This window comes from Pongo pygmaeus, chromosome 3 (genome assembly GCF_028885625.2).
Source record: "Pongo pygmaeus isolate AG05252 chromosome 3, NHGRI_mPonPyg2-v2.0_pri, whole genome shotgun sequence".
Classification (NCBI taxonomy): domain Eukaryota; kingdom Metazoa; phylum Chordata; class Mammalia; order Primates; family Hominidae; genus Pongo; species Pongo pygmaeus.
Window position 1 is genome coordinate 115,091,391 of NC_072376.2, and position 129,577 is coordinate 115,220,967.

The 129,577-nt window shown below is 38.4% G+C and overlaps 1 protein-coding gene across 4 annotated transcripts; it reads left to right on the forward strand.

The window, feature by feature from the left end:
- The first annotated feature begins 1,578 nt into the window (after positions 1 to 1,578).
- On the forward strand, positions 1,579 to 117,290 carry NFKB1 (nuclear factor kappa B subunit 1). 4 transcript variants are annotated; one of them, XM_054484536.2, is made up of 25 exons: positions 1,579 to 2,013; positions 11,114 to 11,183; positions 25,419 to 25,464; positions 29,721 to 29,799; positions 33,727 to 33,767; positions 37,715 to 37,813; positions 66,777 to 66,925; positions 76,691 to 76,854; positions 78,694 to 78,852; positions 80,337 to 80,441; positions 82,625 to 82,716; positions 84,414 to 84,552; positions 93,311 to 93,454; positions 94,766 to 94,855; positions 96,003 to 96,197; positions 97,385 to 97,526; positions 100,761 to 100,875; positions 106,382 to 106,583; positions 107,037 to 107,206; positions 107,534 to 107,636; positions 110,477 to 110,601; positions 111,957 to 112,023; positions 112,352 to 112,524; positions 113,348 to 113,504; positions 116,418 to 117,290. In XM_054484536.2, the coding sequence occupies exons 2-25, from the start codon at positions 11,167 to 11,169 to the stop codon at positions 116,576 to 116,578; spliced, it is 2,934 nt and encodes a 977-aa protein (XP_054340511.1). In that variant the 5' UTR covers positions 1,579 to 2,013; positions 11,114 to 11,166; the 3' UTR covers positions 116,579 to 117,290. The 4 variants fall into 4 exon arrangements, with proteins under 4 accessions (XP_054340511.1, XP_054340512.1, XP_063520001.1 ...); XM_054484537.2 differs by having other exon boundaries at positions 33,730 to 33,767; XM_063663931.1 differs by lacking the exon at positions 11,114 to 11,183 and having other exon boundaries at positions 33,730 to 33,767.
- Positions 117,291 to 129,577: the final 12,287 nt, after the last annotated feature.

Here is a 129,577-nt window from a genome sequence, read left to right on the forward strand (position 1 = left end):
ATGAGAACACATGGACACAGGAAGGGGAACATCACACTCTGGGGACTGTTGTGGGGTGGGGGGAGGGGGGAGGGATAGCATTGGGAGATATACCTAATGCTAGATGATGAGTTAGTGGGTGCAGCACACCAGCATGGCACATGTATACATATGTAACTAACCTGCACATTGTGCACATGTACCATAAAACCTAAAGTATAATAATAATAATAAAAATAAATAAATAAATAAATAAATAAAGGTCATTGTGTTCAGTCTTTATGGATCCTCTAAATTCCAGCTGCTCAGCCTCCCGGAACTAAATGAGAACACTTAAAGGTCGACTGTTGGGGCCTCCAAGGTCGCCTCGGAGGCTCACCTCATAGGCAATCAAATGGATCTCTGGGTTTTTGTGTGTGTGTGTGTGTGTGTATGGGTGTGTGTGTTTTTTTTTCCAGAAAAACACTCCACCAAGAAGGTTTTTATAACCTACTGGAGGAGGAGGATGGAGAGTGGGCACGAAAGGACTAGGATGAACATGCCATAAGCAATCTAAATGCCACTGCAATATTGCCTGGTGAGGACCTGATTACTGATGTGTTAAAGCTAAGCTTTCAGTTGTCACTCGACCCAGTAGTGAAACAATGAGCTCTAAAATATATATTTCGGCTCAAGCTTTCTTATGTCGGGAGGTAATCCACCTGAAGGTATCCCCAGCCTGTACCTAATACAGTGCCCAGCACTAAAGCAGCTCAGATGCCAGTGAATGGTGGCCACTGGGAGGCCTGTCAGTGGGTGCCAGTAGCGGTCTCTTCAGAGAAAAAGAAAACTCCCCTCTGCCAGATCAGTATTTTATGAGCTGTGAACCAAAACCATTGCTACCACCATCACTATAATTCTATCCACAGTAATTATCATAAAGGCCTAACAATGCCTTGTAGATGAATATTCTGAGTAACTGTTCTATAACCAGGAGATTTAAGACCGCACCAAAAACCAGTAGAGGGTTATACTTTACTGGGCACAAGTCGTTTATGATAACCAAATTCTAGTTTAATCTGTGAAGAGATGTGAATGTAACTGAGACACGCTTAAATGGAATATACAGATGAGCTATATTTTTATATCTGGCATGTTTGGATCCATGCCGACCCTCCAGCTGCTCCGGCCTGCCCTTAGGGGCTATGGACCGCATGACTCTATCAGCGGCACCGCCGCCGCCTCCGCGCTGCCTGCGTTCCCCGACCATTGGGCCCGGCAGGCGCTTCCTGGGGGCGTCCCTACCGGCTCTAGCGCTTGGGATTCGGGAGCGCCCTGCTAGGAAGCCAGAGCCCCGCAGGGGCCGCGGCGTCCAGGCCGCCTAACGCGCGCCCTTCGCCCGGCGCCCCGAAGCGGCCCCGAGGGGCGGGAGCCGAGGCGAGCGGCGAGGCCGGGCCGGGGGCGCACAGCGCCCCTAGAAGTGCGGGCTTCCCCCACCCCCGGCAGCGACCCCACCTCCCGCCCCCGCTGCGTGCGCGCGTGTGTCCGTCTGTCTGTATGCTCTCTCGACGTCAGTGGGAATTTCCAGCCAGGAAGTGAGAGAGTGAGCGAGAGAGAAAGAGAGAGAAGTGCACCAGCGAGCCGGGGCAGGAAGAGGAGGTTTCGCCACCGGAGCGGCCCGGCGACGCGCTGACAGCTTCCCCTGCCCTTCCCGTCGGTCAGGCCGCCAGCCGCCGCCGCCCTCGGCCTGCACGCAGCCGCCGGCCCCGCTCCCGGAGCCCAGCGTCGCCGAGGCCGCAGCCGCCCGGCCAGTAAGGCGGCGCCGCCGCCCGGCCACCGCGCGCCCTGCGCTTCCCTCCGCCCGTGCTGCGGACATGGCGCGGCGCTGAGTGGCCTGGCCCGGCCCCGCCGCGCTCCCGCTCGCCCCGACCCGCACCCGGGCCCGCTCGGGCTCCGGCCAGCCGCTGCCTCTTCCTTCTCCAGCGCGCAGGCCCGCGCCGCTCAGGAGGGAGAGCCCACCCGCGCCAGGAGGCCGAACGCGGACTCGCCACCCGGGTAAGCCAAACTCGGGCGAGTGGGGGCCCGGCAGGGGACGCGTGGCCCGAGTCCTGCCGCCCAGCCCTCAGCACCCCCTCCAGCCCCACTCGGACTTCCTCATTCCTGCGCTAACCGCTGGGCTAGACCGTGGGAGGAGGTTGACAGTAGCTGAGAGGCACATGGGATTGGCGACAGCGGGGAAAGACACATCCGGACCTCGCAGGGGCTAGTCGGCCGAAGGGCCGCGGCCGCCCGGCGGTCATTTCTCTTCACCTCCCTCCGCGGGGCGGGAACGCGAACCGGAGGGGAACTCTTACAAACTTTTAAAATCCCCAACCCCAGCCCCACCTGGGGGATGGTGAGAAGGCTGGAGTGCGCTGCGGCGCGGAGGAGAGAGGGAAGGTGGTTGGTGCAGTGCAGAACCAGATTTCACCTAAGGGCGTTCCATGAAATAAAAGCAGAAGTGCTTGTCAGTCCTCTTGGCTGGGAAAGCCCTCCCCAGCTCCCCAGAATTGAATAGGAGAGTCTATTCATCCCTCTCGTACTTCTAAAAGAAGCCTGGCCCTCTCTCTGTCTCTCTCTCCCCCCCTCCCCCCCTCCGTGCACATACACACACACACACACACACACACACACACACACACACACACACACACGATATAGTCACCTGCTATAGGACTTGATTCTGATCCTCCGGGGCCTGGCATTTGAGAGAGAGAATAAATTACCTACTTGGATACTTACAGCACTTTTTAGACTTGATTATGTAAAACTCTTGGACAGTGCCACCATGCATTATGCATGACCGCTGAAACAAAAATAATGTAAAAACAAAGCCTATCCTAAATGGAAGTTTTTCTATGGTCCTTAAAAACAGACACCAGGGAATGTTTGCTCTGACTTGCTGGTTTATCCTGAAACTCAAATGGGACTTAATGATACAGGATTTAATCATTAAGATTTAAGATATTTTCATGGACTTTGTTAAGTAGAGGTTTTCAGCATTACAGTTTATGAAATAACCATATTTAACTCAAAGATTTTGTTATAAAGCTCATAATCTGAAAAAATGCTTATGGTATTACTAAAACATTTAATAGCGCTGGCATCAAAATATTCTACACACTGGTGATCTTTAGTAAATACTAAAGGTTAGGGTCAAGATGTTCAATAATTTTTTTCTAGCAGAATCCCACAACTGAATATTGTCAAGCAGTTTAAACTGCATTCGTGTTTGTTAAAACTTTAAAAGGGAAACTTAAAACTGAAGTATGTTGTTTTTCTGATTTTAATATTGTGCTTTCTAGAGATGAATCCTTTTACTGTTTGAGGCACTATAGGAATTACATATTTAAATGTATGTATTTAAATTTGAAGCAATGTACTTTTTTGAGTTTATAAACTTAGGAAGACGGGAAATAAAAAGATTTGTTTCCTGTAGAATTTTACATTCATGATTTAATTGAATTGCTAAAATGAAAAGAACATGTACGATTAATGGAGACTTGGAATCTGAGATTATTCATCCATATTGATACACCTGCAATTCCTAAATGCCCCCCCCCCCTGCTTGTTTAGATAAAATGTCTTCCTGGGCTGCAGCCTACTGGACAAACTTGAACACAAAGGAGCACACGTTATATGTACGTTTAATACTGGAACCGAAAAGCTGCTTGCAGTGAAAAGCAAACCACTTCTTAAACTCTTTGAGACTTTTTAAAGAAAGTAGTATAATCCTTTTAGGGGTTGGTGGTGATGTGGAAATCTATTATCTTTTTTCTGAAATTTCATTCTTATGTTCGGCATTGGCACTCACTTGTGCTGAGTAAATGCCCCTGTTTTTCAAACCCAGATAGTAAATACTGGGGGTATACATACAAAAATAGTCCTTCCCCTTTGTAAGCATTGCTTTGATCTTTGCACTTCCTTTTTACTCTACCTCTTAAACAAGATCTGTGTTGATTGAGTTGATTAAAGCACAATTAATCTGAAATAGGCAGAATTTTAGATTTAGTGATTATATTCCTTACATTTCTGTTGTTACTGTTCCTGGAAACAAATTGAAGTAGTTTGAGAAACTAATATTTATGCAGGTTGTTTTAACTACACTTTTAGACTTGCAGATAATTGATTAAGTAAGTTACTGCCTTGACTTTCAGGGATTGCTCATTGTGGTAGATACGAGGTCTAGATAGGGAATTGGCAGCTACATGAATGTTGGACTATCATTCCATCAGCAAGACCTTATTTTTACCTAATTTATGAGAGGTATTTCTCTGTTCAGGAGAGGTGAAAGTTCTGGCTTCTGGGGGGAAGTGGTTACTTCATAACCTTCAATTGGTTTGAACTTGGGAGAAGTAAGAAAAGTAGTCGATATTTTCAAACATTAAAATAATTGTATCTGAGTTGCTGTATGGATTTTTGATGAAGTACTCAAAATGTCATCTTTTGCATCTTCGGGTCTTAGTAGATGTGCTATTCTGAGTATAGAATTGACTGCAGTAGGAAGTGTATCTGGAAATGCACAGTACTGTTGTATAACCAATAGAGTAAATTCTCAGATTATGCTTTTCTAGTCCACAGATTGATCAGAAATCACATTAACAGGAATGGATGTCTATGCAAAATTTCTCATTAATTTTTTTACTTTTAGTAGGAAGTTTATTTTATTCGGTTGGTCTGTTGGTTTTCTGTTTACAATGTGAATTGTCTACAGTAGTGGGATTGTTATATTAGAAGAGAAGGAGAAGAAAAAATGGAAGTTAGTGCTAGAGGATATGTTAAGATGTTCTGCTCCTACATCTACATTTGTGTCTAATCAGCATTAATTGATGACTATGTCTTGGTAACCAGTAGACCATACTGGAGCAATTTACTCTGCTTTTTGGGAATTAGTTCTCATTTGCACTCTTGCACCTCCCATAAATACTGAACTCACTTGTAGTGTTCTTAGAGGTCAGCAATAAACCATCAAGGGCATATGATATCTCTGAATTCTGTCACTACTTTGGTGACAGAGTTTGGAAGAACTGAAAGTACTCAGCCTCAGGGAGAAAGGTTTGAACGTTTTGGCATAGTCCTGCAAGTCAATTTGGCTCCTTGACTGTGAATTTTTTTAATCAAAAAAGATTAATATTTGAAACCACATAATTTGGACAGTTAATAGTTCTGGTAACATAACCAAGCCTTTTATCTTTGTAATATTTCATTAATTAGTATCCAGTGCCTCACTTTTAGAAGAAAAAAAGAGAAAAAAGTAGTAACATTCTTTTAATGATGATGAAATTGCTTCATACCTTTGGTCTCTGCTGTATTAGAGGTTGTTCCTGGGTGCAAATTAATATACTGTCTTTTACATTTCCGGAGGTTGTTGACCTGGCTTTGAAGATCAGCCAATAGTTTAGAAAATAAGTTGTGCAAATTGCATTGCTTCACCTCGAATAATTTAAAGCCTGACAGTTCTGTACAGAATAAGAGTCACATAAGATGTGATTTGTTAAAGATTATAGAAACCTCAGAAGATAGATTATGGATGAAAATATTTGTTTAATTTAGAGTACTAATAATAAAAATAGTGCATTTTACATTTTAAAAAGAAAACAATTTTTATTGTCATTTTCTATAGTAACTAACACAGAATTAATTATCAGTAATACAAATTTCATCTGCTTTAATTTATTGCCTGTTTTTGAAATTAGAATAATGATATATGTGGTTTAATTATCCATTACAAGTTGCCTTATTATTTTTCATTCATCTTTCACCATTAATCCAGAAACCTTAAAATAGCTTTTATTTTGACCCATGCCTTCAGTAGATATCAACAGACTTGAGTTCGTCTATGGATCCTATTAGTTTAAACTGTGAAAAGTGTTGACTGCTTAAGCTTTAGAAAATAATTTATTCTTTAAAATAGCCAAAATTATAAAAAATGAAATAAAAAGAAAGGAAAAGCTGTTTGAGAGAATCAAATTCTCTAGTTTAACTAAAAAGAAATAATATCTAATCAATACTGACGAAAGAAATATGTGATACTTAGCATTGTACTTGTTGGTACATAGTAAGCAATCATTAACTGTTAAATGAATGAAATGAAGTTGTTGCAAAATTATTTTGTTTTTTTTAAATGGACAGCCATCTTCTATAAGGAACAAAAATTACATTATTTAGCTTTGCCTTCTGGAAAGAAAGGAGCGCAAAATAGTCCTTGTGTCTTAGATATTATGAAAATCTTATCTAAAGACCACTTGAAGTTTACTAGAACAAATAATTTATTAAAAAGTACCTGGCGCCTTCCAAAAGGGGAACATTTCATTCTGAAAGAGGCATTTATGAACTAGAAAAAAAAATGCCTTTTAGTTTCAAAGTTTTAGAGGCACCAGAGCAAGATTATAAAGTAATTGGAATGATAAAAGGTGCTTGTAAAATTGAAAAATGTAATTTTTTGGTGAAGTTAGAATTTCTGTATACTCCATTGAAACTGTAATATCAAATATTAATACCTCCAAAAAAGAAACAATGCTACAAGCACTGCTTGGTAATCTAAGAATTGTTAATGCTTATCTAAATTAATCAACCAAAAAGTTAAAACAAAATATGTTATTTTGTTATGTTACCTCTAGAATTAAACACCTGTCACCCATAAATCTGTGACTGTTAAAAGTTACTAGATGGCAAACCTCAGGAACAAGCAGGCAGTTAGCAGGGTTTACTGTACTTTCCACTTTCATACTTTAATGATTTTTCCAACGCTATAGAAGCTGAGGCCTCATCCTAGCAGAGTTTGTTCATTATTTTTCAGTTGTAGCATTTTTTAAAAGTTGGCCTTGAATTTCTGAATTGAACCATTTATTTTTTGTGGACACAGTTTTTTAAATGAAATATACCATTTAGACTAGAAAACAGCAAAATGCCAATACTCCCTGTCCTAGTGTCATTGTGCCCCCAGGAACCCTAATGCAGTCCTGTGGGAAAACAACCATTTTATTGAGTGCTGCTCACTTCAGTTCATTCTGCTTTGCTGCCACTTAGTTCTGGTTCTGACCCTGATCTCCCCTCACATCACTCACAACAAACATTCAAGTTTGAAAATTAATTTAAAAGTTAGTTACATATATATGCAACTAATGTGTATATTAAATATACTGAAATGTATTAGTTACGTATATAGATACGGCAACAACAAAAAAGGTTATATATATACATATTTGTAACTAATATGTATATTAAATATAATGATATATAAATACATATTTGTAACTAATATATGTAATTATATTTAATACATATTAGTTACAAATATGTATATATAATATTTTTTGTTGTTGCCAGCAAACTGAGGAAGAAATTAAATGTTAACATCTATAACAATTGCCCTGTAAAGCCGTCATTGTTGAAAAGTACTCTGAAGATTAATAGCGGCAGTGTTTGTTAAAATAATACAATAATCCAAGCACTCTGCCTGTGACTTCCCCATGAGATGGCTTCCAGAAAAAGATAAATTTTTGTGTGTTCCCTTAGGAGTTCAGTCTGCAGCTTCTGGGCATGAAGAGAAGCATAAACAAAACAAACAAGGCTCTAACTTTGTCATAATCCTTACTCTACTAGTAGAAATGTATGGACAATTCATGCATTTCATATTGGAAAATAAAGCTATTAGATTTTTCTGTGAGATGAACCTTTTTATTTTTTATTTTTTATTTTTTATTTTTTTTCAGTAGAGACAGGATTTTGCTCTGTTGGCCAGGCTGGTCTCAAACTCCTGACCTCAAGTGATCCACCCGCCTCGGCCTCCCAAAGTGCCAGGATTACAGGCGTGAGCCACCTAGCTTGGCCAAGGTGAACCTTTTTGATAAATGAGGCTCACTAATATTTCTAGGATTTACTTTTCACTAACTTGAACTAAAGAAAGTATAAGACCTGCATAAAGTTGAGCATACCTCTATAATGTCCCATTTTAAAAAGCAATTTGTTTTTAATGAATTTTATTTGTTAAAAGCAGTTATTTCAAAAAATTATTTTTATTATTTATCATATCATTTGGACTGAAAATACTATACCATATTACAATGTTAGGGCACACCTATCCCTCTTTATCCCAGACGTCAATTCTACCATATAACAAGTATGTAAAAAAGAAAACATAAAAGTGATGACAGACTCCCTAATCAACCTGTTTATTGGTTCTAAGCCCAAGCCTGCAGTTCATTTAAATAGTGAAAATAAATTACTTAATTGTCTTAGAAAATATGTTTTCCATGACAAGAATTTTAGGAATGAGAAAATAACTATTTTTGGATGTTTTAACACAAATTCCCAACTCATGTTTTATTGATATTTGAAGAACCTCTTTGTCTGCCAGTTCTTAAGTATAGGCTTATTTTGTAGGGTTTAAACATGTATTGGTGTTTGACTGTTAAGACTTGATTTATAACCTTCAGTGTCTTTTTCTTTTAAATGGGGTATGGACTTGGTAATGAGGCCAGAGGAGAATACCTTACAATTTATAGCATCTACATATAATACAAGAACCTTCATGATTTATAAAATTAAAATGATGATGATGTGGAATGATGGACGAAGCATGTATGGGTGGCTGTTTATGTAGAGGAAATTAGAAGTTGAAAGCAATGTTAAGAAGTTAAGAATTAAAATTAAATTAAACTTAATTTTTTGCTCAGTTGGATAGTCAGGAAAGTACTTAAATCAGCAATTGATTTACATAAAATCAAAACTGAAAACTGAATATAGAATCTAGCAAATAGGAAAAAAATGTTTAGTGTGTTCATACTGCTAATTTCAAACCAATCAAAAAACCTGGGGAACTACTTTTCAGAGGAGATGGCTTAAAATGAACCAAAAATATAGCCATTTCTCTACCCTATTCATTTAATGCATTCATTTATTATACTGCTAATACATGATAAGGTGAATAGGTCGAGTATCGTTTGTATATGTGTATGTGATTTTAAACCTGAGTCTTGAAAGATTGGTCAAAGCAAAGGATAATGAAAGCATAAAGATTTAGGGGGAAGAGTCCTCTATAAAATTAAGACTTAAACTTTGTTATCGACTTGAATGTGAAGATAGAATAATCTAGAAAGTGAATGAGAATTATAAATAAAAGGACAAATCATATATCTCATGGTTGAGAAATATAATGAGATAAATTGTATATCTCATCTCATGGAGGGTCATAACGAAAGAAGTAAGAGAGGTTGCCCTTGGATAGAACCTTTTGGCAGACATTTCATAATGGATTATCATATTTTTGCTAAACTGATAAGAATGGACATTTTCACCACATTATGAAAAAACATTTTAGAAGTCAGTTGCCATCAAGCAAATATAAGTACCTGGGAAATTAAAATCAAAAGCACAGCAGTCCAACAATAGTCAAATGCATTTACTCGCTCTCATACCATATCATAGCGTTAATTTGAGATAATGTCTTTATGGTGTCTCTTTATATATTTACTCGATTTCCCATTAAAGACATTTAACCAAATTTAACAAGCAATCCTTAGAAACTTTAAAAATATTTCCTGTTTTAAACCATCACATAATCATTTACCCTGCAGTTACAATTCTTTTTTTATGATGGGTGGGGAAGTATCCCATTTCTCTTAGAAAGTCTTCTGTAATAGCCAAATAGGAGTCAATCCAAGTTGCTTAGAGAGGTAGTTCAATCCTGTGTTGAAATAGATGACTTTTGGAGTAATTGTGCTATATTTACTAAATATCTGTTGAACTGTAGGAGTCCAGTCATTCAAGGCAAGCCACAGAAATGATTTTATTGCTGAGGCACTTAAGTATCTTCACATCTATATGCCAATATTAAATTTCTCATCATCCTTGAACCCCACCCCTTTGCACAGATTGGTATCCCCAGCACATTAGGGAATGTGGTTGTTAGCCTGTTAGGGTCCATTCATTAGATTTCCCATGCCAGAAATCTAGAAGCCCTTCTTACACATTCAGCTTTCTTCTTCAGTCAGTCACCAAGTTCTATCAAGTCAGCCTCATCTCCAGAATCCATCCCTTCCTCGTTGAATTTCTGGATTTTATTTTTGCATTGTCTCCTGCTTCTAACCCATCGTTCATTTCGCATAATGGTCAGCTTTCTAAAGTGTAAATCCGATCATGTCTCTGCAGTGAATCCCAGTTGTCTTCACAAGCTGATTCTTGCACACCTCACCCCCTTACTGCCTCCCCTGTTCCCCAATCTTCCCCTACTCTCAAATCCTCCACACCGACTTTCAGTTTCCTATCCACAGTTTCTGACTTTGAATGCCTTTGCTTATGCCCTCCCTGTAATGAGAAGTGCCTTTTCTTTCCTAGCCATCCTGCTAACTACTAAACCCTTAGGCCTGGTTTGAGCATCACCATTTCTGTCGTTGCCTTTCTGTTTTCTCCCTCCCCTTTCCATAAAGAGTTATGTACCCCCATTCTGTGTTCTCCTGAATTCCTATGGGTCCTAGAAAAGAAACATCTTGAGGGCAAGGAGTTCATCTTATTTACTTTTTATTTGCACAGCACCTGGTATGTTTGCTGAATAAGTAAATACTGAACAAGATATCAAGAGGCAGTTCTGCCAATTAACTGTGTGGCTCTGAGCAAGTTAATTAACTTCTCTGAGTCTTATTTTTGTTCTGTAAAAAAAATGAGGTTCGACCAAATGAGCATCTCTCTCTAAAATTTATGTGTTTCTTTGATATAATTGTATTAATTGGAAGACTTCAGATTTTCTTGCCATATCGAGATAGGTCAACTTAAGAAAAATGCATGTGAGTAAGTACCAAGCCAATTCTTGATTATCAGTATGATAATATGAGGAACTGCCCATTTTGTTGATAATAAGTTATAATTTTTGGTCTCAGTGTGGGTTCTTTCTCAAATCCAGATGTTTCTGGTGTTGCATTTTTTCATTATTATTCAGTCTCTCGCATTCATATTTCTCCAAAGAAATTTATGGAAAACTTGAGACAAAAATTGAATGTAAAGTTTAATATTTAAATGCTAGATTGATTCAAGGTCTCACTAATTATAACTATATTTGGAGGGAGAAGAAGGGGAGGTGGTGGTAGTATGAGCTGAATCCTCCTCTGTTCCTTCCTAGAAGGAACACAACGTCCTACATCAAGAAAAAAGACAGAAGCATATCTTGGAGATATGAAAAGAACCACCAGGTAAACTAAAAAGAAAAAGAGTGTTAAAAAGTCAGCCTTTAAAAAGCAGGACTGGAGATGAGGACGGGTGGGGTAGGGGAAGCATTGCTTGTTTATAGAAGCTCTTCCATCTTCGCATAGTGTGATTTTTATTTTTTTATTATTTTTTCCTTCCTTTTTTTGACCTCCAGCTTTAGTATAGTACAGTTGACAGAAATTATATATGTTTCTGGTATACAAGATGATGTTTTGATATACATATGCATTGTGAAATGATTAAATCAAGCTGATTAACATAAGTAGGGTTTTATTTATTTAACAGTGATTGATTTGAATATATGTTGAGTCCTTTCTATGTGCCAGACACAGTTCTAAGGACAAGGCACACAGTGCCAAACAAGACAGAAATCCAGAAATTCATGGAGCTTAAATCATGTAGTCTTTTCAGTTTTTAAAATTTTCTTGCTGGGCGTAGTGGCTCACATCTGTAATCCCAGTACTTCAGGAGGCCGAGAAGGGAGGATTGCTTAAACCCGGGAGTTTGAGACCAGCATGGACAAAATAGCGAGACCCCAGTGTCTAAAAAAAAATTTAAAAATTAGCTGGGCATGGTGGCACATGCCTGTGGTCCCAGCTCTTCAGGAGGCCGAGGTAGGAGGTTCACTTGAGCCTGGGAGGTTGAGGCTTCAGTGAGTGGCGATTGTGCCACTGCAGTCCAGTCTAGGCAACAAAGCAAGACTCTGTCTCAAAAAAGGAAAAAAAAATAGAAAAAGAAACTTTCTTTTTTTACATTAGCCTTTTTTAAGTTGAAGAATCCCATAGCTAAAAAAGTACACAAATATTAATGCTGCAACTTTAGTGATTTATCTCAAGGTGAACACATTTAACCTAGTTGGTGGTCAAGAAATAGAACACTGGCAGCACTGCAAAAGCATCCTATCTGCCCTTTCTTAGTTAGGACCCCTTCCCTCCACTGTCATTTAAAAGATTTCACGAACAACTTTTGGATTATATGTATGTCAATTCTGTGACTCACGTATATCCACATAGACAATGGAGCGTTGACTGAATGAATTCATTTTTCCAAGGTGCTAATAATGAGCTTCACACCAGTGGGAACTCTGCTGTGTCAGTTGGGCTCTAGGGTCAGTTCATTTCAGATATTCCTCACTAAACAAAATACTGTTTTTCCTAAGTTGTTAGTAAAAAATATAAAACAGATTACATTCTCATTTACTTATTACTTATGAATGTAAAAGTAAATATTTTGCTTAATACCAAATAGCCAGGGTCACTGACAAAGAGACATGGGAGAAAGAAGTATTCACATCTGATGTTATCAGACATAGAAGAGAGAGGTATAGTTCACCTGTTTCTCCCCACTCAGTTTATACATTGACATCTGTATGTGTGTTGTTCTGTTTGTTTTGAGATGTGGTGTCGCTCTGTCACACAGGCTGGAATGCAGTGGTGCAATCATGGCTCACTGCAGCCTCGACCTCCTGGTCCCAAGCTATCCTCCCACCTCAGCCACCCAAGTAGGTGGGACTACAGGCATGCACCACCATGCCTGGCAAAATTTTAATTTTATTTTACTTTTTAAAATTTTTGTAGAGATGGGGTCTCCCTATGTTGCCAAGGCTTGTCCCCAAACACTTGGACCTCCCAAAGTGCTGGGATTATAGGTGTGAGCCACCATACCCAGCCGTGTATATGTTAAAGCGTTTATCTGTATGAGTGGTCAGTGTAGAAAGGGCTTCATGGAGCCCGATTTTGATGGCTTTCAAATTATTATATTTGTGTATGTGTAATCAGAAAGCCTTCGCCGTGATTATTTCTTCAAATGAACACTTTGTCCCTCCAGGGTGATTGTACCCATGTTCATAGGACCAAACATTGCTGGTTCACATAATGACTCTTTTTCTTTTAAAACATAAAGGACATATTTTTATGGATTTTTGAGGATTAATAGAATAAAAATCTAAAATAAGTCATATTCAGATTCAAGAGAACTGGATCAGTTTCTCTGTATTTGAACAAAAGAATACTAATCTGTAATTCATAATGCATGAGATCTACTTCTTCCTCAGTCTGAAAATATAATTATTCCAAAATGGTACTCAAGGCAGAGGCTACATATCAAAATTAAAATTCTGTGATACTATGTTTTTACGGAAGAAGAAATCTGTAGCATTAGAAATGTAGACGCAAAAGCTCAGAACAAAGTCCAGTATGTCAAGTGCCTTTATAATGCCATCTGAATGAAAGACCTCACACCATGAACAGAGGTATTGAAGCAGTTTTTATGTGGACATGGTAGGCAGCAATATCTCAGGAGTGACTTTAATTATAACATTTAAGGTTTTATCTAACTTATTATAATCCTTAGAGAACTTCTCTAGCTCTACAAGTTATTCTTGGCAGAGTTTGTCCTAACATAGTATTAATAAAAATAAATTTTACTTGAGTATGATATAAGTTACTCTTAATTACAATATATTTTTAAAATGCCCAAAACATCTTTCGATCTTATGAATTCCAGTCAGCTATGATTAAGAAGACAACCATAGGCAAAAATTTGTTTCTTATGGAACACGTTGGAATGCATTCTAATCACTTCTCTAAGAAAATCCCCGTCCCCCATGATTATAGTGAATATGATACAGCAAGAATTTAGATGCTTCTTTCAGGGGGGTGAGGTTATATATTCTATAGTCTATTGATTCTAAGAGGCACTTTTTTCTCCCCCAATTTAACAGTTTTGTTTAATTATATACATTTCAGGATTTTTTGGGGATATCTTTCTATCACTGGTTTCTGATTTAATTCCACTGTATTTAGATAACATATTCCGCATGCTTTCAATTCTTTGAAATTTATTGAGACTTATTTTATGGCTCTGGATGTGGTCTATCTTCGTGAATATTCCATGTGTATTTAAAAATAATGTGGACTCTGGGCCAGGCGCGGTGGCTCACGGCTGTAATCCTAGCACTTTGGGAGGCCGAGGCAGGTGAATCATGAGGTCAGGAGATCGAGACCATCCTGGCTCACACGGTGAAACCCCATCTCTACTAAAAAAATACAAAAAATTAGCCAGGCGTTGTGGTGGGCACCTGTAGTCCCAGCTACTCAGGAGGCTGAGGCAGGAGAATAGCGTGAACCCAGGAGGCAGAACTTGCAGTGAGCCGAGATGGCACCACTGCACTCCAGGCTGGGGGACAGAGCGAGACTCCATCTCAAAAAAAAAGAAAATAATAATAATAATAATGTGGACTCTAAAATCATTCAGTGGGGTGTTGTAGACCTACACTAGGTTCTTTTGATTGACAGTTTTGTTCCTAAGCCTTCTATATCTTTCCTACTATGGTGTGAATGTGTCCCCACCAAATTCAAGTGTTGAAACAGGATGACCAATGTGATGGTAGGAAAAGGTAGATCCTATTAGAAGTGATGGGATTAGGTGCCCTTTTAAAAGGGCTTGCTGGAGGAAATTTGTCTCCTCTTGCCTTTCCGCCCTCTGCCAGTTGCGGACACAGCATTCCTCTCCTCTAGAGGATGCATCCCTCACCAGATACCAAATGCTGGTGCCTTGATCTTGGGCTTCCCATCGCCAGAACTGTGAGAAATAAACCCGGGCTGTTTATGAATTACTCAGTCTCAGCTATTCTGTTATAGCAGCATTGACAGACTAAGACATTTCCTGACATTCTGTTGATTTGCTTTTATCAATTACTGAGAGAGGAATGTTAAAAATCTTAACTGTAATTATGGATTTGTCATTTTTTCCATTAGTTCTGCCACTTTTTTGCTTCATGTATTTTGAAGCTTTGTTAATAGGTGCATACACAATAAGATCATTGTTTTTCTTTGATGAGTTGGCCTTTTGATTCTTATATGCAACGTTCCTTTTTGTCCCTGGTAATATTTATTCTCTTGAAGTCTACTTTATCTGATATTTTAGAATATAGCCTGCCTTTCTTATACTTAGCATTTGCATGATATAACTAGCACAGTGTGCCATCTTCATACATTTAAACTATCTGTGTCTTTAATATTAAAATACAATTCTTATGAAAAGCATATACTTTAATCTTGCTTTTTAAAAATCCAGTCTGATCATCTCTATCTTCTAGATGAGTTCAGTCCAGTTCCATGTAATATTATTACTGGTATGTTGGGTTTAAGTCTCTCATCTTGGTAATTAATTATCTATTTGTGCTATCTGTTCTTTATTCTTTTTTTTCTCCTTTCCTGCCATCCTTTGAATAAATCAAGTTCAGCGTTTTAAATTCCATTTTATCTCTTTCATTGGTTATTTTCTAAAGTGGTTACTTTACCACTTTAGAAAAGTATTTGTTTATTACAATATGCATCTTTGAGTCTCTAATTAATTAATGTAAGAACTTGACAATGTTATACTTCTGTTTGTCCTTCTGTGCTATTATTGTTATACATTTTACTTCTTTATATGTTATAAACTCCAAAATATATTGTCTTGTTTTGCTGTGAACAGTCAATCGTCTATTTAGGAAATTAAGAAAGAAGAAATAAAAGTCTTATGCTTACTCACATATTTATCATTATTGATGCTTTTTATTCTTTCATACAGGTCCAAGTGTCTATCATTTCCCTTCAGCATGAAGAACTTTTTTTAGCATGTCTTTTAGCAAGTCTGCTGGTGATGAATACTCTTAGCTCTTGTTTACTTGAAAATGTCAATTTCACCTTTATTTTTAAAAGATATATTTGCTGAATATTCTGGACCAATCTTTTTTTTTCTTTTATCACTGTAAAGGTGACTTTACATTGCCTTCTAGCTTGTACTGTATCTAATGATCATAAGAAACATCATGCTTATCATGCTTATCAGTTGTTCCCCCATATATAATATGTCCTTTCTTGTCCTTTGCTGTTTTGGGATTTTTTTTTCTCTAGCACTAGTTTTTAACAGTTTCGCTGTAATATGCCTAAACCATGGTTTTATTTGTCTTTATCCAGCACAGAGATCTTTGAGATTCTTGGATCTGTGGGTTGATTTTTTAAAAATCAAATTTATAAAAATTCTCAACTGTTATTTTTTTGAATTTTTTTTTCTGTCTTTTTTCTGTTTCTGGGATTCTATGTTACAAATATGTAAGACTGTTTAATATTGTCCTGTAGGTCACTGAAACTGTGTTCACTTCTTTCTGCCTTTTTTTCTCTGTAATTCAGTTTGGATAGTTTTTATTGACCTTTCTTCTAGTTTATTGGTACTTTCTTCTACAATGTTAAATATGCTAAGTCCATCTAGTGAAATTTCATTTCAGTTCTAAAATTTCCATTCTTTTTTTAAAAGAAAGGTGTGCATTTCTTTGCTGATATTGCCTATCTGTTCTCTCATTATGTTCATCTTTTCCTTTACATTATTGACCATATGCTATTAGCTATTTTTGTCATTTGTGTCATTTTTTTCTCAGTCTTATTTTCCTATTTCTTTGCAGGCTTCATTATGTTTTATTGTACATTGTGGAGAGTTTGGGTTTTTTGTCTTCCTTTAAAACGTGTTGAGTTTTGTTGTAACAGGCAGTGAATTTACTGGTGGGTCACCTAGTTTTATTAAGATAGGTTTAGAGTAGCCCTTATTTTAGGATGTTTCTAACACCCATCGTGTGGTCTTTCTGAAATCACAACTGAATGCTCACAATGTTCAGTGATGTCTTTCCACCCTGGATTATTACAACTTCAGTGTCTCTCAGCACTATATGATGTCTGGAATTTCCATTTAGCTCTTAGATGCCCAGAAATTGTTTTCTATTAGGTTTTGCAGGGTCTTGTCCTACACTATCACAGCTTAGTATTTGGCCAGTGACCAGAGATGACCCCTATGTAGATTTCTGAGGCTCTTGCTTTTTGTGTAAAGCCTTCCTTTGTGAGATTCTGCCCATTGCTGTTCTGTCTTTGGGCTCTCCCTGTGTCATGATTTGGAAAGTGTCCTCAGTCAAAAAGTGAGGGCGAATTTAGAGTTTACCTAAATCACCTTATAATGTATAGCCCTATGATGTCCAATGTCTTAAATTACATCTTTAGGTATTTTGTAGGGTTTCACAGTTGAGTATAGCAAGGAGGGAGGTTCGGATAACTGTTAATCTGTGATAACTGAAACCAGAATTTGACATTCTGACAAACTTGAAATTGCAGTGCTTCTTAAAATTAATGCAGTATTAATTAAAAAACAAAAAAAAAACAAAAAAATGTTTTCCAATTTGCCAATACAAAAAAGTAAAACTCCCATCTCTACTTTTTAGGAACTTCCATCCATTTGAGAAGATGATAAATATATAGGTAAAGTTAGATTGCAGTAAAACTATGCTGTCTAGTGTTAAATCACCAGTATATATAAGTGTTATAGGTATTATGTGACTACAGAGCTATAGGTTACAGGAAAAATATAGGATTTCTTGGCAGAAATTGGATTTAACTAGAGCCTTGAAGATTGGATGCTATTGAGGTAGAAAAGATGGCATTTCAGGATGCAGGGCATATTGTGAACAAATGTACAAGATGGAAATGAGCAAGGTATTTTGAATGATTAATCTGTCTGTCATAGAGGGTTTTGGTTGGGACATAGTCGTAGTTGATGCTTATAATATGATTTAATATAATAATGTAATGTGCTGAGTGGTTGAAGTCTTTGGACTTTATCTTATAAGTAATATGGCAATAATGTGAAAGATTCTTAAAGAGGAAGAAACCCTGCAGTGAGGGAGAACAGTGCAGAGCCTATTACTGTCATTCAGAGGTGAAGCAATAAAGGTCTCTCCTAGGATGTTGGAAAGAAGGGGCAGATCCAAGAAACAACATGAAGAAAATAATCAGCAGAAATTGGTTATTGACTAGATATGTGGGAGAATGATATATTGGCAGAAATTGGAAAGTCAAGAATGGGGCTCATTGCAGCACGAATGATGAAATTGCTTTTAGATAGAGAGGTGAAGGGATTTAAAACATTAACTTGTTTTAAAGGTATCACTGCTTAAAGCTACCAGTGATTTATAATATTTGCACTCTGAAAGTTTTAACAGTTTTAATTTTCTGTATACACCACAGTGTTTTGGCTACTGTACTTGCCTCTTTTGTTCAGTTGGAAATTGAGTAAACCAATAGAGTAAAAAAATGAGTACAAAGTGGGCTCTGACTAGAACTCTAACAAAGTGTGATTACTGAATTACCAAGATAATTAACCCATACCCCACATATGCTCCATTTCCCATGACACATATTATATTGCATTGTTTTTGCCTATTTGCCTTCCTACTTCCTAAACTGTTGAATTAGTTTGCTTTTGTTGCATCAAAAAAAAAAAAAAGAATCACCACAAAGTAAATTAAAAGATACTGATTACTTCTTCCAATTCTGTGGGCTGCCTAGTTCATCTGGCCTGGCCTGCTTTGGCTAATCTCTGAGGTCTTTTGGCTACTTGACTGGTACTGTTTGTAGCTACTCAGCTGGTGCCCTACTGCTGTTTGTCTGACGTTGTTTTGGCTACTCAGCTGGTGCTAGGGAGCCTCAGCTAGGACTGCCTCTCTCTGTTCCACATGGTCTTTGATTTTCCAGTGGCTGCTGCAGGCTTGTTTGCATGGTAACAATGTTCCAAGAAAGCAAGAATGATCATTGCAAGGCCTCTTAAAAGCTGGGTTTAGAACTTGTACTTCTACCTCTTCCTGTTGGTCAGAGTATGTCCATAGGTCCGCCAAGACTCAAAGCACAGAGAAGTAGATGTTTCCTCTTGTTGAGTGGCATATAAAAAAATGTGTGGTCATTGATTTCAATCTACCACAACTGTAAGCTCTGTGAGTACAGGAACTGCATCACTCTTTTGCACTTTGGTGTTGTTGACATAGTAGGCATAAATATTTTTAGGTGAATGACTAAATTAATGAAGGAAGGAAAACATTCAGGTAGCATTTCAATATACTGTAGTTTTAAATTATATATATTATATACATTTGATATAATTTAATATATAAGTATATACATATATAATTTTCATATATAAGTATATTATATATTATATAAAATACTTATATGTTATATATATTAGGTATATATATAAAATATATAGTTTTAATATGTAAGTATATGTATATAATTATATATAATATTATAAGTATATATATACTTTTATCATACCATCAGTGAGTATAGACATGGTTCAGGGAGAATCTCTTTATTCTCCTTCTATCTTTTGAGATAGACTAAAGAAAATATTTTTTTAAAAAAAAGAACTATCACTTGAGTTAACATTGTTTGGTATTTTTATCTTCATAGGTGATTGCCTTGTGAATAACTCATTTTGTGTATTGTCAGAATCCTATTCTGCTTTTCAGGCTGTGCTTTGGGTAGACTAGCTCTAACCAGAACACTTGAGAGACCTGAAGCAAAGATACTATATTAAAATAAATAATCTTATATGCCAAAGAGGAAAACCACTTCTGCCTCCTAAACAACTGAAAGAACCAGAGACTGTGGAGTCAGATTAGCTAGCATTACTATATGAACCTAAGCAAATTACTTACTCTCTTTCAGCTTCAGTGTCTTATCTGGGACATTGGTTCTCAGGATTGGTGTGAGAATTAAGAGAAATATGTGAAGTTCTAGCTACAGTTCTTTACCCATGAGGTAGTCAGTAAAGTTTATGGAGAACCAAAGCACTGTCATGATGGATGATGTTCATTAGGGTTTCTCATGCTCAGCGTTATTGATATTTAGGGTTGCATAATGCTTTATTGTGAGGGGCCATTCTGTGCAGTATAGGATGTGTAGCAGCATCTGTAGCCTCTATACACTAGATGCCAGTAGGACCACCTATCCAGCTGTGACAGGCAAAAATGTCTTCAAACATTGCCAAATGACCCCTGGGAGCAAAATGCAAACAGTTTATCTAGCAGTGACACGTAGCCAGCCACCTTAGAAAGGGAATTGTCAGTGTACCCATAAGTGTAGAATGGGAAACAAAATACTTGAGTCTTTTCAGAATGTCTAAAGCTTTTGCTCTCTATATTCCTCTTCCTATAATTTACCACAAAAATATTGCTTATTATGCCATCTAATAAAATGGTTAACATTTGCTGTGTATTATACTCGGTGTTAATAAGCTTTATATGAACTCACTACCTGAATGTTGTATATGTATCTGCCATCCCTGTTGGATTGACATTCCACTGTAAACAGGGACCTTATCTTTACCAGCTCCAAACACAATGTATTTGTGTATATCAGGTAGCTATTTCTACATGTTAATTGATCACATTGCACCCAAATGAAACAAGGATGTGGAAATGGAAGGAGGAGCTTTAAAACATGGAAAGTTAGTTTATACAAATCTAAATGTTGTAGCGCACCAAATTGATTCCTTTTTAAAAACTTTCAGAAATCAGCTCTTCAAAAAACAAAAAAGTAACTAAGCCATCGTCAACTTTTCTTTCATCACCACTAAGCCAATATCAGAAAGTTGTCAATCAACAACAGCTCTTTTAAAGTTGAAATTTTTCTATTGTATTTCTTATGAAGATTTTAGTAGTGCTTAGAAGTTTTTGGCTCATTTATCATGTTTTATTCACTGTATGTCATTAATTGTTAAAGATGTCAGAGTTAGACCTTAAATTCAAGAGAGATTTAAATTTCTCCTTTTTCCTATTTAAATATATATTTCTAATTACATAATTCAGTTAGAAAATTACAATATAGAAACATATAACTTAGTAATAAGTTTCCAGTTACTGTATACAGATTATATTGTATACTGTATTATTATTTTTAACAGTTGCATATTTAACTTATAAATGTGGATAATTATAATTAAACAATCTGTTATCAAAGGACATACAGATTATTTCCAGTTACTTGCTGCAGTGAATATCCTTGTACTTATTTTTTTACACACTTGCTCAGATAATTTTTAAGTACAAATTCCTGAGGTAGAATTGCAGAATCAAAAGATATTCTCATTTGAGTGTTTCACATTTTATGCAAAGTATTTTGTTTCCTCCAGAAAATTCCTCTGTGGAAAAGGCTTCCTCACATTCTTTATCAGTTTATTAGCCAGCAGAGAAATGATGAAAAGCCACCCCTTTTCTTGTAGTTTCATCCTCATTGCTATCCAAGATGAGGTATTAAAATCACACCTAAGTGGTATCTGTTGTGGCTGAATATAATCTTGAAAGTAGAGACACTTCTCTCTGATTCCCAACTGTACTCTCTAGATGGCACCTAAAATTTTATATTTTCAAACTGCAAATCATTTTAATGAGTTCGAAAAGGTTTTATTTTTTAAAATGAAATCCTATAGAAGGAATACATTTTCTTACACTGGGTCATGGGCAAAAGTGTGAACATCTCTGATCCTAAAGTTTCCCCAGTTACAAGGACAGGCATGCCCCCAACTCCATCCTTAATGGCTCAATTCTGTGGCTTTCAAGTTAATCCACTCAGTCCTACAGCCTTCACCAAGAAGCTCATGTGCTACACTTTGGTGTTAGTGGGGGCATTGTCACACAGGTTCAGAAAATAACCCATTAGGCATTTTATAGAACTCATCACATGTTCAGAACTAAGCTAGTTGTAACATTATGTTTTTCATGTGAAAAAAAACAAGCAATTCACTGGCTATTTTATTTGTTGCTAGCTAGCTACACTTTCTATTTCTTTTTCCGTGGTGTGAAAATCTTCCTAGAAACCTCACTATTGGGAAAAGAGATGCAGAAATTAGTCCCATCTTCTCCCCTGGAAACTTACTATCGCCCTTTTGGCTTCAAGGTCCTTCCTCAAAAGCAAAGAATTGAACAAGGGAAAGTGACGGGAAGGGCTGGGGGAACAGGGAGGTAGAAGGGGTTTTCCCTGGTCTTTTCTAATCCTTTAGTTCCAGAGGCTTAGTTGGTATTTCAACATTTTAGAAGTAAAACCTGCTTTTACAATTAATGCAAATATTACTTAGTGATTCATCCTTTCCAAATGATTCTTGGTTTCTTTTGACATTTCATTTTTAAATTGTGAATTAACATTGACATCACCATAGCGTTACTGTTACCTCAGCTCTTTACAGTGAACTGTATTGCAAAGGCTGTAAAAGTTCAAATTTTAACTATCACCCAAGTGAGCCTTGGACTGCTGTTAGACTTTTAAAACTGTGATCCTTTGGCAAGAATTGGTGTATAAATCATGGGGAGGATATTGAAGGGGAAGATCATGTTTAATTTGGCAGTTTGGTGCCTGCAATTGACAGATTTTCATTAAGGTTTTAGCTATAGTAGTGATCATGCATCAGTTCTAATAAAGTAGGTTTAGTTTGAATTTTAAAAATTAGAGTGAGGACTGCTTTATGTTAACTGTTTACATTCAGAAGTCTGGAAAACCATCCACAGGTTTAAATGTATATAATCAGTATAATTAACACGTCAACAGCCTCACCTCTGTTTTTGAGGATCATAGGCTGATATTATTTATGAAGGTTCAGGAGATCAGTCTAGATTGACAGAAAGCTTAAAGGCAAAGATGGTTTTAATGTTTTTCTTGGAAGTTTGAGCTTCTGTGGTATTCTAAGGATAGGGATTTTGACATTGATTGCTCTAGCTGGTATTCAGTACTGTATTTAAGTGTAATTTTTTTACTAGTATTCTTCTTATAACTGAAAACTATGCTAATGATTCTTTAATATAAATATGTACTTATAAATACGTGTAAAAATCCAAGTTTACCAAAAAATGTTAAGACTTAGGGGATATGTTCTTTGAATAGGCATTTATTTGCTAATTAACATATTCTGAGCTCAACAAGGTTATATTCTTTTCAAAAGTCCATTCCATCAGAATCTATCATTTTTACAGATGAAGAAACAAAGGCCACAGTGAGTTTAGTTAATATCCAAGATCACACAGCCAGCATGATAGAACTCTTAAATTTCAAGTGACTTACCCTCTTTACTGTATCAGGTCAAATTTCCGTTTTTTAACTGCTTGTCTTAATTGAGATTTGTTTAATTGTGGCTGTCTGTATGTCTTCAATCAATACTTTCTTGTTTTAGGCAAGAGTTTCCCTGCAAATCTGCATGAACTTCATGTTCTGAAGGACTCAAAACTGCCCTTTTCTTAAAGTTGTACACTGCTCTGCATCCCCCTAGAATGCTCATCAGCTTTTTCACTCTTCCTCACTTACACAGTGCTCCAGCAGGAGAGGATTTCTTTGAAAATCAGATTCTTTTTTGGAGGGCTTTGTGCTTATTGGAGTGTTACGTGATATATTCATTACAGTGAGGGCTAAACTATTTGAACAAAGAGACCTGACAGTGCATTTGGGTTAAAGAACAAAGTTTATTTATTTCTGTCACCACCACCAGCATGAGCAGCCTGGATGGTCAGAGCAGATCTGTCTCATGGCATTGTTCAGGGATCCTCATTCCTTCCCTCTCATTTATCTGCCATCCCCTAGGCTATTAATCATCATGTTTTTGGTAGAAGCCAGGTCTTCTCCATGTCTGAGTTTTTATGGAGGAAGCATGTCAAGGGCCTTGAGCCCAGACCTGGAAGTGGTACGCAAGAGTTCTGACATTGCACTGGTGAGCATTTGATCAGATGGCCATCTCTAACTCCAACGAAGTGTGGGGTATACACTAGGTAAGCAGTCACATTTCCAGCTACAATACTAATGCTATGGAAAAGGAGACAACACATTTTGATGGATAGCTGACATTCTCATCTGCAGTCCTAAGTACTCATGACTGCTTAATAGACTTTATGAAAAAGAAAAAAAGAAAAATTACCCCAGGAATTAATATTTACCCTCAGCCTTGTGTTTCTTTAATTTTCTCATTTTTCATGTCACATATCTAAAATTTGATCTAAATAAATTTAAATAAAATTAACCTTTATTTGAATAATAATAAGGACATTTTTTCAAGGAAGTAAATCTCAAATGATATGTGATTTTAGATACTATCTTTATCTGACCATGTGTTTCCTTGCTTCTATCAGGGCCTCTGGGTAATAGAAGATTGCTAGGGACTACAGTATATTAATGTTTAGCTGGAGTTGATTAAATCTGAGACCTATATAGCCTTGATGATAAGGGCTTTTATTTTTGTATTTTTATTGCACTTTTAATATTACAGAGTTTCTGTACCAGCTTGACAATGGCAGAAACATGGCTTGCTTCTGTGGAACACGCTAGAGCAGCAGTCCCCAACCTTTTTGGCATCAGGGACCAGTTTTGTGGAAGACAGTGTTTCCACAGACTGGAGGCTGGGGGTGATTTCGTGATGATTCAAGCACATTACATATATTGTACACTTTATTTCTATTATTATTAATGTTGTAATATGTAATTAAATAATTATACAACTCACCATAATGTAGAATCAGTAGGAGCCCTGAGCTTCTTTTCCCGCAATTAGACAGTCCCATCTGGGAGTGATGGGAGACAGTGACCCATCGGGAGACAGTGACAGTGATCATCAGGCATTAGATTCTCATAAGGAGCGGGCAACCTAGATCCCTTGCATGCACAGTTCACGATAGGGTTTACACTCCTATGAGAATCTAATACCACTGCTGATCTGACAGGACGCGGAGCTCAGGCAGTAATGCAAGCGATGGGGAGCAGCTGTATATACAGATGAAGCTTGGCTGGCTTGCCTACTGCTCACCTCTTTTTGTGCTGCCTTATCCATGGCCCAGGGTTTGGGGACCCCTGCACTAGAGGACAGAGCCTGGTACACTATAGCAGTCCACCCTTTGTGTTATGCAGAGTACTGATCAGTCCCTTTTGAGCTTCTCAACCTTGTATAAAACTTTGAGACAGTTCTGGGACCATCACAAGGTTTATGAAGGGTTAGAAAACAATATACTTAAGGAACTAAGACTGTAAATCCTTGAAGTTCAGAGGGTGATAAAAAGAAATGGCTTCTAAGAATCCCAGTGTGTATGATTTTTTATACAAAGCATAAAGATCATTTGTACCAAACTCAGGACACTGTGGCGAGCTTAACACGAGGGTATTGAATCATACATAAGTGGTAATTCCTAGATTATGCAATCTCCTTGCTGTTAGATTTAGATACCAAAGAGGAACTACATCATGTCCTCCTCCTGTGGTGTTCAAAAAAGGATTATATTTGGTCTTACTGGTATAATACAGTTTATTCCTGCATGAATTCCATGGTGATAGAATTTTTAAAGTTTATTCTAGTGTTACAGTTTTGTTTTGTTTTGTTTTAATACACAGCTTCAGAATGGCAGAAGATGATCCATATTTGGGAAGGCCTGAACAAGTAAGTGTCATAATCTCACTGATAACTTTATTTAAATATATTCATATTTCAAAATATGCAAAGGCAACATTAGTAAGTTAGCATTAGGAAAATTCTAAAGTTAGTAAATTTTTTTAAAAATTTCAGTTTCTCTGTCCTTTCACGTGAAGTTGGAGAGGATATGTCATGTGAAATGAGTAACTTACACCCTGCTTTCACACATATTGTTGCGCAAAAATTGTATATGCTACAGGATAGCTATTGTATTAGCTTTCTAGAGCTACCATAACATCACCACAAACCTGATGGCTTAAAACAACAAAATACATTATTTCACAGTTCTGGGGGCTAGAAGTGTGAAATCAAGGTGTTGGCAGGGTTGGTTCCTTCTAGAGGCTCTCAGGAAGAATCTGTTCCATACTTCTCCCCTAGCTTCTGGTTGGTTGCTGGGAATCCTTGGCTTGTAGCTTTATCGCTCCAATCTCTTCCTCCGTTGTCACGTGTGCTTCTTCCCTGTGTGTCTCTACTGTGTCTCTAAACCTAAATCTCCTCTTTTTTTCTTCCAAAGGCATCACTGGATTTAGGGTACACCCTTATCCAATATGACCTCATCTTAATTTGCTTATATCTGCAAAGACCCTATTTCCAAATAAAGTCACATTCACAGGTACCGGGGATTAGGAGTTAAAGGTGTCTTTTTGGGAGGGAACACAGTTTAACCCACTACAGCCCCTTGACATATTTATTTAATGTGTACACATGGATGTAGAGAGTGGAATGACAGACCATGGAGATTCAGAAAGGTGAGGGATGGGAGGGCAGTGGGATGGGGGTGGATGATAAGAAGTTACTTAATGGGTACAATGTATGTTATTTGAGTGATGGATACCCTAAAAACCCTGTTTTGACTACTATACAATCTATGCATGTAACAAAATTGCACTTGTACCCCATCAATTTATACCAAAAAAAATTTATTTAAAACTCATCTAGTAAGGAGACAGATTGTTGTAGTGAAAAGATCTTTGAACTCAGAATTTGAAGATCTTTATATAAGTACTGACTACTACAGATCAGCTCCTCAGACTTGAAGAATCACTTAGTCCCCGTAATCCTCACTTTTCTCATTTGTAAAATAGAAATGCTAGCACCACACTAACAGGGATGAGTCAAAAATATTCAATGAATGTGCTTTGGAAGCATAAAACTGTTCCTATCATTATATTAGTAGTTATGAAAGGATAGCAGTGTCCTTTTTTCTTTTTCTCCTATATTTTATTTTGAAAAATGTTGGAAAAAATAAATAGAAATGTTGGAATAGTCTAACAAATCTACATTGGTTCTTAAAACCAACATTTTTGCTTTTCTCTTTGCTCTCTTTCTCGTATGTGTGTGTGTGTATATATGTATATATGTATGTATGTATATGTATATACATAATCATTTGAAAGCAATTTTCAGACTCTGGAGCAATTATAATGGCAATATTAAATTATTTATGTAATGATTCCAAGAAGTATTTAAAACATGGAGATTTGTTCATTCAGCAGCTATTTATTGAGGTATTACTATGTGCCAGAACATTGGCTTAGTGGGGAAAAAAATAAGTGATATATACACTCTAATTTCAGGAACCTACTATTTTAATAGGAAGAACAGAGACATTGTTTTCCTATGGTGATATATGCTGTAGTAGTAGTCTGCGCAGAGTGGGATAGAAATGTTAAGCAGCATCACTAGGTGCTACCTTGGAGGAAGAGCAGAGTTACGGAGGACTTTCCGAAGGAAGTCTTCGTAAGCTGAGTTTTGAAAGATGTAGTTTGCTAGACTAGAAAAGGTGAAGGAACATTAGGTGCCAGGATAGCCTGGTCACATTTAAATTTTAGTGGCAATCATTTAAAATAGTGGATTTCTGAAATTACAAGTGCAAATAATCAGCCAGAAAAATAAAACCAGAAGTGGAATACGTTTTAAAGGCTCTGGTATCATTTCTGTAAATAAAATAGACATATATAGCATTTATTACTTCGGGTAGTATTCTGATGGATTTAGAAAGAATGACTGCATTGCTTTTCGCATTAAGCTGCTCCTTTCTAATTTTATTTTTAAAATGGTGATTTAGGATAAATCTAGGAACATTTTCTTTTATTGCAGCAAAGACATTTGGCTAATTGTATTATCAAAACCGTTTGTTTTACCTTTCGCTTTTAATGTGCTTTGTCTAACAATTAAGGGCGAACTAACCAGCATGCGGATTGTTTCTGCTTGATTTTAAACCATCCTTTCATCAACAAGAGATGATTCTTTATGCCACAGAAGAGTAAAACCTGCTGAAAACATTCATTTTGAAAGTTTTTCTTATGTGGGCATCTTTGCGATCATCAATAACAGGGGTGGGGCATGTTCTGACATTTCCATTTTTGAGGCAAGAGGTCTTGAGGTTTTTTTCTTTCTTGGCTTGAGCTTGGTGGTTTATATTTCCTAAAGTTTGCATGTCCTCAGTGTTTTAGTGGAGTCTGGAATTTGCTCTCCACCCTGACCTAATAAACAATGCAAGTTGCAGCACAACACAACTTCTCTCTTAGTCTGAAGTGGAGAGTATGTCTCTCTCCTAAGGTGAGCCCTTTTGCCCACTCGCCAGTCATTTAGCCACCACAGGAAAGAGTTTTCCTGCTAGGTTATCACGTTTGCTCTGAGACTGTTAAAATCCTGTATGAAATGAGGCCCATTTTTGCGGAACATGGTTTTTCATTCCTGTATTTCCTTTTCAGCAAACAATGAATAGCATCAATGAGCTTTTAATCTTATAAGCATTGAAGTGAAGCGCATTCTTTGTTCCTCAGTTGAAAATTTGCATCTCTCAAATGGATCTGAAGTACTCTTTATTTAAATGACGTTTTTCTTACTCTTAATTTAACTAGGCATACGAAGATCTTCAGTACCCCGAACTTTCAATAATTTACTACTAAGGACAGGAGACAAACTGTAATACTGGCAACTAGAAGAAACAAAAAGCTAGTTCAGCACACTTACTAGTCTCTCATAAAAAGTAAAATATGGCTGGTTTCCATGCTGTCCACAGACATTTCAAACATATAACTTCTTTAGGCTAAAATAAATAGCAAGCTCAGAAATACGGTTTTAAAATCCTAAATGAGCCAGCGGTTACAAATTTTTTTGATAAGTAATGAATAGTAATTTATTAAGATAAAATGTACTTTCTTCAAAATATTCTGCATGCCCACTCTGTTGCTGCCCTAACAAATTACCACATACTTGGGGCTTAAAACAACACAAATTTATACTTCTGAGTCAGGAGCTCAGAAATCTAGAATCAAGGTGTTGGCAGGGCTGCTTTCCTTCTTGAGGCTGTCATCTCTTTGCCTTTTGAGCTTCTAGTGGCTGCCTGCTTTCCCTGTGCACCCTCTCATCACTCCAGCCTCTTGCTTCCATTGTCATACCTCCTACTGTTCAGTGTGATTTCCTGAACCCCTCTCATCAGGCCCACCTGGACAATTCAAGACACTGCCTTCATCTTAATATCATTACCTTAATGACATACGTGAAGTTCCTTTTGTCATATAAGGTAGCACTCACAGTTTCTGAGGATTAGGATGCAGACATGTTTAGGGGGTCGTTATTCAGCTTAACACACCCACTAAATTCCAGGTATTTTGTGTTATGCTAGGAAAGTGAAGGTAAAAGAAATGAGTGAGCTCACTGCTTAGTTGTCTACTCCTTGTACTGTCAGTTATATTTTCAGTTATTCTGTAAATAGTCTCAGAGGTGCTCTCTAGCATTCTTTCAGGCCTTGACATTGGATAGCTAGATGAGGGGTATATTTACCACCATAGAGGAAATACTGATTTCTAGGATTATATTCTTTTGTTTATACTTCTAAGAGAATACAAGCTTCAAATCATTCATTCAACAACTATTTAAGTATCTGTTCTGTGATAAGCATGTACTTGGCCCTGAAGATATACCAGTAAGCAAGCTAGACTAGGTCTCTGCTTCTGGGGACTTTATACCCAAGTTATGCTTCTCAAATTCCTTTGTTACATAAACGTTGTCCAACCCTATATAAAGTTTTGTACACATGAGAACTACCTAGGTCTCATGAAGATCTTTTAAAACGCTGATTTAAAATATTTTCAGATTTTTGTTTTTGGCTTTAGTTTCATTCCTATTATTACGTTTTAGGTGTCCCAACTTCAAATTTTTCATATAATATAGGAAAAGTAATGATTGAAACATTTAAATGTTCTTCTTTACAGATGTTTCATTTGGATCCTTCTTTGACTCATACAATATTTAATCCAGAAGTATTTCAACCACAGATGGCACTGCCAACAGGTAAGAAAACTTATCCCTGTTACCCTGTTGTTCTGCTTTCAGTCTTAGTTAAAATGCAGGATTTGTTAATAGTCTGTCCTAGAAACTCAGTTGTGTACCTAGAAAGGAAATGGTGATTTGTTTTAAAAACCAATCTTTTAATATACTTTCTTGAAATATATTTGCACAAAAATATTTCATCTCAATTACCCCTTGTATGGTTTACTGCATTTCATATCTGCTAGGACTACTCAGAAGGAATTTCTTTACTCAATATAAGGATTTTCTTTATTATCTCTCTATTCCTTTTAAGTCCTTTCTCCCAGATTCACATGAGGCAGTCTCCACTCTTCATTTCTGTTTCAAACATTTAAGAGGGCCTGTTGTGTACTACCAGTGTGCCAGTCACTGGGGAATTAAAGTGTACAGAAATTGTAAAAATCATCTCATTAGAAAAATCATCTTTATAAAAGCTTATAACTTTGCACTCTGACAAGTTGGATAAAACTCATAATCTTTCCTTCTAACATGACTGTATTAATTGTGCCGATTGGCAACTGTTTAATTTCATAAGAGTAATAAAAAAAAAACACTGTTTCTTAAAAAAAGTGATTTATTTGTATGTAAGCTTGGTGTGATGGCTCTTTTTATGTTGTTTCTCTCCTCACTTCACCCGTCACCAGTGGGACTTAACAGATGTTCAAAAGCAGTGTGAGTGAATTATGGAAGTTATGTGTAAAACAGAGTTTGGTAATCACTGAAGTGGGCATCAGCTCTTTTATTTACCAGGGACTTGCTTGTCTTCATTGGGAGACTTCATCCAATTTGTATTATTCTCATTTAAAATTATCATGGTTACTACAGTATTTACTTTTCATTTGTTTTAGATCAGAAAACTTTTTCTGCATTTATATCTTTAGTATTTCTAGGAGTTCATGAGAGGGAAAAAAGTAGATCTACTATACTTTCACCTTCACTAGTAAAGGTGTATTCCAGAGGTTTTTCTGTCTTTACCCCTACAAAACATTATTTTTAGGCTGCCATGTCTGAGATCTTGGGAAGTGCTGTCCAATTTGAGCTCTAGGTCAGCTTCCTGTGAACAAGTAAATGTGTTGGTAGTGTGTGTGTTTCTTGGGAACTTTTTAATTCTAGAGTTCAAAGTATTTTTCTTAGTATTAATGTATTACTGAAAATATAAGAACTTGGTTCTCTCCACAGGAAATACACACATTTTCACTTCATGTCTTGTGAATACCAAACAGTATCCTGAGGCAGATGTTTTCTTAATTTTTTTCCTTTAGATTTATGGGCATGAAAATAAGATTATCAAAATAACCATCTCAGTAAATATTCTGTGGTCACAGCTTTATGTTGTAGAAATTATTTTGCCATAATATTAGAAAAACTATTCAAATTACACCTAAAAATCTAATTTGTTAGTTGTTGTTACCCCATCATTTTTACCTGTATGTTTTTCCCTCTTCATTGCAGTGTCATAGTACAATTTTTATTGTCCAAGATATATAGGATGTTGTATTCAAATTTTTAAAGAGGTAAAGAGGTTGATTATCTAAACCAATATTAACTTGTAATTCTAAAATGGATTATTTTAGTCTTCTAGATTTTTTGAAATCTAAAACCTTTAGTAGATCTAGTACTTGTTGAAGACTGTGGGATGCGACATAACTCTTAGGTCTAAAGTTAAATTTCTCTGCACGGTGGAATGTCCTCTTCATGGCACAGAAATGTGGCCAAAAGAATGTTGGCCTTAAAACAACAAATACATGCATATCAAATCTAATTTTCTAGTTGATTTAACTTTTAGTGTGTTGCCTGAAAGAGGAAAAATGGCTCTATTTTATATGAATTTTCACATATTTAAAGGAAATTAAATCCTACAGGAAAAATAATAGCAAATTTGCAGTTTTTAGCAGAGTTAATAAAAAGTGAGAGACTTGAAGTTTAATGTAAACATGCTTCCAACTCCTGTGTATTTTTCATGACATCCAAATATTGCTCTGTTAGAGGACTGTCTTGATATGTTCTTTCACCATTTTAACAGGGAATGTTTTTATAAGGGTTACGTTGTCATACAGGCTGTATCTTAGTGTGAAAATATTTCTATTTCTAATCAATTTTATTTCCTTATCCAAAATTAAATTCTAGCCATTTGGTGGGGGAATTTTTAAATTATGATTATGTTTCTAAAAGTAATTTAAAATGTCCAGGGGTGAATTTCATACAGACAAAAGATGGTAATTTAATACATTGACCAGTGACTCCCCCTTTTTTTTTCTTGTGTATGCTTCATTTCAGATGCATTCATTTTTCAACTCGCTTCCTTGTAAATTTCTTGAATAATAACAGGAAGTAATTATACCCTTGTTTTCTCCAGTTCTCTAGCCTTATCCTGATTTATCATAATATTGAAAAGATAAAAATAAATTCTCTGGCCGGGTGAGGTGGCTCACGCCTGTAATCCCAGCACTTTGGGAGGCCAAGGCAGGTGGATCACAAGGTCAGGAGTTCAAGACCAGCCTGGCCAAGATGGTGAAACCCCGTCGCTACTAAAAAAATACAAAAATTAGCTGGGCATGGTGGTGGGCGCCTGTAATTCCAGCTCCTCGGGAGGCTGAGGCAGAGAATTGCTTGAACCCAGGAGGTAGAGATTGTGGTGAGCCGAGATTGTGCCATGGCACTCCAGCCTGGGTGACAGAGTGAGACTCTGTCTCAAAAAAAATTAAAAAAATTTTTAGAAAATTCTCTTTTGTGTTATAGTTTATTTTTAATTTCAACCTGAAGATTTATCTCGTCATAAATTTATGTAAAATAAGAGGTCTTGAGCTTCTTCCTGAGAGAAAGTGAAGATTAAAATGGACATAGAAGCATTCTGCTAAAATATTTTTAGCACCAAACATCTTAATTTACATTCAAATAAATGAGACCCACCATATGCCTTTATTTATTGCAAAGCTATGGGTTATTGTACTATTGACATAAAAATCAGCTGGGAAGCTTAAGGACTTTTTCATATTGAACAGTTTGTACTTATGTTGTCAGAGATTCTGATTTTCCTTTGAATTTTCGAGTCAGATACCATTAGGGTATGGATTAAGCCTCTAGTTTTCTTTGTGTTTTTACAATAATTAATTTGCATGTACCTATCTTCAATTAAATTATTTTCAGTATTTTATAAAATGCCTGAGCTGTTTTAGAACACAGTTTATATGACAGCACAATATTCAAAATTGCTTATAAACATCAAAAGTTATGGATTAATATGAAAATTTTACCATGTCTGATAGACCAAATTACATTGGGAGTGTCGGGGAGGAAAGGGGAAACAAACTAACCAGTTAAGGAATGAAGGGAGTACTTTCCCTTCAAGTAAAGAAAGGAACAGAAAACCTAGTGTAAGGAAAAAAAGAGAGCCTGAGATCATTATCTGTCTATCAGACGTATACATACAGGTTGCTAGATCAGTATCTTTTAATTTCACATTAAGCACACTCTCTTTGAGGAATGAAAGTCAGTGTCTAATGATGTGAAGGCCAAAGAAAATGTCATAGTGCCCAGAAGTGGTTGCTGCTTTTAATTGGTATTTGTCATTTTAAAATACTTTGTTAGGAGACAAGATTATGAAGGCTGTTGACATCAATTCTTGCCGGCCATATGCCTTTTATTGGGTTAGGAAATCTGCCATCACCTTTCAACAAACATTTATTTATCGTGGTTCGCTAAACTTGTAAAACTATTGTTAAAATAAGGGTTAATTTAATATTTCAGACAAGGAAGAGAAATTATATCCTTGTGGAATTTTAACCAAAAATTGATTTGAAATTTCTACATAAAAACATAATTTCAGTTTTTGACTTGCTTTACATTTTATACCAAATTTGAGAAGCCTCACAGTTTCTTTTGGTTTCTGTTTGTTGTTTTTGTTTTTAGCAGATGGCCCATACCTTCAAATATTAGAGCAACCTAAACAGGTAAGATTAAAGGGATGGGACTTTAAATGTTAGATTCCAGTGTCTAATATTGAGATCATAAGCACTGAAGAATAGTAAATTTGTTCTATGAAGGAAGTAGCTTATCTTTGAAAGATCAACAACCTGACAAATTATGTAACAGCTTTATTCATTCACTTTACATTTCTCTTAGTCATTGTTCACACTGTCCTGAGCCTCAGTATGTAGTTCTGTAAAACTGCAGTTAATTACAGTATTAGAATTACAGTTAATTACAGTATTCTGCTGTCTCTACCAGCTTAACTTACCAGCCACTCCCAGGAAAGGCAGAGGTGATTTCCATTCATTTTCATTTATAAGGAAATACATATGCATACAGTTCACATGCACTGAGCGACATCCATCTATTATCCTTGCACATGTAGTACCTCTTAGCCTTCCTCCTTCCTTTGGTAGTCCCAGCCTTTTCTGTGCTGCCTTTGGAACATGTAACCTAACATACTGAAAGTACCAGTGGGAAGTAAAATGTTAGAATGAACTATTGAATTCTCTTCCCTCTGGTGTCAGCCTCTTTGGAGTCAGAAGAGGAACATTTTATCAGGTGCTTCTCCTTACCACTAGAGTCTGTAGAGGATAGCTCAGAACTGAAATGGCCTCCTCACTGTATCTAACTCTGTGGATATTTATAGAAAATTGGATGGGACCAATGCTGTGAAAGAGAAAGAAAGGCAATCTTTAATGTCTGCCTATAGGAGGTTTCAGTTATTAGGGAATGGGAATAATGGTGTAGTTCCCCACAGAATGAGGACAGTCAGTAAATCTTTGGATGGATAAACTAATCACATTTGTATGTGACTGAGGATATGGATACCTGTCCTCTTGCAGCTGTATTACCCAATACATTTTCTAAGTATTCTTTTCATTAGCTCAGGTGAGTGAAACACTTTTGCATTTTGTAACATTTAACACATGCTAACTAGGTCACAAGCTTAAATAAAGCATCCACTGCGTTGTGGTTTCCAGAATCATGACATTATATATGTATTATAGTTGGTCAGCATTTGATATAAATGTCTTAATGATTGCTGAACAGGCTATCCTTATAAGGTTGAAATTAGATGAAAGTTTTTGCTGTGGGGGCAAGAATGCCACATGAAACTTTGGGGCATGGTTCTAGTTCTTGCAGGTGTCACCTCCTGACTCCTCAGGCTGCCAGTAACACTCCGTTGCTTTACCTCCATGTTCAACTCTTTTTAGCAGTTATTTCTCAGAGAAGGTCATCAATTCCCAGTGAAATTTTATCCCTTAAAATTCTGTGGGCTCTGGCATCCTGGAAAATTTCCCAGCTTTTAAGATTTAGGTAGTCTATGAAACAGAAATCAACTAAAATTTGTCTGCATATGCCAAAGTATTTTTTCCAATATCATTTTCATAAGCATAGCACTACAATAAGAATTTTTAAATGTAATTCCTTATTATGGACCCAACAGTCATAAGGAAAAATTGGCATTTATGATTTACCTGAAGGGTTAATGTAGTTCCAAAATTCAAAATTTAATTCATATAAAAGCTTATGTGAGTAAAACAATGTGTTTACCAAAGTGATGCTATTTTGATATCTGAATTCAGTGAAAGTAAGAAGGTTGTATTCAAGTCAGACTTTCTGACTGAATGGATGTAGCTTTGCCTTTGAGGTTGATGACTCATTTTAAGCAAATGGAGTTACTGAGATGAGTGAATGTGGATTAAAGGCAAAATTTTAATCTCAGAAATTTAGAATCAGAAATGCATCCAGACAATGTATTTGACGACATCTTCCTGAAAACAGTTGTAAATTTTCATCCTCAGGTTAAAAACTTCTGAGGATTTAGATACTCTTATGTAACCATGAAAAATATCTATTAAGTATTTATAGTCTATTTGACACCACTCCCAATAAGATACAAACACATACGTGTCTATATTTTTCCAACTGTCCCAAAGGAATTTTATGATTAAAGATAATGAATTGTGTGTGTGTGGTTTTGTTTTTTAAAAATTCTTTTTTCTTTGGGACCTCTTAGCCACAGATTTTCCCCAGCTCTGACGGAGATGAGTCATAGCATAGACTACTGATTTTTAGAACATCCAGTTCTGTTGCATATTAATCAGTGTTAATTAACTAATACTGTTCAAAAACTCAAGTTGTGTTTAAATTAGTAGTCAAGTAAATCTCTATTCTTATGGTTAGCTAATTCTGGAGGCTATTATACATGTGTTGTTTTTTTCATGGGTTTAGAAATTTCATTTAATTATTTTAAAAACCAACAGTGTTTGCTTACAAAAGGCATAGGGCTGAAACTGTAAATTATTTTTAAATATGAATTGTGTGAGAATCAAAACAAAGGAATTACCTCTGAAACTTCATCTCCAAAGGCTTCCCTTGTGTTTAGATCTGGGATCTCCCAAGGAGTTGTTTTAGGTCTCACTGTGATGAGTTGATCATAAACTTCAGACATTTGTGTGCATTAAGGAAATTTCCCAGACTAGGGAATTTACTTTAGGCCTTACTTATCTGGTAAATGTGTTTGAGGACTGATCTTTGGAAATCAGGAAGTTTTTGGATAATATAGGAACAGTTCCAGATGCTTCCCAGAGATTTAAATCAGTTCAAGGCACCTGGACTGCTCAGAGACTGCAAGACCCTACTTGGCATAATGAAATGTAGTATAGTCTGAGTAGTGCACACATTTTACATTGGTTCATGAGCTCAAAGCTGTCAAAATCTGCATGCTTGCTGGGGTTCCACAATTTAATGAGTAAGGGAGCGAACCCCCACCAGCAACTAGTGGGTGTGATGAGCTGATGGGCAGATGATCTAGTGCTGTATATGCAGAGTTGGTCCCACAATAGAAACAAAAGGTGAGAATGTTCCTTAAAAAATCTTAACATATTTTCTTTTCACCAAAAAGTGAATCTGTAAAAAGAAAATCATCTGCTTAAGCGACTATGTGGTTATAAACTACTAACACTACCACAGATTGATTGACGTCATTATAAAGTTGAATCAGGAAATACAGCGAAACCTCCCTTAATATGATGATGAGGTCATAATTATCCTTGTTTTATTCTTTGTATACAAATATGAATAAGTTAGCTTTATAAATCATAAAAAGTTAGAACTGGAGTAGACCTTAAAGATGGTCTGGTATAATCTTCCCTTTTGTACAAATGAAAAAACATGGCACTTCTTAGGTGTTTATCAGCCCACAGTAGTTTATATAGTGAAGGCTTCCAGCTAACTCTTCATTAATTAACTACATCTATAAAATTTCTGGGTTAGATAGTATTTAAGGGAACTATCTAGTTTTGGAATCATTCTGGTAGGTTAATATTCAATCTTGAGCTTGACCATATCAATAATCATAAAAACAAAAATCTTTGAAATGCTGAGAGAAGCTTAACAGATGCAGGGTCTAGCATAGGGTGTGTTCTACAACGCTGAAACAGTATATCTAAATAAACACGTCTGTAGTCCCTGCTGAACCAGCTGTAATCAGAGTAGATAAAGGAATGTCTTTAAGTAAGAGTCAAGGAAGCATAACTTTTATTAATATGGTAAAGTTCAGAGCTTGGCAGCAGCAATTTAAGACAAGGAAGCTCTGACTAGAACAAGCTGTAACATGTTGAGTCCAAAGCCTAAACTCTTCAGCAGATTACTCTCCACACATGCATAGCATGAGAGGTTCCATGGGCTTAGGTACCTGGCTTTTTAGCCATATCTTAGTGTACAAATATCAATTAATACCATTTTTCATAGTAAGATTACGGGAAAAGTGAGTCTCATTTACAGAGCGCTCTTTCACAGTTTCATGTTTTTCTTCTCTCATTTAGTAGACATAAGATTGAAAAATTTGTATGTATCTTTGTTGCCGTAATTTTTAATAAGTATTTCTCAAACTTAATTGGCTTAACGTTCACCTTTGCAGAGAGGATTTCGTTTCCGTTATGTATGTGAAGGCCCATCTCATGGTGGACTACCTGGTGCCTCTAGCGAAAAGAACAAGAAGTCTTACCCTCAGGTCAAAGTAAGTTTGTGGTAGCTCTCCTTCTATTTGAATTCTGGAAATTTTGATTTCCTGCGATTTCCAAGGAATTGCTTTAAATGAGTATGGGTTGCCTTTGCTCCTAAGCTGAAGTGTTCACATGATTATTAAAATTTTTAAATAGAAATTTGTCTCCTAGCAATAGAAGTGACAGATACTAAAACTTTGTTAACATTTCAATTTAGTAGAAATGTCTTCAACATTAGCTAACAAACTTATTATTTCTTGATCATCTTAAAGATTTTTAAAAATTGGATACTTCCTGAAACTTTAGTAAGTCTTTGAAAGAAATGGTTGATTTTGACTCTTTGGAGATGTAGTGAAAAACCAAACAAGTGACTGAGTGTATGGATTATATAGTATATTATTTAAGATTATGAATTCGGATCCAGACTTTGTTATTAGCTGTGTAGCTTTGAATAGGTTTAACCAATACTTTTAAACTTCAGTCTCTTAATGTATAAAATGCAGAAATATTAATAGTATATACTTCATAAGGTCCTTTAGAGATTAAATGAGAAAATGTGTACATGTTCCATAGAGAGCCTGAAAGTACCCTAGGGCCTTGGCCTGAGCAGATGTGTGGCCCTCTTGGAATGAACTGCTACGTGACACGCTGGTGGTGTGTTTGGTCATACCTTTTACCATGTTCAGGCTGTTTGTTTATTTGAGAATATTTTTCTCTAAGTTAATATGAGACTTTTAATTTCATAATATGCTACTATGTTTCATAGACTGACTGATGATAAACATATACTGATAATCATTTTGCAGATAAACCCAGTCAACAATTGTAATTTAGTTTTTTATAAAAGTTATTATTTGGTCAGTAATTCAAGGCTTGGACAAAATAGTTCTCACTATGTGTGTGTGCCCTTCAGGGTGTAACATGCTTTTGGCCTCAGTCTTTTTATTGGTTTGTTTTTGCAAGTAGATGAAGCTCAGTAGAGCAGGCCCTCAGCAAAGTTGTGATGTAAAGAAATCTGGCTGGGCTCGTTGACTCATGCCTGTAATCCCAGCACTTTGGGAGGCCGAGGCTAGCAGATCACAAGGTCAGGAGTTCGAGACCAGCCTGGCCAATATGGTGAAACCCCATCTCTACTAAAAATACAAAAATAAGCTGGGCATGGTGGTGCACACCTGTAGTCCCAGCTAGTCAGGAGGCTGAGGCACAAGAATCGCTTGAACCCGGGAGGCGGAGGTTGCAGTGAGCCGAGATCATGCCACTGGACTCCATCCTGGACAGCAGAGCAAGACTCTGTCTCAAAAAAAAAAAAAAAGAAATCTGTCTTTGGTTTTGCCAGCCTTGCATTTTATTTCTTCCTTTTTCTCTTATCCATCTTCTAGGCCCAGGCCTGTTAAATTTCTTATCCTTATTCCCAAACAAAAGACAAAATGTTGTGATGTCATTCTTTACCTTTCAAGTGAAACTTACCCATTATTTAGTATGGGTACTACTAGTCATATTTGCATTTTAAGTCTCTTAGCTCCAAGTGTGGAATGAAAGATGTTTTTCCTATTAAAGGTAATTAGGCGGGTAAATATGCTGGCTTAAGTCCACAGAAGCAGACCACAGTCTTATGGCCTCACATCCTTTAGAACCTTGATGAGGAATGAGGAGCAGCAATAAAGAACTAATTTGCACTTATTAAACACCAAAGACTTGCCAAGTGCTTTGTATAACATTATCTCTTTTAATCTCTTAGAAATCTCAGTAGGTAAAAAGTGCAATGCCTGTGAACCCAAACAGACTCAGAGAATGGAATTATAATAACTGGCCTTTCTCACAAGACTAGTGGCTCTATATCCTGCAGCAGGCTATTGCTCACCGAACCTCTCAGAATGTGTGCATTTGGGGTACTGGGGGCAGAGAGATAAGGGACAAATTATGGGAAGACAGTGGTGTAAAAAGGCATGGTGAATGATAACTCTTGAAAACAAGGGAGAGAGAGGCTCAGTGGTCAATGGGTACTCAGGTATTGGGGAAGCCAGGCCCAGCACTTACCTTTTTAACACGTGTCTGTGTGTCATATGTATAAATATTGTGCCTTTATGTATGTGTATATTTGTGAGAAGGGGATTGAAAGACACATGTTATCAGCATTGACACTGACTATAATGACTGAAGAATTAACTTCAAGTGAAAAACTGGGAGTTTTTTCTGACTGGCTTGGCACAAAAAATATAAATTATGGTATTTTGTTTACTTCTATTGCTCTAGTATTTTGTGACTAAGTAACAATTCTTGATACTAACAAACACATGGCGTTAACTTTCTTATAAATTTATTGGCTAAGAAAAAACTTTATACATCCATTTATTCCCAGTCTTCATACATCTTTCTCATGTAGAGGTTTCATGTACTCAAAAACATATTGCTGCCTCAGTCACAAAATAATTTACAAATGAAACAACTTAATGGGCATTAGATGTTCTTGTAGAATGAAAGTTTCTATATCAAGGAGTTTCGTACTTACTGGGAAATATAGATATGTAAACGACTAATAATAAAGCAGGTTCAACTACAGTCACATTATTTCACCAAATCATTTATTTTTTATTCACTAATTCAGTATCCATTTATTAAGCATTTAATCAACTTGTAAGAGGAGGAGGAACTTAGAGTTAGAGAATATGACTATACAAACTGTCATTGTTCCCTTAGCTTGTCATTGTTCACTGAAAATTGAAATGGTTCTGCTGTTCCTAACAGGTAAAGGAAAGTAATTTTATTTATCCAAGAAATTCTTAATTGGAAGGATGGGGAGGAGAGAAAGAAAGAGACAATAGCCAGGTATTTTTTTTTTTCCAGAGCTCTTCTCCCAAATGTCCCTTTTAATAGTTATTTCTGCTCAGGATGACCTTTAAGTTTACAAAGGAATTTTAAATCCCCTTTCCCTGTAATGTTTAAGCAGAGGAAAAAATTGTTCTCCATGCATCTTTCTAATCAGGAAGACCTTTAAAATTGTACGTGTCTTTTCTGTGGTACTTTACTAAGCACCTGCTCGGTGAGAGACTGTAAGGGAAACAGTGGGATAGATACATCTAAAGTTTCTCAAACTTGGCTTTATTGACATTTGGGGCTTGAAAATTCTGTGTTGTGGGAGGCTGTCTGACACGTTATAAAATATTTAGCAGCCTCCCTGACCTTGACTCACTAGATGCTAATAGGATTCCTATAATTGTGACATCCAAAAAGTCTCCACATTGACAAATGTCCCCTGGGGGGCAAAATCACCCCTCTTTGAGAACCACTGATGTGGATGCAACAAGGAATCAACCTTAACCTTACCCATTTGCATACTTTTCTACTATAAAGTTGTCTCGCATAGATTACGTAGAATTGTCCAAGTGTATTATTTTATAAACGTGCCTTTCTTGATTATTAGTAGATATTTCTTATTTTCAAGATGGTGATCATGGTGTCTGTATAATTTCTGTTAGAATATCATAGTTAGTGTACCTGGATACTAAGGAGAAAGATAGAAAAGATAAAATATGTATCTTCAACATTTTGTATTCTGTGATGACCCTAAAAGCTAATGTGGGAGTTCTATTGACTGTTATAAACTATTACAGAAGAGAAAGTGAAAGTGGAGAGTTAGGTCCACTGTGTGTGAACAATGGGAGGGTCTGTGGAATGATGCTTTCAGGTGGGCAGAGGCCTCATGAAGGGTGGCCCCACACTCACCGCCAGAATCCAGAAGCCATTCCCACCGGAACTTCAGAGGGAGAGCATTTACATTTACAGGAAAGAAATGATACTTCTGAGCCTACACTTGCCACATATTCATTAAGTGCATTTGTTCAGGCATTAAAGTAAAATGCTATGGGCTGTGCTTTTCCTCAGCTACAGCCTCTGTCCCTCCAACCTCACACCCTGTCTTCCTGTCATGCCTTTGTGAGAGCTCCACCATTCTGCAGTGCCTGGAGAGGAACCTGGAAACGCTGATAGTTCAGTGCATACTCGGTCATATGGAGACAGCAGGAAAGAGTCAGGGGCCAACTTGAAAGCTTTTGGGGCTGGCTGTGGTTTGCAGGCTGTAGACACCAAACTATACTTTATAGAACATGTAAAAATATAGCCTGTATGGGTTACTCTCTTACCGATTGTCCAGATTTGATGCCTTACATTAAATCATTTTAAAACCAACTCTAGAAGTCTACTCAAATCCTGCATTTTCTACTGGAATTGTGTCCCATGCATAAAACCCTGTTTCGCATAGGTGTAGGCTAGGCTTACAGACCGTCTTACCATGTTGAGATTATTTCTAGAACTCAGGCTACTGAACCATCTGGTGCTCTGCCTGTGTCTTTCACATAGCTGAGAAGAAAATTTCCATTTAGCTTTCTAATGTCTTGCTGTGCAAGTCTTCATGCTCTTTTTTTTTTAAAAATTTTTAATTATAAATTCTTTCAAGCATATAGAAAGTTTAAAAATTGACATAACAGACACTATGTACTACAACACAAATTTAATAGGTATTAGCATCTTACCTTATTTGCTTTTGATAGCTCTCTCTCTCAGATAAAATATTTCCAGCTAAAACCCCACTTATCCATCACTTTGTCCTCCTTCTTCTCCTTAGGTAAACTGCTACTCTGAATTTTCATTCCCCAAGATGTTTTTATATTTTTACTACATAAGAATGCATCTATAAATACTGGCATTTTCAAGAAAATTAATTTTTACTACCTTCAACCCAAATTTGCCGTTGTATAGGATGGCTCCTTTTCAGGGCAAACATAGGTTCAAACTGGACTCCATTGAAGATTAACTGGTACTCACTTTGATCCTATTGATTCCTCTTTGCTGTCTAGATGAAAATGTATTTGTCACAATGTAGAGTTTGTACTAACTCTTATAGCAAAAAATAATATTCAGAGAAAAATCTAGGGGAAGTAAGTATGCAGACTAACTCTTATATCTTGTCCTTTCATAAGAAAAATTTCCCATCATTAAACATTTAATAATCTATTGTACTGCCTATAAAATTTCCCTTTAAAGTTTTTTCCATTCTAATTTCATCATGGAGCTCCTAATGGGAGAGGCTGGCAGAAAAGCACAGGAACCTTCCTCTAGGCCAAGCTTGTCCCTGCCTGCTTTTGACTCAGCAAGGAGTGCCAAGGAAGGCTCACTTCCCTATTTTTCCCAAAAGCCACGCGTGAAGTTTTAAAAATCAAACTGCGTTCCCTTTCACAGGGGTGAGTGACAAGAGAGGCAGCCCCATGGGACTTCAGAAACTCTCACCAATCCTCCTCTAGAGTGACCAGAAAGTACCCCTTCCCATCCTAACTAATGTGACACGTCTTTCTGTGTGGTCCACTCTATGCAAAACCAGAAATTGACAAGAATGACTTTGATTGTAAAGTACAAATAGCTTACCAGTTAGTATTCTTAGTTTCTCTTTAGTTATAAATATCAAATGCAAGGGACTTGAAACCCAGCTGATAGAAGTGTAACTATTTTTAATCAAACATTTTCTGAAAGCTGGTTCTCACATATGTTGTCTTTCCTGAGTGTTTTATGTTGAGTGGAAGACGTGTTGAAATGTTTAGGTCAACAACAGCTTTTTGTTGTCCCCTTCCACTACTGATTTAAAAAAAAAAAAAAAGGCTCCGCTCTTCATGCCTTTCCTTAAAAATACTAAATGTTAAGTTTCTGTCGAGGTTGAATAGAGACTACCCGATCTGCTGTGGCATTTGAGGATATCACATATCCTTGCATAGTCTCCCTTTCCTTTGTATAGACTTGTCTGATTCACGTGGTTTGGATCTATTTGAAGTACTAATTTAAAATAATTTAATCTGACTCAATTACTTAAAACAACAGGGGAGAATATCACCAATAATCAGCTAGATGTGCATATAGAACCTAGTTCATATCATTTATTAGGATTTCCATTGAACCCCTAAGCTGTTCACTGCACAAATATTTAATTAGGGAAAATAACCATATCCCCTACGTACATTATACTGTGTGTTTTGTAAACCATGAGAAAAGCTGCTTATTGAACAGAAGGGCTTTGTAACCTGGGGTCTGTGGATCCCTGTTGGTGGTTTCAGAGGCTTTTTAGATTCCTAAATTTATATGCAGACTTACACATGTATGTATGTGCATTTTTTCTTGGGAGATGAGTAGAACTTTTTATCATATTTTCAAAGGGAAAGTTTTAACATGGTTAAGAATCATGCTATAGCTTGTATCACTTTAGCTTTTTGATAGCAGCTATCTTTTTAAATGATCTATGTAATATCTTTTAAGATTTTTTCTTTTTTTATTCTTGCGTTTTTAATCAATTTTAAGTGAAGTGAAATGCTTTATGTTGCTCAACACATAGCCCAGAAAGCCTCCCTTCAGTTTTCCAGTAGGTGGAAAAAAGATGAAACTGAATCGATGGCCAAAAGAGTTGAATGGGCTTCACTGCTTTTTCTTTCTTGCTCTTCCATACATTTGCAGATTAAGCATGAAGCTCACCATTAGTGATTGAAGCCAAAAGAGAGAAGGCAATTCATTGAACAAATATTGATTGAGCACTGTGTGTCGGGTACTGCTCTAGACAAGCAGACAAAAACTCCCTCCCATATGTAACCACAATTGAGACTTATAGGTAATTTTTGTTGCAAGTAGTTCAGAAATTTTGTATTTTGTCCTAAAACAAAGTATTACTTTGTAAAATATTTTTTTAAATAGCCCTCTAAATCTGCTGTATATATTCAAAGTCACCATTATAAAGTGGAGAAAGCTACTCATTAGAGAAAACCTATCACACAGATAATAGCTGGGAAGCTTAACCCTTAGAAATTATTAGGAGAGATATACGCTTCTTGAATTTAAGAACTATCTGAATTTTAAATTTTGTTTTGTCAGTTCTGGCTTGGTGACCTTCCTCTATTAGCCATTCCCATTTTTCTGCCCTCCACTCTTCCTTGACACATGATTATTTCTGGGACCACTGTTCAATCCGAAACAAATCTCTGGTGGCTTCTTTTAAACCCAGTGGTCTCAGTCTGAAGGTATAGTGGGGCGACTCTCGGCATTCCATTCTGGAGTCTTGACCTCATAACGTCACATACTGGCAGTTCGCCTTGATAAGGTGAAGTGAACACACAGAAACACTAAGATCCCCACATGTGTTCCACTGCCTCCTTCACAGACAAGTTGTTTTTCAACCCATCTGCGGGTCCAGAGGTGAAGCTGGAGGCTACCCTGCAGTCTCAGTCTTTTCTCCCCACCCTCCAGATGGCTTCCAAATAGGAAGCCTCCAGCCTACCTTCACCTCCCTGGGGTCTCATGGACATGGGCTGGAAAGTGCATGCAGACTTTCACAGACAATGCTTTCTGCCTTTAGGTCCCCTTCTACCCAACAGAATGATTATAAGAATGGCTTGCCGTGCTTACTTACATCATCTCATTTAATCATCACAATAATCCACTGATGCAGATTCTGTGATCCGCATTTTATAAATGAGGAAATTGAAGCCTAGAGAAATTAAGAAGCTTAACTTGGGTCTCACAGGCTTTTAGAGATGGAGCCCAAGATTTCAGTTCATGCCATATGGTTTAAGGGCCTGCACTCTTAACCGTCATGGAATACCATTCATTATCATAATATTAAGGATCTGTCTCTACTTTGCAGGAATCTTTTAAATCTATGGTTCACAATCATGGGTGGGCTTCAGAATCATCCAAAAATGTTTCAACCACAGAGACGCCTGGGACCCACTGCACAATTGCTAAATCACAGTGCATCATCTAGCCAATCTTGGATTCTACAATAATTCTATGACAGTTTCTAAGAATACATGCCATTATATAATGGCAACATATTACAACAGATAATTGAATAGATATTCAATGTATAACCATGGAATAGAATATTATGCCACTGTGTTTTAAAAAGGTAATTAAGAGGATACGGCACAACATGGAAAACTGCTTACAACATAATATTAAGGATAAACCTCAGCTGGGCATAGTGGCTCATGCCTATAATCCCAACACTTTTGGGAGGCCAAAGCAGGAGGATTGCTTGAGCCCAGGATTTTGAGGCCAGCATGGGCAACATAGTGAGACCCTGTCTCTATAAACAATTTTTTTTAAAGAAAAAAAACAGGATTTCAAATTATTGCTAATATTTGTAGTGATTACAAATATTAGCTTCTTTTTATAAAGCCTGGGTGGAAGCATATAGATGAATCTTTAGCTTTATTTATTCATCCATGACTTAAAGAAGATTGGTTAACACCTGACTCCACCTTGAGTAGCAGAACACTGGACTGAAGGAAAAAAAAAATGTGAAGCTGTCTTACTTAGCTATAGTTTCCAGCATGTTTTCTCAGGAGCTCTATGGGAGACAGTGCAGTGTGGCTCTCAGACCTTATTATACATAAAAATCTGCTTCAAAACTTACTTAAAATATCGATTTTATTCCATTTCCAAAGCCTGGTAGAGTAGATAATTCTCCCACTACAATACACTTAGTAACACTAGAAAAAATATATAACATTTTCTTTAATGCATAGCTGCGTTTATTAGAAAGTATGAAAAGTACTGGGGCACCATAAAACAAAAGAAAAATTTGGGAAAACACAGTAAGATATGGATGGACTCTGGGGCCACAGCTGCCCTGGAAATATTTGCTGACCTAGATAATCAAGAAGCTTGGTTTTTAACAGCTTCCTAGAGACAAAAGATAAGGCCTTGGGCCTTTCCAATCTGAGGAATTGAAACTGCAATCACCCACTTAAGTCAGGACTCTCTCAGGGCTACAGTTTCTGTTGATGGGTGATCCTCAGGCAGAGAGGTGATGAGGAAGTTGCCTGTCTCAGCCTAGGGGGAATCAGAAGATAAAATGCCTCTTTTGAGAATCAGTAACTACAAGCCCAATTCTTACAGATTCAGAGTTAAGTGTATGCTCCCTGAATAGAGTAGGAAACCCCAAGTCTAGAAATGAATATGAAGTTGTTCCACATTGGGGATACCCTCAGAGCCTTGCAGAAAAGCATAAAAATGTATGTGGCTCAAAGAATCATGAGCTCCTGATCAAAAATTAGAAAATATGTATGCAAATAAGCCACTCTGTTTAAGAATTGGCAGAAAAATGAAAAGCAGAATTAAATCCCCAGAATCTTCAGATAATTGAATTACCAATTGTTTGATATATAAATACAAAATAAGTTTGGAATAGAAAACAGACCAGGCAGAATGAAAATAAAACCAAGTCGAATTTTTAAAATTAAATGTGCAACATTGAAAATGATTCAACATAGTTAACATGGATAATTTGAAAGAAAGGATGAGCTGGCAGGTACAAGAGAAGGAGTAAGAGGTGTCTAGTTGAAGTCCTAGAAAGAGGTATTACAACTGCAGATTTCTGGTTCTACATTTACAGTTTCTAGGTCTGGGGTGAGGTTTAGGTGGTTGTGGACCACACTTTTAGGTTTTAAAGCATTAGCTCTGAAGTCATTTGGTTCAGGGCTGAGCATGATGTTGGTTCCTAGTTTTGCGACTTGCAGTGTTACTTAACTTGGCTAAGCATCAGCTTCCTCATCTATGAAATTGAAAAAATAATACCTACTTCATAGGATATATGTGTAAATCAAGTTGTTCAGTACATGCCACACAGTAAGCACTTAAAAATGACAGTTGCTTCTATTTTTATATAGCCAAATACACTACTACAAATATTGAGTGGCAGCTTTGCTGGTTCATTTATGGATTCATGGAGCTACACAAAACCTTCACCAGTCTATTAATTTATTTTTAGTACAGTCTCTCTAATCAGTATTGCTTCCACTGTATATTGACCCCATATCCTTTCTTCTGTCTGGGGTTATTAAGATAGGAGACGGAGATCAGCTGTGTCAAAAGCTTTCTTTTAGATGTAACACATGATTTCTTATGAAAATCTCATAGGTAGGAAACCAGAAAGGAATTATTAAATTCTTGTTAGGCTCCTTAGTTGTATTAGTTTTGTAGGGCAGTGTTTTAATTTAGGATACTTAGGATAGAGAGCACCCCTTCCATAATTAGGAGAAACACAAGATGGAAATAAAGATTTTATTACTTACTGGTCCTGGGGAGCACACAGCACTCCAGGGGAGGCCACACACCAAGGTCGGGAGCATGTGGAGAAAGAGAGAGAAAGGAACTCATGGGCCATTGCCTTTACTGAGTCCAGGACATTATCCAAACAGGCTTCCCACAGGGAGTTTTAATAGGTGGGTTTCAGGCAAGCAGGTATGAGTTCCAGGAGGTCACACTGTGACAAAGAAGAAGTCACTGTGGCATATCTGCACAGTCCATGCAAGGTGTGAGTGTCAGTGAAGACCAGTCAGGTAGGCTATATGTAGCTGGCCCATGGGGAGGCGATCACCAGGTGGCCATTGTATAATGCAGATACCTAGATTGGCCACATAGAGGAACTAGGAGGAGGTGTAGTACTGGAAACTGCGTCGACGGTCACTGAGCCCTGCTTTAGGTATGAGAAAGTCCAGCTTATATTCAAAATAGATGCAAAGGCAGCATAAAATTAAAAGCATTCACTGCCAGCTGCCATAACAAGTTACCACAAACTAGGTGGTTTAAAGCAACCGAAATTTATTCTTTCACAGTTCTGGATGCTAGAAGTCCAATATCATGGTCTTTGCAGGGCCATGCCCCCTTTGAAGGCTCTAGGCAATAATCCTTCCTTGCCTGTTTCTAGCTTCTTGTGGTTGCTGACAATTCATGGCAGTTTTTGACTTGTAGTTGCATCATTCCAATTTCTGTCTCCATCTTCACATGAATACTGTCTTCTTTCTGTGTCCCTGTATCCAAATCTCCCTCTTCTTTCTCTTAGAGACCTGTCATTGTGTTTACGGCATCCATAACCCTATGTGACCTCATCTTAACTAATCATAATTGCAACGACCCCATTTCCAGATAATATAATATTCTGAGGCTCTGGGTGGACATGAATTCTGGGTTTACACCATTCAGCCCACTACAAACATATTGTGGCATTGAGGTTATAAGCCAGTAGCCCTATGAGTATAGGATGATGCCCATTTCAACCTGATAATACACTCCGAAAGAGATCACATGTTAACATTGTTGCCTCAGTTAATCATAGAAATACTCAATTAGTATAGAAATAACAAGAAAAATGCTTTGTTATTCTCGTGTCATTTATCGAGTTCTTACTATGTATCTGTTATTGTTATCCTTATACACTTCTGCACAAAAGATGGTTTTATCCCAAGTTTTAGCTTAGAAACTGAGGCTTAATGAGTAACTTGACCAAGAATGGCTTCTCTTTCTCCATTTCCTCCCTCTCATGGTGTTAAGTTTTATATACATATAATATATATTATTCTATTAATATAGATTAATATATGTATTTATATATGTACATTTTATATATGTATAAAACTTATGTTGTAAGTTTTACATACATATAATATATATTCTGTTTATATATATTGAATTTATATATATATATATAAAACTTAATACTATTAAGTCTTAACACTATTAAGTCTCATGGTGTTGAGTTATATAGTTGTTCTATTAAATATATATATATATGGGGAGGGGTGTTTCTCCAGCCTAGACTTCTACTTTGAAATGTAGTCTCCAGGCTCAGCTACTTGTTTGACATTGCCACTTGGATGTCTGGTAGACTTAACATATTCACAACTGAATTTCAAGTCTTCCCCACCAATCTGCTCTGCCTCATAGCTTCCCCTTTCCGGAATGTGGTTGCTCCATCCTTCCAGTTGTGCAGGCCCCAAATCTTGGATTTTTCCTTGACTCCTCTCTTCTTCTCAAATCCCACATGTAATCCATCAGGTAGTCTTATTGGCTGTGCCTTCACACTTTTTTTCAGAAGCTAATTATTCTTCAACACCTCCAATGCTGCCACCCTGGTATAAGCTACCATCCTCAGCATCTTTCTTCCAGTGGATTTTAGCATCCATGAATGATTATTTCCTAAATCAATTATCAATAATTGTTATTTCTATTTCTATCCTTCCTGTCACTTTTCCGGGTTTTTTTTAAAAGAGCTTTCTTCATTCTTCTTTAAAAAAAATTAAAATTAGCATCAGTATGAACTCGTGGATTCTTTTGTTATTCATTGTACTATAAGCCATTCCTGTCATTATTCATTTTGATTCTTAAATTGTTCTATTCTTGGCCAGTGGGAGTCTTTCATGCTAGCTCCTGTGTCTTTTTGATATGTCCCCATCTTTTTTTTCCTAACACTTTCCTTATTTCTGAAATTGTAAGCTATTCTAGGTTCACCCTATACCTTCACTACCCCAGTCCAGGCATCGTCTATCTCTCTAAGAAGTCCTAGTTCCTTTTAGCAGGAGAAGTTTTTCTAGACTCTTTCATTAGGCAGAGCTACAAAATTGATTATTTTAAAAATCTCGAGTTCATACACTAATTCATAACTAATTCCAATCCAACACTGCAGGCTTCTTCCCTCCCTCCCCTCATCCCATATTTGTATTTGTATTTGAGATATGAAATGTGTATCTCATATCCCATATTTCTTCAGTAACTGAAAACCCTCATCATCAATGATAGTAGCATGCTTACTCATTTTGCTCAGTCCAATAACACACACACACTTGTAGGAAAATAGAATAGTTTTAGAATGGCTATACCAATATCTGCAAGCTTACTATATTCGGTTCAAAATTTCTTTGTAGTTCTTTTGACCAAATGTATTCAACAGAGAGCACTCAGTCAGAGTAAGTGTACAAAAGTTACTTGGATTAGATTTTTTCCTTCTATGTATTTATGTTTCCATTGGGCTATAGAGTTAAGCTATTTTTTTATTTCTATTCCATTTTACGGGTTTTCCCATCCCTGTTGATTTAGTAATTTTATTTTTCGAATATCAACATTTGTCAGTTTCACATCTTTCATTTATATGAGGTTAACTAGACCCTTTAGAAATCATTATAAAGTCAGGTTGTTCTATTAATTTTTAAAATAGGTGTATAAAAACCAAAGGGATCAATCAGAGCCTTGATTTAAAGTATGTTCTAAATTATTTCAGAAACCCGAATCCATCTAATCCCAGAACATTTCATTTGTAGATTTCAAAGACTTCTTGGCCTTCCTACCTTCCTTACATTTATGTAGCATGTGTTTATCCAAGGCACACCACCTGCCAGGCACAGTGCTGGGCTCTGTGTTGACACACATGAATGTGATCATCTTTCTGTAGCCCCCAGGTTACATGGCACCACAGCTAAGATACAGACATGTGTGAGAGAGTAATCAGGGTGTTACTCAGGATTTGCTAGAGGACTGCCTCTTCAAAGGATATTCTGAATTGGTGTGTGTGTGTGTGTGTGTGTGCATGTGTGTGTGTGTATGTGTGTTGAGGTGGACTGGGAGAAAATACACCCTCCTTGAGATCATCTCCTGGCTAGATAGTCTCTCCCTTCTCTATTTGTGATAGAATGCAAGTGGAATTTGACAGGTGTACTTCTCAAACTAGAAACTAGAGAGCTGCCATCTCAGTCACCGTAAGAAGAACGAATCACACCAAACCTACATCATTGTCTTCTATGACAGGATTTGTAGAAGGGTGAGATAGTGAGATGCTGGAGATCCCTGTTTTGGTAGTTCAGGGATTCACAGCATCTCCCATGCTGGTGATGTCAAACCTGAAGAGATATTTCTAGTGATAGGTTCCAGGGATCTTTCCCCAAATACTTTAATATATTTTATCATTGTCCTAAATACAGCCCTAGAAGGTTCTTATTAAATTTGCAGGTGACATGAAGTGATAGACAACAAACAATTTGAATTCAAATTAATTTTGAAAGCTGAGACAATGGACCCAATTCTTCAGCAATTATATTTAAAAGATATAAATACATGCAAAAAACAAATTACAAGTATGGGTGGAAGAGAGATGATTTAGCAGCAACGCATGCAAAGAGATCTAGGAGTTTTAGTTAATAACAGACTCAACATGAACCAGCAATGCAATGTGACTACCAAACAAGTAATTCCTCATTAGGCTGCATTAATGGAAACATGATATATAAGACCAAGGAAGTGGTGGTCTCATTTGCACTCTGTGATGAAAGGCCACACCAGGAATACAGTGTAATACTGCTGGCACCACATTTGTAGAGAAATAGAAACCAACTTGAGTGTCTTCAGAGCAGAATGGTGACAGAACTCAAACTTCCCTCAAATGAGGAGTAGTTACTGAGCCTGAGAAATTTATATCCTGGAGGATTTGGTTGTCTTCAAATATATGAATGGCTGTGATGGGGAGAAAAGGATTAAATGTGTCCTGTTGTCACAAGAGGATGAAATAAGAAGCGGTGAATGGAAGCCCCAGGCGATACAGGTTTCAGTTGCTGCTGACAGTCAGGGCTTTCTGAGGGTGGAATGTATCGCCTCAGGACAAAGTGAGTCCATTGTCACTGAATTGGTTCAAAAATGACCAGGAAGACTACAGGGCAGGGAAGCTAACTTGTATTATAATAAGTAATTTTTTTCTTTTTTATTTGTATGCCCTTAGAAAGATGTTTACTTAACTTGATAAATCTGTAACAAGGGATAATCAAGATTTGGTTATAGGACAATTACAATTTTCTGACAGATCCACCAAAATAATAGAAATTAATAGCTTACACACTACTTTATCCAAGCTGTAGAATGTATGACTTACTTCATATACTTTGTGTTTAGTCGGTTTATACAGGCTGAACAATATAAAGTTAAGACATTAAAGGGTTTTTTTGCAGGTTTAAAGTACTACCGTTTTTCCAAATTACTGGCTGATCCTAGAACCTTGAGAAACTGGTGTTTCCCCCCTTCCTACTTTTGTTTACATCATAGTACATAGATGGTACAATATTTTGGTTAACCTCAGTCTGACACTTAGATTGTGTTCTGTTTTGCCCTATTAATGTCTAGAATGTAAAAAGACCAGTAAAGTAGAACCAAGAAATCAAAGAAAATTTCCCAGTTCTAATCACTTGTAATTCTCTTAATTTAGTAGGGGCTTTCCACAGGAAATCACAATAGAATAGTTGAAATGCTCTTTATCTTATGTACTTTCCTTCTGAAGAAAGGGACAGTTAATTGGCTTTTTCCCAACATGGTCCAAATTTTTATACAGGGCAGCTATATTTACTGTAGTACAAAGGAAATTCTATACAGAATGATGTCTCTAAGTATTTTCAATAATTAAGAACCTAATTGCTTCTCTAGCCAGTGGGTTTCAGTGAAAGTGATAAAATAGATTTTCTAAGCAAGAAAAATACATAATGAGGGTGATTGAATACCTTTAAGAAAAAAGAAATCAGTGATATTCAATCCCAAGTAAATTTGGATATCACAGAGTCAGAGATATTCTTAATTATTTTAAATTAAATTTGAGTCAAAAACAATGTGTTGAAAGAGTTTAAAATCATTTTAAAAGAATGTTAGAAATTTACATTAATAATTTCTATTTTCAATGAATAAATAAATGAGAAACCTAGAATTTTTGTTTTGGACACACTTCGATCATATCTAATGTGTTCTACTTCCTCTAATTATTTTTATGTTATTAGGATTTTTAAAAAACCTTTTAGATTAAAATTTCTCAGTGTATCTTTGTTTGCGTGTCTTTTTTTCTCTCCCCACTTATGTAATTGAAGCATTTCTGACATATCCTCAGAACAGACAGATTCTTATCAGGACTTAACTACCCAGGGAAGGGCCCTCCTTGGATTTACTGAAAATAAACACTTTGGGTACTCAGTCTCAGTTTTAATGACAAAAGTTGAAATCTTTGCCTAACATGAAGGTTTTTCTTTGTCTCTAAATTTTGATTTTCCATGCTATCAGAGGTCCCATTGCAACAGGTAATTTGAGTGTTGATTGTATGTTTTCTCAGTTTGTAATTGTGGTGAAATGTATTTAAAATGTTCACAATTTTAAACTTAAGTTTACCTATAAGGTTCTTTCCAACTCAGAAATTCTGCGATGGTAAACTTTTTTTTTGTAGTTTGAAAATGTGATCTTTGGATGTTGTGTCTTCTGTGTCCTATGCATATAACTAGGAATCATAGAATTTTAGAGCTGGAAAATGAGTGAGACATTATCTAGTGATTCTGCAAATGAAGAATTAAAAGGCCCAAAGAGGTTAGGTGACTCACGCAGTATCCTAGCAGTACCTGGTGACTGGAACTCTGGCCACCTACTGCAGCACTAAAAATTAACCCAAATGTTTTTATCTGAAAATTTGCAGACTTCAGGCTAGGCCTGTAAATAAATAAATAAGAAGTTAAAACATATTTGAGAAAGGTAAGCTTAATATGCCACATTTGGGAAAAGATGTGCCTGACACAAATGTATTTGGTGTAATAGAGAACATTCTTCCATTATACCAAAATGAAAATTTTGAACATTCTCAAAATTCTCGAATTTTGAGACATTTATATTAAGCACAGTTTATTCAGACTCTCTATAAACTGTGCTGTCATCCCTGTTGTTTTCTCCAAGTGGAATCATACTTAAATTACAACTTTAGGGAGTTTAATGTTTCCTATTTTTGCACTCCTGGGATATTTTTCAGTGACTCAGAAGCATAAACTGGCACTGTGAAGTTAAGGCTGTGTTCCAGTGGGAATGACAGCGTGTCTCTAGGACGCTGGTGGAGAAAGCCCTCCTCATGCAGCTGCCTTGCGGAGTCTCCCTGCTGGTGGTGAATATGAGATCACACAGGGCCTGCAGCCAGAGCAGTACATCTCTCAGTCTCGCTTCTGGTTTTACCTAGAGCCAACCCTTAGCGATTGTCTGCCTCCTTGGCCAAGTCCCCACACAATAGGAAAACTGTGTCTCAAGGTCGAATTCTATTAATACCTGAGAGGTTAATTTATAAACATTTAAGATGTTTTAGCATCTCTGCAGCCAGTGTCTCTGTAAATGAAAATTGTTTTTCGAAGTAGAAAAGCGTAAGGGAGTACAAGGGCTTCAAAAAATAATCGTTTTAGGAATAAGAATATTGCCAGGGTTAGGTGTTCCTAACTGTGGTTTCAAGCAGAGGAGTTAGTAAAATTCCAAAAGTTAATCAGCTTCACGTACTCAACTTTCGCTAGGACTTTGCAGAAACTCCTCAGGGATCCCTCAGAGTTAGATTAGGGAGATGAACCCTGTCATAGGACAGTAACCATTCAACAGTTGGATAGCCTGTTGGGTCCCACTGTCCTCAGCCTTTCCTAATGTTGCCTGGGAACACCACTTTTCTGCTCGCTCCTTTTTCAGTGTAGCCTAGAGACAATTATTTATTTATTCACTAGCTCTTTTAACAAATATTGATTAAGTAGGTACTGGTTCTGTTCTAGGGGTTGGAAAAACAGAGAAAATTAAATAGTGCCTTTGTCCTCAGGAAACAATCCATTTAATAGAGAGACTAAGATATGCCCTTAAATACCTGAATCACCACTGCATAACCAGCACCTGTGGCTGTCATGTGGGAATTGTTGAACAAGATAATTTTTGAATGAAAGAATAAATAACCTAATTGCTCTAATGTAAAGATAAATTTCTAAGAGTCGGCTAGTTGGGATGATTATAGAAGGATTCAAGGGAGAGATGTATGAAAGCATAGATCTAATGAGAGAAAACAGCACAGCAGAAAAAGCAGCAAAGGCTCAAAAGTAGAAATCTCTGAGATCGAATGGAGAATAGTAAATAATTTGCTGGAATGAAAAGCACATGGAAGGCAAGGGTGGCAATAAGGCTGGAGATAGTAGATAAGGCCAAATCATGCAAGAATTTAAACTGTATGTTTTTAGAAAATGGGTAAGCTATAGAAATTTTATATAGGAATGAGAAATTATCAGCAGCATTGTGCTTTAGGATTACAAATCTGGTAGCAATCTGCTAACTGATATTGGAAGGGAAAGGCCCAGAGACACTAGTTGGAAGAATTGCAGTGATTCTTTATGAGCTAAACTAAGAGTTCAAGCTAAGATAGATAAACTAAGGAATGAGAATGGAAGAAAGGAACAAACTGAGATTTTTGGGGTGGTACTCAGCTGAAATTTGGCAACTGGTTAAACATAAAAGACAAGAGACAGAGAGGAATCCAAGATGAAAAGAGGATTTTGCTGCAATTTTTTAGAAGGCGGCATTTGTATTTCCATTTCCAGGAGGTGGAGTAGCTTTGAGAAGAAAGGTGATTAGTTCAGTTTTGGGCACATTGAGCTGTAAAGGTATTATGGACAGGAAGATACCCTACAAACAGCTGAAAATGTTGCACATGCTTAAAAAGAAGATGAGAACATGAGATTTCAATTTAGCCATCATCTGCATGGAGTAGACAATTCAATCCAGGAGACTTGATAAGAATGTCAAGGGAGTGATCACGATAAAGGTGAGAAATGGACTGAGCATCGATCTCTGCTGAAACATCTCTTTGAGCAGGAAGAAGAGTGCCTTAGCAAAAGCAGCCAGTGAAATGGGGAGTTGGGGGAGACTTTCAAGGAGGGAATGGTAACATATCCCATTCCCAAAGAAGTCAAGCAGGGGTGAGGAATAATAAATGGCTAGTGGGTTTGGAAACATGGAATCTGTCATGACCTTTACACACTTTTTCATTTGATGGATCGGGGGATTACTTACATTTGCAGAGGGACTCAGATTAAGTGGTGGTGGTTCAGCATTAGTAATTAGAGATTTTCTTATGTACTTTGTAGGGAGAAATAGAATGGCATTCAAACAGGTATAAGTTCCTCTTAAGAACCTTTCTCATTGGATTGTAGAGAAGATCAAATGAAAGAATCGTTCAGTATTTCTTGGTATCATGCCCAGCCCATAGGTTTCAATAAATCTTAACCTTTACAGTTGTCATCATCATTATCCAGAAGGGGCTTTTTTTTAGAATAAGGAAGAAAAGCAGTGCTCATCTGTAGACAAGGGAAAAAACTCCTTTGGAGAGAGAAAGAGAAGGGTAATTCAGGAGATCAGGAATAAACATTAAGGGTAAAAACAGAATGGTTAGCCCTGAAAAAGGGAACAAATATGTTTCTCTGAATTAGGAGAGGATATGTGAAGTAACAGGGACGTTTTGAGCCTCAGTAACAGTAAGGAGAAGGAGAGTGAAGGAACTTGCACGCAGTGACTTCTACCTTCTCATTAAAGTCAAGAGAGAATCTCAACTGCAGATATCTGCTTAAGGTAGGAAAAGAGAAATAAGAATTGCTGTCATTTATTTTGTGGTTTTGATATAGCAAAAACTGTACTAGACACTTTACCTCCTTTAATCCTCATGAAAATTTAGAGATTATATATTTGTATTCACATTTTACAAATGAGAAAGCAAGTAAAAAAGTTAAGTAACTCTCCCGGAGTCCCCCAGATGGTCATAGCCCAGATTCAGAGCCAGCTATGTCTTACTCCAAAGCCTGTGCTCTTTATTGAAACATACGCCACTAGTTTGAGATCTCGGAGGTGTACCCCTGCACTACTAAAGTCCTGTGGGGTAGTTGTTCCTATCCATCACCACAGTGAATATCAAGGAAGGGCCCTCATTTGAGGAATAACAGACAGTGAAATTGAGATGGACCAGAAATGCAAATCCTGGATCCCTGAGGGAAACAACAAAATGAAGCGTAGAGGAAATATTTGAGTCTGGTGCCAAGACTCATCAGTACAAGAGAGAATGCCTAATGGGCAATAGCAGTTAGGGTGGGAAGAGAGAAGTACAAGGGGGGTGGTCTTGGAATTTGAGGGAAGAACTGCTGCCTTAGTTTTCCAAGGATGATTATTCGAGAGTTGCCCTCCCTTCACTTTCCTACAGCTGGCAGAATTCCTACCTCTTAGTGGTTAGATTCCTTTTTACCAGATACTGTAGGGCCAGTGCAGCAACCAGAGCCCCCAGCCAGAAACCCTGCCTCCAATTTAGACCAGTGTTCTGCTCTGGTGTGTAATAATCATATTCTAATTTAAATAGCCTATTGAGATGCTACATTGATATCTAGCCTTTTTTTTTTTTTTTTTACTTTTAAGTTTTATGTGCAGGATGTGCAGGTTTGTTACATAGGTAGACGTGTCATGGGGGTTTGTTGTACTGATTATTTCATCACTCAGGTATTAAGCCTAATATCTATTAGTTCTTTTTCCTGATCCTGTCCTCCCACCCTCCACCCTTTGATAGGCCCCAGTGTGTGTTGTTTCCCTCTATGTGGCAATGTGTTCTCATCATTTAGCTCCCACTTATAAGTGAGAATATGCAGTATCTATAATAACGGGTTTTCTGTTCTCGTGTCAGTTTGCTAAGGATAATGACCTCCAGCTCCATCCATGTCCTGGCAAAGGACATGATCTTGTTCTTTTTCATTTCTGCATAGTATTGAATTGGCCATTTTTTAAAAGACAAAATAACAAAAAAAAGAGTACAGTTATCTCCACTCCTCACCCACCACCCGCCACCTAACCCAACTCTTTATATTTTAGTAATTGCCTTCCATAAATAACATTTTATCCTGTCTTAATTATGCATTAATTAGTGTATTAATTATTGAATGCCCACAATATGACAAGCATTATTTCAAGCACTGAGGATACAACAGAGAATAAATCAATATCCTCACTGTTTTTCTTTCATTTTTTTAAGTGACAGGGTCTCACCCTGTTGCCCAGGCTGGAGTGCAGTGGTATGATCATAGCCCAATGCAGCCTTGAACTTCTGGGCTCAAAGGACACTCCTACCTCAGTCTTCCAAGTAGCTGGAACTACAGGTGCACACTACCACACCCAGCTTCCCCACTCTGAGCCTCCATCCTAATGGAGAAGAGAGGCAGTAATCAAAATACATGAAATGTGTAGTTATTAGATGGTAATTAATGTATAGAGAAAAATTAAGCAGAGAAAGGAGCAAGGGATTTGGGGGTAAAAGTTTTGGTAGGGGTAGAGTGGTCAGTGAAGGCCACCTTGAGAGATGGCAATTATGTAAAGCCTGAAAGCAGGTAAGAAATATACAGGTATACAGATGTCCCTGGAAAGAGTGTTCTAGGCAGAAGACATAGAAAGTGCAAAAGCTAAGATTGCTCACCTAGCAAGTTCAAGAACAGTGAGAAACTGATGTGGCTGCATAGGAGTAAGAAGAAGAAGGACGGAGAGGACACGAGATGGTCAAATCGCCTAGGGCCTTATAAGCCATTATAACAATTTTGTCTTTTAATATAGAGAAATATTAAAGGTTTTTGTTTTAACTTTTTAACATAGAAAAATGTAATCATATACAAACACAGAATAGTATAATGAGCCCCCTTGCACTAATCACTCAGCTTTAACAGCTTTCACTTTGGGAGGATTTTGAGTGAAGAAGTGATAAGACATGGCATGACATGACTTGAACAGGATCACTCAGGAAAATAAGCCATGGGGAGACAGGACAGGCAGAGGAAACATAGGAGCAAAAGCTTAGGAGACAGATGATGGTGGCTGGAAACCAAGGGAGTAGCAGTGAAGGTGGTGAGAAGTGATCAGATAGAGGATATTTTTTTAAGATTTGAATTAATATTATATATGTTATACTTTAAAGAAGAATTTGAAAATGCATGTAGTGTAGTAAAGATGGTAAGAAATACAGAAAAGAGGCCAGGTACAGTGGCTCATGCCAGTAATCCTAGCACTTTAGGAGGCTTAGGTGGGAAGCTCCCTTGAGGCCAGGAGTTCAAGGCCAGCCTGGGCAACACTGCGAGACTCTGTCTATATGAAAAAACAAAAACAAAATTTAACCAAGTGTGGTGGCATGCACCTGTAGTCCTAGCTACCTAGGAGGCTGAGGCAGGAAGATTGCCTGAGCCAGGAGGTTGAGTCTTCAGTGAGCCATGATCATACCACTGTACTCCAGCCCAAATGACAGAGCAAGACCCTGTCCCTTAAAAAAAAAAAAAAAAGAAAGAAAAAGAAATATAAGAAATGTCACTAGAATATCAGTATTGTATACATTATTTTCTGTTTAAAAATCCACCCAACTGGCAAAAAAAAAGTGACTTATACATGAACATTTATAAGACAGTGCATTTATAAATTACAAACTGTCTGCTCCTCCCATATTATTTTGCAATGATGAATGATTAGGCCATCCAAATGTAAAGATTTATTTGTAATTTGCTAATGATGGAATGACACCTGTTGAGGTACGAGTTCCCAGCAATTCTTGGAATTAGCAATAGTGTGTTACTTCTTTCTTGAAAGAAGCATGATTTGTAAGCAGCTATATCTGATGTGGTAAAACTGAAAGGTAAAATAAAAAAGGAAACCCTGGGTCAAAGTATGAGGGAAAAGATAAAACTTTCAGAGCAAAGTTATACATAGAGATTTTATTCATCGTCTCTGTGTTATTCACAAGAACTTCTTAGCTTATTTATTATGTCAAATGGCAGTTTGCTCTTCTAACCCCAGCCTGATATCATGAGCCATATATGCTGTTGGTCATTCAAAAAGGGCACTAAACAAGGTGAAAGAATGTCAGTGAATCAGTGCAAATGCATGAGTACTACCAGGAAAAGAAAAACAAAAAAACATGCCATCAATAGTGGGTCAAAGAAGATTTTTTTCATGCCATCCCCTACCTTACTGAGAATACCACATTTATATTCAGAAGACTCATAATGAATTCCAGAGTCCTCTGTGTCTTGGCTGTATGACTTTGGGTTATGTCACTTTGTTACTCAATCTGTTTGAACTTCTATTTTCTTATCTACAAAATAGGGGTAATAGAGTCAACTCTGCCTCCCTCACAGGGACTTTCGGAGGCCCAAGGGTCTTTACAAATAATAGAGAAGAAAAGAAACTGGCACTTTAATAGTACCTACCATGTGTCAGGGACTGCGTAGTCCTCACAGCAGCCCTCTGAAGTCATGTGATTGGCCCATTGTGTAGATGTAGAGCTTAAGACTCAGAGAGGTTATCTAATCTGTGTAAGGCCACAGAGCTAGGAGGGGGAAAAGCTGGGATTGGATCACTGACTGGATCAGCTTGAAATCTCCTGCCTGACAGAGAAAGAAGAGACTAACTTTACTAAGCATCTTTTTATGCCAGAAACTGTGTTGGACATAATTCTGTACTATCTTATTTGGTAAAGGTCATTCTGTCCTTCCTGGTTGCCCTGGTTGCTCAACCAGTAGTAAACAATATAGCCTGACTGTTTTTCATCCCTGAGAGAAGAAATATTATTAAAATAGTGTTCTTCTCTTTCTTTCTTTCCTTTTTTTTTTTGTGCCTGATAATCTGACTTGCAACCTCACAGAAAAGGATGAATGCATGGTTTCATGTCTGTGGCATGATTTTATGAAGGAGCCTTGCAAGGGGACAGATACACCTCTACCACTTCTTATAGCCATTCCTGAGACCTCTCTTCTCACAACACATACCAGAAAAGCCAAACAAACAAGGTGTTTAGGAATAACTGTCATCTATCAACACTGTCTAGGCAAAGTAGAGCTATGAAACACTGAGGAGATTGCACACACACAGAAGAAAAAATGATCATGTCACATGGTAGCACAGAGCAATGGGAAATGTGAATAGTTTGTGGAGGTGGACAGACCCAAGCTCAAGGATTGCCTGATCGCTCCATTTATAGGAACCATGGCAACCTACCTTATCTTACTGAGCCCCAGTTCCTCCAGCTGTGAAATGGGGTACCACCTCTGACCCCACAGGGCTGTTGTGGGGATTATCTGTGTTAGCATGTTCCATAAAACACAGTAAGTTAGGAAATATAGCTGTATAGGCTCTGGGAGTTTAACAAACAAGAGAAATATGACAGTAATCATTTAGTTACTGAACCCTGTCTTCATATTGCACTAGGTTGCATATGGTTTTCCTGCCTGTCCCTTCCAATCACATTTCAGAAAAAGGAGGCAGTAGTGGAGCCTTGTGGGCTATAGCGGTGAGGAGGGCGTCATGGAAGATTCAGGTTCAGGTCTTCCTCTTGAAGAATGGGTGCTTCTCAATAGGGAAGTGGAGGAACAACCTGGGAGTTGTCGGCTTGAAGAAAATCCTGAGACGTGATAATGGGTAGGTCCAAGGAGGTCCTGAGTAGGACTCTGAGCACAGAGCCTTTGCATGTGCTGTTTTTCCTGCCAGGAAGACTCTCTCAACCCTTTGGCCTCACCCACCCCCTTGCCTGGTTATACTCCTAGCCTTCTTTCAGATCTCCACCCTCAGTACTCCCTCAGGAAGCTTTCCCTGACCTCCTGACCTGGTCAAGTGCTTCTTATATATCTCCTTTGTAAGCTCTTCCCAGTTACACTTTTACATTTATTTGTGAGATTATTTGATTAGTGTCAGTCCCACTCTTTAATTCTCCACAAGAACAGAGATTGTGTCTGTTCTGCATTCACCATGCATCGCCTCATCCCCTAATTTACTGCAGTGTGTGGAACATAGGAGGGGCTTTAAATACTCACTGAATAAATAGACAAATGTTGGTTATTAGTGAGGTATTACCTAGGTGGGAGAGAGGATTTATATTTGGGATTGCTAATCCCATTAAGTGCCAAGCACTGCATTAATTCATTTAATCCTAAAAAAAAAAAATCCTATGAAATCAAGTGTATTATTCCTTTTAACTTTAAAGACAGAGAAACTGAAATCCAGAGATGTTAACCATCTTTCCCCGTTGACACAGCTAAGTGGTAACAGTTGGTCTTGAGCGGGGCAGCCTGGCTTCAGACTTCCTAGACTTTACCACATTGTTCTGCTGCTTAGTGCAGTAGAGGACAAAGTGAGGTGCACAGTGAAGTCAGGATAGATTTCCGTTTGAAAATAGTGTATTTTCTCCTCCTCTTCTTCATTACCATCGTCATCATCATCATCATCAATCACTTCACAAGAAAAGCTAAGCAGAAAAGAACTACTTCATGTATCACCTCTTACATTCATGTTAACTCTACATTCTGCCAAAGTGATTTGGCCGAATTTACCTAAAGAGCAAAGTGGACATTTCAAATCCTGATTCCTAGAAAATTATAGACTGAGTCCTGTAACCACCTTTGAAGAACCAGCACGTACTTTACCCCAACGTGACAAAATTGTTTTAAATAAAAAGAGGTAATTTGACTAAGATTAGTATGATCTGAGACCCATGGTTTCTATATCTTATTCAAAAAGCAGATCCAGCGTGTGGTCATCAGTAGGTATTGAGTCATAAAGCTCCTGGAAGAAAGTCTTAAGTTTCATCAAGAATGCCAAGAAGTCCTGGGTATCTCCAAGAATGATAGCTGTTACTATAATAACATAATTACTACTGGAAAATTAGCAAAGTCCAATAAAATATGGCATGCAAAAAAATATTTACCCTGGAAATAGAAGTGACCTAAATCAGTCGTTTATTCCAGCCACCTGCTTTTAGATAGTACTTAAAAAAAAAATCTCAGGATGGTCATGTTGTTTAAAGTTCTCTAGGTGAAAGAGTACTTTACAGTAATAAATTAATAAATAAGACAAGTTAATGCTTTTAAACTACTATTATTTGTTGAGCATTGTTGTAAAGGCTTTACATGCATTAACGTATTTAGTCCTCACAACAACCCTTTGAGATACTATTCTCATCATCTCTCTTTTACAGATGGGAAAACTGAGCAGTGTCCAAAGTCACACAACTAGGAAATGGGGAACTATCTTCAAGCCCAGCTAGTTTGCGCCTAAAGTCCATGCTCTTACAGTATCCCTGGGTAGCTGAGTACTCAGTTTTGTCACCTTTGTCTCCTTGACTTTAACTGAAAGCTTAACTCTTTTTTTTTTTTTTTTTGAAACGGAGTCTTGCTCTGTCACCCAGGCTGGAAAGGCAGTGTCTTGATCTTGGCTCACTGCAACCTCCACCTCCTGGGTTCAAGTGATTCTCCTGCCTCAGCCTCCCGAGTAGCTGGGATTACAGGTGCACACCACCACGCCTGGCTAATATTTTGTATTTTTAGTAGAGACAGGGTTTCACCATGTTGGCCAGGCTGGTCTCAAACTCCTGACCTCAGGTGATCTACCCGTCTCGGCCTCCCAAAGTGCTGGGATTACAGGCATGAGCCACCACACCCGGCCCGAAAGCTTAACTCTTAATAAGAGCCTGCAATGTTCAGACTCTTTGAAAAAAACCTAACAGCCACAGTTGCTCTCTATAAACTTAATTTTCAAAGGAACCACTATTCAAAGAAGTAAAAGGGAGACTGAATAAAAAGAACTAAGTTCTCCGTAGAGCAAATGAATTTCTGAATCAATTGCAAACAGTTCTCCATCATCATGGCATCCTATGAAGTATGGTCTCCCCCGTGTTAGAGTGCCAGTGTCTTCATGTGCCATATAACTTGCAAATAGTATCATTGTCTTCTCACACTTCAGCTTTCTTCTTTCATCAGTATTTTGGAAAGTCCACAAAACCCAGGGGGCTCCCTGTCCGTTGCCCTGTGGTCTCTGTGAAAACCAGATGATGCGATGCTGACTTGGACTCTTTCAAATGGATCCAACAGCACATGAGTCACTGGCAGCATGTTCAGCTCCTTTACCTCAGGGACTACCCAGTTCCTCATTCTTGCCACCCTTCAGTCGTGAAGTAGTAGTATGAAAAATACATGAGTACTTTTTGAGGATACCTCGGACCTCTTTCCTTCAGTACCAGAGACTAATTGCCTCATAATGGTAACATTGAAGAGCCCAGTTATCTGACGTGATTGGGCTTTAATTATGGATTCCTTCTGGTGTCCTATTTAATTGGAAAGCCTACCTGATTTCACCCAAGTGAAGCATTACCTCATGCCTTGCTCTCTTGCATTCCTGTGCTGGTGTCACTTAATAGTGTAATTACATGGTTTATTTCATGTTCTTTCACTCTTGATTTATTGCTGAAGAAGCCCCTATGGGATATATCATCATAACAAAGACTGATTTCAGATGTCAACACCACGAAACACAACTGGCATCAGCAATCTATAGAGAGTATCTAGGGACAGCAGTCAGCTTTGGAGAAAACCCAGAACTTTTCGTTCCCCATCCCACATTTAAGGGCAAAGACTTTCTCCTTGTTAAACGGAAAGCACTGAGTTCATAATTAGCTTTATACCCAGAGTTGTTTTTTTTTTTTAATGTTATACCTGTTTAAGAAATTTTTTATGCTTTGAGGTGGTCAAGATCAAATTTAATTAGAAACCCTCCTTGTGATTGGCTTGCTCTGGGGACCCTGCTCTTTGAGAAGGAGGTTAGAAGGTTTAGAAGCAAACCTTTGCAGCAGTTCTAGCCAAGTGCATGCATACAGGCCTTGAGGTGGAGCTGCACAGTTGATTGTAGGGGAGTCTGTCCTTTGTTGACGAGTGAAACTTCTCTCCCTGCAAACCCTCTGGGGAATAATGCCAACTCTGATCAGCTTTTCAACTCTTGGATGAAATATTGGGTTGGGAAAAAGTCCCTACTAAGAAAATTGTACCAAAACCCTGCTTCAATAAAATATAAATCCATTTAATGAAGTTTATAGTAGAAGTAGGCTAGTCGAAAAGGATTCTGTCTCTTTCCAAGAAGTATTATTGGCAGGTTTAGGGTCTTCTTCAAGTTTATATCATTAGGACTTCCATCAGAGAGTTATCTTTACGTGTGATTCCCATCCTCCCTCCCTCCCTCCCTCCCTCTCTCCCTCCCTCCCTCCGTCCCATCCTTCCTTCCTCCCTTTTCTCCTTCCTTTTCTTCCTTTCTTTTTCTCTCTGTCTCTCTTTCTTTCAAGCTGTGGGCTGCTTGTACAGATTTATGCATTTTGAATTACTGTGTAGTTGAGAGATTTGGGGCTTAGGTTATTCAGTTCTTCAAAAAGTACAGTATGAGCTAAGGAGATAGGGTGACAACTAATCTAGGTTTTGGCTCCAAAAATCCTGTGTCCCAGAAAACCCCTCAGTCCTAGGCAAACCAGGACAGTAGTTCATCTTTTGAGGAGATTATAGTGCATTTCCAAGTATTTAGCTGAATTTATCACAGGGCTCTGACTTGATAGGATTTAAGAGGGTTAAAATAAGGTCTTTTCTGTTATGTTAGTGTGACTTTAGTCTTGGCACTTTCTTAAGGAAGGAATCCACTCTACTATAGGGGCTAGGTGACTAAGAAGAAGAAAGAGGATATCTAAGTGTTTTTTGCTAAAAATGTCATTATCTCCATGCTATTTCCTTTTTATTGCTATAGTCATCATTTTAAAGAAATACCAATAAGAAATAAATTACTTTAAATAGAAAACTCTAATCAAACAACAGCGAACAGGGATGAAATCTAAGGATTTGTACTTAAGGAGTACACTTTTTTGAATTGAAGAAACTTACTATGACCTGAGCATATGTAACTCAATTATCAGAAGTCAGAGAGGGCTACTGAAGGCTCAGGTATTCTAAGAGATGACTGGACGCCAAGTCCTCAGGCTTGAGTGTTTATAGCCAAACTTCAGAACCAGGTCCCTGGCAAGATTCTCCTGTCTAATCACATGGCACAGAGTTAGGAGGGACTGTTTCTGCTTACCTGCCTTCTTCCTTTGATTTCCATCAACCACCAGTTTCTTTCTCATCAGTCATTTACCCAGCTTTTGTGACCAAGAATTTTGATGAGGATGCAGAGGAAAGCATGTTCTTGGTTAATAGGAAAGGAGGCTTCATGACAACACAGCATCCTCTAAGATGTGTTGCTCCAACTTTCAGAATACATACTGTATTTTAAGTGGCCTGCTTCTTGGAGTGTATCTTCCCACTACACAAAACAACCACCATTAACATTTTCATTTACTTCCACCCTATCATTTGTGCATCACATACTTTTAAAAACAGGGCTGTAATCATGTATATACATATACAAATAATTTTATATTGTACTTTTTATACTTACTGGCTTATCATAAACATGTTTCCATGTTGCTGGAGAGTCAGATGTGCTAACTTTTGGAATGTGCTTCTTATATAGATCTGCAACTATGTGGGACCAGCAAAGGTTATTGTTCAGTTGGTCACAAATGGAAAAAATACCCACCTGCATGCCCACAGCCTGGTGGGAAAACACTGTGAGGATGGGATCTGCACTGTAACTGCTGGACCCAAGGACATGGTGGTCGGGTAAGTAGGGGTATATGATGCTGTGGAAGGTAGGAACAGATAGAATATGGGATGCAGGAACTTAGAATGAACAGGCCCCTTTCATTAGGGACCTTTCTGAGACCCTCAGATGACCTCAAAAAACTGTGTAAACTTGTGCTTTCATTTGGACTCCAGGAAGTAAGGTGACCACGTGTCTGGATTTGCCTGAGACAGCCCAGTTTGCACCTGACCTAATTGTTTATAGCACCCTCTTCTACTCTTAAAGGTGGCCCAATTTGGATGATCACTTATATGTGGTCACTTGACCTACAAGGTATTTGTGCCACTATTAATTTTTTTTTCTCCTAGAAATAAAGATAAGGACAAATTTAAAGAAACCTAACTATAGCAGAAATCATCACTTTATGTATATTTTTACATTCTTGATGATTTCTTCAGTGGATTTATAGTGTGAATATGTAGGGCTTTAAGTGAATGCATAAATATAATTTCAGCTCTCTGCTGCTTAGAAAGTATGCACAGATAAGAAGCCAAGGAATGCAAATTTATTTTGGCATTCATTAGGCTTGAAATGTAAATAAAAAATGACATATTCATTTAAGGGTTGATCAAATAAAACAAGCAATTTTTAATGAATGAAGTTTTATAGAAGTAATTTCAATCCTAAAGAATTAAGCTTTTAAATAAGACATTTATTGTGCTAAAAAACATATATTTTCATCTTCCTAATACACTAAAATAGCACACAGAATAATAGTGTAGCACACAATACAAACTGATATGTGCAATCAATAATTCTAAAAATTGTTGTTTTAAGTCTTTCTTTGGAAGTCCTTAAATGCAAAAGAAGAAATTTTTAATTTTGTTTAATTTTTAAAAACATTTTTCAGGGTTTTCTAATCCTGGTTTAAATAGTTTATGCTAAAATCCCAGTTAATCTGGCTTATTCACTCAAAAGAAAGGAATTGTTTAAATCAACTATAATTAAGCTGATGGTTGCATTTCAGGCTTTGAATTCCGATCAAGTTTCAAATTGGTTGTTATTTTGGAGGTTGTGCTTTCATGTTCCTAGGTATTTCTTTGTTTGACTGTGAAAATATTTAAGTGTGAAAAACCTAGAGAGAGAGCTTTCTTTTAAGTCACTAAAATCGGATTCTTTTGATGTTAGAAAAAAAAAGACTCTAGATTGAAGGAAGAAGCTTAAATTGATTTGAAAAATTAAAGTGTGCTTTATATGAACTTGTTTCAACATCCTCTTGAAAGACTGGTGTGTTTCCTGTTGTATGTCACAGTTTGTTCATCATATGTTGTGGAATACCCTTCCAGTTCCTGATTGACCTAGGAGAGCTTTGAAATGCAGGCTAATTATCACAGTTTTAGACTAATTGATCACTTAGTGTTGCTGCAGATTTATTCCAGTAGGGTTCTGTCAGTTTGAAGTGTTTATTTTCTTTGGTCTTGTTTAATCCCTATTACAATCATATCCTTTAGAGGAAATTTTAGATGAAGTTTTCTACTAATATTTATTATTATAAAATCTCCAGTATGGTGTCTATAATTTGGTATTTCTATGCTTTGCTTTAGTAATCTTTCAGGATTTTAGAAAGAACTAATGGTTATTTAAATTTGAGACCTTAAAGCGGGAATAGAAGTAAATTGTTTCTAAGGAAAGTGAGGGATTCTTTCACTCTTGTAGTGCAGTGGGGTATGGGCTCAGTAGTTGGGAGAACTCATCATTCATTCATTCATTCAGCAAACATTTTGAGCATCTCAACTCCTGAGTTTGATCATTATGATGTCTGGTTGTAGAGCAGTGAGATTTTCTAACCCTGTATAATTTCAGTGAGAAATTTAATCAAGATGCCACTTGAGAGTTATAATAGACTCAGTAGTCTTAACGTTTTTAGTGTTTCCTATGAAAAGTCAGTACTCACTTTCTAATTTGATTTTTAGCTGAGAAATTTTTGCTTACAATGTTTCCCAAAATACACTATTTCCTTCATAATTCATTTGTTTCTATCTCTCTATATATATACATTTTTAAGATTTTCAATGTCAAAACTTATTGCATTTATGTAGAAAGAACATCGTGCTAGCATTCTGGAAACCAGTATTTTATTCCCAGTAGTGTTGCTCTCAACAGAGGACTGGGGGCAAGTTACATGACTTCTTGGGGACCTTAATGTCTTCCTTCATAAAATGAGAGGGTTTCACTACAGAATGTTATCTTTAGGCCGTTTACATCTCCAGAATTCTAGACTGAACTAACATTACGTAATATTATGAAATAACATGAGCAAACTTGCCACACACGTATTTATGGTATGACATTGATTATTAGTGTTTAGTTCTGACTTGTAGATAAGAGTATCACATAGAGAAACTTAGGAAGATAGCCAAAATTATGTCTTAGACTTGTCAATACTAGAAATGAAGCTAAGATAGCCGGTTTTCAATAATACAGATTAGGCAAAGAGTATAGATTCACAAGCAAGGCACTAATCCAACATACCAAAAAAGATATCTAAAAAATGGCAATGAGAAGGTAAATAACTTTTAAATTGTCAAAACCAAAAGAATTACTTTCTTTAGAGTGTTTATCTTCACCTTTCCCTCAGTATGAATTCTTAATAAACTTAGTTTCTACTTTCAAAAGGATTTTATCTATGTTATAAATATTCATGTTTTAAATAGCCAAGTCTTGATTCTGGTTTGATTGCTGTAATGTAGGGGATTTGTCATTTTAATGTTTTTTTAAGTTAGCTTTAATATTGTCTTTTTTTTTATTCATTTATATAATTAGCCTTCACTGCCTTTCTTGGTAAAAAATAATAATAATAATCTTAGTTTGGTGTTTTATTTCAAACCCTGAATATCAACAATTTGTTTCAACATATTTTAGTTCTTTGACATTTTTATTCCATGGAAAATATCTGTGTTCCTTGACTTTGCTTTAGGCCAGTTCACTTACCAGTAATCACCACACTCTCTCTGCTTTCTGGCAGCTCTGATGTAGAGACATGGAACTTTTTTCCAATTAATACATATAGCATATACCAACTGATAAGCACTAGGAGTGGATATATAAATATAAAAATACAGAGGAGAAACAAGGCCTTCTTCAGTGTCTGTTGTTCCCCTCTTTGTCCATGAGTTCTCATCATTTAGCTCCCACTTACAAGTGAGAACATGCAGTATTTGTTTTTCTGTTCCTGCATTAGTTTGCTGAGGACAGTGGCCTCTAGCTCCATCCATGTTCCTGCAAAACATATGATCTTATTCTTTTTATGGCTGCATAGTATTCCATGGTATATATGTACCACATTTTCTTTACTTATTTATGTTATTGATAGGGAATTTAGGTTGATTCCATGTCTTTGCTATCGTGGATAGTGCTGCAGTGAACATTAACATGCATGTGTCTTTATGGTAGAATGATTTATATTCCTTTGGTTGTGTACCCAACAGTGGGATTGCTGGGTCAAATGGTAGTTCTATTTTTAGCTCTTTGAAAAATCACCACACTGCTACAAAATCAATGTGCAAAAATCACAAGCATTCCTATACACCAATAACAGACAAACAGAGAGCCAAATCATGAGTGAACTCCCATTCACAATTGCTTCAAAGAGAATAAAATACCTAGGAATCCAACTTACAGGGGATGTGAAGGACTTCTTCAAGGAGAACTACAAACCTCTGCTTAATGAAATAAAAGAGGACACAAACAAATGGAAGAACATTCCATGCTCATGGATAGGAAGAATCAATATCGTGAAAATGGCCATACTGCCCAAGGTAATTTATAGATTCAATGCCATCCCCATCAAGCTACCAATGACTTTCTTCACAGAATTGGAAAAAACTACTTTCAAGTTCATATGGAACCAAAAAAAGGCCCACATTGCCAAGAAAATCCTAAGCAAAAAGAACAAAGCTGGAGGCATCATGCTACCTGACTTCAAACTATACTACAAGGCTACAGTAACCAAAACAGCATGGTACTGGTACCAAAATAGAGATATAGACCAATGGAACAGAACAGAGCCTTCAGAAATAATACTGCACATCTACAACTATCTGATCTTTGACAAACCTGACAAAAACAAGAAATGGGGAAAGGAATCCTATTTAATAAATGGTGCTGGAAAAACTGGCTAGCCATATGTAGAAAGCTGAAACTGGATCCCTTCCTTACACCTTATACAAAAATTAATTCAAGATGGATTAAAGACTTAAATGTTAGATCTAAAACCATAAAAACCCTAGAAGAAAACCTAGGCCATACCATTCAGCACATGGGCATGGGCAAAGACTTCATGACTAAAACACCAAAAGCAATGGCAACAAAAGCCAAAATTGACAAATGGGATCCAATTAAACTAAAAAGCTTCTGCACAGCAAAAGAAACTACCATCAGAGTGAACAGGCAACCTACAGAATGGGAGAAAATTTTTGCAATCTATCCGTCTGACAAAGGGCTAATATCCAGAATCTATAAAGAACTTAAATAAATTTACAAGAAAAAATCAACCCCATCAAAAAGTGGGCAAAGGATATGAACAGACACTTCTCAAAAGAAGACATTTATGCGGCCAAAAGACAAGTGAAAAAATGCTCTCATCATCACTGGCCATCAGAGAAATGCCAATCAAAACCACAATGAGATACCATCTCACACCAGTTAGAATGGCGATCATTAAAAAGTCAGGAAACAACAGGTGCTGGAGAAGATGTGGAGAAATAGGAACACTTTTACACTGTTGGTGGGACTGTAAACTAGTTCAGCCATTGTGGAAGACAGTGTGGCGATTCCTCAAGGATCTAGAACTAGAAATGCCATTTGACCCAGCCATCCCATTACTGGGTATATACCCAAAGGATTATAAATCATGCTGCTATAAAGACACATGCACACGTATGTTTATTGCGGCACTATTCACAATAGCAAAGACTTGGAACCAACCCAAATGTCCATCAGTGATAAACTGGATTAAGAAAATGTGGCATATATACACCATGGAATACTATGCAGCCATAAGAAAGGATGAGTTCATGTCCTTTGTAGGGACATGGGTGAAGCTGGAAACCATCATTCTGAGCAAACTATCACAAGGACAGAAAACCAAACACCGCATGTTCTCACTCATAGGTGGGAATTGAACAATGAGAACACTTGGACACAGGGTGGGGAATATCACACCCCTGGGCCTGTGGTGGGGTGGGGGGAGGGGGATAGCATTAGGAGATATACCTAATGTAAATGACAAGTTAATGGGTGCAGCACACCAACATGGCACATGTATACATATGTAACAAACCTGCACGTTGTGCACATGTACCCTACAACTTACAGTATAATAAAAAATAATAATAAACAAAGCAAGTTTACAAGGGCAAAAAAAACAAAAAAGAAAAAGCACCACACTGCTTCCACAGTGGTTGAATTAATTTGCACTTCCACCAGCAGTATATAAGTGTACCCTCTTCTCCACAGACGTGCCAGCATCTGTTATCTTTTGACTTTTTAATAAAAGCCATTCTGACAGGTGTGAGATCATATCTCATTGTGTTTTAATTTGCGTTTCTCTAGTGAGCTTTTTCCATATGTTTGTTGGTGGCATGTGTGTCTTCTCTTGAAAAATGTCTTATACAGTCACTTATCTTTTAAAGAAACTTTTTAAATCAGAAAAAAGGTGTTTATATTTAACCACTTATTTATCATTCGCAGTGCTCTTCATTCTGTTTCTTAGGTCAAAATTTCTATCTGGTATCATTTTCTTCTGCCTCAGGCACTTCCTTTTATTATACTGCTGATCTGATGCTGATTAATTCTTTCAGTAGGTGTATGTCTTCATAGTTTTTTATTTTATCTTTGTTTTTCAAGGCTATTTTGAAGAGTATAGAATTTTAGGTAGACAGGCCGGGCACGGTGGCTCACACCTGTAATCCCAGCACTTTGGAAGGCCGAGGCGGGCGGATCACCTGAGGTCAGGAGTTCAAGACCAACCTGACCAACATGGAGAAACCCCGTCTCTACTAAAAATACAAAATTAGCCAGGCATGGTGGTGCATGCCTGTAATCCCAGCTACTCGAGAGGCCGAGGCAGGAGAATCACTTGAACCTGGGAGGCAGAGGTTGCGGTGAGCCGAGATCGCGCCATTGCACTCCAGCCTGCCCAACAAGAGAGAAACTCCATCTCAAAAAAAAAGAATTATAGGTTGACAGTATTATTCTTTCACATCCTTAAACTATGTTGTTCCACTGTCTTCTGACTTGCCTTGTTTCCAAGAAGTCACCTGTCAATCTAATCTTTGTTCCTCTGTACATAATTTTTTTTTCTCTCTAGCAGCTTTTCAGATTTTCTCTTCCTCACTAGTTTTAAGCAATTTTATTATATGGATATTAGCATAGTTTCCTTCATGTTTCTTGTGCTTGGGGTTCATTGAGATCCTTAGATCTCTGGGTTTATATATTTAGTACGTTTTAAAACTTTTTGGCCATTATTTTTTCAAATATTTTTTCTGTCCACTCCTCTTCATCTTCTTCCAGAACCCCAGTTGCACATATATTTGGCTATTTGAAATTGTCCCACAGCTCACTGATGATCTGGTTTTTTAAAAATATTTTTTTTCTATGTTTCATTTTGGATAGTTTTATTACTGTGTCTGCACGTTCACCAATATTTTTGTCTGTAGTGTCTAATATGTTCTTAATTCCATCTAGTGTATTTTTTCTTCTTAGACATTGTAGTTTTCAATTTCTATAGGTTTGTTTGGGGTCTTTTTTTTTTCATATCTGCCATGTTACTCCTTAACATACCAATGCTTTCTTCTTTTTCTGATCCTATGGAATATATAATAGCTATTCAATGTACTTGTGTAGAAAGTCTGTCTTCTGGATCTATTTTTGTTTAGTTTTTGTCCTAATTATGAATTATATTTTTCTGTTTCTTTCCATGCCTGTTAGTTTTTTATTGGATGACAGGTATTTTGAATTTTGTATCGTTGAGTCCTGGATTCCTTTTTTTTTTTTTTTTTTTTTTTTGGTGTGCTTTTAAATACGTTTGAGGATTGGGATGAAGTTAAATTTGGGAACAGTTTGATTCTTTTGATTCTTTCTAAACTTACTTTTAAGCTTTATCAGAGAGACCAGAGAAACCTTTACTCTAGGGTTAATTTGACATCATTGCTAAGGCAGTACCTTTCTGAATTTTCAACCTGATGCTCCATGTATTACAAGATTTCTTGAACTATTCCAGCCCTATATGTGTTACAATAATTTTTCTGCCTCCACCTCTGTGGTGGTTCTTTTCCCAGCTTTGACGTATTTCCTCACACACAGCACTCAGCTGAAGACTCCAGTGATCTCTGAGTGTATCTCTGTTTGCGGTTTCTTCCTCTTCGGTACTCTGCTTGTGAGTTTCAGCCTCCTTGGCTTCCTCCAATATTTAACTGTGTCTCCTCCACCTCAGAGATTGCCAGGCTCTGTTGGGGTTCCTCCTTCCTGTGCTGCAGCCTGGAACTCTCTAGGCATTAAGCCAGAGTAATTACAGGATTCACCTTATTTATTTCCCTTTTCTTAAAGATTACTGTTCTGTGCTGCCTGTTTTCTAGTGTCTAAAAACCATTTCTTCATGTATTTTAGATATTTAAGGTTCAATCCAGTCTGTTTTACTCTATCGTTACCTGAAGCAGAAGACTGACTTCTGTACTGTTTCATTTGTTAACCAGAGTAAATCTTTCATTATTCACATAATAAATTAATAAGGATGATGTTTTTCTCACAGGGACTAGATTAGGCAATATACATGAAAAGCATATTATTGACAGTAAAGTATAAGGTACTACACAGATGTTTATCATTGCTATTACAAAGGAGATAACCTCGTTTTCCTGCAGTTAGGGAAGTTCTATATGGGAGTAAGGCTGAAAGGGCCAAAAGATGGAGGTATTGTTTCTGAAAAACTGCCTATGCTTCTGCGCATATAAGTATGTCATGTTGCATATTTTTCTGTGCTGTATTAATTCATGCATTCATTTATCAACAGATACTTATTAAACACTCATATGTCAGGCATTGTTCTAGGGACTAGAGATCTCTGCCTTCAAGGAGCTTATTTTCCAGTGGTATATTTTCTGTTCTATGTCTTAGCTATCCACTTTTTTCATCTGCCTGGACACATGACTTATTCTTTCTCTGGGCCTCTGATATGAGTGCTCATTTCATTCTGCCTTATAACTCCTATTTTCTTCCCTACTTTATCTGACCTTCCTACCTTAGCTTGTTCATTCTTTCCTTCAATCCAGTTGTCATGAAATCTCTTTCTTTCCTCTACTAATTTTTTTTTCTTTCTTTCTTTCTGAGTAAAAGCCGGAGATCTGGCCCCTGCTTACCTCTCTGAATTCTTTACTTACTTCTGACAACTTGCTTATTTCACTCCAGCTACATTGACCTCCTTGCCTTCGTTGTGTTTTGAAAACACCGGCATGGTCCTACCGCAGGAATTTTGCACTTACTGTTCCTTTTGCCACATTAATCATTCATATGTTCATGTCTTCCCCATCACTTCCTTCAAGTTTTTGCTCAGTTGTCATCTTTTTACTGAGTGTCCTTCGTGATCTCTCCCTACTTTAAAATGTTACGCTTTTTTCTACCACCTGTCCTGTTCCTCATTCCTACCTTATTTTTCTGGATAACACTTATTGCCTTCTAAATTGTATTGTATAATTTACTTCTTTGTTTCTTCTCCGTTGTCATACTAGCATATAAATTCAGTGAAGGTAGAGATTCTTTTACTGCTGACAAAAGCATCTAGGACATTTCCTGGCACTGATAAGGATCTGCATAAATATTTGTTGAGTGAATGAATCTCCTTGGTAAAGTCCTTTTTTGTTTGCCTGTTATATTTATTGAATAGACTTTTTTGTTTCATGTACTTTAATTTCAAAAATGAATGGCTGGAACATTTTATATATTTTCTTAGAAATCATTTTCATTGCTTTTTAAGCTTATCACATATTTTGTTTTATAAATATGTAGCCTTTGTGAGATATAAGATTCTCCATCCCTGTTTACATGTATACTTAGATGACAACTCTAATGGTCATAAATAATTCCAACCTTATAGATAACCCAGGAGAAGATGAGATTATAGGTAGACTTTAAATCCCATTCAGAAACCCAAGGACGATTCAAAAGGAAAATAATCATTCCAAATATAATACTCTTCTTATTCTTAAGAAGTTGTTAGTATTATATTTTGAATTTTGAATTTTTAATACAGCTCCCATAGAAAATACTTTAAAATGAACCCAGTAAGACTTCCTCATTAAGACATATAGACACATATGCTCCCATTCCTGTAATCAAATTTGGAAGTCAAATAAGCTCTGAAAACCAAAACATTCTTCCAAGTTTATTGCAGACTCATTTGGTAGTAAAAACCAATCTGACCTGATGTGTAGCTGTTTATAGTCTTTATTTTTCCATTTGGTGAGTCCAATTGTATATTTCACTGAGGAAATACTAACATGTTTGACTACATTGTGTGCCCCAGACCTGCTTAGAGTATTATGTAATATGCAGTATAGGCCATATATTGCCTTTCTAACATCAAAAATACCCTAAATTCTGAAATGCATCTAGCCCCAAGAGATTTGTATAAAACATTGAGGGCCTGTGTATTTTTTTTTTAATTTACAAGTGAAGCCAGATTCCCTAGACATTAAGTGCCTAACTTTTGGTTGTTGTTGCTGCTGCTGTTACTGTTTTTTCTCCAGCTTTGCAAATCTGGGTATACTTCATGTGACAAAGAAAAAAGTATTTGAAACACTGGAAGCACGAATGACAGAGGCGTGTATAAGGGGCTATAATCCTGGACTCTTGGTGCACCCTGACCTTGCCTATTTGCAAGCAGAAGGTGGAGGGGACCGGCAGCTGGGAGGTAAGCATCATTTTCCTGGCCTTGGTCCTCCAAGGGGTCCAAGCTTTGGTTTTCATCTGTATGAATTATATGTTCATCTGCATCCCTTCTAGTCTCTACCCCACACTGCTGTCACCTTTTCCTTGCTCAGAAACCTTTGATGGCATCCTGCTACTTCTAGGATAAAAACTATAGCTCCATAGCCTGTCATACAAAGCCCTCCTTCTCTGGCCCCAGCAACTTTCAGCCTCATCTCCAGCCTGCCTTGCATCCTCCTCTCGCCATCTCTGCTCTCTGAATAAGTGAGGCATATTTATACCTTTGTATGTGTCTTCCTCTACCAAAAACACCCCACCATTTCCATTTCACCCTCTCGAAAACCAATGCAGAAATCAAGACTGTCTAAAGAACACCTCTGTTTTACCTTCCCCAACTCACCTTATTATAAGGCATTTTTCTTTCTTTGGGCTCTGCAGACACATTATAAACTATTATCTATATCATAAAAATTGTATGATTTTCCATTTTCTTGCCTTTTCTCAAATTTTTTTTTCAACCCCATTCCCTGTCCCACCACATGCCCCATTCCTACTTTTGTATTTTGTCCTTTACTCTGGCTGTCCAGTCATCATCTCATACTCACGTGATTCAAAACCAATTATCAGTTTTCAACTAAATATACTCCATCTTCTGATACCCAGACTCAAAACTTTCCCATCCTCACTGACTCGCCCTCCTCGCCTGTGCTGCGAGGCTGTGGTCCAGCCATTCTGTGCTCTCTGGCATTCCACACTACATTCCATTTTCATTTTTCTTCTTATAGTAGTCTTCTCCCTGGTCTCTGTCCCTCCCCACTTCTAATCAAGTTTACATCTCGTAGCCAGGTAGATATTACTGAAGTTCTGTATCTTGTTGATGCTCGGTGTCTCCGTTTTGCCTACAAAATCCAAATTCTGTAAGTTGGCTTTTTGGATCTCCCAAGAGCTGGCCCCAGGCTGCATTTCCAATCTATTTCCCGTTTTGCCCCTTCAGGTCAAACTCTACTACTTGGTAGGAGCACCATGATTTCTCACTTCCCTGCCTTGGCACATTCTTTCTATTTTTGCTCTCTCCTCTTCCTGGAATGCCTTTATCTACTCTCTTATATGAATGTGTTCAAATTCTGCCACCTTTTCAATATTCAGAGCAAATACTTCTTCTGCTCCAAAGCCCTCTGAACTCTCTCCTCCTTTGAAATCCCACATCACTTCATTTGTAGCTCTCTTGTAGTACTTGTCTCTTGAATTACTACCTTTTATGATATTATAGCTTAATTATGACTATATCCATCAGCATGAAAACTCCAGCAGGAGGGAAGGAACCAGATGTCCCTGAGTCATTCAGTTCCTTCAGAAGTTGTTTTTGAGTACCTACTATGTGCCAGGCTGTCTGCTTGGCACTGTGGAATGAGCTCAATCCTTGTGCCCAAACAGCTTTTGGAATAATTTGCACACTTCTCAATACAGCTGGTGCCTAGTAGGGTTATTTAATTCCATTCCATCACATCCTGTGTGCTTTTAACTCTTATTGTAGAGAGGAAAGGGAAAGGCGGGGGGAGGACAGGAGAGGAGGGAGGCGATCTGATACATGGAAGAGAGTTTTTACTGTAATCTGGAGAAAATGCAGGTCTTCTTTGATGCCTTTCATATTGGATGACATAAATGAGACTGTTTTTAACATTTTATTAGCAATATGAAGAGTTTCAAAAAGAGGAAAATGGGTTTTTATTGTAAGTTTACATTATTTGGGCTTTATAAAAACATGGTCTTTTAAATGTTCACACTTCCCTGGGCATGAATGGACTGTGCTGTATGGCCCTAGATCGGGAAAAAGAGCTAATCCGCCAAGCAGCTCTGCAGCAGACCAAGGAGATGGACCTCAGCGTGGTGCGGCTCATGTTTACAGCTTTTCTTCCGGATAGCACTGGCAGCTTCACAAGGCGCCTGGAACCCGTGGTATCAGACGCCATCTATGACAGTAGTGAGTACTTCACTTCCAACAGGGGGCACACCAAGAATAGACTTCCAGCCCTGCCCTGCCATTTACTTGCTAGCTGAGTCCTGGGGAAGGTAACTTAATCACTTTAAGCCTCAGCTTTATCATCTGTAAAATGTGAATAGGAAAATCTAGCTTGAAAGGTTGATGTCCAGGTTAAATGAGATATTTTAAGAGGGGCTCAACACATGTAATTCTTTTTCCTTTGATGTACATTTTTTAGTCTTTTACATGAAATGTCACATCTCATCTTATTTATGAATGTCTTGCTGTAAAGACATATGGTTGATACTTTTAGAAGGGAGAATAATCCCAATTTTCTTTGGTGGTGGGGGAGCTCTGGAAAGAAGTTAATAAAAGACAACTATTATTCTTACCCATTTTCTTTCCCATATGTTACTAGCTTTATCAAGAGAGAAACTTGAAGTTAAATGAATGAGTAGCATAGATAGCACGTGACTTCAAAATCCTATTTCAACCCGGGTTTGGCGTCATGCCCTGTAGTCTCACCTACTTGGGAGGCTGAGGTGGGAGGATATAGAGTTTCAGCCCAGCATGAGCAACATAGTGAGACCCCATCTCAAAAAAAAATTATATATATATATATTAATTTATAGTTCCTAGGACTTTTTAAGAGTTTTACAGTAATATTCAGCATTTACCATGCAACTTTCTTGTTTGATTATGCATAGGATTGATTAGACAGGTGTTTCCAAAAAGCCTGCAAGCATAGTACTCAGACTCATTGAAAGTTTATAGAATTTGGCCTGTGTGGAAAACTCTGTGCTCCAAGTACAACAACTAACTGAATTCTCTAATTTAAACAAGTTTGAAGGGAAGTGAAAGGTTATAAAATGATACAGACTCATACCACAGAATCACCTTAAAATGCAGCTGTTGGAGAAAAAAAAAAAAAAAGGAAGCTTTATGCTATTACCACAAGAAAGTTTTGCCTCTTCACCGCACAGAATCCTAATTTCGTTTGGGAAAAAGAAACATAACATCCCCATTTTCCTTACCTGTAAAATAAAAGGTAGTAAGTAGTTTAAGAAAACTGTACTTTTCCTAAAGTTTTTAGGACTCTTGTAAATAGAATAATAGCAGAATCATGGGAACAAATTTGGAATTGAAGTCTTGACCTCATTGAAAGCCCAGAAATCAATTAGCTTGGTACTTCCCAATACATCAGAAAAGCTCTTTCTCTTTTTGTATCAGTCTCTCTGTGTTAGAGGGAGAAACAAATACCTATTCCTTTCTACCTCATTTGTTTTGGTGATCATAAATGACCCATGCCCAAGAAGTGTTCCGAGAACTTCAGAAGCCATTCTTGTTTTATTTACTTTGTTAGTGAAAGCATGTATTAAAGCTTTGTTTTGGTAGTGTGTGCTAAGGGGAGGGTCCTACCTAAAGGACTGGCTTGTTGAGCTGAGGATTAATCATGTTATTTGTTGTTTTTCCCCTGTGAACAGAAGCCCCCAATGCATCCAACTTGAAAATTGTAAGAATGGACAGGACAGCTGGATGTGTGACTGGAGGGGAGGAAATTTATCTTCTCTGTGACAAAGTTCAGAAAGGTAAATACATTCTCTGATCTCAAGAGGTGTGATCTTGACACACTACAATTCTGAGTGTGTCTGTGAGTCGCATTTCAGCAGTGGACAAGAAACGTCCCTCTGCTGCCATAGAAAGTCTTAAAAAGCATTTACGTTTTACCTCTTCCAAATGTAAATTGTCTGTGTTATTTTTTCCTAAGTCAACTAATTCACTTTTAGATTTCCCACGGAAGTAAAAAGAAATAAGAAAATCGTGATAATTATAATCAGTGACTTTCAGTATCTTTATACATTAAAATTAATATCTGTACCTTGTTAAACAAAAATAAATTATAGCCCATTCTTGACACCCATACAAATACACACACAGAATAATGTTTTACATAGTATTAAATTGTTTTTATTTATTTTGCAATGCTTTGATATAACACTGAGAGAACTTCTCTGAACACTTCCACAGATGTGATGTTAACTAAGAAAAGGAAAGAAAACAGGGAATACAGGGAAATTCTCAGAGCACATTTCTCTCACAGTTTTCCCTTTGAGGAAAGGTTCTTGGCATTTATCTTTCATTAGATATATTACAACATTGATAGATTAGTAAAAGCTGAGGAAAATGTGTTATTTTCTCAAACTGCATTCTTTTTTTAAATAAAATGATAGTTGGAAAGTGTAGTATAATAAATATCTATCTACTACAGGGTGAGCATTTTCAAAGTAAGCAAATACCTAACTGAAAATATAAATAAGTAAAATAAATCAATAAAAGATATGTGGCTTTTAAAAAATTATCATATGAGATTAAATGCTCTGAGGTATATAGTCAGAAAAAAATGGGATCAGATTTTAAAGTAAACACATATATACTTTATCCAAAAAAATTTACAGCCAGGCATGGTAACTCATGCCTGTAATCCCAGCACTTTGGGAGGCTGAGATGGAAGGATTGCTTGAACCCAGGAGTTTGAGGCTGTAGTGAGCTATTATCATGCTGCTGTACTCCAGCCTAGATGACAGAGCGAGACCCTGTCTCAAAAAAAAGAAGTTTACACTTTCTCTGCCTACACTAGTGTCAGCCTTCTTCCAATCCACTCTGTCCAAGTAATACTCATTTCCAGATTCCCGGGTGTACATACTGTAAGTAAACACAATCTGAGTACCTTTATTTGTAAATGAGATCCTTAGTCATTATCATTACATTGGAATGGCTTAGTAAGAAATGTCTTGTACTTGGCTTAAAGAATCTCAATAACTAGGTCCAGTGTAGTCCTGCCTGAAGGCAAAGGAGATTGTAAGATGTTTTATCCATTCCAGGTATTTCTAAAATTCTGCTTACATAGAAATAAAAGCTTTGTTTCATAAGTCAATAGTGTGGCCCTTTCTATGAAATGGAAAGTGAAGCCAGGAAGATGCCAACCTAAGTTATATTGTCACATTTCTGTAGAAGTAAATAGAGTCCATGACTAGAGTGTGCAATTTAAGCATTACATTTTAATTAGAAGGGACCTGATCATTATAGTATTTGACCAATTACTCAATATGAACTAAGAGACTATTATAGTGAGACAGTTTAATAGTGTGTTAAGAGCCTGGACTCTGAAATTATACTGTCTGTGTTCAAATCCTGGTTCCTCCAAGTACTAGCTGTTCAGCCTTGGATAAGTACTTAACCTCTTTGGACCCCAGTTTCTCTTTTGCAAAGTGAGGATAATAATAGTACCCATCTACATCACAAGGTTGTGATGAGGATGAAATCAGTTAATATGTGTATATATGAAGCACTTAGAATAGCATCTGCCATACATTAATAGTAAAACTTATATAAGTTAATTATTTTTATGTACATCTATATATTGAATTGCACTGCCTCGTTGGATTCTAATATTCTTCCACCATCGTTCATGTTTCTCAGGATTGGCTTAAGGATGGAGAAGCAGTAAGGTCAAAGATTAAAAGAAAATTCAGGTTAACTAGGTAAATCTAGTATTCTGTCATTGTGAATGAAACTTGGGGCGCATTACTGTGGTAAATAATGAAAAAAGTCAGTGATTTGTGAAGATTTTAAAAGACTTAACCTTTTGATCTTGTTTTTTAAAAGTGTAAATAGATAGTAGGTAGAATATTAAACCGGTTTTATTTTTCAACATGTTTATAAATATTATTACACTATGTGAAATTATACACTTCAATGTGATTGTTTGCAGATGACATCCAGATTCGATTTTATGAAGAGGAGGAAAATGGTGGAGTCTGGGAAGGATTTGGAGATTTTTCCCCCACAGATGTTCATAGACAAGTAAGTGATTTATTATTATTATTATTAATCCTTATTATTTTTAGAGATGGGATCTCACTCTGACACCCAGGCTGGAGTGCAGTGGTATAATCACAGCTCACTGTATCCCCCAGCTGTTGGGCTCGAGGGATCCTCCTGTCTGAACCTACCAAATATCTGGGACTACAGGCATGCTACCATGCCCAGCTAGTTTTTTCATTTTTATTTTTTTTGTAGAGATGATGTCTTGCCATCTTGCTCAGGCTCGTCTTGAACTCCTGGACTTAAGCGATTATCCCATGTTGGCCTCCCAAAATGCTGGGATTATAGGCATGATCCATATTATTATCATCATTTTACACTTTCTGCCTTGTTGAAATTTAGTACTTAGCTTCCATCTATAAAAAGGAAAAATCATAAATATTTAACTTCCATAAAACAGTACTATTTTTAAGACTCATGCAGGTCATTCAAAAAAGTTACCTACTGTAGAGTTATGGGCAAGGTTCTGTTAGATCGTTTGCTCTGAGATGTTGGCAAGATATTTAATTGCTGCCTAATCCCCTAACCCATAAGACAGTGCCCCACAGGTCCTTTAATGAAAATGTTTTTAAGTGTTCTACCAAAGTAATTATGATGAGACCTATTTTATGATAACACCTAATTATGATAACACCTTAAAAGGGTGTTCTAGGAGTCATCTTCTAATTGAAGCTGATGTCGTCCTGTTAAATGAAGATTTCCCAATGGCAGCTGATTAAATGACTAACAGATGATAATGCTGAGCCCCCACCTTAATGATTATTCTCCTATTTACAAGTAATTGAAGAGTATTATGGTAACAAAAAATTGGAAACAATCCAAATATTCATCAGTAAGTGGCCAGTTAAATTATGGTCTATCCTTTTGATGAAATATCATCTAGTTATTCAAAAGAATGAGTACTCTGTGAACTAATATAGAAAGATCTCAATTATACAGTGTTAAAATATTTTAAAAGATGGGTGTAGAGCAAAGTGTGTGTAGAAATGATTCTATGTTCATGCATAAAGAAATTCTGGAAGGATACCTAAGAAATTAATAACAGTATTTACCACTGGCTGGTACACTGTAGGAACTGCATGGATGGGGAACAAGAATGTCAAAGAGAATACCGCTGTATGTTTTTTTGTATTTTACAAGATCTTTATCCCTGTGAATATATTACTTAGTCAAAAAATCAAACTGAAAAATGCTGAAATCCCTAACATACCACCAAGAACTAATGTGTTATGATGCCAATGTAAGCAATGTTTAGTTTCTTCTCTCCATCACTGGCCTGTGGCCATCTCTCTCTTTCCATACCCAGTCTTTCTGATGTTGCTATAAATAATCTTGGAGGCTTTTAAGGCTGCTTTGGAAGAGAAGAAAGTGTATGCAGTGAATTTTATAAGCATGATATTTACAACTAGAAGACATTGGAAATAGACAAATGAAATAATAAAGCTTCGTAGTACATTAGCACAGCATTGTATTTTGATTTTACAGTAGCAATTTCATAAAAATGTATCGGTATAGAATTCTGAGTTTGGAACTTTCTCCAGGACACGATGTTTTTTAGTACACTGTGTCTAAACATTGGGTATAAAGAAAAGCATAAGGAATGTGTTTAATGAGTAGCATTACTGCAAAAATAAAATGTAGCCCTACACCAACATGTGGTTCTTCGTATCCTGCAGTTTGCCATCGTCTTCAAAACTCCAAAGTATAAAGATGTTAATATTACAAAACCAGCCTCTGTGTTTGTCCAGCTTCGGAGGAAATCTGACTTGGAAACTAGTGAACCAAAACCTTTCCTGTACTATCCTGAAATCAAAGGTAAGTCAGTTGTTTAAAATCTTATGCTCATATTTAATTTTATTTTATTTTATTTTTGGTTTTTGTTTTGTTTTGTTTTGTTTTGAAACAGAGTCTGACTCGTTGCCCAGGCTGGAGTGCAATGGTGCAATCATACCTCACTGCAACTTCGAACTCCTGGCCTCAAACAGTTCTCCTGCCCCAGCATCTCAGATAGCTGGGGCTACAGGTGTGCTCCATCATGCCGGGCTAATTTTTTTTTTTTTACTTTTAATAGAAATGAGGACTTCTTACATTGTCCAGGCTGGCCTTAAACTCCTGGCCTTAAGCAGTCCTCCGGCCTTGGCCTCCCAAAGTGCTGGGATTACAGGCTTGAGCTGCCATGTCTTGCCATTGTGCTTGTTCTGAGAAGAGGACAAGCTAATTAGAAAAGATCAGTTAGTCACCTCCTTTGAACAGCTTTCTAGTAACAGGTCCCTGGATCCATGGTGCTTATTTTTAGAAGAGACAGTAGTATATTATTTTGAGGTCATGGAATTAGTCCAGCTTTTTAAAATAATGTTATTTCCACCAAGCTTATATGAGATTTAGACATTGAGAATTTGTCTTTGAATTTGAGAATCTAATATTTATTGACTAACTCAGAGTTCAAGCAGCTGAGATGAAAAAATCAGGCTTGCTGTTTAGGAGAATCAGCCAGTTAGTCAACCAGCCTCAGGCGGTGTAACAGAAAACTTGGCCAACGTGCACTGCAAAACTATGAAAATGAGTAAGGCATCATTCTTTCTCTCACAAAAGATGCTTTAAGAAAGGGCACTCATAGTTTTCTTAAATAGTTATAATGTAAATTATGATTTTAATAAGTACCAAAAGTGAAGCATCCATAAAAATATATGGGAATGTTGAAGAGAGAGCCTTTGGTCCCTTTATTCTAAAGCAGCCTCCAAAAAGAAGGCTTCATCAAGGAGATATCATTTGGCCCTCAGCATTTCGGGTATATTTCAGCAGTTGGGTGTTAAAAAGAGAAGGAGAGGGTTCTCTAGGCTTAAGTTACTTGAGGAGCTTAAAGAGAGGGGTAAACAGCGTTTATGCAGAGGGAAACAAGTGTTCTGAGTGCTCAGATGGACATGAAGGCCAATGTAGGTAAGGAAGGCCAGGACCAGGCTAAAGAGGGCTGTGAGTGGCAGCTTAAGAATTTTGCATTAATTCTAGAGAGAGATAGCCAGGCCTGCCTAGGTTTGGAATGATGGCTCTGACTTCTTTATGTCACCACTGAGGGTACCATTTAGGAGGCAGATGATGAGTCAGAAGAGTAATGCAAGAATCCAAGTGAGAAACGGTGCAGTTAGTAAAGGTCCTAGTGCCAGGAATGAAAGGAGATGGTGGACTCAAGAGAGAGTGCAGTGATACTGTGATACAGTGATACTGTCAAGAGGGCCTAGAGGTCGGAGGTGTAGGAGAGACGGGGAGTCATAGATGGGTCTAAGACTCCCTGACCAGGAAGCTTGTGATGTTGTTGACTTGATGAAAGGAACAAGGGAGCAAAAGTAGATTTGGGTGGGAAAAGAGGGAGCTCAGAGTAAAACATGTTATATTTTAGGTCCCTGTGGGAAAGTCAAGTTGTAAGTTCTTAGTAGGCAGATCAAAAGGCAGAACTGGAACTCAAGAGAGGACAGGGTGAGAAATTTAGCATTAGAATCATCTCAAAACGAGATATAACAGGCACCAACTGAGTCATCATCCAAAGGTATTTCTTAACCTAGAGTCCACTGACCCCCAAAGAGTCTGTGGATAGAAATGTACTTTAATATCATCAGCTTCTTTTGTAATCCTGTTTTGTATTTTACATACTGAAAACCATGATTCTGAGAAGAGATCCATAGAGTTCACCAGACTGCAGAAGGGGCTGTGGCACAAACAAAATTAGAAACCCACCAGTTGGAGGGAAGTGAGATTGGGAAGGGAGGTCAGTAAAATGATTGCCACGGGGCACCCAGATCCTTGCTGAGGTTGGAAACCGCAAAGGTGCAGCAGCAACAAGCCACATGGGTGGGTGTTGTCTCCTGTGAGAGCAAGATGCGATAGGTAGTCTTTGAAGAGGGCTTTCCTTTCCTAGAATTAGTGCTGCCACAGGAGGGTTTAGAAAACGGTTCTGCAAGTTCTTGTTTCTTTTCTGAGGTTGTGGCCTCTCCATTGTTTGGTCAGATTTGTAGTGCACTCTATATCCTGGTGGTTTGAAAACATTGTCAGCACAATAACTTTTCTTTCTTCACATGAGATTTCATACAAAATCCCAGTGTATGGACATGGTAGGCTTTGATTAAAATAGGGGTGAAGGGCCCTGCCAGCTCGGCCTTCCGAGAGGCTGTCCCACCTCTCCTTACTTCCCTATCAGGAGCTGCTGGAGGTCTTTTGAATGCTTCTGCCTACACAAAATGATGTGAAAATCACTGCTTTAATTTAAACACTCTTCTTTAAAAGTAGACACAGAAGAAAAATATGGATAATTTTTTTTAGACTTTCTGAGGAAAAAAATAGATTTCTTCTCCAGAAATATGTCTTCAAATAATGTCAGTTTTTGCTAACACAGAGAATCATGAAGAAAGAAAACCCAGGTTACCTGTATGTGTATGAACCTAGAAACATTCAAAGCTCAGCTTGGTATCTAGGCTGCCTGTCTCCCTTTCCCAGTGGTATCTATGCCTCAGAAAAGTATGTTATAGCGGGGGCATGTTCAGGTGATTACTTTAATGCTTCGTTATCATAGTAGGAACTATCCAATGCAGGGATTAGTGAATGGGGTCACCTGAAAGTTCAAAATTGCACCTGTATGCTTCATGCGCCTACCTTCCAGGCTGTCATTGATTAAGAGCGTCATACAATGCAAAGTGTAAGAACTGTCTGGAGAAATACTTACCCATTGAGCTCTGAAGGAAAGAATGGACAACATATATATACATGAGGACAACAAATTACTTGATTCTGTGGAAACCTTCTGGATTATAAAAACTCAAGATAATAGGACCAAGGAGAAATAATCTGACCAGGCAATATAACTGGTCAGAAAAGTAGTAGGCCATTTAGCATTAGAGTAAGTAAATAGAAATGGATCCAAACTGTACAACCCAGGGAAACATTGTATACATTTCCCAGAAGTCATTGAACACACTTTCCCTTACCCCCAGTCTCTGTAGTCATTCCCTATCTCATTGCCTAATTTTATATTCTTCATTATGTTTATCAATATGTAAACCTGTCTTATCTATTTATTTATGGGTCTATTGTCTTCCTACCACCCCGAGTACAAAGAATCTTCTTTAGGTCATAGACCATCTAAAACAGTATAGGTTGCATAGAAAATGCTCATTAAATATCTGTGGACTGACTTATTGATTGACCAGCCAAGCTGCCATCCTCATCTATAAGGCTAGTAATATGTTGGGTATCATCAGGTAAGACATTATACATAAATATAAAACATTATACAGAACCAGCCCTGAGCTCTGCATCCTCTATGGTCATCAACATTGTACTTCACAAAAAATTCTTGAAATGGTTGGGTGCAGGGGAGACAATTGAAATAATCAAGAGAAGGACGATTGGCAGAGGAGGAAGATAGTTGAGGAACTGCCGTACAAAAGCAAAAAAAAAAAAAAAGACCATAATGATTTTTCAGTCTGAAAGATGGAGATTAGGGATAAATGATCTTTAAATTATGAAAGGTATGGCCAAGATAAATGCAGGCACCTTTACTGGTAAACTAAAACCTGAAAAGTGAGAATGAGGTACTTTTAAGGCACATGCACAGAAATAGGTAGCAAACACTAGGAGATTATCCGTATTTGTGAATTGAACTATTATCTAAAGTCATCAACTGTTATGTAAAGTCATTGATTATTAAAGTCACTGGTTATTATTATACAAAGCTATTTTGGAGTGTTTTCAAAAGAATGACAGCCTAACATAATGAAAACATCACTGCACTTTGAGACTGATCTTGACTCCATTGTGACCTCAGATAAGTCACCTAACCCCTCCTAGCTTCAGTTTCCTCTCCTGCAAAAGGAGAACTTGTAGTAAGTGGCTGCTTCAGTTCCTTCTAAAATAGGTTGATGTTTCATAGTACATCCCATGGTGCCATTGTCAAAAGCAGACCGCAAGGATAAATGATCCCTTGAATATGGAGTGTGAAAGTCTCCATATTCAATTCTGTGGAGATTCAAGCAGCAGGTTCTTTTATAAAGCTTATGTGGAATGTTCTGTATCAGTTTCTTGTCATTGGAATCTTACTGGCTGTGTTATAATTAATATTTTGCCCTTAAAATTCCCATTTTACAGTGAAATACAGCCAATAAATATCTCTCTGTTTTAAAAGGTAAAATGAATACATAGAAAATACTAACTAGTCTCTTTGCTGGAATCCATGTCAATAGATAACATTTATTTCTGAAGATAAATAAGTTGCCTGCTTCCCTCTTGTGTTTCGTATGTCTGCAGTGAACAGTAATGAGTATAGCTGTAAATTCGTTGCGATATAACTGATGGGGAAATTATAAATCTGAATCTAAAACATATTTGATAAGGAAGTCAAAGTTTCTCCACTTCACGGTCATCCCCTTCTAGTGGAAGCATATTTTTCTCAAAATTTGGCAACCTTGGGTTTTTTTTTTTCCTGGGAAGTCTGGAGATGCTCAGCTTTTAAACAACTATTAAAGTGTACTTTGTTACCCTACTTTCCCCTGCTTCATCTTTCAACTGCAGTTAGATGATCATGAGATAATCAGTAAACAGAGACCTTCTATCTAGCCCTAAGATGACTGAAACAACCACAGAATTAGAAATAATCGAAGTTCTTTCTGAACATAAGTGTGACAAAACTGACATTGAAGAATCAGAAATAGAATAATTGTTAAGGGTTCAGCGCTAATCAAAAAAAGAGAATACCTCATTGACTTTATTTAATTTGAAAAAATGAAATAAAACCTCCTTAACTGCTCCAGCCCAAAAAAAGAGAAGAAAGGTTTATGATAGAAAAAGAAGAGAAAGAAAAGCAAACAGAAAGGAGAAACAAGAACACAGTAACACCACATAGGCAGTAACGGAACTCAAAAGGGCGTTGGGGCTGGTGAGAAGCACAGATAGTGAGAAACAGAAAGATGAAAACAAAACAAAAAGAAAAGCAATCAAAAGTCTCAGAGGGCATCACTGTATTGTAGTCAAATAGTGGTCTTAGACTTTTAGCCCCCGTATCTCATCAGTCACCAGAGGTTACAGATCTCTTGGTTACTGTTTTTCTGGCATCCACCCCATTTTTATTATCCTGGTGACCACTAAGGAATGGGCCTCCATCACTTATGTCTGCATTGTCTCTGCCTCTCACTTTAACTCTTTAGTATGTCCCACTCACAAGTAAAAGATGAACTTCCTAAAATACCATCCTCTACACATTATTTCCCTGTTCAAAAACATTCAGCAGCTTTCTTGCCTGTAAGTTCATTCTCCGAGTGCTCCGCAGTGACGTCCCAAACAGTTCCATTTCTCAAGAATTCCTTATACAGTCATAGCTTGTTTCTTTATACTTTGCAGATACTGTGATTTTTACAAATTGAAGGTTTGTGGCAATAGTGTCAAGAAAGTCTATTGGTGCCATTTTTCCCACAGCATGTACTCACTTTATGTCTCTGTGTCACATTTTGGTAATTCTCTCAATATTCGAAACTTTTCCATGATTATTATATCCGTTATGGTGATTTGTGAACAGTGATCTTTGATGTTTTGGGGTACCACAAACAGTGTCCATGTAAGATGACAAACTTAATCGATAAATGTTGTGTGTGTTCTGACTGCTCTACTGACTGGCAATTCCTCCATCTCTCTCCCTCTCCTCAGGCTTCCCTATTCCCTATCACACAACCATATGGAAATTAGGCCAATTAATAACCTTACAGTGGCCTCCAAGTGTTCAAGTGAAAGGAAAAGTCACACCTCTCACTTGAAATCAAAAGCCAAAAATGATTAAGCTTAGTGAGGAAGGCATGTCAAAAGCTGAGATAAGCCCAAAGCTAGGCCTCTTGTGCCAGTTAGCCAAGAATGCAAAAGAACATTTCTTGAAGGAAATTAAAAGTGCTACTCTAGGGAACCCACAAACGATAAGAAAGCACAACAGCCTTATTACTGATATGAAGAAGGTTTTAGTGGTCTGAGTAGAAGATCAAACCAGCCACAACATTCCCTTTTACTAAAGCCTAATCCAGAGAAAGGCCTTAACTCTCTTCAATTCTGTGATGGCTTAGAGAGGTGAGGAGGCTGCAGAAAAAAAGTTGGAAGCTAGCAGAGGCTGGTTTATGAGGTTTAAAAAAGAAGCCATCTCGATAACTTAAAAGTGCAAGGTGAAGCAACAAATGCTGACAGAGAAGCTGCAGCAAGTTATCCAGGAGATCTAGTTCAGAAAATTGATGAAGGTGGCCACACCAAACAGATTTTCAGTGTACAAGAAACAACCTTCCATTGGAAGAAGATGCCATCTAGGACTTTCATAACTAGAGAGAAGATGTAAAAATGCCTGGCTTCAAAGCTTTTAAAAACAGGCTGACTCTCAGGAGGTTGAGGTGGGAGGATCACTTGAACACAGAAGGTCGAGGCTGCAGTGAGCTATGATTGCACCACTGCACTCCAGCCTGGGCAACAGAGTGAGACTCTGTCTCAAAAAAAAAAAAAAAAAACAAAGGCTGACTTTCTCATTAGGAGTTAATGCAGCTGGTGACTTTAAATTGAAGCCAGTGCTCATTTATCATTCTGAAAATCCTAGAGCTCTTAAGAATTATGCCAAATCTTCTCTGCCTTTGCTCTGTAAATGGAACAAGAAAACCTGGTTGATAGCACATCTGTCTACAGCATGGTTTACTGAATATTTTTAAACCCGCTGTTGAGACCTACTTCTCTGAGAAAAAAGAAAAAAAAAGATTCCTTTCAAAATAGTAGTGCTCATTGACAATACACCTGGTCACCCAAGAGCTCTGAAGGAGATGTTTTCATGGCTACTAACAGCCATTCTGCAGCCCATGGATCAAAAAGTAATTTTGACTTTCAGTCTTATTGTTTAAGAAATACATTCTGTCAGGCTGTAGCTGCCGTAAATAGTGATTACTCTGATGAATCTGGGCAAAGTAAATTGAAAACCCTGTGGAAAGGATTTACCATTCTAGATGCCATTAAACACATTTGTGATTCATGGACGGAGGTCAAAATATCTACATTAATAAGAATTTGGAAGAAATTGATTCCAGCCCCCATGGGTGACATTGAGGGGTTCAAGGCTTCAGTGGAGGAAATAACAGCAGATGTGGTGGAAATAGCAAGAGAATGAGAGTGAGAAGTGGAGCTTGAAGATGGGACCGAACTGCTGCTCATGATTTAACTTTCATGGTTGAGGAATTGCCTCTTATGGATGAGCAAAGAAAGTAGTTTCTTGAGATAGAATCTACTCCTGGAGAAGATGCTGTGAACATTGTTGAAATGACAATAATTTAGAATATTCCATAAACTTAGTAAAGCAGCAGCAGTGTTTGAGAGAATTGACCCTAGTATGGAAAGAAGTTAAAACTGTGGATAAAATGTTATCAAAACAGCATTGTATACTATAGAGAAATCTTTTGTGAAAGGAAGAGTCAATTGACAAACTTCAACAAACTTCATTGTTGTCTTATTTTTAAAAATTGCCACAACCACCCAGCCTTCAGTAGCCACCACCCTCATCAGTCAGCAGCCATCAACATCGAGGCAAGACCTTCCACCAGTACAAAGATTACAACCTATTGTAGGCTTAGGTGATCATTAGCCTGTTTTAGCAATAAAGTGTTTTTAATTAAGATATGTACATTGCTTTTTAAGACATAATTATGTTGCACACTTAATAGCCTATAGTATAGTGTAAACATAATTTTTTTGTGTACTGGGAAACCAAAAACATCATGTGACTTGGTTTGTTGCAGTGAAGTGGAATTGAACCTTTCAATATCTCAGAGGCATGCCTGTACTAAACTCACTTCAGCCAAACTTATCTACTGCTGTTCTCAAAAGCACCCTGTGTATATCTTTCCTTCATTATTGTGTTTCCTCCATATCCCCTTCAAACATCTTCCTTTTTCCTCTTCTTATATAAAATTGATTCTGAGAAGCCTTTCCTGAATTTCCCATACCTCAGTGACCTCCTAAAAGGTTTTCCCCAAACTCCTAGAACACTGATCTGCACCATGAATTTAATGTATGTCCTGTTATAGTGCTGTCTCACTAAGTCTTTCCCCCACTATCTTAAAATTATGTTGGAGGGTTCTTGGCAGCAAAGACATTATGTCATGCTTTTTTTTATTTCCAGCATTTAGCTCATTGTAGATGTATAATAAATGTTAACTTATTAACATGAGTTATTTTGTGTGACCAAGCAAAAGGGTCAATGATTTTTTTATTCAGCATCTTCAGTATCTTTTTGCTGGACAATCCAATATTTCACTAGTTTTAACAACACTGGGGACTTAAGAAACTGTTGTAGAGTGGATTTGGGTGTGTACTGCTCTGTGGTGTCTCTGGAGCTAACTTTCAGCCTTCATACCCATTGGAATAAATATAATGCTTCTTGAAATTTAGCATCTCTTCCTCTTTGAGTGCTTTCTATTTCCCTTTAAGATGTTTAAAAATACCATTAGAATCAGTGGTCGTTCTGTGGCTAGTGGTGGGACCGAATCAATCTTTTCTCCTCTGGTTTCTCTTCCTTTAAATACAGATAAAGAAGAAGTGCAGAGGAAACGTCAGAAGCTCATGCCCAATTTTTCGGATAGTTTCGGCGGTGGTAGTGGCGCCGGAGCGGGAGGCGGAGGCATGTTTGGTAGTGGCGGTGGAGGAGGGGGCACTGGAAGTACAGGTCCAGGTACAAAAATACTTATTCTTCCTAAAACTTTTTCATATTGGAGAGGGTAGAATTTTCTTTGGTTTCTGAGCATGTCTTTGAGTTGAGTGGCTCTGATATTATTGAGTATATTAATTAAAATTTCCTGACAAATGTAAATTTATTTTTCAAAGAAATCCATGTTCATTTTACAATATGTAGATAATCTCAAAAGCCATTAAGTAGAAAAAAAAGTACCCCAAAGCCAGTTATTTAATGAATACCTCCCTAAAGATTTTGGTATATTTCTCTTTTACATTTTTTGACATAGTTGTCTTGTTTTTGTTTGGAAACATTGAAAATATTTTATATTATACATACTACAATATAGCTATATATTAAACATCTCTATATACTACATTGTAGAAAATTTGAAAACACATAAAATCTGCCATCAAAGATTAACTACTACTGTATATGTTATAGTATATATTTATAAATTTTACCCTGAATACAGCTGTGATCATCATTATGCATTTTATTTTAATCCATTTATTTGCAATACTATTTTACTATCATTTGCACCATGACTGTGTGTATAGAGTCATATGTGCAACGTTTACCCGAGATGTTAACATAAACATTTCCTCCAGTAATATGAACTTTAAGCATAAATTATAAGCATCATTTTAATGACTCATTTCCTCAAGTGAACAAACCATAGTATAACTTACTTACATGTAGTTTCCTGTTTTCTATATAAAATGCTATACTGAACCCCTATCCACCTAACTTTTCATTTATTCCAGATTACTTTTGTAAATTAGAGTCTTTGTAGTAAAATTACTACGTCAGAGGGCATGACATCTAATGCCATCTGTTTCCCCAAAGAGTTGTACCAGTTTATGCTTCCACCAAAAATGCCTAAGAATGAACAGTGGTGGCCATTTTTCCATTGAGGAGTCAGTATGTTTTTCTGTGCTTTGTTTGATTTAGTTTTTCTCCTCAAGGGGTTATTTTAATGTCTTCTACATAGGCAAGTCTGAGTTTGGTTGATGACCCTCACTATTAGCCTCTCCCCTTCACATAGGAGTAGAGGCTTTCTCCATCACAACCCCTCCCCAAATCTGGGGTGCTGTCAGAGTTGCCAAAATGTGAACTTTACCAAAGTGGAATTCTGATGGTCCCATGACCCCCACCATGTGTCTTAGTCTCAACAGAAAAACCATGTGTGGGCACAATACTGTCCTGTCACACCAAAGGCTGTGCTCACCTGAGAGACAGACACTAAGTTGTGCTGAGTCTTTGTAAAATATCTCCGTGATGTTTCATTTGTTTTACTTGCCATTTCAGGGTATAGCTTCCCGCACTATGGATTTCCTACTTATGGTGGGATTACTTTCCATCCTGGAACTACTAAATCTAATGCTGGGATGAAGCATGGTAAGTAATGCTTTGTTCTTAATACCAAGAAAGGAAAAAAATAATGCTAAAAAGGGTTTTTAAAATCATTACTTATCACAACAGTATTATCATCTTGAAAAATCATTGATGAATGCAAATAAACTGAGAAGATACTTTTCCCAAAAGATATTATTTCCTGTGGCTAGTATAAATTCTATTCCTTTTATATATTTTATATATTTACTTTGTAAGTGGCATGAACAGAGGAAAGAAAAGAGCATTGAAAAGAGACAACAGAGACCTGACTATTCAAACATGTTAAACATCAAACTTAATGTATTCTGTCTCTGTTTTTCTCAAATAGTACACTTCTGAAATCATTTTGAGTTTTATAGGATCAGTCTTTTCCCATGAAGTCATCCCCTGAGAAGCTGCAGTTAAACCATGTGTTGATAGTTTATATTACAGGTCCATTCTAGTGTACCCATGGAAGAAATAATACTATAAAGAAGTCTTCCCATTTATTGAATACCTATTTTTGTGCCAAGTGCTTTTACATGTTTTAACTGTTATCTTCATGACTGCTCTATATGGAAAATAGTATCTCCATTTTTGCACACAAAAGGCACCAAAGTTCAGAAATGTTCATACTCACTGAAGGCACACAGAAGTTAGTGGCAGAACAAGAATTTGAAGCAGGTCTCCCACATAAAAGCTAGATGCTCTCATATCTGTCAGATAACATAGTTGAACCTGAAAGAGGGTGATCAGGAATGGTACACTGGATAGCTCCCACACTAAAGAATGTGAGTCAACAATACGTCTTTATGACTTGCTTTGTTCATTAGCATTAGGAAAAAACTGCTCTGCTTTCAAGAACTTTAAAAATTCAGCTTTCCTGCAATTCACAGAAGAGCTTTATTTCATTTTTCTCCTTTACAAATAAGCAAAATGAGATTTAAGATTTTAGAAGTATACTAAAAATGATTTTTAGAAATGAGTTTAGAATATCTCCAAAACATGGTATTTATGATATGACCATTTTTAAAAGAATTTTAAATTATTATTTTTCTTTTCCTTTTGCAGCAAACTTGTCTCTTACCTTTATCTGACCTACATTGGAATAGTGAATTATCACTAAATACATTTTACTGAGAAAAATCTGATGTTTTTGCATTTATCTTAGGAACCATGGACACTGAATCTGAAAAGGACCCTGAAGGTTGTGACAAAAGTGATGACAAAAACACTGTAAACCTCTTTGGGAAAGTTATTGAAACCACAGAGCAAGATCAGGAGCCCAGCGAGGCCACCGATGGGAATGGTGAGGTCACTCTAACATATGCAACAGGAACAAAAGAAGAGAGTGCTGGGGTTCAGGGTAAGTGAGCACACAAATTACGTTCTATTGGTTGGCTGGGGAGGGGTCAGTCCTAGGTGCAGAAAGGTATCTGCTAATCTAAAGATGATATATCAATATCTAGTTTAGTGTACTCTTCAAAGTTCTGTATGCCTTTGGAAAAACATATGTCAGATCATTTTATTCACACTGGGATTTCCATTTTTGCTCTGTTATCTTTGAATTTAAAGGACAGAAATTTATATGTACATTCTCCAGTCATAATCATGCAGTTTTAGGGTATTGTAAGAGATAATCAACTTCTTTTCTGGCACAGATAAATACAGAAGTATTTCCACAAGCTTAATAGTCACCCTGTCTAGATTCTGGCTTAACCGTCATACTGAAATAGAACTTTGCCTTAAAATAGGAACTTTTCTTTTTATCTTGTGCCGTCTTTGAAGAAGTAGGATTAGGAGAAAATGTACTTTTGCGTTTACTGTGAACCAATACTTATTAGCATATGTGTCATGATTCTAGGTCATCCTAGATCGTACTAAGAAGACGTCTGTAAAAGCAAAGGTAGTAAATATTTAGAGTTGGTGGCCACATGTGGTGTCTATCACATATGCTTTTTTTTTTACACCCTTTAAAAATGTATAAGCCATGATTAGCTAGGGAGCTATATGAAAAGCAGGCCATAAACAGGTTTTGGCCCAAAGGTCACAATTGCCATTCCCTGACCTTAATGGAACAAACTTTACAAAAACGTGAGTGGCTCATTGAAAGTCTCTGTTTATGGCAGAGACATGTGTCTTTTCACACATTGCCTAACAAGCTAATTGTTAGAGATTCCAGTGAAGGATTATTTCACCAAGATATTGGTGATTTAAAATCATGGTAAAATCTAACATTGTTTGGAGATTGTTTTCCTTAAAATAACAGATAATGATTGTTCCCTTAAAATAACACATTTCTAAACTTTTTTCCTCTAACAAATCATACACAGATTCTTTAAGATCAATCTCTAACTATATTTGTCAGTGACCCAGTGTCCAATTGTGCTTTTTCTAGTCAACACAATCCAAAAGCATTGAAAGAGTATTTTCAACTAAAATGATATGTCAAGGTGTCACAACACTGATGCTGGTCAGTTTGGCCTTAAGCATGCCATACCCATAAAACAAAAGTAGGAGCACTCAACTATGATTGTGGTCATTGCCTTACAGATAACCTCTTTCTAGAGAAAGCTATGCAGCTTGCAAAGAGGCATGCCAATGCCCTTTTCGACTACGCAGTGACAGGAGACGTGAAGATGCTGCTGGCCGTCCAGCGCCATCTCACTGCCGTGCAGGATGAGAATGGGGACAGGTAAGTCAAAACTTTTGCATGATAGGTGTCTTGGGTAGGGAAGAAGAAGAGCATCGTATAATGCATATTGACTAGAGGTAAAAATAATTGTTCAAATATATTGAGTCCTCTCACTGGAACGATGAAGAAAAATAATGTGTGAATAAGGTTAAGTAGCACAATTTGCTGCTCCATCCTGCTGCTGTCATCTGTTGGAATCTGTAGTAGCTGGAGGACTCATCTAAGAGTGAATCTCTCTGGGCAAGAAAACTAAGATGTGTGTAGGTAATGGTACTTTTTGAAAAGCCTTGCTTTGTTTATTGAAGTAATATTTGGAGAATTGTTAAAAGAGTCCTACCAAATCCCTGAAGCATTGTTATCCCAGCTGCATATTTATGACAGTGTACTCAAGAAAAAGCCCAATAAAGGCAGCAACAACAACAGAAAGATTAAGAGGGACTGGTCATTCTTTCCCATTACTGGTTTCTTCTCTGCTCCCTCTTCTGATGGTCATCAGTCTGTGACTGTTTCAGACTTTTGTGACTGCTCCAGCCCATGTGTGGGAGTCAAACATTCCAAACACCATGCCTTCCATTCCTGCTATTACTGAGATTGTATTTGCAAAGCCACCTGGCTTCTTTCTAAAACAGTTCTCTTAGTCCTTTCATTGAGACTTCTAAAATGATCTCGAAAGCCTATAAAAATAACAAGAGACAGCAGCCTTCACATTCAAGTCAAGTGCCTTATCTAAAACCTTCCTAAAATAGCATCAACATAGAGAAATCCTTTTCTGTGGAAGAGCTCTTGAGTGCTGTGTTTTAGACTTCAGTTTAAAAATTAAACCAAGCACTTTAGGAAAGTAACAACCTCAGGGTTTCAAGCAGAGACACCTTTGTTCTCATTCCTTGCAACGTAACCAAGGATGTGGTATAACCACTGGCCTTGTTATACAGTATGAGACGAACCAGTACAACCTTCTTGGTATAAAGCCATGAACAGCAGAATGCTTTTTCAGGGTTAGATAATCCAGTTAGCATTCAATAGCATACAACCACAAGAAAAAGCAGTTAACCAAGACAGGACAGCAGTGTTTCAAGTGGCATTTCCAGGGACCTGTTAAATTGATAAGTCTAAGAAGATGAGCACATACACATATTAGAAAGGAAGTGCTGATATCTGAAGGGAGGATTGTAGGAAGGGATACAAGGCGAGGCACATGCAAGTTCCCTCCTAAGACCCAAGCACACTCACACAAGCCGGCTCTCAGAGAGGCCACAGATTTGGGACTTGGAGAGACCAGAGGATCCTCATAAGAGCATAGGTATAGGGCAGCTTTTGGCCATCACAGCCCAAGTCTCTTGTTTTAATTCAGCTCGTCATATTTGGCTAATAGTTTAAATTCTGTGGCCATTAGTCATCATAGAAAATATAATAAAGAAAAATATATAAAACTTCTGCTATTGGGGAAATTCCCATAAGGGTGTGAGGATTTGAGGGGGAGGGGGAATGTACTTCTGCTATGAAATGCTGAGCTGCACATGGAAATTTTCGAGCAGTTTTAGAAGTATGACCTTTTTCTTGGTATATGTGCATCATGTCTATGTCAGAGTTTAGGCCCTTTTCAGAAGTCTTCTTCCAGTATCACATTTCAAGAAGCAATAGTGAAACCCTGAGATCATCCGTTTTAAAATATTTCTCAAGTAGCAAAATCACAATTTAGTTTTTTAGGCTCTTCTGTGCCGGGGTTAATCCCAAGTACGATATACTTGCTATTGCTAAGGAAGAGGCTTGAGTAAAGTGGCACCTGATAGCTTATTTTAGAGAAGATCCAGCTTGTACCTCGTGTCCCAGATGTAGTGCTGCCACGAGATGCTTTAGTGTGCTCTGCACCTCAATCTGTCCATGCTCTGGAGTGGTCATCTTCTTAGACATTCATCTGAATGTCTTTAGAACAGTGCACATGTATCCCCTATGCAGGATTGCTTAAGGGATTAAGAGATGGCTTTGGAGTAAGACAGGCCTGGGCTTGAATCCCAGCTTCACCACGTATTGGCCTTGACTGAGTTATATGACGCCTGCAAGTCTCAGTTTCATTAGCCGAAAAGTGAAGATAATATTACCTAACTCATAGGATTATTGTTATAGTAAAAAGACAATATATATCAAATGCTTAGCATAGTCAGGTAAATCAAAGCTCCCAACAAATAGTAGCCACTGGTAAAAATGATTGTGATTGTTATTGTTTTGAATTTTAATAGTATGTTTTTTAATAATTAAAAGAATTATGCTCCTCTGAGTGACTTTGACACCACCAGTATGTTCAGCCTCATTAGTGTAAGCTCTTAGGGTCCTTCTATGATTCTTATTTTTGTGCCTCTACTGCATGCTAGAGCTGTAAGGCTGACTCAGACAGAACCTGCCCCAGAGATGACAGGACAGAGAACGAGAAAAATGTGTAGAAAACTGCAGTTGCATAACCAAGCAGTAAATTTGAGAGGGACAACTTGCTCCACCTAAGAGGTTAGGAAAGTATTCTCTGAGGATGTCAGGTTTGAACTAGAATATAAAGGATGGAGTAGGCATTGTTCAGGCAGAAGAAAGGAGCAAAAACGTTCCAGGCAGAGGGAATGTTTGCCGGAATGTTTGCAGGAGTGGTGGGAAATAAAATTACTTTGTTTCTTCACAAGTTTACTGCAAGAATTTTCTCCCAGTACTTAAAAGCTTCACTCCTTTCTCCCCCCTTGGGATCTGGAAAGATCTTTAAAAAACCACTGCACTGTATTTTGGGGGAGGGCAGCAGGGCTAGGTGAGGTAACTAAGTTTTTCTGAACAATTCCTAGTGCCAGACATTCATTTTACATAGAATCTGTGTGTCAGGAAAAGTCAGGGGGAAAGGTAGAGAAGAAAATCGCCCAAAGCCATGGTATAGAGGCAGAATTGGGATTTAAGCTTAGGTCTTTCTGGGCTGGAAGCCTCAGTGTGTTTATACATCAAGGGGTCAGACGTGAATGCTCCCAGAGGCCAGGAAAGTACCACAAATAACATAGCAGCCTTGGGTAGGCAGTTGGGAGGGACCAGTCCTCTGGAGACAGCATCCTACCTCAGATTCAATGCATTTTATAGATTCAAAACATTTTAGGGCCAAATAAAACTAGGTATGAGAACAGATTCCATCCTCGAGTCTAATCACATCTTGGGAATCCTTTCTTTTTCATTAACATTTTAGTTATTATTGCCACTGTGTTTTTATTCCAGTGTCTTACACTTAGCAATCATCCACCTTCATTCTCAACTTGTGAGGGATCTACTAGAAGTCACAGCTGGTTTGATTTCTGATGACATTATCAACATGAGAAATGATCTGTACCAGGTAAGCAGAAATCTCAAGAAAACAACTGAAGAAAAATCTGTAGTTTACTTTTTCTTTTGTTATGTTTGGGTGCATGTTATTTTTAGTAATGTTAACAGTAGCAAAAACAAAAACAAACCTTTGTAGGTAATATCTAAAATCCCATTAGTTGAGAATGTTACTTTATGATGTAGGATCCTTTGATCTGTGGGTATAACGGCCATCAAGCCACAATGAAATTCAGCATCCCGCTAGGGGAAGGCAAACTTTAAACTTTAGAAATCAAACAGTTTTTTCATTTAAGAGGGAGAAACTAAAGTAAAAATGTCACATCTGTCAAGAAAAATAAAGTTAAAAAAAAGTTTGAAAAGCCAGTAATTTATAATAATTTTGAAGTCTACTGAAACATACCTTGACAACATCCAGATTAAATGTATATCAAATAAAGCATTCTGAAATCACCACACAGAAAGGTTAAAAGTTTGCTTGAGGAGGAAAAGGTGTCTTTCAGAAGCGGAAAGACAGCTCCAAGTGAGGAAAAGTGGGAACATCAGAGTTTTGCCCAAATCGGGTTTTCTTAGGAATTAATTAGGTGGGCTGAAAATACAAGTTGAGGAACTGTTTTTTCCAGAGGTCTTCCAACACTGCAAAGGGAGAAGTTAGCTGGAGACACAGCGAGGCCCCTTGATGGGCATGTGCAGAATTCAGGGAGAGGCAAGGAGCCTGGGAGCCACTTGGGCAGAAGCAGAGCTTGGACGTTGGTGATGGGAGCCCAGTGACCCCAGCCAGCCTTTCTGGCTGAGCAACTGCACTGGCATGAAGCCAAGATGGGGTTCGGCTCCTGAGGTTTCCTCCTTCCTGCCCCTGATTGCTTTTCCCACCTCACTGTCTTTCCCCTACTCCCACCAGTCTGCTGTATGGGGCTCCTGCCCTTGCCCACTTATTATCTTTCTCTTTGTCTCCTTCCCTTCATCGACCCGAAGCATCTTCCTCATCCTCCTTGGAGAGATGGTTTGCTGGTTCACGTGTATCTCTCACTCCAAAAATATGGCCAAAATCCTGTGTAATTATTTACTTAGTAAAGATATTTGTTCCTGCTCTCTCAGTTTTTAAAGCAGTGATGTGAATCATTTCTATTTCCTCACTTTAAAGGAAAATGCTTTTATTATTTTAAAGAAAATTAATTAAAACTTCATTTTCTTTCAAGGAAATTAAAATATTTATTTTCTTATTTTTATTTCCATTTTTTAAAATGTGCTTTAGGCCAGGTGCGGTGGCTCACACCTGTAATCCCAGCACTTTGGGAGGCCGAGGCAGGCAGATCATGAGATCAGGAGATTGAGATCATCCTGGCTAACATGGTGAAACCCCGTCTCTACTAAAAATACAAAAAAAAAAAAAAATTAGCCAGGCATGATGGCAGGCGCCTATAGTCCCAGCTACTCGGGAGGCTGAGGCAGGAGAATGGTGTGAACCCGGAGGCTGAGCTTGCAGTGAGGTGAGATCGTGGCACTGCACTCCAGCCTGGGTGACAGAGTGACACTCTGTCTCCAAAAAAAAAAAAAAAAAAAAGTGTGCTTTAAAGTGCATTTAAAGCAAAACTACTAAAACGTTTACATGTGGCTCTTAATAGTTTTTACCTGTGACTAGGTAAAAATTAATAGGTTTCCTGATAGGGGAAAATGACCATTTTTCATTCAATATAAGTTACCATTAGGCTTCTTCACTGGTTGTTGTGCTTCATGTCAAAGGAAAAGTAAAGTTAGTGACTCTTCACTGCCTGTTAATATAAAATAACTAGTATGAAGTGTGATTGTAGATTTACATTTAAAGGATGTCTTCTTGAAACTTTCATACCATTTGGGGGGTCATTGATATCCGTAAGGTCATTTTGCCTGTAAAGCTTGATTCTTGCAGACTTTTGACTGATTGTTCCTTGTAGTCATCACAAACCTATGAATAAAACTAGCAATGGGACATTGTAGCTTCTCAGTCCTCTTTTCAAACCCTGCTTAACAGTCATATTCAAGGAATTACTTATTTTATGTTTATAAATAGGATCTGCAAAGGACACAGCACAACAGGATTAGTAGCTGTGATTTTTTTTTGAGACGGAGTCTCGCTCTGTCACCCAGACTGGAATGCAGTGGCGCGATCTCAGCTCACTGCAACCTCCGCCTCCCAGGTTCAAGCGATTCTTCTGCCTCAGCCTCCTGAGTAGCTGGGATTACAGGCGTGCACCACCACACCCAGCTAATTTTTGTATTTTTAGTAGAGACGGGGTTTCACCATGTTGGTCTGGCTGGTCTTGAACTACTGATCTCGTGATCTGCCAGCCTTGGCCTCCCAAAATGCTGGGATTACAGGTACGAGCCACTGCGTCTGGCCAGTAGCTGTGATTTTTTTTTTTATATCCTAAACTCTTTACTGTATCATTTGGTTACATATGTTGAGACTCTCCAGTGTGTTAGAGACAAAAACCCTGAAACCACCACCATTGATACTTCTATCCCTTCTGATTTGGGGACTCTCAGAAGACTATATGTCCATTTTTCCCCCACCTTACCACCAGTCTCATTAATGGGCAGTGATTCTGGCTTCCCTAGTATGCCTTCTAGGTGTCAGACACACCCAGTGGCAACTTTGATTTGAGAATTAGAAACTGCTAAGATTTGAACTCTTGATTATCTGTTGTAAAGGTTCTCTAGTAACTATTATTAATGGAAAATGATACAGTTCTCTAAATAATTTGGATTATTTGACAATTATCTTAAGCATTCTTCCCAAATACCTTTCACTAATCTTAGTACATTTCTGTGACCATCTGTCATGATCAAATTCCTCTCCCCACCCACCCTGTAGAAACACACTCAAAATAGTCCAAGTGCACAGAGTTAGGATTTTTTATGAAAATATTCTCTTTAAGCCTTTTTCTCCTCTCATTCTCCTTCCCCCGACATAGACAACCACTCTATCGTGTTTGGTATGGATTGTTTTATTTGTCTATGTTCCCATAAAACATTATTGGAGGGTCTTATGTATTTCTATTTTATGTTTTTAATTATTATAAATATCATGTATATTCATAGTTTTAAAAATGGTACAGAAGAATCTACATTGGAAAGTCAAAGTTGCCCACCCTGACAATGCCCAGGTCTGCTAGCACAAATGTCACTATTGTGTTTATAGGAAGTTTTTCAAGTACTGGATACAAATGTGCATATACTTGAAATACATAGATATTTTCATATACTCTCACATAAAATCCACATTATGTTAAATGTACTTCTCTTGCCTTGCATTAACCTTTAAAATTTTATAAATTTAATTTAATTATAGATTCAAAGGAGGTTACAAAAACATACTAGGAACTCCTAGTATTTACTGCAAGGAAACCAGAGGTCTCTTCACCCAGTTTCCCCCAATGGTAACATCCTGCATAACCTCAGAACAGTGTCAAAACCTGGAAATAGATGTTGGTACAATCCACAGATCTTAATCAGATTTCACCAGTTTTACACACACTTGTGTGTATCTGTATAGTTCTTTGTGCATATATTTTTTAAATGCCTAAGTGGCGTTGTGCTACATGTTACTGTATTTCTGCCTTCACTGCTTATCCACACAGTTCTATATACAGCTAGTTTGTTGTTTCAGCACCTGAAGAGAATCTAGTATGGGTCTTCCACCTATAACATCCTTGTTTCCTAGTAGTAGACATTTAACCAACTTCTAACTTCCTACCTCAGTAGATAATACTGCAGTGACTGTCCTCACTTATGTCCTCTTGTGGATTTGTGTCAGAATTTCACCCAGATACATCTGCAAGTGTTGGGTTGCTGGGACATTTGTATATTTGGCTTTCCAGAATGTCTGTGTAAGTCCCCATGCCCACAGCCATAGCATGAAGGTATAATTGTTTAAGATATAATCCTTGGATTTAAGATCTAGAAGGTTTATATCATGGAAAACCATTGATTGGACTGTGGAAGAAAATATTTAAAAAAAAAAAACCTCTCTGACTCATAAGATATTTTTTAATTAAATTCAAGCTACAGATAATTTCTAATTCCTGAATGGTATACTATCTTATAATTTCAGATCCTTTTTTCACAATCTCATTCTCTTTCCTTTTCCCATCTCCCCAGGTAGCATTTCAGAAAACACAGATTAGTAAACACAGTTTCTATTGACTTATTTTTGAGAAGAAGGCTCTTGGCAACAATATCTAAAGTTTTGAGGACATCACTTCATTTCAGGCCAGGTTGATAGTCCTAGAAAATGAAAGAAATAAGGGCGAGTAATAATTTGGCAAAAAAAAAGGGTCTTGATCTGATATATTAAATAATCACTGTAGTTGAGATTTAGACGACCCTCCCATCATTCATCCTGCCAGTTATCATGTGCTGTGGTCACCTACACAGCTAGGAGGTTGGTGGCTCACCTCCTACTATAGCCAGTAACTGCTCAATGAAAAGGGAATTTTAGGCAAATTGTCATAAGACTGGCTGGATGTCATAGTTAGGCTCCTGTGAAATAAACTGATTTGTGTAAAGATACATTGCTGTTCTCTGTCAGTGAACTCAGTTATTTGAAAGATACGTTTGTGATTGTATTTGTCTTACTCATTTTTGAAAACACACAGTTTGCAAAACATCTTATTTGCATTCACCAAAGTAATACCTTGTGGGCAGGATAGTCAAATGAACTATTTAAGTACCTATTAGGTATCAGCAGCTCACCTTTTTTATTCATCTGAGCCCCCTTGGTGAGATACTTGTATTATCCTGGTTGTTATTTAGAATCTTATAATACTTTTTATGAAATGGGTGTAGGAAAGCTATATTGACTGGTCTCAGGAGCCAGTCCATGGGACAGTATTTTTTAATTTAGTAAATTTAGTTTCCATGTCAGCATAGAATCACGGCACTTTTGTTAATTGGTTTCTATTGAGTACTTTATTTAAATTTCTTCAGTGAAAACATAGCCTTAATTTGATTTATTAATATAAAATTATCAGCTGAAGGTAACTCCTACCAGAAATTTAAGAAAACTAAATTTACTACTAGGTGTGCTCAAAATCAACAATCAGTGGGTTGTAGTGAGAAACAAGAAGCTATTAAGACTTGTAAATATGAAAATAACCCACCACAGAAAAAATTGTAAGTATATGAAGTGATGGATTTGTAACTTAGCCTGATTTAATCATTTTATGTTGTAAACTTAGATTAAAACATCACATTGTACCTCATAAATATATACAATTACTATTTGTCAATTAAATTTAAGATAAATAAGAATTTTAAAACATGAATTATTGAATGGCTAAGTGTTAGTACAATATATGTACTTCATTAGCATATGGTATGGAACAGGATAACTTGGGTGCCAAGGTCAGAAGTTAATCTGGGAATGAGAAATATTCCTGCAGTATGGCCCCACCTATTGCAGTGACAGCTACCAAGCTGTGAGTTGTAAGTAAGTGTTCACTGCTGACCAGTGAATCTCCTGCCCTTTCACTTTCCAGACGCCCTTGCACTTGGCAGTGATCACTAATCAGGAAGATGTGGTGGAGGATTTGCTGAGGGCTGGGGCTGACCTGAGCCTTCTGGACCGCTTGGGTAACTCTGTTTTGCACCTAGCTGCCAAAGAAGGACATGATAAAGTTCTCAGTATCTTACTCAAGCACAGAAAGGCAGCACTACTTCTTGACCACCCCAACGGGGACGGTAAGAGACAATCACACATCATTGGTGTAACTTTCTCCACCTTCTAAATATCTACTAGGTATTTGATAAACGTGTGTTATTTGATTTGCACCCAAAAGTGCTTTCCTTAGTCACCTGGAGTTCATCATCTCTTTTGGGCATTTCTGTTGCTCACCAAAGCTTATTTTTTTAAAGATGATTTGGAATAGTTAGTAGGAGGAAAAAGCAGAGGCTTGAGTAAAGATTCATCTTGAAGTACACAAAGCGTCGTTTATTCAGAGAATGTTTATTTATGTTCAGTGTCTCCTGAGAACATAATAGGAGACTGTGGGTCTTCAAAGCAGAACAACAGACTTATAGTACCTTTACTGTCCCTCCCCATGATTCAGTTTTTGCCATTTCCTTTAGCTTCACAAGGGCCATCTTGTGAGTTAGCCATCCCATCCTGTGACTGTCCCTTTGCTTGGACCCTAGGTCTGAATGCCATTCATCTAGCCATGATGAGCAATAGCCTGCCATGTTTGCTGCTGCTGGTCGCCGCTGGGGCTGACGTCAATGCTCAGGAGCAGAAGTCCGGGCGCACAGCACTGCACCTGGCTGTGGAGCACGACAACATCTCATTGGCAGGCTGCCTGCTTCTGGAGGTGAAGGGCACACTTATGCTTTTGCATTAAATTCCTGAGGGAGATTTAAGGAAATCTTTTCAAAGAATGAAGTCAGTAGCTGTTGTTCTCCCTTACAATCAGCATTATTAGTTTAACATTTATGGAGGGCTTCAGAGTAGCACCTTTAGACATTCCCCCAACCCCCTTGCTTGACATCTCTAATTGGGGATTTCTTCAATGACAGAGCCAGCCCAAAGTAGCAGTTGGGCTACTAATAGGACCCAAGGGGCCATGCACACTGGGAGGTGGGGACAAAAGGGCAAAAGAACCTTCCACTAACGCTTTCCTGTGTGGGCTGGATTGTAGGGTGATGCCCATGTGGACAGTACTACCTACGATGGAACCACACCCCTGCATATAGCAGCTGGGAGAGGGTCCACCAGGCTGGCAGCTCTTCTCAAAGCAGCAGGTAAGGTGGCGATCTGGCGGTCATTAATGAAAAATGTTACCAGGAATGCAAACCCAACTTCAATAGAGCAGCCATGTTGCCTTCTTTAAGCCACAGACCTACTGCTGAAGAACAAGGGTAAATAAAAATTATATGGCAAATCACATTTTATCTGCCATAAGGCACTGTTTGGACTAGTAATCTTGGGCTTTACCCTGACAGTCATTTTAGTTTTTACTTTCTGATTCATCTGTTTGTTTGGGGTTTATTGTTTAGATTGACTCCCATGACAAAGGGTCTTTTCAAAGTAGAGTTTGATTCCTTATAGAATTCTGAGTGGTATCAGTCTCAGATCATATCAGAAGGCCCCAGAAGAAAAAGATTATTGGTATAAGAAATCATTTAAAGACTTCATTTTGAAAGAAATGTCTCTTAGAAATTGAAGTGTAGGAAAAAGAAAATGGGCCATGTATTAAGACCCATTATGTGGAAGGCACTAAAAATGGCTAGCACTTATTGACCTTTCTGTGTACCAGGCACTGTGATACGCACTTTATGTGCACAGTCTCATTTAATGCCCAATCACCCCTTGTGACAAATACCATTATTATTCCCCATCTTAGAGTCAAGGAAACAGACTAGAGAGACTACCAGATCCCACTTCAGGGTTCCAGTAAGTGACAGAGCTATGAATCACACTTTGGCAATGTGAACTTCAGGACTTTATTCTCTCTACTATGTTTCTCTCTCCTATTTTTCTCATAGGTTTGCAGATGTTATTCCATTTAATTCTCTAGTCCTGTGAAGTATAGAAAATTATCCATGCTGATCTTTGAATCTCCAGTGCCTTGCATATTTAGAACCTCAAAATATGTGTAATGAAATTGGCATCTGAAGCCTGCCCTGACATATCTGATATACTTTAGAGGCTTTTGTTTTTTTTTAACTTAGAAGGTAAATGCTTCATAAATTCAAGAAAACAAAGCAAAAGACATAGGAACTTTTTCTTTGGGACACCATATTTTTCTTTTCTCTTTTGTTAAATAGAGCTTTTTCTTGAACAAGAAACTCTGATTGCAGTGGGTATTAATAGTTTTAGAAGACACTGATTAATTAAATGCCTTCCAACAAGAAGCTATAACCAGCCAGACGTGATGGCTCACACCTGTAATCCCAGCACTTTGAGAGGCTGAGGTGGGAGGATCACTTGCACTAGGAGTGTGAGACCAACCAGGGCAACATTGTAAGACCTCATCTCCATTAAAAATTTTAAAAAGTAGCCGGGCATGGTGGCACGCGCCTATAGTCCCAGCTAGTTTGGAGGTCGAGGTAGGAGTATCGCTTGAGCCTGGGAGTTCAAGGGTGCAGTGAGATACAGTTTCACCACTGCACTCCAGCCTGAGCTATAGAATAAGACCCTGTCTCAAAAAAAAAAAAAAAAAAAAAAAAGAGAAAAAGAAAGAAACTATAACCCTTTTAAAAATGCTTTATATTGAATTCTCAGAATCCCATGAAAGGAAAAGTAAGTAACAGTTTCTCTGATATATAAATGAAGAAACTCAGATGAAAAACCAAGTCCTAATCTTAATGTCATGGAAAAGGTCAGTTAAGTCCGAGTGTGGTGGCTCATACCTGTAATCCCAGCACTCTGGGAGGCCAAGGTGGGTGGATCACCTGAGATTGGCAGTTCGAGACTCACCTGGCCAACATGACGAAACCCCATCTCTACTAAAAATACAAAAATTAGCTGGGTGTGGTGGCATGCATCTGTAATCCCAGCTACTCAGAAGGCTGAGGAAGGAGAATCACTTGAGCCCTGGAGTCTGAGGTTGCAGTGAGCTGAGACGGCGCCATTGCACTCCAGCCTGGGCAACAGAGCAAGACTCCATCTCAAAAAAAAAAAAAAAAAAAAAAGCGTCAGTTAAGAGATAGCTCATCCCTCCACACTTTGGTCCTGTAAATTGTTCATCTTAATTTCTCCATGTTTTTTTGTGGTGGGATTACATTTATTGCCTCATAGGTCAGGCCAGAACTGGGAGAATAAAATCAAGAAACAGCATGAAGATCCTTCTTTGTTTCCCATTAAGTACTCTTCTATTATTGATATTGACCCATCTGATGTTCTCCCAGCAAGATAAAAACAAGTTCTGCCTCAAAAATGGAATCATCAAGCTAAACACTCATAAAAATCATCTAAACCTCTGAGAAGTAACTCTAGCTCTAGTCTTTGAGTTACTTTGGTGTTTTGTTTATTTGTTTGTTGTTTTTGTTTTTGCTGGATGCTAAAGAGCAGACTACATTTCCCAAAATATTTCAATAATTATACATCCTAGCAGGTTTGTTTATTTAAAGATCAGAACCCTGGCATTGCTGTACCCAGCAATGAAACTGGCCATGCTGTCACTAGACATCAAGCATCTTTGCTCTTTTGATTGTCCAAGAAAAGGGGCTGAGAAATACACATTGTCACGCATAAATTTGAATAGTTAGGACCCTAATCCTGAGGGTGCACCCTAGTGGCTATAATCATGCTGTCCATCAGCCCTAGGATTAAAGATGCACCATTCAGTTGAGAAATATCTTGTAGAGTTAAATGTGAAAGAGTATTTGAAGTCTTTTTTTTTTTCAATAGTATCTTTGGCTATTTCAGGTGTCATAAGACACTTTAACAATCAAAGTAAATTACAATTTTAAAATAATTTCTCTGGATATTCCAGTAGAAACGTTTTATGATTTAAAAATTATCCAGGAGATTGCCTCAAGCTGCTACATTGCTTTGCCTTTGGGAATCTGACCTTTGCAGGCAGTTGGAAGTTGACAGGATCTGGGTTTACCTAATGCTGTGTAATCTAACTTCGCAGGAGCAGATCCCCTGGTGGAGAACTTTGAGCCTCTCTATGACCTGGATGACTCTTGGGAAAATGCAGGAGAGGATGAAGGAGTTGTGCCTGGAACCACGCCTCTAGATATGGCCACCAGCTGGCAGGTGAGTGCCGCTCCATCTGTCTGATGGCTGCCCCTGAGGGAGTCAGAGGTTCAGGAATGTAAGAACAGATGGTCTTCCTGGTGCTTTATTCCCCAAAGAACATGCCTATTATTTTTAAGAAAGTCTGTTTGTCAGAAACCATTTTTATCTTGAAAAACCCTATCCATGAAAGATCTAGGTCAGCCGAGTTCTAAGTATGAAAGTGTATGCCTAATCAGATCAGAGTTGAGATGTGAGAAAAGGTTAGAAGAAAAACACAAAATTCACATAAAAGTTACCCATTCCAAATTCACACCAGAATTGTTACCATCTCAATTTCTGAAGCTAAGATAAATGTTACTGTTTGCTTAGGACTTAGGTAAGTGATTTCAGGATGTAAAAATAAACTAAGAATTCTTCTTAGAATTTCAATAAATATAAACAGAGTAAATAGATTTAAAGCCTTCCTCAAAACTCCACAGGGCTGAGATCTGAAGATATAAAGCAGTTACTAGGTCATTTGGCCCCAGGAAGAAAAGCCAGAGGGAGGAGGTGGGCAGCATGCAAGCTCTCCAACATAACAAGATCAGTTCTTCTAGAGGCGAGAGCTGCTCCACTTCTAAAACTGCTCATGTGCCTCCCACAGCCTGTTTGTGTCCAGCTCACTGACGTTGGCAGAGACTCCATGGTTCTCCCTTTATGTTAGCACCTCATTTCCCCAGAAGGCCTTGCCACAGAACACACAAAGATGATGCACTCAGTGACCCCACGCTCTCCTTACCCAGGTCAGCCAGCAACAGAGTGACTGCAGAGGACACCACAAATGCCTCTGCAGCTACGGAATAATTTTTCTTCTAGCCTAAGACATTTCTGGACCCTCAGTTAAAATGTCAGTATTGCCAGAGGGTTAACACCAAGCCTTGTGAACATCTAGACATCTCAATTTGAGCAAGTTTATACAATTCATTCTCATAAGCTTGTTACTATGGAAGAGGGGAGACAGCTTCACAGCTCTGAGTAAGCTCTTCGCTAACCTTAGGTCTGTGAGCAGTAGATGATTGACATGGTGGCCTGGACTGCCTGTTCCTTCCAAAAGGCTATAGCTCTGACTCTCTGCAGTTTGGTTGGGTATTCTGACCCAGCTCAGAGAGTTTGTGCAAAGCACTATTTCCCAGCACCAGAGCCCCTACAGCTGTTCTTCCCCCAAAGGGTACCATATTCTTGGAGGGTGGTGCTGATTCCTCTTGCCATTCCTCCATCGTTAGGGTACCAGGCCCTCCTAAGGAGGACGTGCTGAGTTGTTTATTATAAAGAAACAGACCGCCCCAGTGGTCCCTTTGATGTATAACGATTTCTGGTGTTTTTCTTTCCAACAGGTATTTGACATATTAAATGGGAAACCATATGAGCCAGAGTTTATATCTGATGATTTACTAGCACAAGGTGGGTTGTAATAAAACCAGATTCTCTTAACCATTATTATCTCCACACTGTCATTTAAAGGGAGGAACCAGCATTATCCAGGGTCTACTGTGAAAAGTACATTTCTTATTTCAGAACCAAAAGATGCTAGAGGTAGATAAGGAGAATATCCAGTTTTAATCTACTGTAAATATATACTGCCTTCTACTCAGCTGGGCTTTGACCTTCAAATAGAGTAGCTTGGTTGGTTCCACTGGGAGTTGGACGGCAAGCCAGGCAGCAATGATCAGTCCCTCCAGAGTGTCTATGGCATGTTAGAACAAGTGTGTTCCTTCTTCATTTCCTTCAGGAGACATGAAACAGCTGGCTGAAGATGTGAAGCTGCAGCTCTATAAGTTGCTAGAAATTCCTGATCCAGACAAAAACTGGGCTACTCTGGCACAGAAATTAGGTCTGGGGATACTTAATAATGCCTTCCGGCTGAGTCCTGCTCCTTCCAAAACACTTATGGACAACTATGAGGTAACACCTTACCTTACAGATTTAGCAATTTTCATTTGACTTTACTCTGTTAACATCTCTGGCCAGGGCATAATCTCCTTCCCTTTTCCTTAACTCTGAAGAAGAAAACCAGTCATTGCCCAAGGCCTGGGAGGGTGACCCAGGCCAAGTTGGCAGCCCATCTTCCTGAGAATGCTGTTTTCAGATACCTTCAGAATTTCCCCGTTTTCAAATACCTGGAGACTTCCTGTGAAAATGCTACGTAGAGGGTCAGGATTTTCACAGAACTTTAACGGCCCTGAGCAAACAATCGACTGTAATCAACATGTGTAGTAGCTTCCTGTCCCCAAGAACACTCCTTACCCCATGGCAGGGCATTGAGTCGTGTTCTGTGAGGTGACTCCTAGTGGAGCCATTACCCGGGAATTTTTTTTTTTCATTTCTAAAAATAAAATGTAGAAAAGCATGGGGTGAAGTTTTCTGTTGAAAATTTCATGGTTAGCTTTTGTTTCTGCATGGATTTCAGAGCCTCAGCTTACAGAGGGAGACTGTGTAGACGTCACTGTAGGCAGAGTTTCACTGCCTCAGCGCTTCTCTCACTGTCTCTCTCTATGCTTACTACAAACCACTTCTCTGTGATTTCCTGAGTGGTCTTTGAGCCGAAACAGGAAACTTGATTCGAAGACTGTATTTTCTTAGTCGCTTTTCTCTGACCTTTCCATTTCCTCCTGGCTCCTGAGTGGAGGAGGCAGCATGGAAGAGGGAAGGGTGGGCTGTCAGTGCTTACAGCCTGCACTGGGACTCGAACACAAGAACATGCTCCTCCTTCCTTTCTTTCTTACAGGTCTCTGGGGGGACAGTCAGAGAGCTGGTGGAGGCCCTGAGACAAATGGGCTACACCGAAGCGATTGAAGTGATCCAGGCAGCCTCCAGCCCAGTGAAGACCACCTCTCAGACCCACTCGCTGCCTCTCTCGCCTGCCTCCACAAGGCAGCAAATAGGTAAAGAAAAAAGACAAAAGGCAGTGGGGATATTTTCCAGCTCCCCCAAGCTGGTGTCTTCAGCTGTCTTTGGATATGGTGTGGCAGTTTTCTTTCTCATCTTCTGGATACACTTCCCTGTGTGTCTGTCTGCCCCCCTGGGCTCACCCTCTGCCTCTCTTGATAAGTACCATTCATGAGGGGGCCGTACCCTTGGAAAATCACATTGACACATGAACTACTTAGTAAACACTAAATAATACAATAAATACTACAAACAACATGATGTGGGTGATTAAATTTAAGACATGAGAGAAATAATATTTACCTTAAAGAGAGAACCATCTCCTTCTTCCTTTGCCTCCTCTTTCATGCTTATGACACTGACCTTGTCCCCCACCATATATGGGACTACGTGTCGTGCCACCAAAAGTCTCGCAACCATATGAAATGGACTCTCAACCCAGCCCAGTAATCCTATATTTCCTACAATTTCATTCTCCCACTCTGTAAATGACCATTCCATGCTTTCTATTTCTAAACCCCCAACACTCCTTCCCTCCCCTTACTCATGCAACACCCTTGCTTCACACTCTGTTGGAAACAGAAGAAACCAGAACCCTCTCACCTTTGCACCAAGTGCCAGCCCACCTGTGCCTGTGCCCACATTGGCAGCCTTCCATCCAGACTTGGTGGGTTAAATTTCTTTGCCCAGCTGAGGAGCCACCTCTCCCCTGAGTCTAACCCCGTCACCTTTACTAGGTTGTTGTTCCTGTTAATTCTTAGCTCTCTCTCCTGTACTAGCCGTTCCTCCTCCCCACTCTCCGACTAGGTCACCTAGCAAGCATTTCATGAGTTCCTCATCTTTAAAAACAAAACACACCGAAACAATCACCCTCTTGATCCCACATCCCATTTAGCTACAGTCCAACTGCTGTATTCCCATACATAGCAGAGTTCCTCCGAATAATTTTTTAGAGTTGTTCTTTCCAGCTTGCCACCTTCCACCCTCTGCTTGGCCTCCTGCAGTTGGGATCCCATCCCCACCACTCCACCAGGCCTGCTGTTCTCACAGTGACCAGTCACCTCCACATTGCCAGATCTGGTCACCTCCTTTTTACCTTGGCCACTTGCAGAGTGTGTCATGGTTGACCCCTACATTCAACTTCAGACCGTCTCCATTCCTGGCTCCTCCACAGCACACTCCCCTGGCTGCCTCTTCCACACTCACCTTTTAAAGTCACAGCCCTCCAGGGTCAGTCCTAAACCCTCCCTGCTTGGTACCTCACCCAAGCCCAATACTGGCCACATCTGTCAGAAGCACTGCCATCTTCTAGGAGATTAAGACAAAACCCAAGAATTCCTCAGGAGTCCTTTCTGCCACTAATCACTTCATATGCGACCCATCAAGTGTCATCCTGTCTGCGACCACTGCCCTAGTCCAGCCCGCCATCATTTCCTGCCTAGATTCTTGCACGGCTCCTACTCAGTCCCCTTGTTTCCTTCCTGTCCACCTCCCTTCAGTCCACTCTCCGCCCAACAGATGGTATGATTCTTCTTAAAAATCAGTGACATTGTGTTACTTCTGGGTTATGCCCTTCAGTTCGTTCAGTCATTCATTCAGCAAATCCTGATCGAGCATACACTGTGTGCCTAGCAATGTTCGAGGTTTTAAAGATAAAACTGTGTCCCTGCTTTACTCGTTTGCTTTCTTAAACATTGCTGTGGAAGCTCTTCCTCCACACTGCCCTTCCATTCCCAAGTGTTTTCTCTGCTCCCCTGGCTCACTAGTCTGACCAGCCTTTTGACTGTTCTCTTCCCATTCCCTGGAAAGCTCTTAATTGGCTGGCTCTTTCTTGCCATTCAGTTTCAGCACCCATCTCACCCTGCCAGGGGGCCTTCCCAGGGGAGCAAGGGCAGACGTCATTGTCTGCACTTGAGAAAGGAATAATGTATCCGCCGGAAAAAAACCCAGATCTCCTGAGTCACAGCCCAGTGCTCCTTCTGCACAGATATTAAAAAAGAAAAAAAGCAAATACTTAACATTTTTTAAAAAGTAAATACCTAGCATTAAGCCCTTAATTTGTAGTTATTTTTAGGATATCGCATAGTTTGTAACCCATAATAGACATCAAATAAAGATTGGTTGATTAAACAAATCAGTCAATACCAAGATGATAGTCATGCCACTGGCATTAAAGTCTTAATATTCTAATATTGGAATTTGATACGTAAGAAGATAGATAGCATTTTAATTAGTGTATGTTAGACTTCTGTTTCCTTACTCACTGTATAGGAAATAATTTGTCTTGGTCATATCCCTAAGGATACTTATAAACAAAGGGAATTCAACCTGATTTTCCAGTATAGACTCATTTTCACCGAAATCATTTTACTTTTATTGCTACCAAAAATGTTTTCAAGGCAATGCATGCTGTAATAGAATATGAGGCCCAGAGAGAGATCTCATTTTTAGTTCTTGCTTCTGTCACCAATTTATTTTGCTGAGGTTCAGCAGTTTCCCCAGCTATGAAATAGATAATACAGTGGTTGGAAAACTACACTTGATTTCTAAGGGAAAAAAGGGTCCATTGTGAGTCAAGAGAATTCAGACAGGATTCTCATAAACACAAGACTAGATTGCGGGAAGATGTGAAAGCATTTGGCTAATTCTGACATTTGGCTAATAACATCCTCACAGTATGTCCCACAGTATCTTCTGCCCTTCCCACCACGGTAAGCAGTCATGACAGTGAGAGTGGCATAGGTGGGATGTGTGGCTGGCAGAAGCCAGTGGGCAAGAGTTGTCCACAGAATAGTCCATGAGCTTTTTAGAGCCAAACTTGGAGCCTGTCTGGAGCATAAGGTGTATGAGAGGAAAGGCTTGCCTGGTCCTGGCCATTCCCCCAGTGAATTTGTGCTTTCTCCCCTCAGACGAGCTCCAAGACAGTGACAGTGTCTGCGACAGCGGCGTGGAGACATCCTTCCGCAAACTCAGCTTTACCGAGTCTCTGACCAGTGGTGCCTCACTGCTAACTCTCAACAAAATGCCCCATGATTATGGGCAGGAAGGACCTCTAGAAGGCAAAATTTAGCCTGCTGACAATTTCCCACACCGTGTAAACCAAAGCCGTAAAATTCCACTGCATTGTCCACAAGACAGAAGCTGAAGCGCATCCAAAGGTGCTCAGAGAGCCGGCCCGCCTGAATCATTCTCGATTTAACTCGAGACCTTTTCAACTTGGCTTCCTTTCTTGGTTCATAAATGAATTTTAGTTTGGTTCACTTACAGATAGTATCTAGCAATCACAGCACTGGCTGAGCGGATGCATCTGGGGATGAGGTTGCTGACTAAGCTTTGCCGGCTGCTGCTGGATCACAGCTGCTTTCTGTTGTCATTACTGTTGTCCCTCTGCTACGTTCCTATTGTCATTAAAGGTATCACGGTCGCCACGTGGCATTCCTTCTGACCATCCACAGCATCGTTTTGCATTCAAATTAAGGGTTAAGAAAAGGGATATTTTAAAAATGAGAGTCACTTGATGTGCCATTTTAAAAAGGCATATTGCTTTTTCTAATGTGGTTATTTCTCTGATTTGCAAAAAAAAAAAAAAAAAAAAACGTACTTGTCAATATTTAAACATGGTTACAATCATTGCTAAAAATGGTATTTTCCCCCTTTTCTGCATTTTGCTATTGTAAATATGTTTTTTAGATCAAATACTTTAAAGGAAAAAATGTTGGATTTATAAATGCTATTTTTTATTTTACTTTTATAATAAAAGGAAAAGCAAATTGATGACCTCACCTTGTTTGATCTGTGCAGATACTTTTCTAAGATGCTTCCTTATAATCGTGGGATCATTCCATAGCCTGGTTATCACATTCACATTGCCTATTAGAGTCAATTTTTTAATCTAGAAATGAACAAATAATTATCAAAAGGAAAGTGTTTTAACCTAAGATGAAAGCTTTGGATTTGTCTAATCCTTACCCAGCTCATCTTATTTAGATTGTGCCACCTCACTTTCCTCCATCTCATGCAATGGTACACCTCTTCAATGTCTTCTCCACACCTCTGTGATAAAGTATTAAGATTTCCATATACCAGAGGGCCCTGGACTAGTAGCCTTCCAGCATGAAGCTTTGTTGAACTGCTTCTGAAAGAGTTGGGAATACGGAAGAGGAAAAAAAATTAAAGTTTTTGAGCGAGGTGCTATTGTCGACATTGTGATGCACACCCAGGATTCCCCTTTGACAAAGGACTGGTCTGCTGGTGGTGCACGCTAGCTGTCAGCTTCCTCATGGAATGCCTCTGCTGCTGGGAGCCGTGTCTTCCTAGGCCACATCCATTTCCACAATGGCACCCATGCAACATTGATCAATGTGGGCATATGAATAAGCCTGTCCAACCGGGGACAACACTGAAGGGCTGTTGAAGCTTCAGGGTTCCCATTAGAGTGGCTGAGGCTGCACTGCACTCAACTTCTCCCTCTGCCCATCCTGCTTACTCTCTCAACCTTCCATAGCTGTTGATCTTGAAGGCACTCCAGAAAGACATTTAACACATAAATTTCCAACTCAGAGTCAGTCTCCCCAAGAACCTTGCCTGCACAAGGTGCTTGGAACCATGCAGAACAATTTTGCGCAACACATTGAGCCATTAACCTTAAAAAACAACCCCTTATAAAGAAGGAAATTGAGGCTTAAAGTAGACCATAGCTAAGCTGCTTCTGAGTGTACACCCAGCTCTGTCTAGCTCCAGAGCTCATGATGGGATATTATCTTGATGAGAAGGCAGATAAAAATAATTTGAGTCCAGAAGTAGGCTCCAAAATATATAAGAATTTAGTATATGATACAGTAAAATTTCAAATCAATGAGAAAACGATGATTACTCAATGTATTAGTCTGATAAATGCAGATAAAGACACCCGAGACTGGGTAATTTATAAAGAAAAAGAGGTTCAATAGACTCACAATTCCTGGGTAATTTATAAAGAAAAAGAGTTTCAATAGACTCACAATTCCACGTGTTTGGGGAGGCCTCACAATCACGGCGGAAGGTGAAAGACACATCTTACATGGCATCAGGCAAAAGGAAAATGAGAGACAAGCGAAAGGGGTTTCCCCTTACAAAACCATCAGCTCTCATGAGACTTACTACCACGAGAACAGTATGGAGGAAACTGCCCTCATGATTCAATTATCTCCCACCAGGTCCCTCCCACAACACGTGGGAATTGTGGAAGCTATAATTCAAGATGAGATTTGAGTGGGGACACAGCCAAACCATATCACTCAATAAACAGAGGTCCCAACTGGCTAATCACTTGAAAACAATCCATCTGAACACCTGCCTCCCTCTTTTCATCAAAATAATTTCCAAATATATCAAAAATTAAGCCATAAAAATATTAGAAGTACTAGACGTCATTGATAAATAATCTTGATATAGGGAAGGCTTTTCTAAGCAAAACTTTTCACTGATATAAAAGCAGTTTAGGTTCTTCATTTTACAGCATCTCCCAAATAAATAGAATCTCAAGGAGAATCCTACTTATGTTTTCTATTACATTGCCATTTCTCCACCCCTACCCAGCCCCACTGTAAAGTGAAGTTTCTGTAAAGTGAAAAAATACAGCTCTGACTTTGCTTAATTCTTAATTTTCCAACAAGCAGCCCACGCCTCCACACCTCTGCGGATTCCTTTCTGTGGCAGATCATTGTTTTCCAGCTGGCCACTACAAAGCCTCCTGTCCTACAACATGAGGCTGACACTCCTCACACTGAGGGGAGGGGCCTGGGTTCCTTCTCTGAGAATCTAAGCAAAAGTGACAAGGATGGAGGAGATGCTAAGTGACTTCCAAGGTTAAGTCATAAAATGGAATACAACTTTTGCCCCCATCGTGCTGTGCCCTCTGTCTTAGAAGCTGGTCATTGTGTTCTGAGGGAGCCAAGTGGCCACATGGAGGAACCAAGTGCAGGTGTTCAGTCCACAGACTTACTGAGGTCCCGGCTGATGCCAGCATCAACCAAGAGATGTGTAAGGGAGTGAAGCTTTCAGAAGATTCCAGCCCTCAGCCATTGAGTCACCCCATCTAGCCCTCAAACTGCCTCAGCTGATGCTGCCCAGAATAGAGACAAGCTGTTCTGCAGAGCCCTGCCCACATTGCAGATTCGTGAGCAAATTAAATAATGGTTGAGGTTTTAAGCCTTAAGTGTGGAGTGGATTGTCACCATGCTCCAGGCTTCCAACTTGACAGCTCACCTACCAGAAGTTCACTTGAAGTGAAGCTGACTTGAGGAACAACTAAGCAACTCACGCCAAGATAGAAAAATCACATTCCCCTTCTTTCATAAGAAGCCCCATTTCTCTTCTGTCCCAAAAACTTACTCTTCTTCCTCCCAGATCTCAGTGCTGGCCTGCACCTCTGTGTGGTGCTGCAACAGCAAGGCCACCAGTGCTGTCTGGGTCTCTGTGAAAGTATCTTTCATATTGTACCAGCAGATGGAGATAAACCAAAAGGAATGCAGGAGATCAGGTGGAAAGCTATAATGGGCCTGAAATAAACCTTCCCAGAAAGCTTGTGTCACAGCAGGAGGCCATTTAAAAATAGCTTCCTCAGAACTTCAGTCATTTTTGAGGTTTCTATACTCTGCAGGCATAACCCAGACTTTTTCAGGATCAGCAGTCTTTCTTTTCAGCAGAACGAAGCCCTGCTGCTGCTCATTTACCTACCTGCGTCTTCTGAAGTAGCTGAATGTGGCACAGACAGTCCAGGTCACCACCATGGAATGCAGCTGCACAAACTGGACTTTGTACATTTTAGCAGGAAAAAAGGAGGAGGGGAAAGATCCAGCCAGCATGGAGCATTTATTACATGCCAGCCCTTTTGGATTAATAATTTCTAACTATAATTCTCAAGACACCCCTATTAAGTATATATTTAACCCCAGTTTCTAATAAGGAAATGAATGATCTGAAGTTATTAAATAACTCACCCAAGATTCAAATGCAGGCCCGTCTGATTCCAAAGGCTGTTCTTTAGTGAGGTTTGCAGTCCTTTGACAAAAACGTGCTTTATTTAAAAGAGAAAGAAAAATGCATACAGTCCTGTACAAAGATGATGGAGTCGTCATGTACCCAACCAAAATGCAAAATGAACCCAAAGTATAACTAAGAGGACATATTGCTTGGAGACTTGATTTTCCCCCTAATAAGAGGCAAGGATGCTTAAATATGAATTATTCATTGACTAGAAGTTATTGCATTTCTTTCAGCCTCCTATTTTGTGCTTTTGGGGGAAATTCTGTTTCTGACTTGTGCTTCCCCTGGGAATGGACATGGGAGGCACAGGAGTCAAAAGAGGATGAATCTAAAATTCTGTTTATTTTCCTGAAGATCACAGAACTTGGGGTTGGTTAAGATCTTAAAGATCACCTTCCTAAACTATCCAAGTTTTTATCTTTTTGTGAACGCCGACAAAGTGAGAGTGTCTCTTCTCCATTGGCCTCACTGTGGCTGGCTGCTTCATGTAAATACCAATCCTAGAGACTACAAGTTCCTGTCCATTGGTTTTCCAGGTTTGTCGTTTCGTTTTGGAATTGGGGGAGACACTGAGGAGAGGCTTGAAATTAAATGGATCTCCTTCAATTACTATGGATTTCATTATGTCCACAATAGCCTTTTTCTGTTACCCTGGACAAATGAATAGTTCCACAAGTTGTTCAAGCTTCTTAAGATGAAAGGGAGGATGGCGTTGAGATAGCATCATCTTACTTCTGTCAACTAGCTTTTCCACGTTGATATCTCTTTCCAAAGTGATTATTTCATTGAACTATCACAAGAGTCTTCAAAGAATAAAGAGATGTATTCAATCAAGATTTCTTGGGCATCTGTTGCTTGCCAGGCACTACAATGGGTGGTCATGGGGAAACTGAGACACATGAGAGGCATGACTGCAGGATCACTTGACTCCAGTAACAACACTGCAGCAGGGTGAGGGGTGAGTAGTGTCTGTCTTCCACTTAGCCATGCAGGGATCCAGGCTGACAGTCATTCTTCCTCCAACACTTGGCTCCTAAGGTCTTGCTAGGGGTGATAGCCCCAGTCAGCCAGGAGAAAAATGTTGAGAGAAGTATGTGAGGGAGTTTTGAATGTGTCACCTCCTCTCATGTTGTGCTGGAGAAAAACTTCAGTCCCTTGGTCACACTAAGAGCAGTGAAGATAGGAGGGTGGTCTACTTCTGTTACCAGTAAGAGAGCTGTTGATTTTGGAACAGGTCACAGTCTTTGGCACAGGTAATAATCCCTTCACTGAGGGAGGCTGGGCCATAACATTCTTTCTAGTTGCACCTTGTATGCAGATATTCACTCTGAAAGTCACCTGCAATCATGGTAAATGGCCATCACTAAAGGCAAAATCATTTCCTAGGATTAAGCATGAAGATTGCATTGTAAGCACAAAGTCACAGTTTTTCTTAAGGAAATCCTCAGAGATGATCAAGGATATGAGGGCAGGTAGGCTGGGGAAGAGTTACAGCAGCGACATCTTGTTGCCGTCGCACTGATTCACAGAGATCTCTGCTCTCCAACCTCTATGCTCCATAGTTCCTTAAACACTGCACAAGAAGTCCTGGGCTTGTAGACACCACAGTTAGCGTTCAAGAGGCCCTGGCCCTTTAAGATCCTACCCAAAAGAAAGGGACAAGCAAGTTTATCTTGGTTGTGATCTGCAGAGAGTTGGAAAGACCTTGGCTCCCATTTTCTCAGATAAATTGGAAAGGAGCAGAAATTGGTTCTTGTGGAAATAATATTCTCTTCAGGCCAGAAGGATAGCAGATGAAACAGAAATTCTCGAAACTTTTTATCCCAGGATTCATTCTTGGGATCCAGGAAGCAGAGCTGGTGATGAAGATAGTGAGATGGAACCCTGAGGACTATGTTGGGGGCACATCAGATCAGGGAAGGCTGTAAGTCGATGCCCAGTAGCAGACAACCAGGTTATTAGGTCTGTTCCCTGGCGAAAAGAGATCGATATTTTCTTCATTTCAAAACTGTTTCGCAGTTCCTTTTTTCCTTTTCCTAAAGCAATAATACACAACTTATTTTTTGGCTTTAAAAAATTGAATGAAAAACTTCATGTTATGGGTTTTTTTTTTTTTTTTCATTTTCAGCATCCCTTTTTATCACCTTATTCAAATGCAAATGTTCCCTTAGTCTTTTGAAATAATTTTTTTCTGTAAATTTGAAAAAAATTCACAAAAATAAAAACCTTTAAATGTAAATGTTTTCATTTAGAAAATATTTTCAAGTACTGACTGTCATAGCAGCCTGAGAGGTGAACAGGGAGGGGTTTTAATTCCTGCCATTCTCCACAGGACAGAGTTGTTGATGTGCTGGAAGGCCCCTGGTCTAATGTAAAGAGCAAGGGCTGGGCCGGGACTCAGTCTTCAATCCCCATACCGTGCTCCTTGGCTTCACACTGCAGCAGTGCGTCACGGAACACACAACTGCTTTGAAGGGGTGGGTCATGCCCACGAAAGGGAAGAAGCTTGCCAACAGGGGGATCTGAAGTATTATCCGAGGGTGACCAAACAGCAGGAAGCCAGCATTCCCTCAACAAATGAACTCAGCTCCAGCACACATGATGCTTGGCACCGGTCCCCAAGAACAGGCCCAGGAAGAGGCCTTGAGTCCATGCTGACTTTCTTCCTCCTACCCACTCCTTCCAGCCCCACTCCTTTTGCTTTAGGGCCCTCAGAAGCTTTTTTTCTCCACCACTTGCCTCTTTCTGCCATTTCTTTGTGTCCCTTCACCTTCCCTCAACAATTCAAGCCAGGACCCCCAAAAAGCTATCCATGGGCCATTCACATTAATGCAGAATCCTGCCTCCCAGCTGAAGCAAAGCCTGGACTAGGGAGGCCAAAGGGATCAGAAATGACATCCTTGTAAAGACCCATCGTAATCCCACAGACAGGTCCTGCTATAGGAGCAGGGCTGCCAAAAAGCAACATTCTTGTTCTCTTCCTTTAGGTCCTGAAGCCCCTGCCCCTCCACCATTGCTGCCAGCGACCACAGCAGCAGGGGGAATTTTACCCCCCCAATAGATGGAGACCATATATGCTCAGGAAGTGCATGTATGCTCACAGATGAGCGAACCTCTCAGGCCTGATTGATGCAAGCAGTCCTTAGCATTCTTCTCCATCCCAGTTTTGATCTGGGAAGGTCAGAGCCACCATTTGGCCCCGCTTTCCTTTACTGCCTAGCCAAATGCACATCTTGAATGATGAGCAACATATGCACACAGCATGTGGGCCAAGGACCATTTTGGTCCCTCCACCAGCAGAATGTAATTCCTTTCCCCAAATCATGCCCATAGCTCACAGTTTTGGTCCTTTCCTGATTGTTTTGTTACTGAGCCTTTAAATAGCTCATCTGACTTCTCCTCTGTCAATCAGCTATTCAGGAGGCTTGGTGCCAAGTTTTCATAGATCCATAGTAAGTAAATTTGAATTAAAAAGCATTTATATGCCACACTTTTGCCAAGGTAGCAACAGTGGATGGAAATGAAATACACATGCTCCTCCACTTACAATGGGGTTATGTCCTGATAAACCCATTATAAGTCGAAAGTGCACTTAATACCTTGATAAACACATCATAAAGTCAAAAAGTCATGAAATCGTAAGTCGAACCATTGTTAAGTCTGGGATCTGTCTGTAACCAAAAGGCAGGCAGAAAGTGGACAAATTTGCTCTGTGGATCTGAACCTTGTGATCCAGCTATGCTGGTGCTCAGCCTTTATTAGCCCCGGAGCCAGGGAAGAAACCAGAACTCAGAGCCACCCTTTGAGTTCCTTCTTTCTCCTTCCTCCCTTCCTCCTCACCTCCCTCCTTCCTCTTTCTCCCTTTCTCTCTCCCTGTCTCTATCTCTTCTCTCTCCTTTCCTTTCTCTCCTTTTCTCATTCTGTCTTCCTTTCTCTCCCTTCTTTTCTCTCTCCCCCCACTTTCTCTCTCTTTTCTCCCTCTCTCTTCCTTTCTCTGTCTCTCTCACCATTTCTTTCCTTTTCTCTCTCATTCTTCTTCTCTCCCTTCCTTTTTCCTTTCTCTTTCTCTCCTAGTCTCTTTCTCTCAACTCTTCTCTTTCCCTTTCTTTTTCTCTTTCTCCCACCTCTTTCCCCCTTCATCCCTCCCTTCTTTTCTTTCTCTTTATTTCCTTCTTTAAGGCAGTTTCACATTCATGCATTCCTCTGGGGCACTGGCATCCAGCTCCCTGAAGCCCAGAAGGTGAGGGGTTTGGGGAGCAGCCCTGCAAGTGTTTCCTTAGGCTCCCCTCCCCTCGCTGAAGGCAGCAGACGCCCTGTACTCTGGGGAAGCCTCCAGGAAGCCAGCACCCTGGCCCAGGGCAGTCCCTTCCACCCACCACCAGCCTCATTTCCTGAGCACAAGAGGCCTCTGCTGGAAGAAGCAGAACTTTGCACAATCATCCAACAGCTGGCTTGCCTATTGCTAGTCTGTTTTATTTTTTATTTTATTTTATTGCTTCTGTAAAATTGGAAAAACCTTACCAAAAAAAGGAATTAGAAATTTCTTCAGCTTTCTGCCTGGATTTTTCTCCTTCAACTCAGGTCATGAAGCCTGATGATTATTTTCCCTTAGTACAGAAGGCTTAAGTTGCTCTTTCCTTTTGGCAAGCGGAATGAAAGATTCTTAGGCCTGAACGCTTCAGCCACCACCAGCCTTATCCTTTGAGGAATGATATTGATGAACCAACATTTATTGCATTTACTACATTTATATCTTTATTTAATCTTCACAGGAACACTGTGAGATAGTTATTACCATTAATCTCAACTTCAACATAAGGAAACTGAGGCTTAGAGGTTAAGTGACTAGTCCAGGGCCAGTACTGGGAGGTTCAGTTTCAGAGCATGAGCCCATAGCCCTCGCACCACATGCAGTCTTCACACTTACACACGCACGTGCATGCACACACAATTTGGATCTTTGACAAGGCAAAATCTCATTCATGTTTGTAAGTTGACTAGTTAAAAATCTTTTCATTCCAATACCAAAAATATGGGTAGAGAAGCATGCCAGTCACCCACTTTGGCTTGAGAGCTCATTGTAAAAGAGCAGGGGCCCTTCCTTCACCCACTTTGGCAATTTTTTTTTTTTTTTGAGATGGAGTCTCGCTTTGTAGCCCAGGCTGGAGTGCAGTGGCGCGATCTCGGCTCACTGCAAGCTCTGCCTCCCAGGTTCAGGCCATTCTCCTGCCTCAGCCTCCTGAGTAGCTGGGACTACAGGAGTCCGCCACCACGCCCAGCTAATTTTTTGTATTTTTAGTAGAGACGAGGTTTCACCCTGTTAGCCAGGATGGTCTCAATCTCCTGACCTGATGATCCACCCGCCTCGGCTTCCCAAAGTGTAGGGATTACAGGCGTGAGCCACCGCTCCCAGTCCACTTTGGCAAATTATGTCCCCAACAGCCTTCCTCACTAGAGGCACCACTGCCACTGCAGCATCCCAGCACAAGGAAGTAGGTGATGCATCCCCCAGCTAATAGGACACCCAGGTGCCCACACTGCCCTCTCCAAGGCCCAGATATGTTTGACCTCAAAGACCCATGCCTTTATCCACGAGGATGCTTTTAATTATAAAATGAGAATGCCTGACTATAAGTGGGTCAAACAAATAAGGGCTTTAAAAAATACCATTATAAGAAGATCAGAGATAGATACATCTATATTTTACATGGAATCTTTCCCTTTTTAAATGTTAGCAGGTAATTCAACTTTTTAAAAGACAGTCTAGACCATGACCTGCTGGCCAAATACGACCTAAATCTTCAGGGTGACAAGGCAGGGTGCGGGGAGAATCCAGGTCCTACCTGCTCCTCTCCCAGGCTCACTGCTGCCTCCAACACCCCCAGCTCTGCGGGCTGATGCTGTTCACAGCCACCACCCAATGCCTGCACACGTTCAGTTCTGCCCACCTGCCTAGGTTTGTTCTGATGGCTTCACACAGAGGCAATGATGATTGTAATAGCTCACATTTGCTGGATAGTTAGCATGTGCTATCAATAATCTGTGCATTATCTTCTTTATACCTCACAATTAACCTATGAAGCAGATACTGTTATTATTCCCATGTTTAAAGAAACTAAGGCACAGAAAGACTCAGTAGCCTGTACCCAATGAAGAACAGCCTGCTACTGGTGGACCTGGGACTGAAACACAAGTAAGTCTGATTTCAATGCCCACACCTTTAACTGCTGTATCAATTAGGATGCTTTGGGTTGTAAAATCAGAACACCTGACTACAAGATTAAACAATTAAGCCTTTATTTTTTACCACATTATAATAAGACCAAAGTTAGATGGTTGCAGGGTTAATTTAGCAGCTAAACATCTCTGACACCCCCTGTCAAAAATGTTTCTTTAAGATCACCAAAAAAAGGCAGCAGCAGCTCCAAGTGTCAGGCCCTCAAATAGCTTCTCAATTTTACCCAACAGCAGAGGGTTTTGCCTCAGGTCTATCTCTTATCAGGCAGGGAAACCTTCCCCCAGAAACCCCACATTAGACATCAACTTATGATTCATTCTTGAAATGTGTCATGGGCCTAACCCTACATCAGTCACTGGCAATGGAGACTAGGATTAGAATAACAAATTATGATTCAGTCTCTGAGGCTGGACATGGCCACCTCTATTAGCAGACAGGAGGAAGATCTGGCTGTGAGGTGGCCAGCCAACACTGTCTGCTCCAACTACTGGCAGTGGACCAGTAAATTTTACAAAACCAACAAAAAGTAACAGGAACAGAATCAGAACAAGGGGGTTGTTCCCACCTAAATTATGAGGCAGGGATGAGTGCTAGTTCTCAAACAGAAATTTTCGTGAGCCAGAAGGTCTCATTTCCTGAGAGTTGTAGGTAACTTAGGTGTTACTATAATCATGTGTACTTGGTCACTGCATAGCATGATGTGGCACACAGGGGAGCTCAATAAATCTTGTTTAAAGACAGAGACCAACCTAAGGGGTTAAGCAAACTTTTCTTTCATGGCAAGATTCAGTAACCCGTGTCTACAGAAATAAGGAGAGATATTTATAAAACATGAAACAGTGATGCATTGCTCTTATCTTTGCTAAGCTCATTCACTGTTTGGCCCCATACAAGGACTTAAAGATGTCTTGGCAGGTTAGTTCACCCCCAGCTTGTAGATCACAGGCTCAGAGCCCCAACTACATAACCAGCTGATTTTGTGCTTTTCTTTCCTTATGTATTAATTACAATGAAGGTCTTTAAAGACTCATTTCTCAACTGAAATTTTTCCACTTATTTTTTACCATATACTTTCCAAGAAGCTTCCCTAAAGTATTGAACAAGTTGGTGCCTTATCTAATGTTGCTCCCCTGTCGCCATCACATTAACCTTAAGGACTTATCACCAGCTGGAATTGCCTCGTTCGCTGGCTTAATGATCCATGAGAACTAGGACTTGTCTGCCTTTTTCAATGCCATACCCCCAGTGACAAGGACAATGCCTGCCCAGAGTGGTCTGCAATACATGCTTGATAAATGAATGAATAAATCCTTAAGTTAAACAGCATCTAGGGGCAGAATACAAACATGTCTTAAGACAACACCGGTTTTGCCAGTGATTTTAAGGTTTTGTATGCTACTCTGGTTCATGCCTCTGATAAATCAATTAGAAAACAAGAATTCTCTCATTCGCTTGAAAATATTACTGTCTTTTCTGCATAACCCTTTTAATTGCATGTGCTTATTGAATTAATAAGATTGGATTCAGTCAAGGCAGACTCTGGGGATGTTTTCAAATGCTTTGAATTTCCCACACAGATAATGCCTACCTGCTTTTCTCCCTAAATCTTACCAAGCTGGGGAATAAGTTTCATATCTGAGAGCCAGAGGTAGCCCAAGAGAATATTCTTTCTATCTCAGGTCTTTGTCACTTTAGGAATGTTAGGGAAACATATCTTTATTTCTCCTGCACTCCAGTTCACCTTCATTCCAACAGAGAACAAAATCTTTCTATTTATTTTCCAGGTGACTTCTCATGGTGTGAAAATGTCTCACAATGAAAAGTGAAGTAAGGAAAAAAAGAGAATAAGAAGAGTTATCGTGAACGTGAATGAGAAAATTATGATTTTTATTGTTCTCTCTGTTCTGAAATGGGAAGATATAATCCTAGGAACTGACCTCTGTTCATCCCACTCTCTCTGGAATGTGCTTTGCAAGAGCATATGACAGTAGGACCTGGTTCTGGTCTTTTTATCCTATTGTTCACACAACTAAGGATATGGTTTAGATATATGTCCCCATCCGAATGTCATGTTGAAACGTAATCTCCAATGTTGAAAGCGGGGCCTGGTGGAAGGTGTCTGGATCATAGGCACGGATCCCCTTGGTGATAAATGAGCTCTTGCTCTGAGTTCACAGGCGATCTGGTGGTTTAAAAGTGTGTGGCACCTCCCACCCACTCTCTCTCGCTTGCTCCTGTTTTCGCCATATGACATGCTTGTCCCTGCTTCGCCTTCTGCCCTGATTGTAAACTTTCTAAGGCTTCATCAAAAGCCAAGCAGATGCCCGGTGCAATGCTTCCTGTACAACCTGCAGAACTGTGAGCCAATTAAACCTCTTTTCCTTATAAATTACCCAGTCTCAGGTACAGCAATGCAAGAATGGACAAATACAATCACTAACAGAAAAACCCTATCAGAAACTCAAAGTCAAGAGTAAGTGCATCAGACTGTATTCCTGCATGGCAAGATAAATCTATGAAAACAGAAAAATGACTAACTGTGCTGCCACACAAGAACTGTGGGAGAATGTTTTGGCTATTATTATTCCTTAATAGGAATAATATGTATACGGCCCATTTCTTTTCTTTTAGAAGTTGTTGTCAGCATATATTTATGTCCTTTAATTTATTCTTCCCTTACAAATTATTCTTTTCTGGTTATTTTCAGAAAGAATTTGATGTAAGAACTTACCATTTGCCTCTCTTCACTTCATTTTTACTATTGCTTTCTGTACTAACTGGGTGATAATGAATGTGATGTTAAAA

Bases quoted from the DNA above. Each gene is read 5' to 3' on its own strand.
- NFKB1 (XM_054484536.2), top strand. The intron at 66,926-76,690 runs GTAAGTAGGGGT...TTTTTTCTCCAG, and splicing joins CCCAAGGACATGGTGGTCGG to CTTTGCAAATCTGGGTATAC. The intron at 110,602-111,956 runs GTGAGTGCCGCT...TCTTTCCAACAG, and splicing joins ATATGGCCACCAGCTGGCAG to GTATTTGACATATTAAATGG.